General features: G+C 40.6%; 8 protein-coding genes across 12 annotated transcripts in view; 5 read left to right on the forward strand and 3 right to left on the reverse strand.

Annotated features, from left to right (window-relative positions):
• Window positions 1-1355: 1355 nt before the first annotated feature.
• LOC146385923 (vascular cell adhesion protein 1-like) lies at window positions 1356-6757 on the forward strand. The gene is made up of 5 exons (XM_084931939.1): window positions 1356-1585; window positions 2917-3177; window positions 3427-3759; window positions 4648-4902; window positions 5032-6757. Exons 1-5 carry the CDS (start codon window positions 1513-1515, stop codon window positions 5208-5210), a joined length of 1101 nt encoding a protein of 366 aa, XP_084788065.1. The 5' UTR covers window positions 1356-1512; the 3' UTR covers window positions 5211-6757.
• A 3734-nt stretch (window positions 6758-10491) lies between these two features.
• On the forward strand, window positions 10492-12553 carry LOC146385924 (uncharacterized). The gene is made up of 3 exons (XM_084931940.1): window positions 10492-10883; window positions 11135-11417; window positions 11653-12553. Exons 1-3 carry the CDS (start codon window positions 10615-10617, stop codon window positions 12364-12366), a joined length of 1266 nt encoding a protein of 421 aa, XP_084788066.1. The 5' UTR covers window positions 10492-10614; the 3' UTR covers window positions 12367-12553.
• Window positions 12554-13174: 621 nt separating this feature from the next.
• LOC146385925 (hsp90 co-chaperone Cdc37-like) lies at window positions 13175-22070 on the forward strand. 2 transcript variants are annotated; one of them, XM_084931942.1, is made up of 8 exons: window positions 13175-13440; window positions 16906-17202; window positions 17283-17388; window positions 18822-18937; window positions 19023-19145; window positions 19231-19413; window positions 21092-21163; window positions 21291-22070. In XM_084931942.1, the coding sequence occupies exons 1-8, from the start codon at window positions 13333-13335 to the stop codon at window positions 21393-21395; spliced, it is 1110 nt and encodes a 369-aa protein (XP_084788068.1). In that variant the 5' UTR covers window positions 13175-13332; the 3' UTR covers window positions 21396-22070. The 2 variants fall into 2 exon arrangements, with proteins under 2 accessions (XP_084788068.1, XP_084788067.1); XM_084931941.1 differs by having other exon boundaries at window positions 13376-13489.
• Window positions 22071-24808: 2738 nt separating this feature from the next.
• Window positions 24809-51703, forward strand: LOC146385926 (3',5'-cyclic-AMP phosphodiesterase 4C-like). 3 transcript variants are annotated; one of them, XM_084931920.1, is made up of 18 exons: window positions 24809-25037; window positions 25499-25563; window positions 26002-26754; window positions 27737-27871; window positions 29298-29425; window positions 29518-29700; window positions 29802-29841; window positions 30082-30152; window positions 32086-32248; window positions 32647-32740; window positions 32855-33012; window positions 34993-35091; window positions 35183-35347; window positions 39067-39166; window positions 39250-39404; window positions 43837-43959; window positions 44037-44219; window positions 49565-51703. In XM_084931920.1, exons 3-18 carry the CDS (start codon window positions 26713-26715, stop codon window positions 50462-50464), a joined length of 2739 nt encoding a protein of 912 aa, XP_084788046.1. In that variant the 5' UTR covers window positions 24809-25037; window positions 25499-25563; window positions 26002-26712; the 3' UTR covers window positions 50465-51703. The 3 variants fall into 3 exon arrangements, with proteins under 3 accessions (XP_084788046.1, XP_084788045.1, XP_084788047.1); XM_084931919.1 differs by lacking the exon at window positions 25499-25563; XM_084931921.1 differs by lacking the exon at window positions 25499-25563 and having other exon boundaries at window positions 26006-26754.
• Window positions 51704-52950: 1247 nt separating this feature from the next.
• LOC146385927 (ADP-ribosylation factor-binding protein GGA2-like) lies at window positions 52951-63482 on the reverse strand. The gene is made up of 16 exons (XM_084931929.1): window positions 63158-63482; window positions 61549-61633; window positions 61019-61094; window positions 60368-60466; window positions 59745-59868; window positions 59451-59551; window positions 59295-59375; window positions 59061-59198; window positions 57361-57568; window positions 57104-57283; window positions 56951-57012; window positions 56770-56876; window positions 56528-56667; window positions 56242-56411; window positions 55387-55497; window positions 52951-55037 (listed from the first exon to the last, which is right to left on the reverse strand). The coding sequence occupies exons 1-16, from the start codon at window positions 63198-63200 to the stop codon at window positions 54927-54929; spliced, it is 1836 nt and encodes a 611-aa protein (XP_084788055.1). The 5' UTR covers window positions 63201-63482; the 3' UTR covers window positions 52951-54926.
• A 1746-nt stretch (window positions 63483-65228) lies between these two features.
• On the reverse strand, window positions 65229-75535 carry ears2 (glutamyl-tRNA synthetase 2, mitochondrial). Its single transcript, XM_084931930.1, has 10 exons — window positions 75103-75535; window positions 72466-72621; window positions 71412-71601; window positions 70862-71012; window positions 70250-70571; window positions 70058-70166; window positions 69013-69166; window positions 68606-68736; window positions 68385-68520; window positions 65229-65892 (listed from the first exon to the last, which is right to left on the reverse strand). The coding sequence occupies exons 1-10, from the start codon at window positions 75284-75286 to the stop codon at window positions 65794-65796; spliced, it is 1632 nt and encodes a 543-aa protein (XP_084788056.1). The 5' UTR covers window positions 75287-75535; the 3' UTR covers window positions 65229-65793.
• A 9413-nt stretch (window positions 75536-84948) lies between these two features.
• Window positions 84949-140128, forward strand: mslnb (mesothelin b). 2 transcript variants are annotated; one of them, XM_084931917.1, is made up of 97 exons: window positions 84949-85066; window positions 87728-87825; window positions 93824-93842; window positions 93954-93987; window positions 95328-95450; window positions 95684-95883; window positions 95967-96070; window positions 97375-97487; window positions 97645-97872; window positions 97997-98071; window positions 98180-98418; window positions 99067-99151; window positions 99289-99432; window positions 99560-99762; window positions 99853-99962; window positions 100057-100175; window positions 100274-100450; window positions 100801-100832; window positions 101451-101548; window positions 101686-101708; window positions 101880-101901; window positions 101993-102020; window positions 102112-102190; window positions 102282-102428; window positions 102563-102771; window positions 104199-104299; window positions 104418-104536; window positions 104640-104816; window positions 104908-104939; window positions 105040-105137; window positions 105380-105396; window positions 105488-105509; window positions 105594-105621; window positions 105721-105805; window positions 106859-107005; window positions 107119-107330; window positions 107433-107536; window positions 107781-107899; window positions 108021-108176; window positions 108415-108629; window positions 108714-108799; window positions 109138-109280; window positions 109363-109488; window positions 109572-109762; window positions 109843-109937; window positions 111780-111907; window positions 112028-112155; window positions 112241-112358; window positions 112791-113009; window positions 113108-113278; window positions 113404-113553; window positions 113645-113709; window positions 113837-113966; window positions 114354-114433; window positions 114515-114644; window positions 114791-114981; window positions 115111-115201; window positions 115327-115450; window positions 115545-115732; window positions 116041-116202; window positions 116284-116420; window positions 117161-117303; window positions 117388-117482; window positions 117729-118371; window positions 118660-118687; window positions 118787-118871; window positions 118963-119109; window positions 119223-119434; window positions 119537-119640; window positions 119885-120003; window positions 120086-120241; window positions 120480-120694; window positions 120779-120864; window positions 121184-121320; window positions 121403-121528; window positions 121612-121802; window positions 121883-121977; window positions 125422-125549; window positions 125653-125780; window positions 125866-125983; window positions 130655-130873; window positions 130972-131142; window positions 131268-131417; window positions 131509-131573; window positions 131681-131810; window positions 132198-132277; window positions 132359-132488; window positions 132635-132825; window positions 132955-133045; window positions 133159-133288; window positions 136009-136196; window positions 136995-137156; window positions 137242-137378; window positions 137647-137789; window positions 137875-137969; window positions 138230-138476; window positions 139586-140128. In XM_084931917.1, the coding sequence occupies exons 2-97, from the start codon at window positions 87774-87776 to the stop codon at window positions 139669-139671; spliced, it is 12519 nt and encodes a 4172-aa protein (XP_084788043.1). In that variant the 5' UTR covers window positions 84949-85066; window positions 87728-87773; the 3' UTR covers window positions 139672-140128. The 2 variants fall into 2 exon arrangements, with proteins under 2 accessions (XP_084788043.1, XP_084788044.1); XM_084931918.1 differs by having other exon boundaries at window positions 93827-93842.
• Window positions 140129-140131: 3 nt separating this feature from the next.
• LOC146385930 (lipopolysaccharide-induced tumor necrosis factor-alpha factor homolog) overlaps window positions 140132-141798 on the reverse strand; it is a 1768-nt gene continuing 101 nt past the window's right edge. The window contains exons 2-3 of the mRNA XM_084930082.1: window positions 141602-141743; window positions 140132-140460 (exon numbers count right to left, since the gene is read on the reverse strand). Of these exons, the coding sequence (XP_084786208.1) occupies window positions 140352-140460; window positions 141602-141743 (251 nt within the window). The 3' untranslated portion in view covers window positions 140132-140351. The remainder of the gene's footprint in view (window positions 140461-141601; window positions 141744-141798) is intronic.

Consider the following 141798-nt stretch of genomic DNA (forward strand, 5'->3'; position numbering starts at 1 on the left):
GCCTTAGTGTCTGTAGCACAAACATTTTACAGATTCATATCAGTGCTTTTACTTGGATTAATATTAAAAATGATGTTTGGTGTGAATAACAAATTGTAGCTCATACTATACCAACAGCATGACTTGAAAACATTTTATAAATGACTAACACCTTCAGAATTTCCTCATTTAATGTTGCCATGGTTTCAGTGGTTGGCTCACAACCAACATTTTTGTATCTGCCTCAAAAAATGAAAACCAAAGCATTAAAATGAGTCCAAAAAGCAAAGGGAGGCAAGATTTTAGTAAACACAGAAGCATGTTGGGAATGTAAACTGTCTTTACACTCCTTAAGGCTCAGCATGATTACCAGTGACCCCCGAATCAAAAGCCTTTTCACTAACACTTGTTCCATTTAACTGTTACATATAAAAATATTATAGGAGCTGTAAAGAGAAGTATACTTTAGACAATGTCACTGATATTATGATCTTTTTTTAATTGGAGAATGGATAAATGCATTTGTTTGATCTAGTCTGTGTGGCAAATCAGTTTGTTTGGGGAGATTTAAACTTCACAACACTGTGTTTTTATGATTATGAAACTTTCGTCCCTGACTCAAATGAATGACATGAATGAATGACAAGTTTTCTTCAGATGGCTTGGTCTCTCTGTTTCACTCGTGTGGCTCTGCTGCTGCGCTTCCAGATATTCTGATATGTAGTCGTGCCTCTTATGACTTCAAGCTGGAGTAAGGGGGAGCGAGAATAAACAGACTAAAAATAACTAAGGAAGAGTGACTAAACAAGGTTGTAGATCATTTCTGAAGTGTGAAGGAATGAAACAGATAGGAAGACAGGCTAAAGGGGTTTTAATGCTTCAGTTTTAGCAGTTGAGAGCTGGTCCTGAGCACGACTTTGTCCTGGAGGAAGGCTTCACAGGAAAGAGATAAGGGAAATCTGCTTCACTGAAATAACTAGGCCTCAGCATTTGTGTGTGCAGACCAGCAGGAAGGGACATAAAGTATATTTGCTGAAGTTTTTGAGTTTATTGACATATTTCTAATTTATACATTTAAAAGCAAAACACTGCAGACTGTTATTGTCTTTCCTTTAAGAAAGCACATTTCAGAATTTATCACTCAGATCAGTCAGACTACATACACGTTTTCATTTACCAGTGTGTGTATGTGTGTTTGTGTGTGTTTGTGTGTGTGGGGGGTGGGGGTCGTGGTGTTCAGAGGACCTGACTGCTATGAGGCTGACATGAGCTCATCGCTTATTTTTCTTAATGGGATTTCCCCGAAAACTCAGATTTCCCGGATGGATGTTTTCGATTTCACTTTCCCAAAGAGAAGACCAGCCCGCTGATCCCCGCCCACAGCTTATAAACCAGCGTGGACCTCCATGTTGCTATCTGTTCTGCTCTCAGTTCATTACAGACACCATCTGGCCAACAAACTTTGGGCTCGGAGATTTTTTATTAACAAATGTTTTTTCTTTTTCGTTTTCCCAACGAAACTATCTGGACACGATGCTTTCCTGTTACCTTTTCCTCGTTATTTCTTTGATGATCTCCTTCCGAGACGTCCGCGTGTCCGCCTCTGGTAAGTGTCCCGTTATCTGTTGTGCTCAGAGATTTCCCCCGTACTTTTGGGGGGTAGAGTGTTGCTGCTTCAAAGTAATACAACAGTTTGACGCTTCGTGTTTTTATTATGAGACTTAGAGATTTAATTATTTCATTATGTCTCATGTTATTAAATAAATGGGGGGAATAAAAGGAATCAACATAAAGTTTTACTAGCAAAGCTTAAGTGCTTCTTAGAATCGACCCCCAAAAATCTCCGGACCCCTCTACCGATGGAAAAGCATTCTTCCTAAAGCTGTTCATTCGTTTGGTGTTTTGGTGGTGGCTGAGAAACCAGACAGTGTATAAACTAGAGCGATAAAAATGTATTACAAAGTGGCTCCATGGCGTAGGGACGTTCTCCGCTTTGATCCATTTGGGACTGTGTCCGGATGGCAGCTGACCTAAAAATCTGCCACATCAAACTTCATCAAGCTTCCCGCTGTGGTGATCTGTTGTTGGGAGCAGCCGAAAGTAGCTTTCCTACAAAGACTGTCAGACATTTTCCATTTGTGATGAATATATTTGCTTAGCAGGAGACTTAGGAAAACTTCATTCAAATAAACTACAGTAGCCTGTAACCTGCACAGTTACAGTTACTCTTTTTCACATATCTGGATCTGATCAGGCTAACCCACACTGGTTAAACTGATTTGAGATCTATAGTGACTCAAGGTCTGTAGCATATAATTTACATGATTTTTTATAGTCATTTTTTATAGTCATTAAACCAATCAGAGACCCGGGTCTCTGATTGGTTTAACTGATGTTGGTTTAACTGATTGGTTTAACTCACACTTTATGAAAGTGAGACCAATTAGGATAGAACAGGATCGACTGATCACTCAGAACAACTTTATGATTGATTTGCTCTGACTGTGCCTCAAGGAAAGATGCACATAAGGGCCAAAACTTCCCACTGCAGGGTTTGACTGTTCAAATTTTTCCTTTAACTTGTCACCAGAGTGTGTTACTATGCAAACAACGTCTCTCTGCTTTCTTAATGCTTCTTCTTCTTCTTATTCTTATTCTTATTCTTATTATATATAAACCTTGTACAAAATGTTCTGATATCAATTGAGAAGTTGAATCTACTTGTATAATCTTGCTGATTAATTTTGTGTTTGATTTTAAATAAACATATACACACAGAGAACAGCAGAGCCATATAATGTACAAAGATTTTATTGGGTTGCAAAACCTTTTACAGGATACAAAATATACAGTAATGTCTGACTAAAATAATGCACACTGTGTATGAAGTGTATCTGCTAATCTACCAAATAACAACACTGGATGTGTTTCTTACAGGTTCTAGCTGCACAGAGTATCCTGTGTTCACTCCATCTGCGCTGGTAGTGAAGTACGGTGACCCAGCCAATGTTACATGTGTTGCATGTCAGAAGAACTGCAGTGGAGATGCTTCAGGTTTGGAGCACGCTGTGGGAAAAGTTTCACAAAATGGAACCACGATGTTCTGGACAGTTGACAGACTGACTGAATGGGACATCCCTCTCTTGTGCTATTATGGTGGTGATCAGTGTACTACCACTCTGAATCCAACCCTTTATCGTAAGTATGTTTACTTTATAACAGGAGACTCATTAGTGAATTTTACATCACTTATAATTAGTTATAATTCTAAAGTGATAATTGCTTTATAACCTTATTATTATATTTATTAATTCATAGATTAATTAAACTTCTTTATTTGTGGAAACATACAGTTGCATGGATTCATACTCTCAGCTGCTGCAGACCAACCTCTAGCTTACATTCTATGTTGTTCTTTACATTTTTTTTCTTTCCTTGTCTTCTCAGAGCCTCTAGAAAGTGTCTCCATCAGCTTTGTAAACCACACTGAGATGATGTTTGAGAATCAGCAGTACACCCTGCAGTGTAGCGTACAGAACGTAGCTCCTGTTCAAAGCCTCACTGTGACCTTCTACAGAGGAAACACAGCACTGGGTCACCTACAGTCCAACAGTAAACAGAAGAAACCCGTGAATGAGACCTTCACTCTGAACATCACTCCCAGAAGAGAAGATGATGGAGCCCAGTACTGGTGTGAAGCCAAGCTGGAGCTGGGACCAGCTGGACCACAGCGCCCTCCAGTGGTGACGACAGAAAAATTCTCTGCTCCTCCAGTCTACTGTGAGTCTGAGAGAAATAAAGACGCTCTTTGTTCTGTTCCTCAGAGTTTAACATTTTGAGCATGTTTCATGTCACTGGTTTAGTTTTATGTCCCATTACTTTACTGTTTTGATTCTTCCTCACAGCTCTCATCACTGTTAATGAACAGGCTCTAAAAAGTATCATCAACAAACTGTTGACTGACACAAGCTGATGAACATAGTGGAGGATTTAGCTGCTAAAAACTAAAATACTCAGTGTGTTTGTAGAGACCAAAAATAGAACTCCACTTTGTTTGTGAACCTTAAAAAATAATAATAATTGTGTTTAAACTCTAAATGAAAATTTTTTAGTATATATCAATTTAAATCTGGAAGCAATTGACTGCAACAAATCTTCAAGAAAGAAAAGTCTGTTCTTTTTATTATGTTAAAGCCACTCCAGAAAAACTCATCCACTCCTTTCAGAGTGTCACATGGCTAGAATAACTCTCTGAACTGTCAGACTGACCTATTAATGTCACACTGCATGTAATATAAACTTTATGTCAGATGTTTAGTGTGGTGAGCATTAACCTGCAAAGTAAGTAGAGCAGTTAAACATCATGAAGTGGACAAACTGGTAAAATATGATCCTTTGAAATCTTAAAGAGTAGAAATTAAGCGAAATGGGCTGGACAGTGGACAGCGCTTTCTACTTTCTGCTGTATATTATGTTAGTGAATAATCTGTTTTACATTTCCAACGTGTTAAACATTTTCTCTGTCAATTATCACAGATGAAAAGTTAGAGATTAACAAAATTGCGCGACTGTGAAAACAGGCCCATGTTTCCCTATATTGAATTTCTCTTCCAAAATTGTTTGTTTTGCTAAATCTTTTGTTCTTTTTTTCCTTCAATAATCACACAGATGGGCCTGAGCTAATAGGGCCACGAAATCCAGATGTGATTACAGTCAAAGAAGGAGACACTCTACACCTGAACTGCTCCTCTGTGGGAAACCCCAGCCCCTCATACACCTGGACACGCCCAAAAAATAGTCCTTCCTACACTGGCAGCATTCTCACTATCAGTTCTGTCGGCTTTGAGCATGAAGGACAGTATATCTGCACTGTGAGCAACACAGTAGGGAATGTCACCAAGGAGTTTAACGTTGATGTACAAGGTGAGATTTTAGTTTGTTTTTCACATCCAGTTTTAATTCAAGCAGTGTTTGGATATTTTCTGTTTGACTAATTTGAATATTCTCTTTTTTCTGTTTTCTTTACCAAACCCTCTTTTCCCAACTCTGCAGCTTCCCCCTTGATATGGATAATAGTTGGGGTATCTGCAGCTGTTCTGTTTGTCTTCATACTTTGTGTGCTATGTCGTCGTTTCTATAAACAAAACCGAAAGGGAAGCTACAACCTAAAGGATGTTTTACGGTTTCCTACGCGCACTGCCTTGCCTCTGCAAAACTGCGAGAATATCTGAACTGTGGACAAACAGTCTGGAGCTGTTTCTTCGACATTAGGTGCTGTCTAATTCTTCAAGTCAATTTGTCAAGTTTGACATCATCCCGGTTTGATTGAGGTAGTGGTTACCTTCCTCTACTGATGACATCTGATGACACCAAACAACAAAAATGACAGCATGAAATGAAGACTTTAAGTGACGTGACCGGTGACCTAAATACTGAATGGAAAAAAAAGCTTCTTCCTCTTTTAACAAGCTTCTGCTTTTAAGGTGCTGTAACACAGTCAGCAGCAGTTCTGCAGTCACTTCCTGTAAGTATGCTGCCTTAAATCCAGGTCTTGGGTTGTAGCTTTTAAGGAGTGATCTCTAGATTTCATTGTAGTGAGTGTGGAATTCAAAGTTCCCGTGTCGATACAGACTGAAAACATAGGATGTCACCAGCTTTTTCCTTGAATTGTTACACAGCCTGGAATTTAGTATTGTTGTCATGGCAGCAGCTGTCTGTATTTCTGCCACTACTTTGAACTAGAAGCAAGATGTAAAACATTCTCGATTTTGACTGTTGACTGCTGAGAAAATTGAGTTCTATGAGAAATATTTGATATTATTTTATTTTAAGTTATGTTTTCAGTATTTGGTGACTGTAAAAGTACAAACTCAAGACTAACAGGACACTAACTTAAAGATTCTGCACACTTTTTTTTTTTCAATTTGCTTTGGAAAATGTGAAAGTAAATTAATGCTATCAAATCCACATGCAAGCAGAGGGCTGAACATCCACTATCACTGCTGTGTGGATGAACATGCTGTTTAACTGTTTTGTTTTGTTTGTATAAAAATAATTTAAATTACTTTGTATGTTTATTTAGACATGTGCTTTTTTTGTACTAAAGTCTAAAGGAGAATTTCTGTTGCTTCCTTCAACGAGTGTAGTGGCTGTAATTGTGTCAGGCTAGCTTTGCACTCCTGACCTCCACTGTAGAGAATCAGAGGAGAAATGTGAAACATGCAGGTTATTGACTCTGTCAGCACGCGGCCTCAGACTTGCAGCTCCCATCATTTCCAGGAATCTGGAAGAGGAGCGTGCCAACTTAGAGCCATGCTTCTACCGGCTGATGGGAAATAGACAAGGCTGAAGTGTTTTGTTGTTCACATCCGATATGAAATTTCCACTGAAGCCCTGAAACCCTCAGAAAGTCTAAAGTAAAGTGTAAAAAATAAGTGGTCTCTGTGACACCACCCACTGGCTTGTGGGCTGAGGTTTTGAAGCCTCAGGTTTGACACCATCTAAGACATGTTAGGCGTCATGTTTCTGACCTGTTAACAACCCCCATCTTTCATATATTATCTACGATTCAAACAAACAGCTAGTGACCTACCAACGGTTGCCACATCCATATATGTTTGTGTATAGTATGTGTGATTGTTTATTGTTATATTGTGGGTATTAGTGAAAAAGGCTAAGTTGTAATAATACAGTGCACACTGGAGCTTGTGTTTATTTTTAAAATGTAAATAAATTACAGAACTTTTTTTGAAAAAAAAAAAAAAAAAAAAAAAAAATAGAAACATGTATACTGATTTTTTTTTTCTGATTCTATTTGTCCTGTGGAAAAATCTCACCTTGTCTATTTGTCTACATTCAGTTCAATTCATTTTTATTTATATAGCGCTAAATCATAATAACGCAAGGTGCTTTATATTGTAAGGTGAAGACACTACAGAGAAAACCAAAACAATTAGGCGACCCCTTATTAGCAAACACTCTGGCAACAGGGGGGTGGAAAACCTCAATTTTAACAGGAGGAATTCCCTGACAGAAGCAGACTCAGGGAGGGGCAGCCATCTACTGCAAATGTTTGGAGCAGGAGGAAGGGAGACAGGGCAAAAGACAGCCAGAGAGTAATAATAACTAAACAATTCAAATAATTAAATTACTAAAAACATTTTAAGTGGAGAGTGAAAAAAGGTGAGTGTGGAAGAAACACTCAGCGCATCTGTCACGGCAGTGTAACGGACTCGGCGCGAACTGAGGAAGCACGGTTCAAACAGTTCTTTATTAATGACACTGATGCGCTATATACATGTGAAGGGGTGGAAACACCAGGGTCCCGAGGGTCAAAAGGTTGGGGAAACACACGTCTTCGTACTCGCTCCTCTCCTGGTCCGAACAATCTCCACACAAGCAGCTCACTTTCACTCACCCCAGGTGTCACAAAGAGGGCAGATCCAGATAAACCTATTTACAGAGACGTGGATTAGTCGAAGGCAAGTACGGGAACAACAGAATCGCTATAGAGCCGGGCAATACTAACAAGAGTAACTCAATGTTCCAGCGGCGAGTAGCTCAGAGCCCCTGCCTTAAGAAGAGCCAGAGATCAACTGCAAATCACCGGTGATCAGCTGCAGGTGCGTAGGCCAAGGGCGGGAGCCCAATCTGAGCTCCGCCCAGGCAGACAGGCAAGAGAGAGAGCATGGCGAGGAGAGCAGAGAGAGCAAAACAACAAACACTTGTGGCCACACTGGACTGGCCGGGGAGGCACAGGGACCATGACAGCATCATGGGAAGCCTTCCAGGATACTAGGCCTACTAATGGGCAGTTCAGGCTTACCTGATCTAGACTTAACTATAAACTGAAATTAAAGAGGGTGCTTGTCTTTTAGGAGCTGATTACACAGAAGAAGGCCCTGAAAGCTGAAGTAAGCTTTGAGCAGTCTGAAAGTGAAAATCACTAATGGAGTGATATGGTATAATGATGGGCCCTGATTGTTGAAATATTTCTGTATGTATATCAAAGTCTACCTGACATGTTCTTTCACTGTGAAAACAATAAACACAAGTAATGAGAGAACTGGAACTGGTAATTACGAATTTCCTGTTTATAAGATTCTTCAACGCCAGATTAACTTCTGCACTCTTCTGAATGTCTTTGGATTTCAGGGGAAACTCCGCTGCAGAAGTAGTACATAGGATGAGTGAGTAAATGTGCTTCCTCCCCCTGCTTCCTTCACAGGAAGACATTTCCAGTGAATGGAGTGAGGGGAAAAAAGAGGGCACTAAGCCTGGTTTTTCTTATCATGTCATGCTTATTCACTGAAAGAACATCATAATTGATAAAAAGCACACCCAAACCTCCTTTAACATCCAACTTGTCTTCTTACATTAAACTTGTCTCAGTCCTGTGTAAGCCCCAGTAGAAAGTGTTTCTCCCCCGCTGATGAAATAAGTAATGCTTGTAAACCACTTAAAATATATATCTTATGCTAAACATAATTAAGGCTGGTCTAATGTCCTCCCTTGTGTTTGTTATTGTTGGAATCACTTCAGTGTGTGAGGCCTGGCTGTTTAGCTGTTCTTTAAAGACCTTTCATATTGTACACTTTTAGCCCTGCGATAGACCGGCAGCATGTTCAGGAGTACCCCGCTTCTCATCCCATGATAGCTAAGATAGGCTCCAGCAGCCACCCACAAGCCTGATAGGATCTCTATTATCTTGAGCTAAAATCAAATTCAAATTCAAATTACTGGATGAATGGATAAAAAGTAACACATGTAACCATTTTTCTCAGCAAAACAATATTCTTCTATGATGTTTATAAATAGCTATGATGTAACAAATTAATAAATCATCAAAGTAGCTTGACTCATCAAAAAATGTGATTTGGAAATCTTGGACATTCTGAAAATCAGAAGTTAAATCCCTTTTCTTACTGGAAGGAATGCATTGCTTTCCTGTGAGGCTGCGCTTAGAGCAGGCCTTTCCTTTATGGCATAATCCCCACAGTCATGTGCACAACAAGAACTTCCAATGAACAAGCCTGACAGCACACTTTTTTCCCCAAGTTGCCATGGGGAAAATCTGCGCATATAAAAACACTTCCAGAGGAAACATCTGCCCTCCTGTGTTTTTATGGTCACAAGAGTTCATGATGAACTGCAAAACTTTCAAAACAAGTTCAACATGGTGTTTCATTTCCTTTATATCCTTTTATTTGGTAAACTCAGCAAAACTGCTTGAATAAGTTCAAAACTACATGACTACAAGATCTAACGGTCTTTTCAAGAAAACATTGTAAACAAATGTCAAGATGTGACCCTGTGAAGACTTCCCAAAACTGGTGCCAGGAGTCTAGCGGTCCATCTGAACAAAAGGCTCTTATACTTAAACAGATATACGTGTGTTTGCTATACCATATATCAGCAAGAGAAGATACGACCTCTCCTAGAAGGTGTGTGATCTATGCCAGAACCCTCTGAAGAGGAGTGAACGCACCCCCCTCTTCATGCTACACAGAGTTGTTACAGACCTCCTAGGATGAGACATTCTTTCAATCTACAAATGGTTACAAAGTTCTAAGCATATATATAAATATATATTTCTAGGCATAAATGACAATCCAACAATACAAATCTAACAAAAACACTTCCACTTTGGTAGAGCTGATGGTGTTATAGGAAGGAAGACTAACTGATGTGCTGAATCGGTGGCAAAGATTAAGAGGTGTGGCCCAATACTATTGACCGAAGTGTCAAAAGAAGAGCTTCAAGAAGACTGTTCCTAAAATCTATTTATAGAAATGACAATGAAAACTTGCCTGGAGCTCAGGCTGTGTTGAGGAATAAATGTGGCGACACTAAATGTCAACTTTCAAGTTCACTGGAATTCTGCAAACACATTTTTTCCTTACAGTGTATGCCCACGTATGTTTGCGCACGTTTCAATAAATCATTGCATCTATTTATCATTAATATATAAAATATAAATATGTGTAGTTCAGGTCTTTTGCGCAGCCCTGTAGTTTATAGATAATATATTACAGTTTTTCTCGATTGGTTTGGCTCATTTCTTGAAACCGAGATGACATTCTCAAAATAACATGGACAAATCTCCAAACCACCTTGCAATTGTTCACAACAGAATGTCATTTTTCATTGGTTTTATCAAATTGCAAATGCTTTAGTACATGTCTCAAGTGACTCTGTGCTTCTTTTCAAATGATTATGTACAAGTAGCTACAGTTAGCACAATGAGCCCACATTTAGCACATTTTCCAAATAAATAGATCTTGGCGATCTAAACTGATTAGTTGATTTTTCAGTGAAATGGTTACTCACTCCAAAACATATCAGCATGGTTTCATTGTGTAAGTCATCATATGCACAATTGTCTGTTCAACTGTCAAAATTAGTCAAAGATATAATACCATGAAAGAATATCTTGGAACATTTGATAAAGTTATGACAGTACTTGACAATCAATCAGGTGAAATTAGAACTAACGAAGGAGCAGCTTCCCACATCTCAGATGACCAATCAAACAGGTTGTTTAGATACCTGACAGGTGTTGTCTATGATTATGACTGCTGCCAAAAGTATATAGACAGAGCTTGGCCCGGGGCCAGTTTCATTTGCAGTGTGAACATGGAAGCACCTCGCCAAGTACAACAGCAACTTCCTGCTCGAGGAAGAGGAGGAAGAAGAAGAGGAGGAGTGAGAATGCGTGGAGGAATAGGGGGAAGAGGCCGAGGAGCACGGAGGCACCATGATGTCCCAGATGAAATCCGGGCCACCCTTATTGACCACGTTATAAACCATCGCCTCACAATGGCAGAGGCAGGTCGCCGAGTGCAGCCTAATGTGCCTCGGTCTACAGTCTCCTCCATCATCCAAACCTTTCGCAGGGAAAACAGGTACAGAACTATGCTATTGAACTATTCAGTGTTGGTGTGTGTGTAGGCCTAGAGTACTGTAATATCTTCGTGTGATGTTATATGATACTATAAAAATGACAAAGAAAAAAAAATGGAGAAAATACTGTGAATAGTATTCCAGTCACTGTGCAGTGCATCACACTTTTAGTACCATAAAACAGCAGTACAATTACATTGGTAACTCATTTTGTAACAAATTTACAGTGTTGACCTTTGACTTGTATGTCTAGGATTGGACGACAGCCTCAAGTGGGTGGCAGAAGAAAACTTCTAAATGAACAACAAGAACGAGAAATATGCAACATGGTCATTGCAAATAATGCCATCACACTGAGACAGATTCGTAATGCAATCCTGCTAGACAATGTAATGTTCCAAAATATAAACTCTATCAGCATCTCCACAATAGACCGGGTATTGAAGAAACATCAGATGACCATGAAACAGATTTACAGGGTACCATTTGAGAGAAACTCTGACAGAGTGAAAGGGCTGCGGTACCAGTATGTGCATGTAAGTCAACTACTGGTTGTCTATCATTGTAACACTATTACAGTAAGACATGGTTACCACTGTTTTTTTGTTTTGCGTTATCCTTTTTACCTTCAGAATCCAGCTTTGTGTGACTAGAGCATTTTGCCTAGAAATTGTCTTCAGTTTTCCACTCCCTGTTTTTACAGTACTTTAGATCCTCCCTGCAGTATCTGTCTCTACTTGACTGATTAGATATATTTCTATTCTATTGTAGAGAATAATGGCATTAGAAGGCAACGAAACCCCTCACATCCTAGTGTTCGTTGATGAAGCTGGCTTCAACCTGGCCAAAGGTCGAAGGCGTGGCCGTAACATCATTGGCCACCGAGCCACTGTGGATGTCCCAGGCCAGCGAGGAGCAAATATAACAATGTGTGCCGCTATATCAGAAAGAGGTGTGGCCACACACATTCCCAGTTTAGGGCCCTACAATACACAAAAGCTCCTCAATTTTTTGGACCACCTTTATACTGATCTGATCCCAGAAAATGAGAGAGGTGAAGAAGGACCTCAGCTACCACATTATGTCATTGTGTGGGATAATGTGAACTTCCACCGCGGCCCACACATCAGAACCTGGTTCACCACCCATCCCCGGATGCTAATGGAGTTTCTTCCACCTTACTCTCCTTTCCTAAATCCAATTGAGGAGTTTTTTTCAGCTTGGAGGTGGAGGGTGTATGAGCATCAGGCTCAAGACCAGAGGGCCCTGCTGCATGCAATGGATGCTGCATGTGAGGACATCACAGGGGATCAATGTAGGGGATGGTTGAGACATTCACGCCGTTTCTTCCCTCGCTGCATCGCAAGAGAAAATATCCGTTGCGATGTGGATGAGAATTTATGGCCTGACAGAGAGCAGCACGTCGATGGCCAGGGGGATGAGGATGGTGGCCAGGAAAGGGAGGGTGACAATGGCGACCACTGAAAATATTACTGTACTATAGTTCTGAAACTTTATTTACAGTATGGTAGGCTAGAGTTTTTTTTGGTTTTTTTTGTTTTTTGTTTGTGTTTATAACTGTTCACATTTACAGAATCCTGTATATGTTTTCTTTTCACAGTATGTTATCTAATGTTAACATTTCTTTGTACGAATAAAAATGTTTACAGTTTCCTTGAGTATGAGTGGTTTATTGGAGGCTGATTTTACTGTAAAATCTTTTAGTTTTATTCATAGTGGTATTCTGTTGCTAGACCTGTGCCTCAGTGACAAAACGTCTAAGCATTTTGACTTGCAGTGCTTAAACAATGCCGAAGGTATAATGCATTTTGGGGGCATTGACTATTTATATGAGAAGGATATTTAGTTTTGACACATGGATAAACTCTTTTGGGAGAGATATGAGCTTTTGCAGGGGATCCATGGTGTTGTGCTAAACCATCCAGGTTATTTTGACAAAAGCACTAAATGAATGCACATGTGCCAAGGCAGTTGAGAAGGATCTGTGCTATTTTGACTGTACTGACCTTTTATATGGGAAAGGAATCTGCTTTTGAAGCATGGACGAAGAGTTTGGGGAAAGATATTTGATTTTGCTAGTGAGCTATAATGTTGGGCAGGACTGTAAGACTGTTTGGCCAAATGACCTTATGGTTTTGAGAATGTAATTTCTGTTTCAAGAAATGAGCCAAACCAATAGAGAAAAACTGTATAACAATGTAAGCACATCCCCTTTAATCCAACCATAAGTAAACGCTACACTTTCAACAAGCGCTTCTTGATGACGTAAGTGGCTGCATTGCGCCTGGCGTTGTCCTTGGATACGGGATTTCTCCTCTTAGCTTGTTTCGCTAAGAAGATTGGACTCCGTCTTTGCTCGCTTGGCTGATGTTTTGTCGGTGTAGTCTCACAGAAGTTGCCTCTTAGTATAACTGATAGGAGTGGGACAGCATGAGCGGTATCGACTACAGCGTGTGGGACCACATCTACGTGTCAGACGATGAAGATGTCACGTGCCCGTTCGTGGACACTCCGAGCTTGTTCAGAATGAGACACCGGGTCAGCAGTGACAGTAGTGCTAGCCGTGAAGTTTGGAGTGCTGCACCTGGTTAGTCTTCCCACTAGTAAACCTGTAGTAGCAAACCGAGAGGGAGTAGACAGTTTGAGCATCCGGTGTTACTTATGTGTAAATATACAGCGGACACACGCAATTCGGCTGCAGGCTTATTTTAAGCCTTTAGTTTCCTAAAGGCGGCCACCGGTCCGGTGATGAGTCACCGATAGAGAAAGAAAAAGCAACGCTGTGTGTGAGATAGTGAGGTAATTCTGTAAAGTTTTGGGGGGGTTTCCATATACTTTGCTGTTGGGTAACATCAGGTTATTTTAAAAGGGGAAATTACTTGAAATCCTTTAGCATCTGAAACGTGGCAAACAAGGCATTTGAAGGAAGAAGGCAAAAAAAAAAAATACTAAAAGAGGAAGACAGCTCTTAAAGAGAGGTCCACTGCCAAATTAACAACAACAAAAAAATGTTTCCAAAGTCAAAAAAAGAACCACTAGAAGAGATTAAAAGTTTACTTTAAATGATCAAAACATACAACTGAAACCTGAAGTGTCATTTAACAGGAAATGCAACATGTAGCTATTTTTGCTTCCTCTGCTCTTTTTTTTGTTTCTAGGAAAATGTTAACATGGCTTTCATGTTAGATCACCTCTGATAAGATTGTTCTACTGTTAAAAGTCAGCCCGCAACAAATAAGCAGGTGCAGAGTAGGCGTGGCTGAGGTAGCATGTAAAGGTCTGCTCCTGATCTCCAAAATAATAATAGGCTTTCCTGGAGCTTTCAGTCCCCTCCTACACTCTGCTTGATGAGCTTTTCCTGAGCTTTCTAATGCACTCTCAGAGTCTTCATCTCTTTAATGGTAAACACATTAAAAGTATGCTCATCTAAAATGTGTATTGTACACTGAAGAGATGTCACATGTTTAATGTTCGACAGCAGTTTTACTTCTCTGATTTTCATTTTAAGTTTGAAACGCATGCCAGGATTTTGAGAAGAAAATTAATCTAATGACATTAGTTAGAAGGTAAAAAGGAGTTTGTGTAAGTAAGATTAAAGTGCGTTTGCTACAGTAACACTGTTGGTCAGACTGTGTCTGTCTGTGGAAACTGGCTCTGATAAGCTTATCTCATTGTTACCATAGAAAGTGAAAGGTTCTAGAGAAACTTTCATTTCAGAATATCCCTGGCTTCTGTTGCCTATTGTGTCACCTGTTTGTTTTTTTAACACTTTACAGTTTGAAACGTAAAAACTTTCCAGGATAAAGGGGAAAGTCCAGTGAACACCACTGTGTTTGAAATGTTAACTGTGGAGAAGAAAATTCCAGTTAGATTTTTTGAACTGTGTGATTGTATAAATGTGATCACATCATGTAAACTCACTCATGCACTTACACAGTGTCAATAAAGCTCCCAAAAGTCAAGGCAAGAATTTGTTCAGAGACTGTTTTGATTTTATTTCAACAGCTGGCACAAAACCCCGGTTGAACTCAGACTCCAGTTGGAGTTCAATGACCCTGTTTTCCCGTCTGCACTGCAAACACATTTAAAACTAAAAGAGGCCAAAGGGCTGTGAAACAAGCTCTGAGGTCTCATGATTGTGGTTATTTGTCACCTTGTTGGTCACACTGTAGATTTCATTCTTCTGCGTAAGCTGAGCCAATCATGTGCTGCCTTTTTCAATCAGGAAGGAACATGTCATGGAGACACATGAGATGTGTGAAGAAAAAAATGGCAACACAGCTTCTGTAAATAGAACATTTCAGCAGTCAGTGCACTCTGTGCTGCTGTTTATTTTTAATGTGACTGCTTACGCTGCCAAAAAAAAAAAACCCAAGCACATGCAGTTCATCTGTAAAGTTTGGGCTGCAGTACAACCTTGTACTAAAGTACCACTCAACAGGTTTCCATAGATATTATGTTCTGTTGGACACGAGTTACCATGGTGATAAAGCTTGGTTGAAGAGCACCACCTTCGACACAATGACAACTCTTAACTGTAGGTTCACACAGGGAGAAATAAAACAAAATAATGCGATGCTATAAATATATCCAGCTGTTTCTATGTGCAGTGTTGAGCAAACGTCTGAATCTATGCCTTTGTTCTATTCAGGTATGCTTTTAGCACTGGCAGTGTTTTTGAGATCAGTGTCGTGGTGAAAAATGAAGCCGATAGCTGAACTGCAAATGAGTGAAAAAGCAGTTAGTGTCCTAAGAAAATCCTTTAAACCTTTAAGAAATCCTGAAGAGCTATTCCTCAAGACCACTTTTAAAAAGGACAAGAAACTCTGGCCCCTGGAAGCAAAACATAAAGAAAAGAGTAGTAGTCCAGCACTTTTTGCACTGTTCTTTTGAGCCTGTTATTAGCACACAGTACCTTTAATATAATGGTCAACCAACAAATCATCAGTGCATACACACAACCACTACACATATCACGTTAGATATACTAAAAAAAATGTGTCAAAGCCAAAACTGTAGCAACCAAAGCACGGCCGTGTCATCTCAATGATATTCTTTTTGGCAGCGGTCAGTCAAAGAGCATACAAACATGCTCGTTTGCTCTTCTTTTTAAATGCAGTCGTGCGCTACCAGAAGTACCAGATATTATTCGTGACCACTTCACAACCAGAAGTGGTCAAGAATAATATAATCTATAATCTATTATAACACAGCTCAGTCTTTCTTTTTTGTGGCTCAGAGAAAATATTGTGAGGCAACTTAAACTTATTGACCTTTGATAGACTATGTATGTGTCGCTATTTGAGATCTTTGTCCTACATCAGGTATTGATGTTTTCTGTAGTTGTTAAATTCATTAAAATTCTTTAAAACTACAGAAAAGCAGTACCTGATGCAGGGAACTGCATTTGTACTTTTTTCCTATTATGCCATCTTTAAAGTGGGCCTGCAAAGCTCTTTTTCAGCTTCAGCTTTTTATTCTTAGACTTTGGAGGACTAGCTTGACATGATTCATTGATTAAAATATTTCTCATTGACCATAAACAGCACCTCACTGCGTCCACTTCCTTGCTTTAAAGTCAGATTTCATCAGATTGGCTGCCCCATTAAAAGCAGAAGGTTTAAATAGCAGGTGGGTGGGGCTTATGGTCTCACTGCCAAACCTACATGCCTGAGATAACCATATTAGGATATCATTTGTCTTTGATAACAAACAGTCTGAAGTATAGTAAAAAACTGCCAGAAATTGAGCGATTACAGGCGTGTCGGCTCTCTGGGATACATACACTCACAGTGGGCCAACATTAAATTTGACACATTAAACAGGATACTTCTTATTTAAATATACTTCTTGTATGTTTTCTCCCTACACAGTGTCCATATAGCTCTTGTCTTGGTGTGCCTGCTTCACTTTTAAATCACTTATGCTTTCAGCTCGGTCTCTGCCTCATGTTTATTTTACTTTTGTCTCTTTGCTCCCGTCCACTCGGGACCTCCACAACAGAGCCGGCTGGAGAAAATGGTAGAGTTTCAGCAGAGAGGGGAGGACCTGGAAACCAGCTTTGCAGAATGCAGGAGGCTATTAGAGGAAGCCCAGGGACGACTTGCATACCTAGAAGAAAGAATGAGGGAAGGAGGTGAGGATAAGGAGAGGGAGGCTGAGCTGAAAAAAGTCCAGACAGAAATAAAGAAACTGAAACAGGATGAGAAGTCCTTTGAGAAATTGCTAGAAGAACACCGAAAAGAAGAGAAGAAGCTGACCTGGAATGTAGACACTATCAGCAAGGATGGTTTCAGCAAGGTAACGCAGGCCATCTGGGCCGCAGGATTTGTCAACTTTTCAGTTTCCTGATTTACATGTTGTCTTATCTTACTTTGCAGAGTGTGCTCAACTTTAAGCCTTTGTCAAAGGAGGAAACTGGGGAGGAAAAGGTGGGGAACCACAAGAACATTCTGGGGAAGTATGGGAAAGAAATCAAACACTTTGGTAAGTGAGCTGGTTGTGTTTGTTGTGTTTCCCCCTATACTCCCACACATTGTCCTGCCTCACTACTTCCCTTATCCCGCTCTCTTCCACTGCTCTCCTCCTCCACCCGGTGGAAAATATGTGTCATTCTGAGTCTACAAATAAATTTTTACTCATTGTCCCAGACGTTTCAAAGACACTAAATTTATCATAGGCTCTGGACAGTCCTGTAGCTACAAGTTGTTAAATGTGTTGTAACGTGCAGTTTCTACTGATTGATAGCTCCATGTTCATAAGGTGCATGTTCATAAGAAACACTGAATGAGTCAGCTTCTTTACAGTGACAAAAAGGGGATGGTTTACTGGTCTGGCCCACTTAAGATCACAGAGAGCCGGATGTGACCCGCTCTAAACCGACACAGCTTTTACTTGCAGTTTACTAACAGGATATAACCAATTAAATTTTTTTAAGTGTGGATTTCCTGTTTGTAAAATTATGCTTGGAGTGACATTAACAGGACAACACCCAGTAAAATATATCCTGAAGGGACTTCCACTCGCTCAGATTGCCTGGTGATTAAATGCCTTCAGCTTTTGTGTGCCAGAGTTCTTCTGAAATGAAACAAACTGGGGAGGGGTCATGGAGAAGGAGGGAGTATGTTTTTAACTGCGTCACATAGAAACGGATAAAGAGTAAAATTTAGTGTGTCCACACACTTTCTTAAAAAAATTCCCCTTTTCTTATCTTAGAAGCTCTCGTTTTTAAGACTTATCTTATCAGCCCATATTAATGTTAATAATTATTATTGTTGTCACAGACTTAATGGAGTTCCCCTTTAAAATGGGTTGTGTAAGCAGTCAAATATTTCTAAAAAAGGGATGACTTGAGTACCAAGAACAGCAGTGATTTCGCAACTGGAGCCAGTATTTCAGTAACTGAAAGAAAAGGACTTACAAAGTGTTTGCTTTGTAAGTCTTTATACACACTGTTATACACTGTATACACTGTTACTGTAGTGGGTATTCATAATAAGCATGGACAAAGTTTCAAACAATGAAGTTAGCATAGGAAAAAAGCTCAGGCTTTACGCTGCTCTGAACATTTTTCATACTCTTGGTCCTGATGTCACTGGCAGCGGATATCCCAATACTGTTTATTAAGAGCACAATAGTGGCTGTGAGCAGAAGAAATAACCAGCTGCTATGTTTATGAGAGCAGCTATTCAAAAGGAAGCTGGCTAAAATAAAGGGGAAAGAGCACTTTAATGGTGGTGACAGTGGGTAAGAAGAATTTTCCTGAGAACTGACAAAGCAATGAAAAGAAGTCCAAGATCTCATTTTGTAAGATCTAAAAATATTGAAGCTGATCTCTATTTCCATTTTTTTTTCAATCATATAACTTCTGGAGATGTGCTTGTGCTCAGCATAATGCTCAATACGATGGCGTCTTCCAGGGATGCTGCGGCGCTGGGACGACAGTCAGCAGTATCTGTCAGACCACCCGCACCTGGTGTGCGAAGAGACTGCTAATTACCTTGTTGTCATCTGTATCGAGTACGAGATAGATGAGGTGAGTGCAGTGAGGAGCGTGTGAGTCCGTGTTGAGGTTGAAATTCAGGCAGGTAGAGCCTTCAAAACTCTCAATATGCTTGCAGAAACACGCCCTGATGGAGCAGGTGGCCCACCAAGCCATCGTCATACAGTTCATCTTGGATTTGGCTCGGACGCTGAAAGTTGACCCAAGAAGCTGCTTCAGACAGTTCTTCTCAAAGATCAAGGTATGCTACTTAAACGTGCCTTACTGTGCAGTCACTATACTCAAGAGAATTCAGTCATTGTCATATGCATGCGTGTCCATGTCAGACTCTAGATAAGTCGTACCAAGATGCATTTGAGCATGAGCTGGAGATGCTAAAGGAGCGGGTCCGCAGTTCTGCACAGACTCGTATGGAGAACGCTGTGAAAGAGCTGGAGGAGGAGGAAATACAGAAGAGACTGGGCCCAGGTGGTTTGGACCCTGTAGAGGTCTATGAATCGCTACCAAAGGTAGGCCATACATGCAGACACACTCTGGAGAGAATTTTGGAACAGCAGTTTTTCATGCATTAACAAGTATGATGAATACTCTTATTCATTTCAGTAAATGAATGAATCTGGGTGTGAAAAGAGAAGATAACACGCTGGGTCAGAGGGCGAAGTGCTGATTGATAGTGATTATTGATCATTTTATTAAGAAAAAACCTCTCAACCAAACTGAAGATGAAAGTTGATATACATGATATGGATACAAGTACGGGAGCAGCTGCACATTACACCATCAGGAGCTGCTCGGCTGTGGAAACCAGTGCCAGACTTTTACCCACTGCGTGTCTCAGCGCTCGGCGGTCCCGCTCTCTAACTTTACCCGATCAGCATTGCTGACCCCTTTGTGGCTGAGCTTCTCTGATTCCTAAACACTTTCACTGTCCAACACAGTTACGTCTGAATGGTGGAAGATTTAGGAGATAAGAAGTTTCACAAACCAACTTGTTGCGACTGTGGCATCCTACCACTGCTCGTAAAGGCAGGATTGTATACAGAACTCCAGTAGAACGGTTTCCGTTTTATCTTGTTAGGAGTTTTTTAGTATCCCAGAGTTTGTAGCGCACTCTCTTTGTTTTTCAGAATAATTCATGGGGCGTGTTTAGAAAGTCAAAGGTTCCTACACACACTGTAAGCTTCTGCAACATTTTATGCAATCGCACACTGCAGCTAAACACCTCACTGTCTTGTAGTTAAATTGCCTCAACTTTTAAACATTGTTAAAGTGTCCTAACTGTACACAGTAGCTCAGACGCTTTGTTTTGGTATATCAGGTGAAGCTAAAAGCCCAGAAAAGTCAAAACTACAAATTAGCTCAGAGAAGCTGTAATTATCCAGTGAGGAGTGGCTAGGAAGTGGAGGAAGAAATAACAGGCTTTTGAAGGATGGACGATGCAGTCTTCTTAAACGTAGATATATTTAGAGAATATAGCTTCTCCTTAACTATTTAAAATTTAACACATTCACACAACAAAGACGAACTCCTCCTCCTTCATGCTACACTTGACACATGATAACCCTGTTGTAGTCGTAAAGTAAAGGCCTAATTATCCATGCAGTTTATGTTTTTTATAGATAATTACAGTCCTGTTGTTGGAATATTCTTCTCTCACTCGTTTTGTTTTTTGTTCTTTTTAAATCAAACGGACTTCAGCATTAAACCTAACCTTGATAAGCGATTCTACTTTGAACTCACACAACATTATATAATGTTATTCGGGGGGACTTAGTTGGTAATCTTAACTTGCATGTATTGTTCCGGCGTTCTCATTGGATGGATCGTTTATGCACCTTTACTTTAGCTTCACTGACGTTGTGTTTCACAGCCAAGGTTTCTTTTCAAAGACTGAAAGGTCATTAAAATTCCCTCTCATTTCATGCCATAAAAAAGAAAAGCCTTGTTACTTTGATAATCGTGTAGTTTGTGCAAGTGATCGTGTTGCCATTTGGATAATCAGGTGAGTCGGTAGAATAAAGGTCAGCAGAGTGGACTCCACCTGTCAGACGTGTGTGCAGTGCAAGGTAAACACTAGCAGGTTTACATATGTGCTTCAAAGAAGTTATGCTAACGTTTCCTTCTGTTCAAGAAAGCAAGTTCATATTAATATAAAAGGAGAAGAGTGATGAATTTATTGTCTCATAGGAGGTGAAGAGGAGCTTTGATGAGAAGAACATTCAGATGCTGCAAGACACTATGAGCAAGCTGGACCCTGAGGTGTGTGTGTGTGTGTGTGTCTCTGCCTAAAATAATTTATAGTCATTAAAAGCGGCCTGATCAGAAAGTTTCTGTGTGTTTGTTCTTGTTGTCTCAAACTGTTGTCACCATGTTTTTCTGTCTATAGGAAGGAAAATACCACCTGAAGAGGTGTATTGACTCTGGATTGTGGGTCCCTGATTCCAGAGGGGATGAGGATGGGGAGGAAGATGGGGACCAGGAAGAGGATTAATAATACTTTATTATAAACCTTGTCAATGTACCGACTGTGTGTTGTTATATAAGTGTTGTTTCTGGCTGCTTAGTTTTTAAATGTCTCCATGTTAAACTAAATCAAGCCAATAACTGCATATACATATACTGTGAAATGTGTATTGTATATTTTTTAATAAAGGAGTATTTGAAGATTAGTTTTAAAGAAGTATTTTTATGAATCAGTTCTTATTTTTGTTACTGACAGTATTGACAGATTTATCCCTGCTGTTAATCATCTTTAAAAAGCCAGTTCTCTCAAACATGTTAATACAATCTATGTTTTGAAACTCTATAGTTACTCAGGATGTACTTTTAGTTTCACAGTTGTAGCTGGGTCACGTTTCTCTGCAGCTTATAAAAACACTCTTCTCTCTCAGTATGAACGCTTCATGTCACCGTCCATGTCAGGCGTAAAGAGCAGTTTTTCCTGCTTGGTTGTGTCTGTTGTCCCACTGTGGCCAACAGCGCCACCTAAAGTCGTATTTGAGGAAAGATGACTGAGGCGGTGTGGTAGACAGCTTTTTTGTGATTGTTTAATCTTAAGTTCATTAAAGATGTAACTGTTAAATAATATATCAACAGAGAATGAGCTGGACACATGCATATAATCTATATTATTTAGTTAAATTGAAATAAAGTTAATTCATTAATAGATGTGTCAATTGTTGCATTATTTTGGTTTACTTATTTATTTTTATTCTTGCGAAACTTCATTAAATTTTTTTATGCTTTGGCAACATAGCTTTGATAAACTGTCGTGCCAGTGAAGCACCTTTGGACTGGATTAAATTTGAATTTAAATATCAAGCTAAAGGCACAAGTTAAATGAATAAAGCAAAAAGAAAGATCCTGAACAAACACACATTTTATAGATTTATTCCAGTGACTGAAAAGGAAGTTACACTATATGTTACTTAAGCTCAACAAGTATTGAGTTTAGGTCATAAAAAAGTGTGCTGCTTTGAATTTAAAGACGTTTTACAGTGAGCAGGCTTATTATGCACTGATGACATCATATCAAATTTTAATACAGATAAATTTAAGTTTAGGTCTTTATAGTTTCTGAGAACATCAGCAGCCATCTGTGCTAACTCAGTGACATGAATCCAACATCTTTGTTTTTAATCCTCTTTCTCCATCTTTACTTCACACAGTCTATCGCAGCTTGTGTAATACCCTTCATAGCATGACAGAGGGCACTTTGATGCTTCACTGTTATCCCACACCCCACCCAAAGTGACATCAGATGGAAACACTGAAACAAGAAAAATAGAAAAAAATCACTTTAAAAATAAAGAAAAGTTTACTAGAACGTGTTTAAGCTGGTTTAAGTTTATCTTGCTACTACTATGAGTTTTCCAGTTTACAGTGACGGACACAAGACACAATATTTTACGCATATATGCTTGTTTTTATGACAGTGTATCATTGGTATGACGCACCTTATACCATAATACACCATATTATAAGTAAGTTGAGCCATATGCTGGCTCTTATTCAGCTATGTTTGAAACAATTCAGATTGAGCGCCTGAAAATCTGTGGAAACATTATCAGTTTATTGCTGCTTTTTGTGGGCTTTTGTGGTTAGGTGCGGACATTTCAGACTAAAACTGGCAACTGTTTTTATTTATGATCACAAAGCTGAACACAACATTGCCGCTTTGGACATATATTAAGTAAACAGTTTGCTTGATCAATGATTTGATGTTTTAGTCATTAAAATGTTGAATAAAGTCTCCAGACCATTCAGATCATTTTCTCTTTATTGACAAACTGACATTTCAGCTCAGGTTTTGCTGCTTGTGTCTACTCTGGAGTTTCTTATGCTGTATTTGTCCCTGGAAGTCTCTCTTACAATAAACTGAGCTTAACTACTGTCCATTTATTTTTCTCTAAATGCTCTCTCTCTCTCTCTCTCTCTCACTCCCTGCCACTTGCATAATTAATTGCTGGGCCTCTCTCTCTCTCTCTCTCTCTCTCTCTCTCTCTCTCTCTCCTTCATAATTAATTGGTGGGTTTGATTTAGCGTTCTAAATCAATTTTTTCAAGGCAAAGCATCTTTGCGCTGTCACTTTTGCAAATAGGGAACAATCAGTGCAGGTCCTGGGGAGGAATCAAATCTAGATAATGCCTATAAAAGCTGATGGGAGAATAACAGAACAGCAAGGAAAAAAAATGTTTGCGTGTGTGTGTGCGTGCGTGTGCGTGGACAATTTCTATTATTATTTGGCTGTAATGCTAACAAATCAGATCCTCTCTCAATGACAAAAGGCAGCACAGGTTTAGTATCTGCTCAAGCTATTCTACTCACAGTTTCTGTGAGTATCAGTGTCTGTCTGAAAAACTAAAACACTTGCTCCTTCCTGCTTCTCACGTGTGAATATTTGCTGCCTTAATTTGTCCTAGAACAAAAGGCATTGAATACCATGCATTGTGATGACACCTGGAAACCTATCTATCTATCTATCTATCTATCTATCTATCTATCTATCTATCTATCTATCTATCTATCTATCTATCTATCTATCTATCTATCTATCTATCTATCTATCTATCTATCTATCTATCTATCTATCTATCTATCTATCTATCTATCTATCTATCTATCTATCTATCTATCCATCTATCTATCTATCTATCTATCTATCTATCTATCTATCTATCTATCATCAAGACGTTTATTGCCATATATGCTGGAAAACACAGTGGTTATGTGGGCTCCTTTCACACCAATACATAACTTAAATGAACAAAAATAGAAAAATAATATGCACAAGAAAAATTTAATGAACAAAGCAAGTACTATGCAGAAGGGTAGAGTGTATTCAGACTATAAAGTGTGATTGCTTATGCATACTATAACAATCTTATGATATAATATTGTACCTTACAATATAAAGCGGCTGTTTGTTGGCTGGTGCTTTATAAATAAACCTTGGTTGAAAATTAAATAAATACAAAAAATACAGAAACAGTATATTGAGAACTGTGCTGCATGCCCTTGAATGGCTGTAAAAATAGCAAAGAGGCGTGGGAGGAAAAAAGGAGAGATGAATGCTTATTGTGATCTGTGGGGTTTTTTTTTTTAATATGAGTGGTTTGTTCCAATAAAAATGTGCCCTGTGTCGTGGGTGTGTGTGATGGAGAGCGATGAAACTGACTATTGAAACAGAGGATCAGTGTGTGGCTGCTAATAAGATGGAAAAAATAGAAATAGACAGGAGTACCGATGGAGAGAGGAGAGGAGCGGAGAGTGTTGTATGGGATTAATGGACATACTGTGCGTCTGTGCAGGAGGAGGGAGAGGAGGGAAGATGGGCTTCTCCGTGGAGGCTGTGGAGGTGGTGGGAGGGGGGGTGGCTGGGGGAGACCACTGAGGCAGGGGAGAGGGAGAGGAGAGAAAGGGAGGGAGGGGAGCTGGTAAAGCCGCGGATATTCATGAAAACAGCAAGTGTGTGTGTGTGTGTGTGTGTGTTTTTTTCTTTCCCCCTCTAGCCGTGGCGATACACCGCTATGTCTACAGAAAAACAGAGGGAGCAGGGGAGAGACGGAGAAGGCGACAAGTGAAAGCAAGAGGAGGCGCAGCCCATCTTGCTGTTGATCTTCAGGCGATCAAGGTGAGTGTGGTTTTTTCATCCTCCAGTCTGTGTGTGCCAGTGTATGTGGACATGTGTGTGTGTGTATGTGTGTGTGACACATGCCTCATGCAGTGTGTGCAAACAGTCATGACAGCAGGGGCATTCCTCATATGTGCATGTTTTCAGCATGTGCGCGCTCGCTTTATATATGTATTTGGGTGTTTTGTGAGAGAACAGCAGGCTGGTGGTTGAGCTGCATATTGATGCATAGCTGCTTGGTTTTATAAGCTGCTTTATCTGTAGTGGAGGTGGTATTGGTTTGCAGCTATTGCGTGTGTGTGTAAGTGTTCAAATGCCTTGATTGTCTGTGCATATATATGTCACTGTGTCACTATGCATTTGATGATTTCTCCTCTTTTGTTTTGGGTTTGTTTTTCTTTCGTTTTTTTTTTTTTTTTTTTTTACCCGTGTGAATCCGTGTGGACGCTGCTGTGTGGAAGACCCATCGCTGAGAGGGTGTGTTCATGGTGACCCTTGATGAAAGTCTTCTCCAGCAGCTCTCTATGTGTGTACCAGCTCCATCAGAAACACTCTGATATGCTGAATCTGTCCCATCCAATAGAATTAGGTCAGCTTGGACTGCTCAGAGTAATTATATAACATCAGAGAGCTTTTTGGTGTTGCAGTATCTGCTCAGAATTAGCCACACTGTAGGTACGGCTCCAGCAAGGCCAATCAAAACACGTCCTCGCTCTGAGTTATTTACCAGTCAACCAGCCATGTCTTGAGAGTTTTGTTTGGAGGCTTTTTTTTTCATATATGAAATTTGTATCATGGAAAACCACTCACATCTTCTGTAGTCCTGTATACATGAGGACAAGGTTTTCCAATTTTATGATACATCAAATGAATTCACTGAAATAAGACAGGAAATAGTATTCCTGTTTTGTTCTTGTTTTTTAAAGTCTGTACATACTAACTCTTAATTTCTGTTTCCTCACAGGAAGATTTTTTCCAGGATTGACTCTGGCAGATCAAACCAGGATGTTTGGACTTCTCAGACGAGGTCATGCTTGACACGTCTTCCTAAGCAGGATTTGGATCCAGACCATGACCAGTCATATTGTGGATGATTGACCTGAGAAAGGAGAGGACCAAATTTCTCTGTAATCTCTTTGGATTTTGGATTCTTAATTGTTGGGAAATTGCCTTCATGTGGAATCAGGTTAACAACTGGGGAACGTCATGCAGACAACTCTCTGGATAGAGCTGGATAGACGTTTTAGAGAAAGGGGTTTAATTTGGCAACGGCATCATGAACCCTGACTGAGATGTTCATTGGCTCATCTGGCCAAAGCAAGACAACATGGAGTGACTTTTTTTCTTTCTTCTGCCTTTGACTTTGGAAAAGAGACAGATCCAAACAAAGGTCAGCGGCCTCGGTCTGAACCTGCAGCCTTTGAGGGCTGCGTAAATGCTCCTTTACTGTTCTCCACCACGCTTTACTTCAACCACCTGAAGACTGAGGTGCAGAGGGAGCGCGAGTGAGGCGGTTGGCTGGCCGAATCCGCTCCAATGGGGGCCGGTTGTGACCCGGTCTGACCCCGGTTTGACCTTGCAGTGACCTCTGACCTCTCCGGTCCTGGCTCTCCACCTGCTCTGCTGCCTGGGTTCCGGAACGCTCCGCCCTGGGGCCCAGAACGAGCCAATCAGAATGAAGAAGAGCCGCAGCGTGCTGTCGGTGACTGGAGAAGAGGTGAGGAGGAAGATCTGAACAATCAGGGAAAATCTGCTAACCTTGTCACAGTCACAGAGACCGTAGATCCCAGGCCTAGTAGCAGACTGTCTCACTGAACTCTGTGTGTGTGTGTGTGTGTGTGTGTGTGTGTGTGTGTGTGTGTGTGTGTGTGTGTGTGTGTGTGTGTGTGTGTGTGTAACTTGAATGCCTACCATCACATAAACGCCCCATGACTTTCACACATCCAAGCTCTCTTTGTTCCCGCACACACTCAGAAGTCCGAGTGGACAGTTTGCATCCTCCAGCCTACACTCACCCAGCAGGAGCCACTCAGTCCCAGTCCTCTATGTAAATGAGCCGCAGCTAAGTGAGTGCTCTATGTAAATGAGTGATTTCCGTTTAAAGGTGAAGTCCTGGCTAAAGGACATAACAGCATGCATTAATCGGGAGCTCTTTTATTGATTATACATTTTGTTATGCGTCCATGTGTGTGTGTGTGTCCGTGCGTGCGTGCGTGCGTGCGTGCGTGTGTGTGTGGATGCGAGCATCTCCCCACATCTGGGTCTGGATGACATCAAACACAGCATGGAAGCAACACGGCACTGTTGCCTAGCAACTGCTACCATTCCCCCAGTGTTTTGTTGCTACGGTACTGCAGTGCAGATCAGCCTCTAAGAGCTCAGTCTGTAGAGGCCCTATCCCAGACACACATGCACAGTCACACACACTTACATCAATAATTTATAGTCTGTGTTTCTGTACAAGTTTCTTTGCTCGTCATTGTTTGAACATGGCAAAACAACACAGCCTGGGACATGAGCCAAAACAGCAACTGCGTTCTTCCATTTTTGCTACTGAATGTGTTGGGGTTTATTAATCATTACACACGCAATGCAGTGTCTTTGTGAAAGACACAATATGTTCTCTTTTAATCCTCTGAAGATGCACCTTCTTGTTCCATATCCCCATTTCCCTTACCTGCCTCCCTTCTGTCTCTCAGGGAAATGACACAGATATAACAGGTGCTGGGGAGAAGGCGGAGTCATCTCGCTACAGCCGATCGTATACGTCCGGGTCCACGCTGGGGGCTGAGTTACGCAGAGGGAGGAGCAGAAGACTCTCGCCAAGTCTCCAGGTATGGGAAGAAGGAATGAGCATGTTAAAGTGGCAATCTGAATGGTTCCAGTCCCGTTGATTTAGTAACACCTGAAGTCACTGTTGATAGCAACAAATAGTTTAGCACAACAGGTCACTGAATTATAAGGACCACCTTGGTGAGCCACCAAGATCTGTCCCTTCTTCTTCTGTTACTTCAAGCAATACTTCAAACTTATCTGAAGTTGAATAATGCAGAAAATTACCCTTTTTAGACATATAGACTGTAGTTAATAGATGAAAGCAGCTACCGTGAGTTCATCCACCGATTGTGGGCACCTGTTTTGAACCCTAGAAGGCTATAGCGATCCTGGTTTTATGAAGCCAAATTGTATCAGAGGACAGAGGTAATGATTGCAAGCTTAGCTGAATCTGTGCGAGAATTCTATAACAGCAAAGATGGTGGTCAAACTATAATTTCCAGGGAGGAAAAGCTTTTTAAAACTCTAGTTTGGAGCAATACACCAAACCGTTTACGTATCTATTAATCAGATGTGACCGGTGTTCCTGTACGAGCAGTTCTCATGTCCCGCTGATCAATGAAAACTGCCCCAAAAAGTTCCTAGACCAATTCACAATACTGATGAGAGACACCTGCTAATTAGTGCTATGTAACATACAAATAAAATAAAAGATTGCTGGACTGTGATTAAATGGGCTGCTGTGCAGATTATTAACCACACAGCAGTTTGTATAATTTGACACATAATTGCATTAAAATGTTCCTAAAGGCACCAAGTGCACAAACATGGTCAAAGGGTTCAGTTCAGCAATAAATATCATGCAAAACAAATACATATGCTACGCTTTGTCTGCTCCGTGTTTTCTATAGGAAATTGTTTATAGGTTTATCACTTAGCAAGATGTTAAAATGTTAGTGTATTTACAGCTTTCTCCTGCTGCCAAGGAAACAATAGGAAAAACTCAAAACAACATTTTTTTCATAGCATTTCATGCCGAAATATTTTTACCTGCTGACAAATAGATTTTGAAAATGTGGACTAGATGGGCAAAGTTTGACCTCTCACACTGAAAATCACCAAAACTATTTACAGCAAAAACTCATTCATTCATTTCACCCTAACACTAAAATTTTAATCACACCCTCGTGTGCACCTGATTGTGAGGTATGTGCAGAATAAAAAGCACAGCCTTCCCGCTGCTCTAAATCTACTCTTGCCTCTGTATGATGTCAGTGACACTGACTGGTCATCTCATCAGCAGGGTGTACTAGCTTTAAGCACATACGCTCCACCCACCTATTGTTAAAACCTTGGTTAGGCAAGCTATATCTCCCAAACAGTAGCTTTGCCCATAATTGTGCCTAGAATCACAGATCGTTGACTGATGTAATTGATTGAGTCACACCCATTGTGCCGGACTGAACCTACGTTTTACCTCACCAGGTACCTTGCTGGCTGCGACCTCGAGATCGCACCCGGTCACCAGAAGTCCTGGGCAACGCGTCACGTCCCACAACTCTTCCCCTTCGTATCCCGCCTCGCATCTCCATCACACAAGCAGACTCTGACAGGTTCACACACATTTTAAGCCCTCGTCAAATCACCGATTTTGTTTTGCAGAAAGCTTTCCTGTCGTTCTCTAATCACTGCTATCATGTTCCAGTTACGAAGCAGAAAATGGCGTGTCCCCAGGTCACACCCCTTTGGGCTCCCAGAGTCCGAGCCTCACGCTCCACACGAGCTTCCCCCAGGGCCAGAGAAGAGAGTCCTTCCTGTACCGCTCCGACTCAGACTACGACATGTCCCCCAAGACGGTCTCACGGAACTCCTCCCTCGCCAGCGAAGGGTGAGAGTTAGAGAGAGATGAGATTAGTGATGACTTTATCCATGGCTGTATGAAATGTTGCACTCAGCTTTCTCTCTATTTTCCAACTCTTCCTGTCTTAGGCATACTGCAGAAGATTTTATTGTCACACCTTTTGCCCAAGTGAGTTTGACTTTATAGATTCATTTATCTTCATGAGTGGTCATAAAAACTGGTTCATACTGTTTCCAGTGTGCCCAGACACTCAATATAATTATAGGATTTGGAGGTGAAGTTTTTATTGAAACAGCAGAAATGATTGATCACGTTATTAAGCGTTCACCTCTCAGTAGTATGTATACATCTGTGTAAGCTTGTTCTGTATTTATGCTGTTTTCCTGTGATGCTGTGCGATCATTGTAGGTATTGGCTAGTCTGCGATCGGTACGGAGCAACTTCACCATCCTTGCCAACGTCTCCACACCGACCGTCAAGTCAGTATCACCACCTGTTGTCCACAGAGTTAATGTTTCATAAGTTAAAGGACCATTTGTACATTACAGGAGTTTATAAGACCTGTTACCAATTAAAAAAAAGGGATGTTAGGGAAAATGTAAATAAAGACAGAATGCAAAAGTAGTTCGGTGCAAGAAGGTTTTACTTATTTTATCAAACCACATTCTGCATGTATTCCAACCATACAGTAGCTCAACATTGCTATAGGAAAGTAGCCGAGGTGCCTGATTTGACCAGCAGTGCCATTTGAAAGCAAAAGTATGAAAAACTCCTCAGACAGTTACAGCTCAGTCACACATGTTTAGCTTTATTTTGTATAGCATTTTTTATCTTCTATTCTTTTCCAAATGAACTTATGTATATTGTTTACATGATCGAAATAAATTAACGAACGAACAAACAAACAAACAAACAAACAAAGTAGGACAGCAAGCTCCTTGCACCTTGGAAAAATCAGTAAAAACCTGTAAAAATGCAAGTTTGCAGAGCGCCTGTCATTTTGCAGTTAAATCGCTGCCCTGAAGCAGCTACGTCAGTGATTGTAGGTACGAGGTTCTGTCAGGACTCTAAATGTAAGTAATGAATGTAAACTTTGGTTTAATGTGAATTTTTGTGTACGTAGACAGCAAAAGATTTCATTTAACAAATTTCACATTTAATAGATGCACTACAAACAGACCCCAACTTGACCCTATTCAGTTGCAGACTGACTCCATCTTATTGTCGCTTTATTGCCACTTTGATGCCCAAACGTTGTTTTGAACATGGTAACTGACTGCTCGTGGTCGCAGACCTGCTCCTTTCTTTAAAACAGCGAGGCGAGAAAGCTTCAGGTTTATTGTGTTTTGATGATTTTGGTCTTGCTGTAGTCTCCAACCACTGTTTCTGTCAGCATCAAACAACTGAACTACAGTAACCAACAAGTACTGGAAGTCTGTTTCCTTACAGAGCATTGTTAAAAACATGTAATGTAACACACTATTACAGTTTTTAAAAAAAAAAAAAAAAAATGTTGCTTGCACCATATTCAAATTTTAGCAAGTTAAAAAAAATTCTCAGTTTCAACATTTCAGATGTTGACTTTGTGCTGTTTCCAACTAAATGTATGCTCAAAATAACGTCCAAATTGTAGCATTCTGTTTTTATTTACAGTTTAGGTAGTATCCATGCACACATTTGTGATTACAGATACTTGTACCTTTCTGTACATCACATCATTTCAGTTGTATTAATTTTATTGTTTTGTTCTTAGCCCAGAATACTCAAAACAAATACTACTATTACTACACTACTACGGCACCTTATTATTTTCCTCTTCTTACATTCATCCATGTTGGTCGAAGCTCTAAAACAGCGGTCCCCAACCTTTTTTGCGCCACGGACCGGTTTATGCCCGACAATATTTTCATGGACCGGCCTTTAAGGTGTCGCGGATAAATATAACAAAATAAAACTAGTACCGGTACCGAAAAAAAGAAAATTTATTCATAACACACGTGAAAAGACCCAGGAAAACCGAGTAAACGATAAAAACGATAACAAAATAATGCTGAAAAACGATAAAAACCCTGAAAACTATACGTTTCACACCTGAGCCTCAACTCTCGCGGCCCGGTACCAAACGACTCACGGACTGGTACCGGTCCGAGGCCCGGGGGTTGGGGACCGCTGCTCTAAAATATCAAATATTAACTATTTAATGAATTTGATTCAGCTGAGTTCAATTTATCTCATATATTTACCACCAAGACTAACTTTAGGCAACACACTGAATGGGAGATTCAAACAGAAAACACATTTAAACACAAAAGTAATACATTAATTTTAACATTAATAGATTATCAAGAACATGTGGATTGTACTGGGTTATTAAAAGCCTAATTATTTTACTACTCTGTTTTTTTTTTTTAGGAGGTCTCCTTTGGGTGGAGTGTGCGTCAGTCCTAGGGCGACACTATCAGACCAGCAGTACCAGCAGCTCGCCCTGGACACACTGGAGGAGCTGGACTGGTGCTTAGACCAGCTGGAGACCATCCAGACACACCGCTCTGTCAGCGAGATGGCCTCCAACAAGGTTTGTAACTAACACCGTACAAACCTACTAACATGTCACCAGCTGTAGATCAGCTCATAAACATGCAGATGAACCTTTATGTATGTTTTCAATATTTAGCTCAAATCATTACATTTTGATTTTTGCTATCAGTTAATACATGAATTGGTGCCTCTGTGCTGATCTGTGCTGTAAGTAATAATTATAGGACACTAAACAGAAAATGTAAAAATCTATCTCCAACATGAATCTCAGTAGTTTTTTTTTTCAGTCGTTTTACTGTTTCCTTAAACCTCTGGACTCACTCAAAGCCCAGAATCCAAACAGGCCTTCTGTTTTGAATAATAACGCTAAGTTTCCTGAGGGAAGCCTCAGGTTGACTCACACCATCTTTGTGTTTTGTTCTCATTCTGCCACAGTTTAAGAGGATGCTGAACAGAGAGCTCTCTCACCTGTCAGAGATGAGTCGCTCCGGGAACCAGGTGTCTGAGTACATCTCCAGCACCTTCATGGGTGAGCGGGACCAGAATGTGATTTCTGTCCACATCGCATTTATGACCTTATCCAAATTAAAAACTATAAATCCACTGTGTGTGTGTGTGTGTGTGTGTGTGTGTGTGTCTTCAGACAAGCAGAATGAGGTGGAAATCCCGTCTCCCACTCTGAAAGATAAACCCATGAGTCACATCAGCGGAGTGAGGAAACTGTCTCACAGCTCCAGCCTCTCCAGCGCTTCCATGCCTCGCTTCGGCGTCAACACGGACCACGAGGATGAGCTTGCCAAGGTGCTGTTTTCTATCTGCGTTATTCGCACTCGCCATCAAACTTTGCTCAGACTTGAGCTCGGATCTCTGAAAAATGATATTATTTTTCATGACTTTGGCATTGTTTTTCCCTTCTAGCAGCAAGAAACAGATGTACGCACGTACCCTGTATCTGATAGAAACATAAGCAAACATGATTATATCCCACGTTACTGTATACTTTATGCAATCGAGAAAGTTTGGCCTGGCTTTTCAGAAAATAACTGCAAGTACTGACTTGTTGTAAGAAAAAAGTGCTCATATATTTATTAGGTTTATGTCTGTTCACATACCAGCTGGAGTCTTTTATTAATCCTTTTGTCTGCTTTCTAGTGCCTGACGCCTGCTTGTTTAATTCCATCCAGTCTTTAGCACCACATTTTTTGGAAGGTCCACAGTGGGGTGGAGACTGTCTCTGACTGCTTGGTCATGAATCACATTAAAGTATGCTAGATACAAACATAAAGCTTTGTTCCTCTGCCATTGTAATTAAGAACTGGACCAGGTGACAGATATTCTCTATACATCTGTGGACCACCTACCACTAAGGCTCAACTGTCAAGGTTATGCTGAGAGACATCAAAGCAATGTCTGCTGTGTGATTAGTGTTGAAATGGTGCCAGAGCTCAGGGATGGAAGCACTGGAAGTCTGCTCATGTTTGGGATGGAGGATGATTTGAACTTTCAGCTGTTTGCTCAATGAAGTCTTGTCAGGAAACATTATGTAGGTTAATACAGAGTGACCTTAGACTTGATTTAGAGTCATGTGTTTGACCTTTGGGCTAAAGTCTGGTGCTAAAGTCTTAAACTACCATCCATGTATTTATCTAGCCGGGGCGATCGTGGCTCAAGAGTTGGGAGTTCGCCTTGTAATCGGAAGGTTGGCGGTTTGAGCCCCGGCTTGGACAGTCTCGGTCATTGTGTCCTTGGGCAAGACACTTCACCCGTTGCCTACTGGTGGTGGTCAGAGGGCCAGGTGGTGCCAGTGTCTGGTAGCCTCACCTCTGTCAGTGTGCCCCAGGGTAGCTGTAGCTACAATGTAGCTTGCCATCACTAGTGTGTGAATGGATGACTGGATGTGTAAAGCGCTTTACAAATACAGGCCATTTATTTATCTGTTTTGCTGGGAAACTCTTTTCTTTAAATAGTCTTCAGGAAGAGTTCTTTGGATGTTGGCTGCCTTTTGTTCTGTTCCTGGTCAAAATGATCCCACACTGCTTCAGTAATGTGTAGGTCTGAGTTCTGGGGAGGCCGATCCATTACTGATAGGGTTCTACTGTGTGTTCTTCTATCCATGTATGCTTTTACTGCATTAGCAGTGGGCTTAAGATCATTTTCATGCTGAAAAATGAAGCCACTGCCAGTCAGAATGAACATTTCTGGGTTCAATATTCCATCATTTTAGCGAGCCGCAACACCACTGGCTGAAGGCTCTCTGTTGTTCCTCTCTGCTGACCTCCTCTGTACATATTAATGACAGTTGTGTGTTATCTTTGGAATTTTTAAAATTCATTTAAGAACAAGTTATGTGTTTTGGCAATATGCTGTTAGTAGCAAAGTGACTAAAGATACAATTTGGAACGGGTTCTTTGTTGTCTATAATGTGTAGACACAACACTTGTTCATACCTTGAGTTAGGTTCTTTTTTATGTTTGAGTGATTCGTAGGTCAGTTTTAAATGACTTACTAAACATCTTCTAAAAATGGTCAAGTGCAAGAATTGGACTGAAAATGAGAGAATGTCCAAAGAAAATCTTTGAAAGACCTTCAGAAAACTGGAGAATTGTTGCTCTACACCACTTTTAAAAGTTACAAGAAAGTCTGGCCCCTTGAAAGTAGAGTATACAGCGCACTGTACTGTAAGGAGGACTTTAATACGACCATCTAAAAGTTTTGATGAAACATTTTTGAAACAGTGTGATTTTCAAGCTATGGCTCGCTTTACTTTGTGTGTTGAAATAGGAGCTGGAGGATCTGGACAAGTGGAGTTTTAACATATTCAGAGTAGCAGAGTTTTCCAACAACAGACCTCTCAGCTGCATCATGTACACCATCTTCCAGGTAAAGAAAATAATCGTATAAATGTGGACTGTTCGTGTCTGTGCTCATGTACACAGTGTACTCCCTCTTCTTCTGTCTCGCTCCTCCTCAGGAGCGAGAGCTGTTGAAGACGTTTCGTATCCCAGTCGACACCTTTGTCACTTACGTGATGACCCTGGAGGACCATTACCATGGAAACGTAGCGTACCACAACAGCCTCCATGCTGCAGATGTCACCCAGTCCACACATGTTCTTCTCTCCACACCTGCTCTTGATGTAGGTCAACACGCACACAAACACACACACACTTTTGATGTCCGTTCACACATAAGGAGAGAGGCGTGAAGAAAAGGTGGAGAGAATAAAAAATCAAAGCAAAGAAAGACAAACATCTTCTAACTGAAACATCTGGGTACTTTCATAGTTGAACATGATTTAACCCTTTTTCTCAAACAAATAGACCTATTTAAATAAGTGTGTCATGCTGTAATACATTATATATTAAAATGCATATTATTCATGTGTCTAGACAAAAAAAATATGTTTGAGCTTCAAGTTTCCTCAGACTTTTGGCCCAAGGCCTCAAACTGACCTGTTCACCATTTCTAAATTGCACCTGTGGCTGCTCTGATTCCTCAGTCCACATACTGAAGGATCCTTGGGCAAGATACTGAACAGTGAGTTGCCCCCGATGCATCCATCCAGCTCTGAGTGTGTATGTCTATGTTTTAAAATCCCTTGGGCATAGATGAAAGTGCTGTATGGCGCACTTTGAGGGCTGAGTAGAAAGGTGCTATACAAGTACCAGTCTTTACGGGTTAGTACAGTAACAACTGTTTCATTTAAATAAATTCAGTTGTATTTATATACCGCCAATTCACAACAAGAGTTGCCTCAAGGTGCTTTATACTGTGAGGTAAAGACTCTACAATAAAACTCCAGCAATCAGAGGATCATGTTTTGAGCAAGTACTTGGTGACAGTAGGAAGGAAAAATTCCCTTTTAACAGGAAGAAACCTCCTGCAGACCCAGCCTCAGGGAAACACAGACATCTGTCACAACTTGTTGTGGGTGAGGGGATTCAACTGTGGATCCAGGTGTTAGATTATCAACAGAAAAGAAACGTGTACCTGATCTAACACACATGGTTCTATGGAGAAGCTGCACCTAAGAAAAATCCCGGAAAATTAATAACAATTTAAAAAAGATAAAAAGCTGAAGAGAGTGTTTTTACTTTTGTCACATGTTTGTTAATGTGTTGCATAAAAAGCTGGAGCCCTTTTATGTGGTGACATTGCATCCAAAGCAGACTGACCACGTGACCCTTATTACACCATGGCTTATGCAGTGACGTAACAACAAAGAAATCTTAAGTTCAAAAGATTTTCACAGCATTATGACTTGAGTATGAAGTATAAGTAATACTTGGGCTGATATTGATCACAGATTCAAACACACAAACAATGGGAGCTGGGTTCAGTGTCACTGTGGTTGCTGTTTTTTCTACTGGAAATAAAAGAACAACATCTGACTTTATCTGGGAATGCATTTGTCTCCCACACACTGAGACAGTTTTCCATATTTTGAGTAGCTCTAGTTTTCAGGACAGCAGGACAGACGCTTTTCTGTCTGGCTTGCAAAGAAAGCAGGAAAGGCTGTTCTTGTGGGTCAAGTGCAGGTTAACCCGCCACGAGCTTTTGCTGCTTACACAATACACAAAATTAGGGAACTACAAAGTTACAAGCTGCACAGTTTTTGGCAGAATATGGAAATGCAGTTATAAAAATGACTGGAAACAGGATTACAACTGGGTGAAACCACTGGAAGATGCAATTTTTTCTAGTTTTACAGAGAGGGGAGAATATGATGTGACGTGAAGTCTACAGAATGAATCCCAAGAAAAGGCGTTAAAACATTTTATACAGTTTTTAAAGGCAAAAAGAGAAAATATGACTCCAAGAAAACTGCTGCAAAAGGCAATAAGAAGACACAAACTCTTAGAACAGAGTTTGTGTGTGTTTGTTGTTTAAGTTAGATATAATTTTGTGTCTTAGTAGCAGCATGTCCCATACTGTCTCACATTTAGCTGCGGTATGGTCACATCTGATATCAAATATCCTTGAAAGAGTAGTTGTCAAACAGCTAACAGATCATCTGCAGAGGAATGGTTTATTTGAAGAGTTTCAGTCAGGTTTCAGAGCTCATCACAGCACAGAAACAGCTTTAGTGAAGGTTACAAATGATCTTCTTATGGCCTCTGACAGTGGACTCATCTCTGTGCTTGTCCTGCTAGACCTCAGTGCAGCGTTCGATACTGTCGACCATAATATCCTATTAGAGCGATTAGAACATGCTGTAGGTATTACAGGTACTGCACTGCAGTGGTTTGTATCATATCTATCTAATAGACTCCAATTTGTGCATGTAAATGGAGAGTCCTCTTCACACACTGAGGTCAATTATGGAGTTCCACAGGGTTCAGTGCTAGGACCAATTCTGTTTACATTATACATGCTTCCCTTAGGCAGCATCATTAGAAGACATAGCATACATTTTCACTGCTATGCAGATGACACCCAGCTCTATCTGTCCATGAAGCCAGATAACACACACCAATTAGTTAAACTGCAGGAATGTCTTAAAGACATAAAGACCTGGATGGCCGCTAACTTTCTGCTTCTTAATTCAGATAAAACTGAGGTTATTGTACTCGGCCCTGAAAATCTTAGAAATATGGTATCTAACCAGATTCATACTCTGGATGGCATTACCTTGGCCTCCAGTAACGCTGTGAGGAACCTTGGAGTCATTTTTGACCAGGACATGTCCTTCAACGCACATATTAAACAAATATGTAAGACTGCTTTCTTCCATTTGCGCAACATCTCTAAAATTAGAAATATCCTGTCTCAGAGTGACGCTGAAAAACTAGTTCATGCATTTATTACTTCCAGGCTGGACTACTGTAATTCATTATTATTAGGATGTCCAAAAAACTCACTGAAAAGCCTTCAGCTAATCCAAAATGCTGCAGCAAGAGTACTGACAGGGACTAGAAGGAGAGAGCATATTTCTCCTGTTTTGGCTTCCCTTCATTGGCTTCCTGTTAAATCCAGAATTGAATTCAAAATCCTGCTCCTCACATACAAGGTCTTAAATAATCAGGCCCCATCTTATCTTAATGACCTTGTAGTACCATATCACCCTATTAGAGCACTTCGCTCTCGCTCTGCAGGCCTACTTGTTGTTCCTAGAGTATTTAAAAGTAGAATGGGAGGCAGAGCCTTCAGTTTTCAGGCCCCTCTTCTGTGGAACCAGCTTCCAGTTTGGATTCGGGAGACAGAAACTATCTCTACTTTTAAGATTAGGCTTAAAACTTTCCTTTTTGCTAAAGCATATAGTTAGGGCTGGACCAGGTGACCCTGAATCCTCCCTTAGTTATGCTGCAATAGACGTAGGCTGCCGGGGGATTCCCAAGATGCATTGAGTTTTTCCTTTCCAGTCACCTTTCTCACTCACTATGTATTAATAGACCTCTCTGCATTGAATCATATCTGTTATTAACCTCTGTCTCTCTTCCACAGCATGTCTTTATCCTGTCTTCCTTCTCTCACCCCAACCGGTCGCAGCAGATGGCCCCGCCCCTCCCTGAGCCTGGTTCTGCCGGAGGTTTCTTCCTGTTAAAAGGGAGTTTTTCCTTCCCACTGTCGCCAAAGTGCTTGCTCATAGGGGGTCATATGATTGTTGGGTTTTTCTCTGTATCTATGAAGCGCCTTGAGGCGACTTTTGTTGTGATTTGGCGCTATATAAATAAAATTGAATTGAATTGAATTGAATTGAATCTGCAAAGACAGTAAAAGCGTTTATCCATATTCTTCAACTGCCGTATGTTCTTTGCTATTAGACGCACCTTCTTGCATTTTATTAGCACAGAAACTAGTTTTGAAACTGTCAGAGGCATTGACTTTTGTCTCCTGCCGTTCTTGTCATTTCAGGCTGTCTTCACTGACCTGGAAATCCTCGCCGCTCTATTTGCTGCAGCCATCCACGATGTAGACCATCCCGGAGTTTCCAATCAGTTCCTCATCAACACCAGTGAGTTCACACACGCTCACACACTCAAACACATGCTTTGATATTTGCACACGCTGTGTTCACACCCCCTCCTCTGCGCTCAGACTCAGAGCTGGCCCTAATGTATAACGACGAGTCAGTATTGGAGAACCACCATCTCGCCGTGGGCTTCAAGCTTTTGCACCAAGAAAACTGTGACATTTTCCAGAACCTTACCAAGCGGCAGCGCCAGAGCCTTCGCAAGCTCGTCATCGATATGGTAGGGAACTGGTTTTAAAATAATGTAACAGTAACCTAACAGAATTTCATTTTTTTCTATTATCATGCAAATGATGTATGAATCTAATTTATCATTTTTAGTTTTAGTTATATTTTATTTCGTTTTAAAGATTTGTATTCTCTTAAGATTCTCTTAAGTGTATATTTAAACACCTTGAACAGGAAACTGAATGTATTTGTTTTGGTTCTCCTCATTTAAGCTACCCTTATTCTGACTGGCTGCACTTTGCAAACACAAGGTTTGCACTGGGTGGGGTTGCTGTGCTCACAGCAAGAGATTTGGGTTACCCCTTATATATGATGCCTTAAAGATACAGCTGAAGTGCTTTAAATACAGCTTTTGATTTACAGGGACTACTTGTACATACAGTTGTGTGCCAGAATCATATCCGCTCTCATGGGGATAAATGTCATTGTAATTTCTGAATGTTCTTTTTCCAGGGTGGAATGGTTGACAGCATTTGAATTCATTTTGGGGGTGGGGGGTAATCAACACAGAGTCAAAAGTATACCCACTAATATTTGGGTAAATGTGTTTCACTTCAACCAGACCTTTTTGTTAGCCATCAACAAGTTTCAGGCATAATTGTGGCTAAATATTTGACTACTATTCTTGGTGGAATTGGTAGAGTTCATTTAAATTAGTTGGTTTCCTGGCACTGACTCTGCCAATTTTCCGTAGCCTTGAGGTTGGAACTTTGGGAAGCCTGCTTGTTCCATTTTGAAACCAGTATTGATGTGTGTTTGGGATCATTATCTTTGTGGAGGTGTTTCCTTTCTTTATTGCATCCACTTTGTGTAATGCACCAGCAGCACTGGCAGCACAACAGTTCCAGAACATGATGCTACCACCACCATGCTTGACAGTTGGTACAAAACCTCACCTTTACTCCTTGAAACATACCTCTTGTCACTGTGGACCAAATACTTCAATCTTTGTCTCATCTGATCATAAAATGTAAAGCTGTCTACATGGAGAATGGCTTGTCCATGTAGACTGCGCCACACTTCAGTTGAGTCTGAAGGTGTCAATTCTTCCTGCACCAAGGAGTAGGGGCTTCTTTCCTGGTCTTCTTCCTCTCGGCCCATGGTGAAATGTTGATGGTAGAACTCGAGTCACTGTGGACAGTGATCCAGGTGTTCCAGCGGTTTCCAGTTCATGCCAGGCCTGATTGGTTCCTGAAAATCTTATTAGTGTTTGAACTGATGATTGTGAAATTTGCAGTTTAGAATGCCTCCAAAAACGTTTGCAACTTTGTACTCTGTGCTTTGTACTGCATTTCTTGGACCCATTGTTCTGAATACTGAATGAGGCCTGTTAAACAAATTATTTTTAATGTTTGCATTGCCTATCAGCTGTAGTCAATCATGAAGTTATTTGACTCTGGCCTTGTCAAGTTAAAAGATGTTGTAGACCCTTCAGCTCCTCTTACCGAAAGATTTACCCATATATATATATGGGATATATGTATATATATATATATATATATATATATATATATATATATATATATACATATATATATATATATATATATATATATATGTATATATATATATATATATATATATATGTATATATATATATATATACCTTTGCTGTTCTCCACAGAACCAGCAAAGGTGTACTCTCAGTGGCAAGGGAACAATAAGAGAACAGCACCACCAAGGCTGGAGACGGAGCAATACTGGAAGAGCATATGGGAGAAGGACGCAACCCATAACGGCAATGCTCAGTGGCTAGTGGATCTGAGGGCAGACCATAGCGACCTCCCTGAACAGGGACCAGTAACCATCACAGTGGCAGATATCCAAGAAAGGGTCTCCAGTATGAAGAGTTGAACAGCACCAGGGCCCGACATGGTTCACGCCTACTGGCTGAAGAAGCTGACTGCACTCCACGAGCGTCTGGCAGCACAAATGAACCAGCTGCTAGTTAACGAGAGACACCCGGAATGGCTAACCGAAGGTCGAACGGTCCTGATCCCCAAGGACCCCAAGAAGGAACCGGTCCCATCCAACTACCGACCAATAACCTGCCTCAGTACTACATGGAAGCTCCTGTCAGGCATCATATCGGCTAAGATGAACAGGCACATGGGTCAATACATGAGTGGGGCACAGAAAGGGATTGGCAAGAATACCAGAGGTGCAAAACACCAGCTACTGGTAGACAGAACAGTCAGCCGAGACTGCAAGACCAGACTGACCAACCTGTGCACTGCCTGGATTGATTACAAGAAGGCCTATGACTCAATGCCCCACAGCTGGATCCTGGAATGCTTAGAATTGTACAAGATCAACAGGACCCTAAGAGCCTTCATCAGGAACTCAATGGGGATGTGGCGTACAACACTAGAGGCCAACTCCAAGCCCATAGCACAAGTCACCATCAAGTGCGGGATCTACCAAGGAGATGCTCTGTCCCCACTGCTGTTCTGCATAGGCCTGAACCCCCTCAGTGAGATCATTAACAAGACTGGCTACGGATACCGACTACGGAACGGAGCAGTTGTCAGCCACCTCCTGTACATGGATGACATCAAGCTGTATGCCAAGAGTGAACCAGACATCGATTCACTGATCCACACTACCAGGCTATATACAGCAATGACATTGGAATGTCGTTCGGACTGGAGAAGTGTAGTCGAATGGTAACGAAGAGAGGAAAGGTAGTCAGAACTGAGGGGATTGAACTACCAGAAGGCAACATTGCAGACATAGAGGACAGTTACAAGTACCTGGGGATCCCGCAGGCGAATGGGAACCATGAAGAGGCCGCTAGAAAGGCTGCAACCACCAAGTACCTGCAGAGGGTCAGGCAAGTCCTGAGGAGTCAGCTGAACGGTAAGAACAAGATCCGGGCCATCAACACCTACGCCCTGCCCGTGATCAGGTACCCTGCTGGGGTAATAGGCTGGCCAAAGGAGGAGATAGAAGCCACTGACATAAAGACAAGAAAGCTCCTTACCATGCATGGAGGGTTTCACCCCAAGTCCAGCACCCTGAGGCTGTACGCTAAGTGGAAGGAAGGGGGCCGGGGACTGGTGAGTGTCAGCACCACAGTCCAGGATGAGACAACGAACATCCAAGAATACATTGGGAAGATGGCCCCAACTGACCGAGTGCTCAGTGAATACCTCAGGCAGCAGAAACCCAAGAAAGAGGAGGGAGACGAGGAACCATCATGGAAGGACAGGGCCCTGCACGGTATGTACCACCGGCAGATAGAGGAGGTGGCTGACATCCAGAAATCCTACCAGTGGCTGGACAAAGCTGGACTGAAAGACAGCACAGAGGCACTAATCATGGCAGCACAAGAACAAGCTCTGAGTACAAGATCCATAGAGGCTGGGGTCTATCACACCAGGCAAGACCCCAGGTGCAGGCTGTGTAAAGATGCTCCAGAGACAATCCAGCACATAATAGCAGGGTGCAAGATGCTAGCAGGCAAGGCATACATGGAACGCCATAACCAAGTGTACAAGCATAGTGTACAGGAACATCTGTGCCGAGTATAACCTGGAAGTCCCGAGGTCAAAATGGGAGATGCCCCCAAGGGTGGTGGAGAATGACCGAGCTAAGATCCTGTGGGACTTCCAGATACAGACGGACAAAATGGTAGTGGCTAACCAACCGGACATAGTGGTGGTAGACAAACAGAAGAAGACGGCCGTAGTGATCGATGTAGCGGTTCCGAATGACAGCAATATCAGGAAGAAGGAACACGAGAAGCTGGAGAAATACCAAGGGCTCAGAGAAGAGCTCGAGAGGATGTGGAGGGTGAAGGTGACAGTGGTCCCCGTGGTAATCGGAGCACTAGGTGCGGTGACTCCCAAGCTAGGCGAGTGGCTCCAGCAGATCCCGGGAACAACATCGGAGATCTCTGTCCAGAAGAGCGCAGTCCTAGGAACAGCTAAGATACTGCGCAGGACCCTCAAGCTCCCAGGCCTCTGGTAGAGGACCCGAGCTTGAAGGATAAACTGCCCGCAGGGGCGAGATGGGTGTTTTTTTTTATATATATATATATATATATATATATATATATATATACAGTCTGTGTATATTACAGACAGTTCAAAGAGAACATTCATGTCCATGATGAATGTGTGCAAACGTCTGACCACAACTGTAAGCTCAAATCTTTAAATAATGAGGTCATTATTTAAAGATTTGAGCACACAACATTGTGATAAATAAAGGAAAAGCATAATAGGTTCCCTTTAGAGAAAAAGTGGACTGACTTCATCCCTGATTCTTGCATTATATATTTTCAGAGTAATTTATAATCACACAGGAGTAGAAGGGGGTTTGATTCCTAACAGAGTGTAGAGCATATTACAGGTTCAAGGATGCAAAATAAAAGCTTTGGACAGAGAGTAGTTTGCACTTCTTTCTGTCGTTTTCTGCAGGTGTTGGCCACAGACATGTCCAAACACATGACACTGCTGGCTGATTTAAAGACAATGGTGGAGACCAAGAAGGTGACAAGTTCTGGCGTGCTACTTCTGGACCACTATACAGAACGAATACAGGTAACTTGATCAGTAACGTTTGACCCCACAGAGAGAGAATGACATACATAACATTAAATATTCTTGTATGATCGTAGGTACTGAGGAACATGGTGCACTGTGCAGACCTGAGCAACCCCACCAAGCACTTACCTTTATACAGACAGTGGACAGAGAGGATCATGGAGGAGTTCTTTCGGCAGGGCGACAAAGAACGCGAGAGAGGGATGGAGATCAGCGCCATGTGTGACAAACACACTGCGTCTGTGGAGAAAAGTCAGGTAATGCTCTCTCTGACTCACAGCGTCATTAATATAGTGAAGATGTTAAATGTGCACACAGAAAGGATAATGAGCCACAAACAAGCAACTTTAAAGTGTCTATGATAGCAAGGGTGGATAAAACAACAGAAACACAGAGCAGTGTGAAATAACAACCCTGAAATAGACTCTGTTAAATCTTCAGTTTATGCTGAGACTCTGAGAAAGTGTTAATGAGCATTTTTCTGTCTGTGGCAGGTCATTCACAAACACCGCAAATGTGGGAGTTGGTAGTGTGTGGGGAAAGTATCCGATCTGATAATGATAAAATGAACACAAAACGACAAGCAGTGGTAAATATATGCACAAATGCAATTCAGTTTTATTTATATAGTGCCAATTCAGAACAACTGTTGCGTCAAGGAGCTTTATATTGTAAGATAAAGAGCCTTCAGTGTTAGAAAGAAACACCAAACAATTAGACAACCCCTCTATGAGCAAGTACTTGGCGACGTAAAAGTGTTGAGGACCTTTCGGACATTCTTCATTCTACCTGCGCTGATATCTTGGACTCTATTGCTCCGCTCAGGACTGTGCGCGCTAAGCATTTATCAGAGCCGTGGTTGAATGAACATACGCGTTCCCTCAGACGTGACTACAGACGCGCCGAAAGGGGATGGAAAAAGGACAGATTGCATGTTTCCCTACAGATTTTAAGGACTCGTCTTTCTGCTTACCAAGAAGCTGTAAAAACTGCAAAGACACAGTTTGTCTCAAACTTAGGGTCAGTAAACAGTCACAGGCCTCAGGTACTTTTTAATGTTCTTAATCGCTTTCTTAGTTCACGTGATAATGCTGGAGTCATTTCTTCACCAAGTATGTGCGATGATTTTTTAGCATTTTTAAATGACAAGATCCTATCGATTAGTCTCCTTGTCTGCTGCCTCAGATCCGAGTCTTTCTCCTGTGTGCTCAGCTGTCCTTGAGCAGTTTGATCCCGTCTCCCTTAATGACTTGACCGCGGTAGTTAGAAACCTAAGATCATCACACTGTCCCTCTGATTGTCTCTCCCCAAGCTTGCTTAAAAGCACTTTTAATACTGTTGGGCCTTTCATCCTGAGATTAATTAATACTTCCCTTGCTACAGGCTGCGTCCCATCATGCTTTAAACAAGCTGTAGTTCAGCCTCTTCTTAAAAAACAAAACCTGGACCCAACTGTTCTGTCCAACTACAGGCCTATCTCAAAGCTTCCTTTTCTATCTAAAGTCTTGGAGAAAGTGGTCTACCTACAGTTGCAGGCCCACCTTGATTTTAATATGATCTCTGAAAAATTTCAATCTGGTTTTAAATTACTGCATAGCACTGAGATGGCACTTTTAAGGATTTTTAACGATATTCTTTTAACTCTGGACTCTGGCAGCCCCGCTGCCCTTTTATTGTTGGACTTGTCAGCAGCTTTTGACACGGTCGACCATGACATCCTGTTATCACGGCTAGAATTTCATGCTGGCCTAAAAGGATCTGCCCTACAGTGGTTTCGGTCCTATTTGTCAGAAAGTTTTTTTCATGTCAATATGGGCCCCCACAACTCCAAAATAGCCCCTCTTAAAATACGGTGTACCTCAAGGCTCTATTTTGGGTCCTGCCCTGTTCACACTCTATTTGTTGCCATTGGGCTCCATCTTCTCGCGGTACAGCATTTCATTTCACTGTTTTGTTGATGATTTGCAGATTTATCTACCTTTAAAAGCAGGGTCAGACCATCCGCAGCTCTTATTACGCTGCCTTGATGATGTCAAACAGTGGTTGTCATTAAATTTTTTAAAGCTAAATGAAAATAAAAGTGAGATTGTCATTTTTGGCAACTTTAATCATATCGACAGCACTCTGGGTGCTCTTTCCTCGTATTGTAAAACACATGTAAAAAACCTCAGTGTCTACATTGATGGTTCTTTTAAATTGAATAAGCAGGTGAGTGCAGTAGTTCAGTCCTGTTTTTTTCAGTTAAGACAGCTAGCCAAGGTAAAGCCATACCTCCCGGCTAACGTCTTTGAGCGTGTTATTCACCTTTTTCTTACTTGCAGATTAGACTACTGCAATTCATTGTATTATGGTCTAGATCAGGCCACCATCCATCGTCTTCAGATGGTTCAAAATGCAGCTGCTCGCCTGCTAACTGGTACCAAACGGAGAGAGCATATAACCCCAGTTTTAGCTTCTTTACACTGGCTTCCTGTCTCCTACAGGATCCAATTTAAACTTTTACTTTTTGTTTTTAAGTCACTTAATGCCCGAGCCCCTCCTTACCTGTCTGAGCTCCTCTCTGCCTATGCTCCAGGAAAAACCATGAGGTCTAGCTCAAAACTAATGCTGTCCATCCCACGGACTAATCTCAAATCCCGTGGTGATAGATCCTTCTCTGTGGCAGGTCCCAGACTTTGGAATAGTCTCCCCTTAAATATTAGATCTGCACAAACACTTGAGCAATTTAAATCATTACTAAAGACACATTTCTATGCCCTGGCTTTTAACACACTATGACCCAAGCATTTTGGTCTTATTTGAATTAGTTCAGTTATTGTTTTAATTCTTTTATTGTCCTATTATTGTTTTTTATTGTTATTATTGTATTACATTGTTGCTTTTTAATACCATTCTTATATTGTTAAGCACTTTGTGCAGCATCGGCTGTTTGAAATGTGCTATATAAATAAATTTGACCTTGACCTTGACACTGGGAAGGAAAAACTCCCTTTTAACAAGAAGAAACCTCCAACAGAACCAGACTCAGGGAGCGGCAGCCATCTGATATGACCAAATGCGGGTGAGGGGAGGAAGTGTGCTATGGAAGAGAGCAATCTGGTAGCAACCAAAGAATTGCACACAACAAATTTTTCCCTAGCAACCAGTGGTTGCCAGATGGTTACCATTGATTTGGGCTTGATTCACTTGATCCTACAAGATTCGATTAGATTCAGTTCAATTCAATTTTATTTATACAGCGCCAAATCACAACAACAGTCACCTCAAGCCGCTTTAAATTATAAGGTAGACCCTACAATAATAGATACAGAGAAAAAAACAACAATCATATGGCCCCCTATGAGCAATCACTTTGGCGACAGTGGGAAGGAAAAACTCCCTTTTTTCCTTCCCACAAGATCACACGTCCAAAATGGCAGATTGGTTAGCGGTTATGTGACAATAAAGCTTCAGGTGTCAGTATACTGGGTTTTGAAGTCTCAGTTTCAAACCAGTAAAAAAAAAAAATCAAAATATGTGACAAATGTACAAACTTAGAACTTACAAATCTTTAAACATTGGCATCTTAGCTATTTGCACAAGACTAGAGCAAGAGAAAGTGTGTGTGTGAGGCTGTGATTTACACACAGTTGGGGATTGGGCTATTTAAACGTGTTTGTTTAGGACAGAAGCCCAGCTAAGATTGTTCCAATTCATATACTGTGGGGGAACCGATTATTTTTTTTAAAACCACATTTTAGTCGGTGTGTCTGCTTTCTCTCAGAGCAACAGGAAGGAAAGAAAAAACTCACAGACACAAAAGTCAGTAAGGTTCATCCTCTGGAGACATGAAATTTTAAAGCAGTCCAACTGCTGGCTGCTGAGTGACGTGGAGAGACCAACAAACCTCGGGCCGCGACGCAACTAGAATTAAAACTGATAATTGCGTTTTATATTGCGTTGTGACAGAATGACAAACTGTTGATTGTGCAGCACTTTTATTTGTCCCCTAAAATTTGTCAGCACAATTAATACTGGAATAACTTATGCTAAACTCTCAGTCAGTAAATCTGTTTTGGATACATGTGTGAGAAATGTATTCCTGTGTCAATGTCCAGCTGGAAGCAGCTACAGAGATATGCCTCTTCTGATTTTCATGATGAGAAACAGTAACATCATTCTGCGTCAAGTTTGTGGTCACAGATTCTGCACTTTGTAAAATGGTTTTGTGTTTGTTAATGTAGAGCCAGTTGGATTTAGCTCTAGCAAAGGGAAAATACTACTTAAGGGACATATGTTATTTGCTTTCTTTGCCAGGAGTTATTTGAAAGAATTACGTATTACATGGACAATCATCAGTATCAATCATGACCATGAAAACATGGAAATATGCAATAATGCATGAGTGTGTCATTTCACTCACTTTATTATTTACTATAATGTAGATCAGAAAACCCCGACCCTAAAACCATATTTTAAGCTGTCTCATCATTTGGTGTTTCATGAAGTTCTTTCTTTCTCAAAGCTGAGATTCTGATGTGAACTACTTTGTTAAATTGCTTTGGTCTCAATATTGTTCAATACATCAGGAGCAAGAATTGTGAAGAAATGTGAATGGAGGTTTTTCTCTGAAAATGTGGGGGAAAGTGCCCCTTAAAATGACTAATGTGACCTTGACCTTGAGCTTAGTTTGGGTGAAGACCCATCTGCTGATGATTGAGTGCAACTTTCACTAAAATCTTACCAATACTCTCACGGAGGAGCGATTCTTGTGACTTGTAAACAGACAGACGACAGATGCCTCGGCACCGCATGAGCTCATCACTCCTTCATTAAAATGAGCTGAATTAAAGGCACCGTAGTTGAGTAATATGGAGTCTTTGGACCAGCACTCTTTTTCAGCCATGGAGGTTTCTGCTTAATAAAACTTTACCAGTGCAGGTTTTACAAATAGATGTACAGACCAAAACCATTTTCTTGGCTATAAACCTTGTGCTGTGAAGTTGGTGATGTTACCATGGGAATTAAATGGATATCAGCCTCAAGTGGCCATTAAGGGAACTGCAGTTTTTGGCATTCAAGTGTTGTCCTGGGTTTGGTCTGACTTGTCTCAGATATTTGTCAGATATGGCAGTGGAGACTAACACCGGTGTCAGAGCAGTCTGACTTTTTCTTTGTATAACTATCAACCTAAGCGCAACACAGCAGCAAGAAAGTTGGCACCACCTTGTGGCCTAATAAAGCAGCTGCAGTTACAATTTAACAGCAATTGACAGTTTACAGAGTTGAACTAAAAGCACCACTTAGGTTTTTGTACAAGTCAAACATACAGGAGACGTGCTTATAAGCATGTCTTACAATTTACCTTGAGATGACTGCGGCTGTAAGTTTGTGCAAGCTGAGGCATTGAATAGATAATGTGTGATTTAGTCATTAATGGTTATGGTACATGGAGTTTGTGATGTAAGGACAGAATCAGGTCAACTCAGTTTTTATGCTCAGCTAAGTCAACCATAAGTGAATCAACATATTCTCCAAAGTGTTGACATGTTCCTTTAGCACCACACATTAAAGTGGCTTCGTCTGGTATTTGAAGTATTTTCATCTTCTTTTTCTTTCCCAGGTGGGCTTCATCGACTACATCGTCCACCCGCTGTGGGAGACGTGGGCCGACCTGGTTCATCCAGATGCTCAGGAGCTGCTGGACACGCTGGAAGAGAACAGGGAGTGGTACCTGAACACCATGCCCCAGTCTCCCTCGCCTCCTCCAGACAGACACCTCCAGCATGACCGCTTCCAGTTTGAGATCACTATTGAGGACCTGGAGCAAAACAACCACAACCACATACACATGAGGAACAGCAGCGGGAGGAGTGGCCGGAAAGCCATCTGTGATAACAACGACGAGGACTTAACGCGGGACGGCCAGGTGGAGGCAAACGGAGAGGAACAGAATCATGCAGAAGATGACAAAGATGAGCAGGAAAATCACAACAGTGAACAGAATGGAGTCCAGGAGGAAGAGGAGGAGGAGGAGGAAGAGGAGGAGCAGGAAGAGAAAGAGGCAGAGGAGGTGCAGGAAGAAGGGCAATTAGAAGAAGAAGAAGAAGCACAGACTGAGAAAGAAGAAGAAGAAGCCAATGATGTAGCACAAGAGGAGGAGACAAAAGGGGAGGAGGAAGCTGAAGAAGAAGGTGAGGAAGGGGTAGAGGAGAAGGGAGACTGCAAGGAAGGTGGAGAAACTGCATATGTAGAAGAGGAAATAGATGGAGAAGTAGAAGATGAGAGAGAAGAGGACATTGAAAATGAGGAAGCAGAAGTGGAAAAAGAGGAGGCTTTGGAACAGGATCAGGGGGATGTTGAAGAGGATGAGGGGAAAGAGGAGGAAGAAGTGGAGGATAAAGCTGAGGATGAGGAGGAAATAAAGGAAAATGTGGAAGAGGAAGAGGCAGCAGCAGAGCAGGGAGAGGAGGAGGCACCAGAGGAGGTTGAGGAAGAAGTACAAGAGGAAGAGGAGAGCTAGTCAGGTGTAAAAAGGTGAATTCACAGGGTCAGTGAGGAAAGACTGAGGAGAGATGAAGCGGGCCAGAGAGAGGCCACGACGGCAGCGAGTGGGTGTAGAGGATGATAAAGAGCTGATGACGCCCTTCCTTCCAAATAACGCGCTCTGACCACTTTGCCCTGTGAGCATCGTAGCTGAGGAGCAGTTTGTTGTCTGCTCCGGACATCCTTAAAACACTCAGAGAAACACTGAAAGACCAACCGTACACCGAAAACAAAACCTCTCTGGATCTTCCCAAACGCAACTTGAGGAGCCGGTAGTGACAGACTGGAGTCTTCTTCACCTGGTGTCTGTAAATCCATCACTGCCATGGAGGATGAACTGGGGGGATGATAATGATGATAATAATAACAATAATAATAATAAAAGGGAAATGATTTGTTCTGTCGACCTTTTTGTAGCTCCTGGAAATCTAACAAAGCCTGAAATACGCACATGCAAACAAGTGCGTGCCTGTTCTGTTCTTATAGACTACCGTCCGTTGTCTCTCGGTCACTGTCTCAGTCCCGTTGATGAGGAAGATAACATCTCACACACACAGTGAGCATCAAATGCTAAAAGAATGTCAACTTCCTCCGTTTGTCAGAAAACAGAAAAAAAATAATGCAAAAAAAAAAAAGTCTGGAAAGTGTAGTCTGTCATCTCATATTTACTAGAAAAAAACGTTCCACTTGTGAACAGGAATGCCGAGTACACCTCCAGGGATGTGGTCCAGGAACAGTTTAACCTCGTCACATACTAACCTTAATGCAACAATGCTGGATTTCTGACACTGTCTCTGAGTAATATGTGGACCGTTATAGCTCAGAAGCCTGATCTGTTGTACATGTCGATGTTGGTTAATGTTTTAAAAATAATAGTAATAATAATAATAATAATTAAAGAACACCCAGTATTCATCCTATCATGACAGGTTCACCTGAATCGTGCCAAACCGTCCCACAACCAGCACTGAGCAATTCAGCCTCCGAATGAGGGGGCTACTCGTCACGAAGCAATGAAACTGTGGGACCCGGCCACCAGGTGTGATGGTCTTCCACAAATCCCATTGTTTTATTTTGTTTGATTTTTTTGATTGTTTGGTTTTGTAAAAAAAAGAAAATGTATTTGGCACTTTATCTAACACCCCTGTTACATATCTGTACATAGTAAACATGTATTTTAATCTGCTGATGTCATATAATAAATACGATCAATGCAGCTGATGGGCTGGAGTTTCTAATTGCACAAGAGCTGAAACAAGAAGCCATTTAAGGAAAAAGGATAAAATTCTTGTTGTTTTTTTTTTTTAAATATATATATCAATTACCAATATTATTGCCTGACAGACATGTATTGGTATTGGCGTGTGTCTTGCCAAATGTTTTTAATGCTTTTCCTAATGCGACTCCACAGGGAATTGTGTCTCCTCCTGGGATCAAACGGGACACCTTTTGCTTGTCAGGCTAAATGACTACACTATGAAGCCATTTTTACAGATGAAAGATGTTTGGAAACAGTGTTCTCACAGTTTATCCAGCAGTGGATCTCCCACTCTGTTACTTGCACAGATCTCAGCACTCTCTGCAGCACAGAGTAGCATGAAGATGGACCAGACCTGGGCTCAGCAACCTTTACTACGAAACACAACTGCCAAACTTTGAAGCCTCACAATGAAGATGACAGGCTCTATTAATTATAAATTAGCCTATCCAAATGAACAGGTGTAAATAATTAACATCTTTTATCACATAACTACTCTGCAGTGCGTTATTTATCATTACCTGGTTATTAAACTTGCCTTTTCATTATAGTTATTCTCCTTTTAGTGCATTTTTTATTATTACAGAACTAAAATAAAAAGTTTTTTTTATATATATATAATTTTACTGTTTTACTTCAGTAACAACTGTAAAGTGGAGAGAAAAAAATTTTTTAGCATTTTTAGGCCTACTGTGAAACAGTATCTATAAAGTGGTCTGCAGAGCTTTGATTTATTTCTGTTTGTAGAAATTTATCAAGTCAAAGAACGTAACTTATAAAATAAGATAAATGTAGCAGTCTAAGAGCTTTAAAAGTTACATAAAAAGGTAGGTTTTCAGTTCTATTTGACTTAAACCCAGCTGCATGTGGAATCCATAGCAACGGAGGGTCAAGACTAAACATTTATGTGTATTCAGCTGAGCTAATCATCGCTGTAGAGGTCGGCAAATACAAGAGAATGAAGTAACACGTGTTAGACGAAGGAGATGAAGCACATGTGAAAACGTTTTTTCTTTTTTTAATTCAGTGTAAAGGCTACATACTTTCACAGCTGGAGGATGTCGAGACAAACCTTTAAAAAAACACTGCAAAATATCCATTGTTCATTTTGTGTTAATATTATTGTCTTTTGACGATACCACATTGAGCCCCTGCATGTGTAAAAGAGCCACAGATCTGAAATCCCTGGACCCAGAACACAACTGTAACAGAATCCATATTTATTGAAGAACTCAACACTGACACATGACAGACATGCATTTCCTGTTTCACAGTCACACAGGAGGAAGCAGGTAAAACTGAGCCTGAATGTCTTCTTTGGGGTTCATAAAGTGGTTAAAGCTGAGGAAACAACACACAGTCTGTAATTAAAGAAAACTAAATAAAATAAAATGAAACACAAGCAAACTGGAAACAACTTCACACAGAGAAACAAAATGAAGCATGCTACTAAGAGTCAAACCCTACAAAAAGCTACAGCAAAGAGTAGTAACTGATTTATTTTAAAGTGTATTTAACACATTCATCAGTTATTTTGTCCTGCTTTCTGCCACAGAGTGGGGAAAGTGTTTACAGATGTAAACAATTTTTTTTATCAGCTTTGCTACATTTCTTTGTGTTTTTTCTTGATTCTTTTAATTGATACACAAACAAGCAGATCAGAAATGCAGTAACACAATTATATAATTATACTCACACACTTTAAGTGTAAGGAAAGGAAATCTTAGTTGGAAGATAAATACATATTAAAAACATCTCAAGGTGCTTCGGGAGTTCTGATGTCAGAAAAGCAGAAGAGTTTTTCAAATGCAGACTTGAAACCAGCAACACGTCAGCTCACGCTGGATTGCACCTCAGTGGCTTAACAACAGCACGAGGCAGCGAAATAAGGTGACAGCAGAGCATCTGACACGTGAATCGGGTCCAGTCGGGGATGTGCTGAACCCACCTGAACACCCTTACATCACATGCTTAGATTTGAAATACAATATTCTGATGCACACAAAAGTGTAAAAGAACTGTAAAATCCTCTGAATGAATAACAGATTATTTTATTTTTGCCACAGATTTCGTTGTACTTGAGTTTCTTAATGGCACAGCTAAAGCAACAATAACTACTAAAGCCTTGGACTGTTTGGATTTTACAATAAACAGAGCAACAGCTCCTGCCTTTGCTGCTCATTATTTGTGTGTGTGCGTGCATCCCACTGACCTGTTGACTGCACTGAGTATTTTAGAATTCAGTGACTGATTGAAAGTGGTTGCAGCAACTAAGTGCTAACCCAGAGCATAAACACAGGTGCACAGGTCACCGCGTGGGAGACAAACTGTGTCCAAAGCAGTCACTCCAAAGTGAGCACAACACGTCCACGTCATATCTCTTTGCAATAAGGGGCTCAAGTCAGCTGGTTGCCAACTGGTTGTATTCTTGTTATGTACCTAAATAAAAGCAAGGTAGCAGAGTTAATGTCATTCAGTAGTTAAATCGCAGCCCTGCAGCCATACGTCAGTATTTGTGGAGGAACTTTCTGTTTCCTATTTGTGAGACTCTGACTTTCAGCACTTTCTGTGAATTTCTGACCGCAAAATATTTGTGATTTCTCATAGCGAATCTCTGCATTATCACAAATGATCACAAACAGATTGTATGTACCCCCTCGAGTTGCAGACTGACGCCTCTTATTGCCGTTTTATCGTGTTTTGATGCATCAAGCTTGGAATACAGATCACAACAACTCACTGACGAGTAGTTACACTATATCTTCAAAAGGCAACAAGATCTCAAGGTCACAATACTTTTAGTTGCACTGCTGTGTCCAGCCACCGTTTACCATAGTGTGACTCCAGTGTCAGTGCTTGGTGTTTCTTTGGAATACCAACCAGGTATAAAGGAACTGGAAGTAACAGATTTCATGTGCAATGTAAGACTTTCAACTCTTTTTTTAAATAATGTAAGACATTTTTCTTTGCCTGAATCACAGTTGCTACTTTTTTTTAATCACAACAAATTGTTTCAAAATTACAAACTTGCTTGGTGTTACTTCATGAAGTGTCCAAACCTGAAAGCCTCTCCGTCTTCTGGTTGAGTTTTTCTTCCTCCCTGGCTTCACTATCACTCTCTCTTCTTTCAATTGTTAATTTCATACCCAGCACAGAGTACAAATCCGAGTTTGTGAAGTTTTCAGTGGCCGGTCAAAGACATCCAGTCAGGAAAGTTGTCGATCTCTCCCGTTTTGCTCAGATGTTGGTCTCTGTGCATCAGTGTGAGCTTGTAGCGCAGGCGGACTTTACGCTGAGGGAAAAATAAGGAACATGTTAAGAAATTGGCTGAATTTCTCCAAAGAAAGAAATAAAGAACAAATATTTTAAATATTATCAGCATTATCTTTTGTGTTGTGTTGTAATATAAAACAGAGTATGGTGTTTATCTACAGCTTTACTCTCTTAACCATTCCGGCCATGTACAGGAAACGAGTAAAGCATCTTACTGAGGATCCGACAATTCATAGTAAGAGCAAAACAACCCTGCTCTGTGGAAATATACAACAAAAACAAGTATAAACAAACAAACTCACATGTAGAGACGCTGACAACTTTAATCAAGGTAGACAGGCAGTAACAGTTACATGTATATAACTCACCCTCTGAGGATTAGCTAACAGGAGGACCTGGGAGACAGCAGGTGGAGGCAGGACAGGGTTGTATGGAGGTAGGCGTGTCCCTGAGGCAGGCTGAAGTTTCACTAACATCGTCTGTGTGACAGTGATTAAAGTAAGAAAGAGCTGTGTGCCCAACTCAGATAGGAAGCAGGCAGACACATGAAGTGGTTTCAAACAGAAAAACACTGACAGGGACTGCCCCACAAATTTGAACTGTCAACCCGACTCCAGCAGGGGGCGCCAGATACATTTTGTTGTGATTTGATAGTCTGAGCTGTTACAATTAACTGCACAGAGCTTGGTGTAACAGCTGTCACAGGCCAATGACCTAGCTTCCTCTCCATCTAAACATATACAAAGCTGTAATATTTTTAGACCCACAATGAAGCTACAGTTTAATATTCCCTTTTACACAGACAAAGCCTTCGTGTCATCAAATAGACACACACAGAGGTGTTACCAATCCCACCTGTGTGTGAGGTGAAGGCTAAGTGCGTAACATAATTCATAACAGCAGTAACACGTGTCTACCTACTTCTTAAGAAAAAACATCTGCAAGTGAGAAAAATGTGTACTGGCATTTATACAACTTTCCTAGACTTATTGACCAGTCACTATTTAAAATTCAGAAATTCTACCACTAATTTGAACATTATATTTCATTTTTTCAGCAAAACTGTGAAAAAAAAGTACATAATTTGAACCAGCCTGCTTTCTTTGTTGTATCTTTTTTGTTTCAAAATTAAAGAGGTTTGAAGTCGACACGTCCTAAAGATATTTTCAAAAGTGCATCCGTCCACATTTTAAAAACATCACCCTGCAGTCTGAGTTTGTTACCTTTGGAACAGCAGCTTGAAACAGGAAGTCTCTCACATCGAGCGCAGATGTGTTCACTGCAGACATGACGACCACGGCGACACCTGGATGACCTGGCGGAGGGTCTCTAGCGAAATGAAGAGATACGTGGAAACCGGCCCGGTTGTATAACGTGATCGGCTCCAGCTGACCTAACATACACGCGAAATTAACAATTAAACAAAGTATCTGCTGATACTGAGGAACGACTTCCTCACAGCTGCAAAACTCGCGGCAAACACTGGACGATTCGCTTCAGACGACTTACTGGATTTGATGCTTTCCATTAGAACAAAGATGTTGTTCAGGAGGTGTGGGGGGCATGAGTCCTCTAGTTTCACTGGAGAACCTGAGCCTTCATTTGATGGTTTGTCTGACCATTTGAACTGCTGACTTTGAGGATGAGACCTAACGGGAGAAAAGGCAGATTTTTAAAAACAAAAGGTTGTTTACTTGTTTACAACTCTGACCAAATGCATGCGAAAGCTAGAAATTTCTTTGCCATCTTACCAAATGTCTGTCCCGTTAGTTGTAGCACTGCTGCCCCCACATCCACGGGCTCTCAGTAAAAGCCTCCCTCCTCCGTTCTGCTCAGCATTAAAAATGTCTCCATTTAACTAAAAGTAAAAGAAGATGTTAAATCGCATATTCCAAATAAAATGCATGTTTAAATCTTCCATTCAAGCCTCACCTGCATCAGTTCCTCAGAATAGGACTTGGAATTCTCCTGAGTCCTTTGCTTTGAGACCAGATCTAATCACACAACAGGACGTCATTACATTATGAAGCGTATTTGTCAGTGTTACAGACAATAACGCCGAAATAAGAACAAAAGCAGGCCCACCTAATTCGTTTAAGTCCTGGTCGGCTTCTGAGCTGAAAGCTTTTTCCAGATAAGAGGTGAAGACGGGTGACGAAGATTCGAATACAGGCAGGGAATCGGCTTTCCTGTGAGTCTGCGGAGAGTCCAGCGCTGACAGATCGATGAGGTGGTAGCTCTTAACCTCTCTGTGACTCGTAGGAGCTGGACCAACGAGAGAAAAGAGGTTCGCAAACAAGATTTTTCCACGAGGACTAAAAGGTGAACAAAATGAAGCCTACCCGTATTACTTGTCGCTTCTTCACTTTTACTTCGTGCTCTTTCTCCATTACACTCTGCTCCCACCACCCGGAATTTGTAAGCGTTCACTACGAGAGTCAAATCATCGTTAGCTGCCAGGATCTGCGCCAGAGCAGCGTCGTCTTCCATCGTGTCGCTGGCCAGTCGAAAGAGGCTGGGCCTCAGCCGGTCGCAGCGCTCATACAGCATCTGCAAAGGTTTAAAAAAAAAAAAGTCATGTTTTTTTTTTAAATGGACTATTTAAAAAAAGAAGCTTGGTTTTGACCTTTGTACAAAAGGTCCTATTTTCTTGAGGTGTATTTCTCGTTCAAGTAAATCAACTGTCAGACACTGTGCCTCAAGTTTCCACCAGCAGAACATCGTTTCCCAGCATTGTGATAGTGGGAAAATTGGCTCTACCAGCGCAACATCACAGCTTGAGTGAAGTTTTTAAAACCGATCAGTTGTATCCAAGGAGATAAACTAAGGGTGGAAAAAAGCGACTTCATCACAGACACAGATTTTACTAAATAAAGATCACAAGACTTCAATCAGCAAACATCCTGTCCACAAGGACTAAAAATCAACATGCAGTTACGCAGCAGCTACTAACAAATATAACTGCTGAGGGTCATTAAAGCATGAGTTCAGCTTCCAGTGCTTCAGGTTACTCAAAACACTAATGACCAAAACAGGGATAGAAAGAGCTGATTAAAAAAGGTTAAATGTGTAAAATTGCAGAAACAGTGTATCCATGTGTGCAATGGGTATGCAGTGTATCCTGTGCATGCATTCATCAGAAAACATAAAGCATTAACACTCGTGACAATACAGTTAAAAGGTCGAAACTTTTCAACCCATTTCACATTTCCTAACCCGTCCATTGAGTCTGGATTCCAGTCTTTGCTGGGCCGATTCTGGCACTCGGGCCTCATGTTTGACACCCCCACCTTAGGGTAAGGCAGTGTGTTGCAGGGCTAACACAGAGAGGCAGACAATCTTTCGCACTCACGTTCATACCTACGGGCAGTTTAAAATCACCAATTAACGAAAACCCGATTAACTAATTTTTAAAATATTTTCAGAAATTCACAATTATAAGTTAGATTTTTGATTTAAAATAAATATTCAAGACTAAATTTATAAGTTTTTTTTCCATTTTACAAATTATTTCGATTATTTTATAACATAGAGCAAAGGCAAAATAGCACAATATCTAACGCATCAAAATAATTTATTTTATGTAGAAGAGTGTTATGGAATCATTACAAATAAACGTAGGATAAAGTCTGGTATTACTTATGCTAAAGAAAAAAACGCTCAGTGCGAAAGATCAAACTGATTGTCTCCATTTTAAAACTGGGTATTGTTTTCTAATAATATTGTTTATGGAAGCATGTGTAACGTAAAACGCCTCAGTCCCAGCACAGAGCCCTGTGGAACTCCGTGAATGACTTTGGCATGTGCGGAAGACTCAGTGTTTCAAACTGGAATCTATTGGATAGATACGATTCAAACCACCACAGTGCATTTCATTTAATACCAAAAGTGAATTCTAGTCCTTGCAATCAAATGTTGTGCTCAAACACACCCAACGCTGCACAAAAAAAGAAAGAAAACAGTTCTGCAGTTGCAAAGCAAATAAAGACACAACAGTCACAGGACTTCCCAAGCGGAGTGTGTATTTCATGTAGTAACATACCTTCATGTCGTCGCTGGGCTGTAATGAAGTTCCAGTGATAGCGTGCTGTTCCAGCAGCTCTCTGAGCTGCTTAGTGCTGCTCTCCACGTCCTGCAGAGTAGACTCACGCTTTGACACTTTCTCAGCCTTCTCTTGCTCCTTAATGTAGCACATACACAGGGAAAAAAAGGTCAATATTAAATTGATATAAAAGCACGATCATCATCTTTGCTCGATCACCGCAGCACTCCTCACCTCTTTGATGGTGCTTTTAATGAGCCTGTTGGCAGTTTCCAGGTCTTCAGGACGGCCACTTTTCAATAATCTGGCCAACAGCTATGAGCACAGAAAAAAATGTAAGCAGGATGAAACCAGTCGCACACCTCAGTAGACACAAACGCACATGCTCACCTTCGCTTTCTCCTCCTGGTCAAAAACAGACTCTGTGGTTCTCTGTGGTGGAGGAGCCATTATAACCGTGCCCGGCAGTTTGGGATCTTTCTCCACAATACCTAGAATCAGAAAAAGAAACCCACTCAAAAAAAAAATCAAAAAACGTCCCATGTTCATCGAGAATTGAACACAACAGAACAACTAAGAAATGATTAAACTGTTACGTATCACGTGCTCAGTGTTAAATGAAGTGATTCTCAGGTAGAGCTTCTGAGCACAGACTTCATGTTTTGTACCTGCATTGTTCCTCACCTTGTTTCTTGAGCATGCTGTAAGCTTCCTGAATCTTAGGTTCATCTTTAAGCCAGAGCGTCCAGCCGTAGAGGACCTCCGTCACCCTGTCTTTGACTTTCTGTGGAGTCCACGAGCCAAAATACTGCTCGGAAAGATGGATCACATGTCAGTGTTACTGCAGAAAAAGCTGCTCATTAGAAATTTCCAGAATATCCTGGTCCCACAGTCTAGAACGTGGACCTTTGGATGTTGGACTAATTTTAAATCTATATGCTGTCAGATTCTTAGATTAGATTGGAGCAGATTTACTAACGTGCTGCACAGTTGGGAACACGGAGACTTTTGTGACTCTATCCCTGCAGTAACTGTCTAAACATATTAATTGAAGAACATTTTTCATTCTTATAATATGAATCTCTATAATTCAACATCTGATGCTTTTTTTATTGAACTTTCGACTGAGCCTTGTGATATATGGAGGCTATTTTTTTTCCCACGTTCACAAAAGTTCACTGCAGTTCATTTGAACTCTTAAATAATTTACTTCGTGGAAGTCTGACTACCAAATGTAGAGGTTTTCAGACTGTTCTCACAGCTTAAAAACTACCATATCAGTGGTAGTTGTGTCTGATAAGCAGTACCTTTGGTGTTAAGACTTTGATGAGTTCATTGAGAAAGCGAAACTTGGCAGCCTCGCTGTGGAACCGCTTGCCGCAGTTGTTCATACATGCCTCAAGAATCTGGAAAACACCAAAAAAACAACAAGAAAAAAACTCAATCCTAACCACTAGAAACTGAAGAACATTTTTTCGTACGCAGCACAGCACAGAGAGAAGAGATTTTCATCTTTGATATTTGTGGTTAACCACATTTAAAATGTCACATGTCCTGAGGCACATGGTCCTCAAGAAGCTTCTCCAAGTCGCATCTCATAGCGAAACACTGGCTACAAGCTGTGCGTGCCCTCACAGCAGCTTCAAACTTGGATTAAATGCCTCATGTCGCTTCGTCCACGTGATAAATATTAGTCACGGATATTATTCACCCCACCCCCACACACAGAGTTACAACAAACACATTTGTTTTTCTGTGAATGGCTTCTGTCGACAAAAATACTGAGACAAATGCCGAGTATGACCGTTGAGAAGGAGAAATAAATCAATACAGAATTATAGTACTTGTCCGTGTTAAAAAATCAGATTCAAATTCAGACGTCTGCAGATAAAAGCACCACAAAACAAGAGAGATAAATACACGGCGTGACATGCCGTGACATTAGTCTGGTTACTCACTGTGAGAGCCTGCAGAGCCACTTTCTCCTGTGGGGACTGGATTTTATGTGCGAGAAGACGAACGGCTACCTGCGGCCTGAAAGGCAGAAAAATCTCAAATCATCTGAGTGAACTGCGAGCAAACATGTCGTGCAAACAGCTGAAGACGTAGTGTTTGCACAGCTTCCACACAGCGCTCTGCCCGCCTCAGCAGAAATCCACTGAAATGCTTCAAATAAAACAGGACTCTGCCTTTACGTGAAAGTACCTTTACACTTTATGCTGCATCATATCGGGAAGAGTGAAGGGGAAAAGGTGTCACAGACTTCCCTCTTGATCTTGCGCGATGGTGTAACTGACAAACTGTGATGGCAACATGGATGTGAAGCAACTATTTCCCAAATGTCTGAGTTGTGTTGAAGTCATTTTTAGAAGCAAGTGGCTTTGCTTACAAAACTTTAGTTTATACTAACTACAATAAAGAGGGAAAGTATACAAGTTTTACAGGTGCTTAAATTATAGGTAAGACTGAAGAAAGCAACACTGCTCACCCGTTAGTCTCCTGGTTGACAAGCTCGTAGAAACCCTGAATACAGTCCCATCTGTCCTCCTGATTATTTGGGTCCGTGGCCTGATCTGAAAAAAAAATCAGACCACAGAAAGAGTGAAACACAGAAGAAGAAGAAAAAATGATTTACTGTGGAAGTGAAAATTAAAGATCTGCACAAAAAGGAGAAATAAAGCCTATGTTGCACCAAGTGTGCTTCTAATGTGTGGAGGCTAGCTAGCACACATATTTGTGCACTATCCCCACCATATAAGATGAAACGGTGTTTTATTTTCCTTTAAGTACTGTATTTAATAATTTTCTAGATCCAATATTTTTTTTTGATGAAATACATAACCAGGGGTGGGGGAGGGTTGTTTTTTTTTTTTAATTTACAGAAAAGCCTGAAACCACATTCAAAAAAAAATCACTTCTTTATATTTTGCTGTCATGGAACTAGACTTTGTATTATTTTTAAAGTGGTGTTAAGCAATAGTTCTCCAGGCGTTCTGAAGGTCTTTCAAAGTTTGGACATTGGCTACTTCTTTACTAATTTTCAGTCCAGTTCCTATACCTGACCTTTGCGTATGTGGGAAGCCACTTAACACTAACCTATGAATCATTCATGCACAAAAGGCACCATTCTTACAAATTCCATTCATAGATTCAGCTAAAGCCAATCACTTAGGACCACTTTTAAAAAGTTACAAGCAAGAAGGGCTACTTGGAAGCAAAATATAAAGAAATGAGGGTTAGCTCAAGGCTTTTGCACAGTACAGTGAATACAAGAAATATACAGAGGAGCTTATCCAATAAGGCGACGAGGCTTTAATGCACATTTTAATTGAGATTCTGGATGTCTACAAGCCTGAAAGTCGACTGGTTTCAAAATGTTCTATGTTTTTATTGAAACACCTGTAGTGACTCTGATATATGTCCTCGACACAATGATACTAAGACTAAACCTAACATTGAACCCATTAAAAACTAAACTAAACAAAAAGTCAAAAAGAAATAAAGATAAAACCCATCATAAAAATAAAAACTATACAGTACAATACGACCATGCTATGAACTGACTGCTTCAGCACTACCTCTCTCCTGCCTGGGTGTCTTCTTGTGTTATTTATTTTAAGTAATGCTATGAATACAGTATGAGATGCATTATGGGCTGAATTATTGCAGTAAAACCTATAAAAACCTGCTCTGTATTTCATCACAGGTCTAAAGTCAATACCAGCTACTTATTTGGTCACACGCCTGTTTTTATTAAATAAAAAACCTGTGACAGCGCGCGCACTTCTGCAGGTGACACGCGAACACCGCTTCTCTCTCTCGCTCTCTTTCACGCACACGCACGAGCGAACAACTTCCTGTTCCAGCTGAGAGTTTCTAGAGAATACCAAAACCTAGTTTAAGTTAAATAAATAAAACAGGGCGTTGTTTCGCGCATAAAAAGTGTGTACGGTGATGGAGTCAAACTGAAGTCACGAGCCGACCGTTCACGGGACGTTAGCACGGACCGTCTCGCCAATGAGAAGTACGCTAGCTCTGCAGACTCGCAGCTGAACGCCAACAACAACACAAACTTTTTCTGTTCCTTGTTCACTTACTGAGCCATGACTCGAAAGTTTCCTGGCTGTCACCGCTCGCCATCGCCGTCCGTCTCCTGCCGGTCCAGAGCCGCTTAGCTGCCGACTGTTTCTCTCTGGCGGAGAAGCGGAGGTGTCAAACTGCCGTCTGTGCACGCTGACATGTGACACTCACGCCCCTGACACACCAACCACGTTACACCCCCTCACTGCCTGCATCAGCACGCGCTCACACACATATCTGCTTATCTTCAACTCTGTCGTGTTTGTCAGTGCAGCGGCGGAAAGAAGGGACTCAAAAACACACTTCAGGCTCATGCATACTTCTTCACATTTCACACGGAAAGCTTTTACGTCGTTAGATCACCCAAACTTCTTTCCACTTACAGAAGAATTCATTAGGAATCGATATTTTTATATTGTTTATATTGTTTGGAGTACTTTTAGTACTTTCATAGCGCATTTCTTATGATGCTTAATTCATAATGTATTACGTTCAAACGTCCTTCACCTCTTCTTGTAAAAATATTTATTCTAAATATAATCTGACTCAAAATTAAAAAAAAAAAAAAAAAAAAAAAAAATACCGTGCTTTGATAATTCATCTAAGAGTCCATTATCTGCGATGCAGTTCTCAGAATTAAGGGAAGTCTCCAACAGTCTGCCCAGTTAGGAACCATAAACCATTGTGGATGCATTTCACCTGCTTTGATGCAAATGTAAGTGTCACCAAGAGCACTGGAGACGCAACAAGAACATAACCACCAAAAAGAAAATGGTTTTGGAGGTGATGGCCACAGATCATCACTCTCTCAGCTCAGCTGACAGTAACTGCAAGCACAGGTACTACTAAAGGACTCAAGGCCCTCATGATAGCCTCATGGAGTCTGCTGTTCATGTTCTTAAAATAATTGTATCTCACTATTTAACCCTCCCTGTACCAAAAAAGTCAAAGAATAATTGATCATTAGCAAATGTGAGGACCTAAATGAGGCCCAATGTTAAAGTTCATGACAGTACAGACTGTTCAGATCCAAATTTGCATCTGAAAAAACCCACGAAAGACTTCTGGAACAATGTCCTTTGAACAGATTAGAGCAGAGTGGAGATGTGCAGCTATAATGCACAGCATTATGCTTTGAGAAAACCAAACACGTTAGACCGTCAAGCACAGTGGTGGAGGTGTGATGATTTGGGCTTGTTTTGCAGTCACTGAGTCGACCATAAACTCCTCTGCATACCAAAGTATTCTAGAGCCAAATATGCTGTACAACAGCTAAAGCTTGACCCAAACAGGGTCAAGCAACAGGACAATGATCACAAACACAGCAACAACTCTACATCTGAAAAAGAAAAGACTCAAGCTGTCGCAATGGCCCAGAGTCCAAACCTTTCCGTGTGCCCAGAGTCCAAACCTCAGCCGCATTGAAATGTTGTGGTGGGAACAATGCATAACATAAAAAATGCCCCAAAAAACCTCAATGAACTGAAGCAATGTGATTAAAAAAAACAAAAGTAAATCCTTCACAACAAATGAAAAATTAATAGTCATAAAATGAACAATGACTTCAAATTATTGCTGCTAAATGCGGTTCTACAAGAACTACCCAATGATGGCATGTGCTCAGTTTTTCACATGCTGCTTCTGCATTTTCTCTTTGTTTAATAATAACAGTGTAATTTTTAAATTTTTTGTCATGTCAGGTAATATTCACCTATATTTTTATTATTTTAAAACCTGGTTACAACCAGATTTTTTTTATAAAGCTCAGAAGTGAAAGAGGGTGCATGATAACAAAAGGTCACTCTGCAACAAGATTCCACTTTAAAATGTTTAAGCTGGCGGTACTTCACACATCAGTCAACCCTGTGATGTCACAGGATTATAGAAGCAGAAGCATTATTTCACTGCCTGTTATTCTATATAACAGCATCATAAATGTCAGTTATCACACTGGTGTGGTGGAGTAAATAAATACTCAATAATATAAAAATAAAGGGAAGTAGAAGTACTTCAGAATGTGATTTCAAAATGTTTACCCTAGAATTTTTGTAAGCCATCTTTCATAAACAAAAACATTTTGAAAAGTAGTTAAATTAAATGATTTAATTACACAAGTCTTACATCATTTATAAAACAGAAAATAATATAATAAAATAATATATTATGTCACATTCAAAACAAAAAGCTGTTAACTGCCAGGAGAACAACTGAGCAGAAACTCTGTATTAAATTTAAATATATTTATCTATCGGTCTTTGGGATATTTATTTATTGACATTTTCATCTTCATCTTTTACATCTGCCCTTGAAGTTGTAACACTTGTGACTGTACATCTGTGGACCAGTTCATTAAAATTTCTTCAGTAAAGTACCTTGATATTTGCATGGAAATATCAAGGTACTTCCCATCCATGCGTGAGCACAGTAACAGGTGTAAGGTCTCACATTACTGCATAACACAGTCTGAGTGCATAAAATTCTCAGCACCTTTTTCTAATATTTCGAGTATTAATCGGCATTCAGTTTATTTTAAAGGTGGCAGAATCACCATGTATGAGATCAACTGTCAACATTCAGGCCAACCAGTCCAGCAGCAGCTGTTTTCTTCAGGCGCGGTGACTGTGAGGTGATGTAGTGGCGGGTAGTTTGGTCGTTAATCTGTTTCATTTGAAAGCAGCAGAAGTTTCTGGAATCGATGGATGATCTCTGCAGAGCCCAGAGACACCATCATCTCAGCAACACTGGGACCTTGCTGCAGGTCAGAGGGGAAGAGAGGATCAGGGGTCAGAAAAGTTGACACAATCAACCCAGCCAGCATCCTGTGTGAAACACAATCAAGAAACAGCTTCCTCTTTCTTCATGCCTGCCCTCACCAAGTAAGCAGGGCCAACGTGGCGACTAAGGAGACGACTATTTGTCATTACTGCCACCTTTCAAAAACGGTATTGTGGAGTTCAGTTGAGTCATTTCACATAAGGAAATGAACATATGGCACGTGCTATGAGTATTTTTCTGATTTCAGCAGCTAAACATGACTGAATCTGCTGATCTGCAGTTTGACAAACACAATTTTAGAAATGAGACTACAGAAACGAAAGTGACCTTTAAAAATGATGTGTGTGTGTGTGTGTGTGTGTGTGTGTGTGTGTGTGTGTCTACTTCTGCCAAATATGGGCATCTATATGAAACCTTTCAGATAGGAAGAATCAGGCCATCAGCTACAATAAGACACATGCAGAATAAAAGCTCTTGGAGGTAAGAACATATAATTGTTATATTTATTATGAAATTATTAAGCTTTTTTAAAATATGTTTGTTTGTTTTTTTAACTGCTATAACAGAAATCTTGTATCTACAACTCTTCATTAAAGACTGCAGTCTGTATCTGACGCTGGAAAAAAAAAAACAGTATTACATCATTGCAGGAACTTCCATTAACAAAGTCTTGTGATCAGTATGGGAACTGGATGACTTTGCAAGAAAAGGTCAAAACATCAATTAAATGTAGTTGGGGTCAGAGTTGAACTGTCGCCACTGATTTAATGACCACCTCTGCTTCAAGTATGACTTTAGCCACTAATAACTTTTGAGTGAAAACTAGCAGCAGTGAAACCACACTTGTGGACTTCTATTTTAACTACTACAAATACTTATTGACTTTTTAGAACCCATTGGGAGACAAGTTTGAGAAAAGACGAGCACTATAGTAATTCAGAACTAGCTTTACTTCACAGATTTTGCACATTTCCGTGTGTTCTTTTTCAGACAAGCTGCAGAGCACATTACCCCTACACCTGACTCATTTTTAAACTTGTGGTTTCCAGTTCTGACAGAGTTCAACTCAAATGGCAACAAGTGATATTTGATAAAACTTCTGCAGCTCATTTAGAAGGTGATAGGACTTTATTTATACACTGCTTAAAAAATTAAAAGGAACACTTTGAAAACACATAATGACTATAGACTGGGTAACGTTTTAGGAATGAAAGATGGCACATTGTTTGTTGGAAATGAAAATTATCACCTTACAGATCATTGAATTCAAATACACACAAGAAATCAAAGTGTAAAAAATAATGCAGCAGGCTACTCCATTCTGCTTAAATTGCATTGTAGCAACTCAGAATGACACTCAGTAGTTTGTTTGGCCCCCACGTGCTTGTATGCATGGCTGACAATGTTGGCGGACGCTCCTAAAGATTGAAGTTGATATCCTCATGGCGATCTCCTCCCAGATCTGGACCTGGTTCACATTTGAGCTCCTGGACAGTCTGGTAGCTCAGACTGGAGCCAAACATAATGTCCCAGAGGTGCTCTGTTGGATTTACTTCAGGTGAATGTGGAGACCAGTGGTATCCATTCCTTTATCCTCCAGAAACTGCCTACATACATTCACTACATGAGGCCAGCGTAGGGTCTGAGTTGGTCCAAGGATTTCATCCCGATACTTAATGGAAGGGGTGCTGTTGCTTAGCCTATAGAGGTGTGTGTGTCCCTCTATGGATATGCCTCACCAGACCATCACTGACCCACCACCAAACCAGTCATGCTGAACGATGTTACAGGCAGCATAATTTCCTCCACGGCATCCCCAGACCCTTTCACGTCTGTCCAATGCTCAGGTTGAACCTGCTCTCATCTATTAAAAGCACGGGGTGCCAGTGGTGAACCCGCCAGTTCTAGTACTCTATGGTAAATGCCAAACATGCTTTACAGTGCTCGGCAGTGAGAACAGGGCTCACTAAAAGATGGTGGGCCCTCAGCCACCCTCAAGAAGTCAGTTTGTGATTGTTTGGTTCGAGACATTCACACCAGTGGCCTGCTGGAGGTCATTTTATAGCTCAGATATTAGAAGATATGGTATTAGAAGTGACACTGACCCCAGCCAAATGCAAAACTAGTCAAAAAGAAGCCAGAAAAGATGAGGAGGGAAAGATGTCAGTGTCCTCCACCTGTAAAACCGTTCCCGTTTTGAAGCTTGTCTCATTGTTGCCTCTCTAGTGCACCTGTTGTTAGCTTCATTAACACCAAAGCAGCTGAAACTGATTAAAACCCCCACTGCTGCTTAAGAAGAAGAAGAACTGACTTGATCTTGTACTCTGATTAAAAAGTGTTCCTTTAGATTTTAAGCAGTGTATATATTTGTTTTTGCTTTGCAACCACATATGCAGGTAGTGTATAAGATGAAAAACAGAGTTCGCACTCTGCTGCCATGAAAACACTCTACAGGACGAGGCTGGGTACCTGCTGACCGCTGAGAACCAGACGTAACAGCTTCATCACCTCCCTGTACTTGGTGGCTTTAGCCTGCTTAGCCGCAGCTTTCAAGTCTTTACCGAGTCGATCCACCGAAAGCTCCTCGCTTCGCTCTTCTATCAGCCTAAAAGCACAAATTCAATTGTTTAAAATCACATTGAGAGACTGAAACTGTAAGATGAAAGATGAATGAAACAGGCTGTACACACTTCAGCACTAATGAAGCAATGTGCTGGCCCTCTCCAGTGAGTGATGCCACCTCCTGGCTGGAAAAGGAAGGACGCACCCACAAGTAAGAGTAAGTAGGGCTTACAAGCTCCTTCAGGAAGGATATGTGGCCCTGTTAAAGAGAGAAGAAGATTGTTTCCATAATAGTGCACACTGTTGGGACATCACACTAGAAGCCACACCAGTGTAGGACAGTATTTAACTACAGATCAACAACTGACAACAGCTGGTTTCATATCCTCAACATACCAGAAATCAAATGATAGGAATACACACACACTACAGTCACTATAAGGTCTATATAATTTAAATCTTCACTAAAAAGGCCAAGAACCTTTTAATTAGCAGAGGAAAACAGAGAGTTAAACCAGAGTAAAGTCATGGTTACCTTACGGAGACGCAGAACCCGCCTGATGTAATCCTCGTGCAGCACATCCTTATCCTGGATCTGTTCTGCGTAGGCCTGATAGATTTCCTCCCGCAGATCTTGTATCAGCAAATCACACTGCTGCTCATCTTCAATTCGCTGCTGCAGGTGAAGTCTGTCATAATCACAGAGAGTTTCATTTACCTCGTAAAACGAACATGTATTTATATATTCCTTTTCATCTCTTCTTTTTAATAAGACTTCCTCATGATCCACATAAAAACAGACACTTTGGATTACTCTTAACAACAAGGTGACATTTTGGGGAATGATTACTTAAACTTAATGTTTTGCTGTTCTTGAGTTAAGCAAAGATCAATTGAGCTTCACTGTGATGCGCTCGATTCAGACATTTCAAACTCTAGACAGCTTAAACTAAAGCAATCAGCAGGAATGAATTCCAGTAGAAAGAAATCAACATTGCGTTAAAATGCAGTTGGAAACATTTATGCATCACCAGAGGAAGTCTGAATTAGGCTGTTCTGTATCTTGAATTGCTCATTAAAGGCAAAAGTTTTTTGTTGGGACATTTGTTGGCAATAAAATGAAAAGAAAAAAAAAAGCACTGGGTTTTAGACGACTCCTTTCAGTCTGTGTCTCATGGTCTCACACTGGCCAAACAACAGTACTGAAGCCTCCAAGCCGGTCTTCATGAAAATGCTCATGTTCACTGCAGTAAAAATATAAAAACAGCTGTATAAGAACCAGTCCAGGATGCGGCATCTTTAATTATCAAAGATCAAGAACTTGGCAAGTATGAAAAATCTGCACTGATGCACTCTCAGTGTACTGAGTACATAGTTCTGTGGCTCATTCAGTCATTATCATGTGAAAGTAAGAGTGACTCACGTCTGCATGATAGAACACGATCACTTCAACAGACTGAAGAATGAACAGACATAATGCATCTTTCCTCTTTTGCTTTAAAAATGAAATAAGGCCTAAATAAACAGAACCTAGGCAATAAAACCAGGACATATAAACTTAAAGTGAAGTTCTGACTCACCTGTTGAACTCTGGCAGCTTCTCGAGGTCTAACAAAGCAGAGTGAGTCGTGATCTTTGAAGGGTTAAACTCAGAAATCAGTTCATCTATCCTCCTCCCCATTCGATTAGCTATATGGAAACACAAGACCCTGGACTTTGATATAATGATCACTGTTTATAGTCACAGTTTTGCAGAGTCCCCCATCACTCACTGTTGAATCCAGACCCACAGTTGGTTGTTGTATCCAACAGAGCCTCTGGCAGGACTCCGTCTCTCTTGAATGTTTCGATGAATATGTCCCCCTGCCTCTTTGACAGTTTACTGCCGTCTTTGTTCATCAGCAGCGGCAGATGTCCGAACGTGGGCGGCTGCCATCCAAGAGCCCGGTACATGAGGAGATGTTTGGAGGTGGAGATCAGCCACTCTGAACCCCGCAGGACATGGCTGACCTTCATGTAATGATCATCTACAATGTTGGCGAGGTGATAGGTGGGGAAACCGTCTGCTTTTATCACCACGGGATCCCCTTCCACCTAAAAGAAAATGACAGAGGATGTGTTTAAAAACGAGAGGAGCCAGAAGAAATCTGGCAGATAGACTGAAAACTAAAGGCAGGGTTTTGCATTCAAGTACCACTGTTAACAGCTCATTATATGGACTACGCTTGTTTTAAAAGCACAGTTACAATCTGAACCTCAAGAAATTTTAAATTTATTTCAATCAAGCAAGAATATTTATAGTCAAACATTAAAAAAACAACAAAAACGTTAGCTTCATTAGACATGGTTACACGTTTAGCATGAAGCCCAGTGAAAAGCCCAACCTGTGCAACCTCATGCCGATTCCATCCAAAGATCAGATCCTGAAAAGGCTCAACGCCCTCTTCCAGACGAAACCTGATCACATATGAGGCTCCCTGAGCCAGCTTCTCCTGGACCTGGTCGGCCCGCAGGTGACGACACCTGTTGTCATACCTGGAGAGATGCAAACACTGTCAGAACCTTGACAAACAAAAGCACTCAGAGAGCGCAACTCTCTATTATATTAAGATATATTCATGCAGTGTTTGATTGCGTGAAACTTTATGGTGTCATTGTGTCGTCGTAGCGCGTCTTATTGAAAAAATAAAAGGTTTGCTGTCAGTTTTCTCCAGACCCTTTCATATCTCAATATGTTTCTTGAATTTTTTCAGGGCCAACTTTGACCTTGGCACTAACGATGAAGGTCAAGGTGAAATCCTTAGCCAACATGTTACTCAGGTCCCCCATGGCCTAGTATATTGCTGTGAAGTGTATTGTCTGAAGTTTGAAGATGATACATTAAAAAAAATGTGGGTAATATAAATTTTTTTACTGATTTGGGTTCTGAATTACCTTGGAGTCTGCCCCGACCTTAATGCCTCTTTTTTGAGCAGCTCCAGTCTCTGAGAGCTGCAGAAACAATAGTAAGCGTGATCACTGTCAACAAGCTGCCGGGCTGTCTGATTGTAGAGGTCGAGTCTCTGAGACTGCAGGTATGGACCTGTCGGGCCACCTCGACGTGGACTTTCATCTGGAGGTATACCTGTGTGAAAAATTCATCTTAGATGGTAGCAACAACTTAGCCAAATGCTTTTAAAGTCAATCCCCGGTATTTGTGGGGGTTAGGGACCACACCTGCCCTAAAACCTTGAGACCCCCTCTAAAAACGCTTAGAACTGCCTATTTTAATTTTCCCGGGATCTTTGTGTTTGTAATTTCCGTATCATGCAATAAATCAGCGAATAATCTGGAATAAAATCCATGAACTGCGAATAGATGGGGATCGACTCTATTAGGATTTAATGCAGTGATTGCATTGATCCATTTACCCAGTGTTATTCAGCAGATCAACCCCTGAGGAAAGACACAATTTTCAACACAGTTTTAAACAGAACGCAGTTAGCAGTTCTGTAAGAACTGTTTAATGCGCTTACGTTTTTCAACAATATTCAAAATTCAGCCAGTAGTTTCTGTGTAAGCATCAGATCAACTGATCCCTCCTTCTGTGTTAGCCATTACCTCATATTAATAAAACACTCAAGAAAGCACAGTGTGCTTTTCACTGAGCCGAACCCAAAAAGCAGATCTAAAGACAACTTTTAACAAACTTTGAAAAACAAAGAAATGGAGAACCACGGCCCATATTTGTGTCAGACTTTGTTTTTTTCAAGAGACATCTTAGAGATATCTCGTATTATATAAATGTTCGATATATGTACAGACTGAGAAATAAAAGGAAATGTTTACTTATTTCTTATGTTGTTATGTTAGGTTCATTTTCTATGTACTGATGTAAGTAGATTCTTCACTTGGGAGCCACATTAGATGAAAAAAAATGAAGTGGTCATGATTGTGTACAAAGAGCTACGTATTACAGAGTCAATCCTTCTGGACTAGTGTCTCTTACCAGCCCACTCTAACATGTCCTCTATGGACTCTGCTGCTCCTGGTACCAGTCTGCTCTGATCCGTGTCTTCCAGCCGCAGGATGAATACACCTCCATACTTCTTTGCAAATATGTAATTGTAGAGAGCAGTTCGAAGTCCGCCGAGGTGTAGGAAGCCTGCAGAACAAAGCATTAAATGGTTACAGCATCCGATTGCAGTTTTGAAGGTTGTGTGTGTGTAAGAGAGAGCGAGCCAGCACACACACAGCACCAGAACACTAAAAATGAACCAGAAAATGCATCATTAATGTTACATGTGAAACTACTCTCTTTCACAAGAAAAACCCTAATCGTTATCAATCTTGTGACTTACATCAGATAAAACTTGCAGCTGCACTCACACTTTGTGCTGAACAAAACTATCTGACATAAGCTGAAGCAAAAAACACAAAGGCTTACGCTGCACCATATTCATGCTTCTTTGCACGAATGCCAGCAAACACCATGTAACATTTATTATTGCCTATTATTGCTTTGTCTAGTCACTTCCCACACACACACACACACACACACACACACACACACACGAGTCATTTTTGCCAGAGTCACTGTCAACCCACATTTTTTTAACACATGGAAATAAATAAAAATACTGAAGTCAGTTTAAGTGGAAAATTACATTCATATATACATATTTTTGTCCTCCACAGTACCAAGCACTGTATACAAATGGAAAAATACTCAGACTGCATATCATATAAATAAATTGTAATGAATACTCCTTTATTTATGTCAGTAATCACTGATATATCCCATGTGTAGCATTTAGTAAATAGAAAATTGTGTTTTTATTGAAAAGAATAGCTGCAGCATGTTTTAAATAACCTGACATTAAAAATGCGAAAGCTACTGAATATCTGGCAGTTATAACCAGGACTATTGTTGATTAAGATTTAACTCTAAAATGATGTATATATACACAAATCTAGATCAACACTAAAACTAAAAACAGCAGACTTCTCTACCTCTTTCAGTCACTGCCTATTGACATACATGAAAAACAATTCAGATTATGGGACAAAATCCTTTCCAAGTTTATATGGAACGGTCACAGACCGAGAATCAAATTCGAAACACTACAGATAAGAAAGGATGAGGAGGGTTTGGCACTCCCAAACCTTTAGGCATACTTTCATGCTGCACAAATCAGGTATATATTTTGTTGGTGTGACAATGATTATGAAGCCAAATGGAAGAATTTAGAAAAATCAGTACAACGAAGAGAAATGCAAAGCCTTATGGGAGACAGAAGAAGCAATGAGTGTAATTAAACAGCTGAATTAAGTCACTCAGTTTACGTTAAAAATATGGTTTAATCTGGTACGAAAATACAAACTGGAAAAAGAGCTCAGACTGCTTCGATGGACAGCTTATGATAAGGGTTCTATTGGTTCTATGAACCAAAGATTTAAACAGTGGATTCCTAATGGATTAACAGCAATATGTACACTAATTAAAGATGGGAATTTTATGAACTTCCAGGAGATTAAACAAAATATGATCTAAGCAATCAAGATCACGATAGATATTTGCATATTAGGGACTTTTTAAATAAAGAAGTAAAACGTAGTGTAAATCTGGATAAAAATTCAATAATCAAAACCATAACTGAAGCCTACAATGCAAAAAAAATTAGAATAATCTCTACAATTTACGAGCATATAATGGAGGCAAGATGGTGTACAACAATGTATGTAAAACTGTGGCACAAAGAGTTGGGAGTGAACATATCTGATGAGGAATAGTCACAAATTTGGAAAACACAGCAGGCAACAACATCATCATCACGTGTCTGGAGACTGCATTGCTGGACAAATGTAATTAGATTTTTTATAACACCCAAAATTAGGAACAAACACACTTCCTTCACACTTTCATGTGTTCTGGTTCTGTCCCAAGATCGCAAAATTTTGGGAAGATGTTCATTTAGTTATAGGTAAAATTCTGGGTTATGCTGTATCTAAGTCTTGTACATTATTATATCTTGGTGTCATTACGGGAAATGTGTTGAAAGAAGATAGAAACATATTGAAAATAATGCTTGCAGCCGGTAAAAAGGCAATCACAAGGAAATGGTACAAGATAGACCCACCATCGCAGGATGAATGGATCAATATTATAGACGAAATACAAATTATGGAACAACTGACTTACAAAATAAGGACTCAGTAAGATCAATACCATTGAAAAGGGGGAGAAATGGACTGATTACATAAACTCGACAGGATAAAGACCATCACATTGATAATGAGAAACGATCAAATTGTAGAAACATGGTGACCCAACACGTTCTTTTTTTAAAATTATTATTATTTATTTTATTATTTTTTATTTTTATGTTCTGTTTTGTTGTTACACTCTATCTCCCTGTATAATGTTTAAAGAAACCAATAAAAAGAAAGTATCAAAAAACAGCCATGGGTGCAATCAGACCACAAGTTAGACGAACAAAACTGAAGCATAAAAATATCCATCTAAAAGGATTTTGGGGGCTGTTGACAGTTTTTTTCTCCATAATTCTTTCAAATAAATTTACCGTGACACATGAGTGCAACACATGTTTACAGCCAGGTCGTGCAGGATACCGAAGGACCTTACCTGTGGGACTGGGGGCAAACCTGACCCTCACCTCCCCCTGCACAGTTGAGCAGCACCTGTCGCCTGCTGCACGCAGCTGGAGCTCCGTCCGTCTGTTTCCGTCCGGCGTGAGGCAGCGAAACCCCCTGCGGACCTCCAAACTGTGCAGAAAAGACCGCGTACAAGTTTTAAACCACCGCGACATGATGACAGGTCACGAGGACACGAGCAGCATCCTCCGGGGTTTTTCACGCTCTCCCTCGCGCGCTGACCCGGCCGCGGTTAGGCACAGTTAGCCACGAGTGTTGCTAAAACCGCAGTAAGCACCAAAACAGCAACACACTAACAACAGTAGCAAAAAGACAAAGTTTGTCCTCACATGTGCAAATGCTAAACCGTGTTTATTACGTAGGCTACGTTCTTCTTCGTCGAAACTAAACCGGAAACGAATCCTTCAGACGTAAACCTGCTTACCGCCGCCTGTCGGAGGAGCGCTCGCTTCTTCCTTTAGGTTTCCTGGTGGCAGTACTGCCCTCTACAGCTGACTCTGTGTATAATTCAGTATCGTTTCATTTGGATGCCAAACGAAATAAGAGCCGGTAGCTTTTATACTTGAGATAATATTTATTTTATCTCGTGCATCCAGGTTGTTTGGTTGTCTTATTCTACTGATGTCAGACTCATTTTACATGGTACTTTAATATTAACTTGGCCCGATGTAATGAATAAAATAAATAAATAAAATAATTCTGTCAGCACAATTAAATTGTATGAAATAAACACGTAAAATCAGAGAAAAAGTTCTGGTAGGTCATTGTCGTCATTTTTGTTAATCCCCAGAAAATGTCCTACTTTATTTGCACATTTATTTATTTTACTGTGGATGTATTGTTAGAAAATAATAATAAAAAATAAATAAATAAAAATGAAAACAAAAATCTATCTATATTAGATAATGAAAAAACAGGAACGTTTCTGTCATTTAATAAAATCTACTGAATAACTTTACTTCTGGTGTAATATGAATGGCTGTAAGGGATTCCTTTATCAGGACAAGCTGTAAAGATTATGAAAATATATGTGAATGTGTAAAATTGATTCCCGCCTTTACATTTTCCAAAGCTGTCGTCTGGGTCAGATTGAAGTGTTTTCTGGGCGATTCTAAAAGGTCAAATGCACTGCAACTTAAAAAGTTGCAGAAGCACATAAAATACATCAGAAAGAGAAAATAAAACACCACAAAAGCACACATACAAAAAAAGAAAACTCACAAAACATAACTGTGACATGATTTGGGTGAGACAATATTGTGAGGGAGCAGTCATAGGACAGTGAACTAACAGTAAAGGTTAATACCAAACATGTATTTACAGTTTTAAATGAACCATGCAGTTAAAACACACATTACCTGCATCTTTTTCTTCCCCACAACACAGATAAATGCTCAGTTCTTTTAAGCGTGCCTGAGGGCAGTTCTTCACAGCTGCCACATTATTGTCTTTTTTTGTGTTTTGTGTGTTTTTGCAACATTTTTCTATTTGCTGGTATTTTCTTAAGTTGCAGTCCAGAGCCTTATGTTTACACCTCTGTCATATGCCAACACTTTTTTTTCTTTGCAAAAGATTAAAAAAGACAACAACAAAAAACTTTAGAGATATTTACAGGCTCCATGCAACATTATATTAATTAGAAAATATGCCACATGTCCTCCCTATCCTATTACCTTCAAGGGTGGCTGATATAATAAACCCTTCTCTCATTTCCTATATACAGTTTGTTATATTGTTATAAGTATTGTTATATACAAATACTGAAATATAATAATAATAATAATAATAATAATAATAATAATAATAATAATAATAATAATAGTAAATTAAACTTTTTGTTAATTCATTCAGCAAATACACATGAGCCCAAACTTTCGCAATACAATTTTATTTGCTCTCCTTCCAGCTCGTGGTGACCACACTGAGCACACAGTGAAATCATTTAACCTGAAGTGACTCTTTGTGACGTAACAGTGATATTTATAAATATTTCTCTTGAGTTCGTGGACCCTTGTTGTTTGCTGCCTATTCCATTATCATTATTATTTTGAAATATGGTTTATTTAATAGCGCTTCTGCTTCTCTGAGGAGGAATATCTTCATTTCTAAAACATCTAAACACCAGTTAATTTATGTTTAAAGAAAACAAGCATCAAGACTGATAATGGGTCTGAATATGGAAACATTGGGGTAAATACAAATGTTTCTGAGTCCTTGCTGGAGACCACAGGGGAAGCTTGGCAGATGAAAAATGAATCAAAAAACTCAAGGGTACAGAGAGCCGGGGAACACTGGGAAGTGAACCAGCAAACAAAACAAAGTGATAGCAGGGGACACCACTGTAAGTCAGATGAGAAACGGCTGGGGAGTAATCATGAAGCCGTACGCCGAGGGAGCACTCAGGTGATGTAGGTCAACAACAGATCTCTTAGTCACACCTAAGAGACGCACAATCCCACATCTCACGGTTAACCTGTGTACTCACAACCAAATGTCATGATTCATGGATGGATGCACTTTGAGATGCAGATGTTGGACCTGCAGCAGCAGCATCAAAATTTAGGACCAAATTAGGTTAAATTACAACAGGAAACTGCTCGCAGTTTTGACCAAAACTAGCAAAAAGTGATTCAATGTTAACCTCAGAGGATTGTGCAACATAACAGGTTTCACACTGACAGTCAATTCTAGTTTAGAGTAAGTCACAGTTGTTTATATAAGACACTTTACCAGCAACTCTTGTCGAAGACAGGAACGGGTGCATAAACAATGTGTACATCCACTTTGGGCAGACAGTAAGAGACATACACAGTCTGGTAGGTGGAGCAGCTGAAGTTCCTGGTGCTGAGTGTGATGGCATCAGCCACACTGGGGTAAATTAGTCCATTTTTTACTTTATTAATTTGCTTTGCAGTTTTCTTCATTAATCATTTGGTTAAACCTAACACTGGTATTATGAGGCGCGCACATAGTAACATTGTGTGGTTTTTCTAAAATGTTTTGTTATATTAATTATGTTTCTCTTTCTTTGAGTTACCTGGGTTTGGGCGGTGGCTGTTTCCTGTCTGGGCAAAAGGCGTGGCTGAGGACTCTGGGAACAAAATGCCTGCTCAGCAGGACTAACCATGGGCTTACCAGGAGCAGGGGTGTTTTAGGTTTAGTTAGGTTATTCTGTGCTTAGTTAATATTAGTGTGTGTTTTTGTTTTCCCCCCCTATTGTGTTCAAGTGGTTTGGCCAAATCATTATAAAAGCTACCCTCATGTGTCTTTGTAATTAGGTCAGTTTGTGAGTTAAGTTGTGTCTCACTTTGTTTTGTTTAAGTTTCTGGAAATTCTTTTTTGTAGAGTTATATTTAGTTGACCTCTTTTATGGGCCTGCTAAGTATGTTTTTGAATTTTGTTAATTTTGGACTTTTTGAGGGTTAAAATAAAGAAAACCCTTTTTGAAGATATTTTTTTTGCCTGTGTCCTCTTTGCTTTGGCTGCTTGGTCCCTCACAATTGGTGGCAGCAGTGGGATCTGCCAGTTGAGGACACAGTTTTTTTTTCTTTGAGGTTTTTTCACCCCCAGAAAAAAAGGAAAATGCATCGGGGAGGAAAGGTGGAAAAGAAGAAAGGAGTAACTGTTCAGAAGGAAGCTGATGCTGAGGAGGAAATTGGAGTCTCTGAAATGGTGGAGAGCACTGAGGTTGAAGAAAGGGAGCCATCTCTGTCAGATCTGATGTCAATATTGCAAGCTCATATGGGTCAACAGGAGGCTCGGGAAGCAAGGCAAGAAGAGGTAACTGCACGACAAGAACAAAAATTCAAAGCATTGCAACATCAATTTCAGCTTTTACAGTTAGAGGTGCAGTCCCGGACATCACAAGTACCAGAGCTACCATTACCTACCACAGAGTCACCAGAGTCAAGGGAGCTACCTCACATTTCTAGTTCTCCTCAAGCTCAAGCTGAATCCAGTCAGTCATTATCAGGTCAGTTTTCATTGCATGAACCCAGACTGGAAAAGTTGACTGATAGTGATGATATTGAGCATTTTTTGACTACATTTGAACGCATTGCCTTAGCATATCGTTGGGAAAAAACAGACTGGGTTTTTCGATTAATACCACTGCTAACGGGCAAGGCAAGAGGGGCATACGTTCATATGGATATTGATGACTCTCTCAGCTATGACAAAGTTAAAGCTGCAATTTTGTCCAAGTATGATGTTAACCCTGAGACCTACAGGCAGCGATTCCGTTCACTGGAAGTCAGGCTTGATGAGAACCCTAAGGAGTTGTATGCTCGACTTAAAGATCTGTATGGGAAATGGATTCAGCCAAAAGGTAAAACGAACCAAGAAATTGGTGAAATAATCATCCTTGAACAATATTTGAGAATGTTGTCCCCTGAGCTACAGCTTTGGATTCGAGAGCACAATCCGTCTTCTGCAGTGAAGGCAGCTGAGCTGGCAGAAGTGTTTGTAGCTGCCAGGAGGAAAGGGCAACCTTGGACCTGTAATGCAAATAAAATGCAAAAGGAAGGCCCCAAATCAGCCCAGATGTATCATCAAAAGCCATTGTCAGCAGATAAAACTCCTGTGGGTGAGAACCAGTTTGCTGGCAGACTATTAAAAAATTCAAAAAAGATCTTTTGTTACCTCTGTGGGTTAGAGGGCCACACAAAGCCAATGTGCCCAAAAACCTCAGCTAAGATGGTTCAAATGTGTTTCATGCCACGTTCACATGCTGAACATGGGCTCCAGTGTGACCAGACTGTTAAAATGATAAAAATTGAAGCTAATGGAACAACTTTAAGAGCTTTGCTTGATTCTGGCAGTTCTCGTACACTGATACACAGAGATTTTGTGCCCCCCAATATTGTCCGTGTTAGTGACACCATCCCCATTTGTTGTGTGCATGGAGATGAGAAGATGTACTCAACAGCTGACATGTACATTAAAGTGAATGGACAGACTTACCTTTTAAATGTTGGGGTGGTTGATAACCTGCCTTATTCAGCTATTCTGGGACGAGATTTTCCAGTGCTTTTTGATTTGTTGGAGTCAGACCAGAATCATCAATGCAATGTGGCTGTTACTAGAGCCCAAGCTCAAAAATCTAGTGAAACCTCAGAAGTTTTCAGTGCCTTGCCATTTTTTAATGAGGAATGGGAAGTTGCACCTGGGAAGCCTCGGAAAAGTCGCAGACAGAGGAGACAGGAGAAGTTCCAGCATACTATAGTACACCCAGAAATGCATACTGACCCAGACTTGCCTTTAGGACTTCAAATTCCTGGCAATATAATAGAGTTGCAAAAAACTGATCCTAGTTTAGCTTCCTGTTTTCAGCGAGCGATAGACAAGGACCAAGTAGAGGAGGCAGGCATTAACAAAAGTGACTGTCTTGCAAAATGGCATACTTTACCATCAGGTGGGCTCACTTCTGAAGCTAGTGGTCCCCCAAGAAGTTAGAGAAACAGTGCTTAATCTGGGACACTCTACTCCTTGGGCTGGCCACCTTGGTAAGCACAAAACCACAGCTCGTATTAAACAACATTTTTTCTGGCCTGGCCTCCATAGAGATGTAGCCTACTTCTGTAAGAGCTGTCCTCAGTGCCAGATGACATCCTCCAAAGTCCCTTCCAAAGCTCCACTCCAACCACTGCCTATTATTGGTACCCCATTTGAGCGCCTCGGAATGGATATTGTTGGACCCGTTGAAAAGAGTAAGTCAGGGAATCGCTATATGCTTGTAATCACTGATTATGCAACTAAATATCCAGAGGTCTTCCCACTGAAATCCATCAAGGCAAAATCAGTAGCTTTCTGCCTTGTACAGCTCTTCGCAAGAGTAGGGTTCCCACAGGAAATACTGACTGATCAGGGGAGTAACTTTATGTCCAACTTACTAAAACAGGTGTACAAGCTGCTGGGCATTAGAAGCCTGAGGACCACCCCATACCATCCTCAGACTGATGGGCTAACAGAACGGTTCAATCAGACTCTGAAGCAGATGCTCCGGAAGGTGGTAGATAAGAATGGTGCTGATTGGGATCAGTGGCTTCCTTATCTTCTCTTTGCCTACAGGGAAGTGCCACAAGCCTCCACTGGTTTCTCTCCGTTCGAACTTTTGTATGGGTATGAGGTACAAGGACCTCTAGCCCTGTTAAGAAACATCTGGGAGGGAGGCAAGGAAAAGATGGACTCTGTTAACATTGTTTCCTATGTTGTGCAGATGAGGGAGCGACTGCAGAAAATGAGTGAGCTTGCTCAGTCAAATATGACCAAAATCCAGCAGAAGCAGAAGTTTTGGTATGACCGAGCAGCTCGTCAGAGGTCTTTTAGTCCTGGACAAAAGGTGTTGGTGCTCCTCCCCACTGACAACAACAAGCTATTGGCTAAGTGGCAAGGGCCCTTTGAGGTTCAGAAGAAATTGGGGTCCACTACTTACCAAGTGTTCATCCCTGGAAAGCCATGCTCCAGCAGGGTTCTGCACATAAATCTATTGAAGGAATGGGCGCAGCGCCCTGAAAAGACAGCAGAGGTGATGCTCATAAGGGGTGTGCCAGAGGAAGAAGAAGTTGGTGAGCAATACTTGCCTTCTGCTGATGTGGTAGATATTGACCTTAGTCATCTGCCAGATGATAAACAGCTTCAGGTGAGAGCTGCATGCAACTCTGAGGTGCTTCAAGTGAATCCTGGCCGAACATATATTGTTGACCATGACATTGTTATTAAAGAGGGCATCTCAGTAAAGCGTTTGAGCTACAGGATCCCTGAACGTCTGCTGATATCCCTGAAGACGGAAATTGACCTCATGTTGTCCTTGGGGATCATCGAGCCATCAAAGAGTGAGTGGTGTAATCCGGTGGTCCTGGTGCCAAAGAAGGATGAAAGCATGAGGTTCTGTATAGACTTCAGGTACCTAAACTCAATATCACTGTTTGATTCATACCCCACGCCACGCATTGATGATTTGCTGGAACGGCTGGGGAAGGCAAAGTACTTGACCTGTGCAAGGGATATTGGCAGGTGCCACTCACGGAGCGATCAAAGAAGTTGACTGCCTTTCGAACACCTTGGGGTCTCTTCCAATTTACAGTGATGCCATTCGGGCTGCATGGGGCTCCAGCAACCTTTCAGAGATTAATGGACCAAGTACTATGTGGTTTCTCAGATTTTGCATCTGCATATCTTGATGATATTGTCATCTACAGCACCACATGGGAGGAACACTTGGAACATCTGCATGCTGTCTTCGACCGTCTTGGCACTGCTGGGTTGACGGTGAACCCCTCTAAGTGTGTTTTTGCCTCTGCTGAGACTGCGTACCTGGGCCATGTGATCGGGAATGGGGTGATCAAGCCTCAGGTCAGTAAGATCCAAGCCATTGAGTCTTGTCCTCTCCCACAGACAAGGAAGCAACTAAGATCCTTTTTGGGCATGGCAGGCTTTTATCGTCGGTTCATACCACGATTCTCCACCAGGGCAGCTCCACTAACGGACTTGATAGGCATCAAGTGTCCTAATCAGATTAACTGGACAGAGGAGGCTATAGCAGCTTTCAAGGACATCAGTCAATCACTGAGTAGTGAACCAGTTTTGTACAGTCCAGACTTTAATGAGCCCTCTTTCCTTCAAACTGATGCATCTCATAGGGGTCTGGGAGCAGTGCTACTTCAAGGTTTGGAAGGAGAACGTCATCCTGTTGCTTATATCAGCCGAAAGCTGTTCCCAAGAGAGGTTCGGTATTCAACAGTGGAAAAGGAGGCCCTTGCCATCAAGTGGGCCCTTGATTCCTTCAGGTACTACCTTCTTGGAAGAGAATTCACCCTGGAGACGGATCACAGTGCACTTCAGTGGATGGAAAAGATGAAAGATAAGAACGGAAGGATCACAAGATGGTACCTTGCTCTGCAACCTTTCCGGTTTGTCATCAAGCACATTCCTGGGAAGAACAACGTTACCGCCGACTTCCTCTCTCGCTGTACCAGCGAGAGTCCTGAAGAGGGGGTGTGTGTGATGGCATCAGCCACACTGGGGTAAATTAGTCCATTTTTTACTTTATTAATTTGCTTTGCAGTTTTCTTCATTAATCATTTGGTTAAACCTAACACTGGTATTATGAGGCGCGCACATAGTAACATTGTGTGGTTTTTCTAAAATGTTTTGTTATATTAATTATGTTTCTCTTTCTTTGAGTTACCTGGGTTTGGGCGGTGGCTGTTTCCTGTCTGGGCAAAAGGCGTGGCTGAGGACTCTGGGAACAAAATGCCTGCTCAGCAGGACTAACCATGGGCTTACCAGGAGCAGGGGTGTTTTAGGTTTAGTTAGGTTATTCTGTGCTTAGTTAATATTAGTGTGTGTTTTTGTTTTCCCCCCCTATTGTGTTCAAGTGGTTTGGCCAAATCATTATAAAAGCTACCCTCATGTGTCTTTGTAATTAGGTCAGTTTGTGAGTTAAGTTGTGTCTCACTTTGTTTTGTTTAAGTTTCTGGAAATTCTTTTTTGTAGAGTTATATTTAGTTGACCTCTTTTATGGGCCTGCTAAGTATGTTTTTGAATTTTGTTAATTTTGGACTTTTTGAGGGTTAAAATAAAGAAAACCCTTTTTGAAGATATTTTTTTTGCCTGTGTCCTCTTTGCTTTGGCTGCTTGGTCCCTCACACTGAGACAGGACAAGAAGTGCTTGGTGACGGATTTCAGCAGCGGTTTCATGTTGACCTCCATCCACATCTTGAACAGATCTTGATTCAAACTCCAGGCCTCAAGGGCCGGTGTCCTGCAGGTTTTAGATGTGTCCTTGATCCAATACAGGTGATTTAAATGGCTAAATTACCTCCTCAACATGTCTTGAAGTTCTCCAAGATCTGGTAATGAACTAATCATTTGATTCAGGTGTGTTGACCCAGGGTGATATGTAAAACCTTCAGGACACCAGCCCTCGAGGCCTGGAGTTCGACACCCTGCTGTAGAGGGACTGCTGCCAAGTCTAATTCCCTTCACACTCAACACTGTCCCGACAGTCATGCTTGACGTCTGCGACAGCAGTGAAGGAGAGGCTTTATTCATATGTTTCACCAAAAAGCTGATCAGCATTCATATGGTTACATATAACCTAATGTTTAGAGCAGTAAGTTAGCATATCATGGGAAGGAAAATATCCATGTTGTGACACGGCAAAACAAAAAGAAGTGTGAAAATGGCTTGATTATAGTGAGCCAAAAGTTATTGTGAAATAACTCTGAATTATGTTCTCACTGTACCCATCAGACACCATTTTTCCTGAATCGATTCCCTCTGGTAAAACCTGTATTCATTTCTCTTTTCAGCCAGAGCAGCAAACCAGTTTAACTGGCTCTGCGTGTGCATGCTATGCTGTGTACGTGTTTATGATAACAGGCAAATGAAGCCTCTCAAAACCCAAAATAACTTGTTTTCAAAATGATTGGATGCAGCATTTACTGTAGATATGTTGATTTTACAGTGCCTCGCCAGAGCGAACGACAAAAGTTACTAAATGTACAGAGGAAAGCCTGAAGACAGACAAAATCTCTTTTTCATCATTGGGAAAAAAGTCAGCCTTTATTTTGGTGTCTACACCAAGTTGCCAAGAAATCCAAAAAACAAAGTGGAAGTGCAACCTGCTATTCAGAAATAACTTTATGCTGTATGTCTCTTGCTCCACTTTATACACACATTCACACACAAAGCAGCAGATTCCTTGCCGTCATCTACATAAAAGCTCTGATTACAATATGATACACTCCTACAAAAAAAGAATAAGGGCCAGCCCTCTTGAGCAACAGGTAGGATTCAGCCATCATCACCGGTGTCACAGTCACAAGGAAACACACCCTTCACTCTTGCGCCGGTGCCTCCAATGTCAGAAGACAGTGTTTAACAGAGGTGATTTACAAGACCTGAACAACTCTACCTACAGACGTGATCTGGTAAGAAATCTGGCTTTGATTTGCTGTTATATCATTTTAAGTTCCTACTCAGCCCTGAAACTCCATCAAAAGGACATATTGCTCATTTTAAAGCTTATCGCAGACTTAACTCATAGATCTACTTTTATTCAAGAGATGTTTAATCACTGCTGCATGTAGGCTTGTTATTCAGTAGGAAACAGACGCAGACAAAGCAGAAAATCCCTTCAGCTCATAATAATTTGGTCTTTCTTGCCCTGCGAGGGTTTACCTCCAGTGACAACGCGCTATTTGGGGATTGCATGCATGGGAATAACAGCTACCTTATTAAACTGAGTCTTCAGGTTGGTGTGTTATCCTCGAAGAAATGGCATCACTGTGCTCTTTACAGTGGTACCAATAAAAAATATGACTTTCTAAAGGAGATCAAAATATTTTACTCTTGTTCATAAGAAAATATACTGCACTGAAAAATCTTTAAACACAGAAGCAGGAAAATATTAAATTCAAAGTGCATACAGCAAATGGTACAAGTTATTACACGTCTATAAGTAAAGCATAAAAAATAAAGTACTTCTTATATTTACTTATTTTTACTCAAACATAAAAGGCGTCTTTAGCGGGGATAGCTTGTTTTATTGTTTCACGTTTTCTTATTCTCTATTTTATTCTGCATAAACTGACAGTTCAGATGACTGCCAGTAACAATGCAGTACTGTTTGCTTTATATATCTCAAGCTAACATTTAGAAAAACAACAACTCTGAAATGTCATTTTTTTATATATATATTACATGTGTTTATTTTGAAATGTTTGCAAATTTGGCAATGCTGTGTAACCAGCATTAAAAGTACTAAAGTTTTCCAGCACGTTCACACCTCTTCTCTTAATCTCTGTCTTTGAAAATGGCAAATTATTCACAAAGTGTCTGAGTGGTGTTGGTCTTTCATCCGACAGGCGTACAAAGGGCCGAGGAGGAGGAGGACTGATACTGAGCAAACATTTTAACCTTAAATAATTATTTGTTCTCGCTGTTGCAACATATGATGAGGCATAAACAGGGCGAGAGTTTTGGGGGGAGCCGATGTGTAAAATATTTGTATGATAAGAACTGCACAATTTATCTATAACATTATAGGTTTTTCTCTTCTTTTAGTAAATGGTTATATTTTGACTGTTGCTGGATTAGAAATGGTCAGTGTGTGTGGCATAAGAAAAAACCAATTTGACCTCTTTTTAAAAAAAAATTGATTTCTAGCACATGGGTCTTTTACTGATTATCTTCCCCTGTTTTTTCCCGCAGCTTTCCTGTCAAAATTAATAAATAAATAAAGACAACAACAACAACAAAAAAACCCCAAAACATATGAAATAAATCGAGCAGTCATTTTTCAGGCAGCCCCGCAAATTTGTGTGCGCTGATGGTAATGAATCCAAGCCACACAAGTGTTCTAGTGCTGTAATCACAATGATATAATATATAATATGGTGTTTAAAAAATGTAAAAAAGATAGAAAGGTTGAGAAAACTGAAGCTTTGAGTCAGGAAGGATGTCTGGTGTACAAATCAAACAGAAAGTTTTATCATCACTTCACAGGAAAATTGGAATAAAGTGAACAAGAAACTTCAAATTTACAAAAGTCTTGTAAAATGAAAAATAACAGTTGAGGAAAACTCAAAAAGCTAAACAAGTCATGTTGGTTTTGTATGTTTTGTGAGTGTGTGGCCGCTTTGTGGAAACAAACAAACCTCCCAAATGCAGATCAAAGCTGCTCCTTATAAAGTAATCACATGTATATTGATAAAGCTTTTGGTCACCATATCAAACCCCTTACAGAAGAATTGACATGTAGGTGGAGGCACATGTTTGGTCTGAGTGACTAACATGTAAAGGAGCAGCATTTCAAGATACCAGTATGACTCTCAATGCGAGAATGTTTGAACTTCTTTATATGTTTCTCAAGGAACAGAAGCAAGTGCCTAACATTGTGACAATGGTTTCCACGGCCAAGCGTAACGATGAACTCATCGGTGCATTGCGTGATTTCACTGTACCCAAACAAACGTACAGTTCTGTGAAAAGCAGCAGCAGCAGATTTGGATAAAGTTTTAGGTCATTTCTGAAGGAAATTGCCACAAAAGTCAAAATTAGAAGGTTTGTTAAAGGAATCACTCTACTAGTGATGACAATTTGCAATGTGTTTTATGAGCAGGGTTATATGAGGTTATCTTTGTTTTCATTGTTATAAGCCGTGTGAGACAGGGTTTCAGCATTCTTTCCACTAATGCTTCAGTTCTCCCATCATGCTTTAATGTCACTTTGTTAAGGGTTACTTTAGGTGGCTGTATGTAAGACATCTAACAGCCCCTCCCTGCTTCCTTTCAACCACTAAACACACAGGCATTAGAGTGAAAGGTCAGTAATAGACTGACTTTTCATTGTTTGCCTAAAAAGATTGGTTATATAATGTTTAAAGCTTTAGATGGCTTGCGCCACAAGCAGATTGCCCCTAATTTGATGATGTCTGACCAAGATCATTTGTGATATATAGCACTTTGGTACTGAGTGCCAGTTTTTTTTTAACATCCCGATCATTAATCCACCTGTTAGTTATGTGATGCCTGTAGTTCCTGTAATGCCTAGATGACTGTGTCAGCTGCTTTCTCTTCTTCTCTCCCCAGTGATTTTCAACACAAAGCCCTCACATCTCATGAGACTGGTTGCATTATGAGAGCTCGCTACCTGTTCCTATTGGTTTACCTACTGGGAAGCTCCTTTGGTAAGAGGAAGTTTTGTGTGTTTAATGTATAAGAATCAGCAGCTCATTAAAAGGAAAGACCGGTGGCATGATTGGGGGAAAAATCTCCTAAACTGACAATAAAATCACATCATTACAAATGTTGTTGAGATATTTTCATGTTCCTTTATTCCCATGATCTATGAATCATAAGGCACATGACTATTGTAGCCCCACAAACATTACCCTGCTGCTGTAAATACGCACTAGAACAATAAATCTGCATTCATCCACACAAGCTTTATTTGCTCAGGTTCAGTTAATGTTGATTAAAATCTTGCCAGAGTGTGGAGGGAAAGTACTCAGCTGATGTGCTTTGCTGACACTTACATAATACTCACATAAGACCAATTGCCATTTTGCCTTGGACAGTGGATTAAGAAACTTACACATGATACACTTTAAACACTATAATCTAAAATTAACATATTAATATTTATAAGATAATATAATTTTTTCTTTTTTAAAAAATCCCACTCATGTTCAGGTGGCTCATGAACTTCTTGTAACTGTCAACTTTGCTTTTGATGCTTTTGATGAGGACTATTTTCAGCTGTGGATTTATACATATTTGTTTTTTCATGACACCAGTATTTATTTAAGCCATGAATAATGAGAATGAGTCAAAATGGTGCAACAATGGTGCGGTTCATGGGTGTGTTTAGGTAGTTTCTAGACAACAATAAGGGGCTTAAGCAGATAAATAACAATAGGTTATTTCTTAGAATCAATTTTTACAACTGCACTGTTAGCCTTTGCAGTAATTTCCATAGCTTAGTACTGCAAAATCAACAGTAAAAAACTCTAAAGGATGTTTGCAGTTTAGTACTGTAATTTGCATGTAATTGTGGGAAAATTCCATGAGATTACATTATTTTTACGGTAACTCACCGTACTCATGGAAACAGCTGTAAAATACAGCAAATGTAACAATTGGTGATGTTACTGAGATTATACTATTACACCATCCGGATTTCTGTTGTTTTCTACTGTAGATCTAAGAGTAATAACTTAAATCCTCATTCAGAGTGTATTACTATAAAATGCGATTCACTGTGAAAGTAGTATAACATATAAACTACAATATACAGCATAATTTTTAACTTAAGGAGTAAGTTGCAGCCACACTAAAATTTAATTCCTTGAACTGAATGGAACCTCATATATTAATAAATGTATTTGTTTATTCAAACAATATGAAACATTATTAATACTATTAATTAATAGTATACTTGTAAGGTTAGTATTGTGATAGAGTCGAGTATATTTTAATTATACTCTTGTAGACATTATGACATTATGCTAGTACAATTATGGTGAACAAAAAGTACATCTAAAAGTTAATTTCATGAATACTGTTATGTACTAAAACGGGGGCCAATATAGTCCCAAGAAGCATTATTAGTATACGTACTAGGTAAGATATACTTGGGAAATATAATTGAAGTATACTTATTTTTTGTATGCCAGCAACAAAAACTAATGGCTACATTTAGAGTAATGTTTAAAAATGACTTCATTTAGCAGGGTGTTCCTTTTTTCTCTTCTTATTCTTTCTTATACTGGACCTTCATTTGTTTTGTATAAGGTGGTACTTTTTAAGACACCTCTGCCTAACTACAGTGAACTAACCTAATAATATGCTCTGGTCGTCATTTTACACAAGTTAAGGTGTCACATCCATGAAACCTACACCACTAACCAGCATCAGTCCTACAACTTCACTCTCAAAATTAATAAATTCTGGGACAAGCAGAAACTGTATTTTTAGCGGTGCATTTTGTTGCAGGCCAGACTGCTATTAAATGCACTCCCCTAAAGAAATAATTCCTTTGTAGCTCCACTTCGTCTTGGTTCAGAAGAGATGTCCTGGATATACGTGATAATGTAACACATTATCACAGTTTAGCGCGTTGGGTTGTGTTTTTAAAGCGATTGTTACGTTTTTAAAGCTTTTTAATGCGACAGGTGCGATAGCCGACACCACACCTTCACCTGACGTATGACGCACACGTCGGGTATTCACTTTCTAAACAACAATGGGGATAGAAAATATTGCTCGAGGTGGTTAATGCTCCTTTCGCTGGTTGCCAACCACCATTAAATAAATTAGTTTTGCACGTTTAAGCCGCAATCCAGACTCAAACAAAGCTGCAAAGCAGGAGAACAACATGGCCATCAACTATTCTGTGCCACAGATCCAGTTCGCTGCAGCACAGAGTGATGATGAGACCGTTAACATGTGCAACTTAGAAGTAGTCAGAGGTAACTGGATGTTCAATCGGATTAAATGCAAGGTTGATTGGATTATATCTGAAGATCATATGCTATTCGTGATAACTCTGTTAGACTCCAAATTGCTGCTCGTCCATGCGGGAGTATCTCAAAATTAAATGAAACCACTTAACACTTTTTCCCTAAAACGGACTGTCATGGGACACATTAAAGTTGGATCGGTCAGTCTGAAGGTAAGTGTTTTTTTTTTTTTCACTTATTCGAGAGAAGTCCGAAATGCGTTCTTATTACTGTTTGTTTTGACTTTTAAGCTACCCTACCAGGATATTTTCATTCAAAGACAAAATGTCAATATCTATGAATGTGGAGACTCAAAAGACTAGTTAGGTAATAGTTGCCGATGGATTTATGAGACTTGATAGAAACTTGGACGTTTGCAACAGGTGAATCGGTGAACTACCGAGGTTGCGCCCAAATGCTTAAAGCTGTTAGCTGGTCAGTGTTTTCAGGTGTGCTTGTACTACCTGTACGGTGCGGAGTGCTGACTAAGTCATGTTAAACCCATTAAAGCGTCGAGCTCAAATATCTTTTCATTTTTGTGCACTGCTCTCTTGTCGGCACATATTTTCTGTTTATTGAAGCCTTTTGTGAATAATTTTGATCATGTAAAAACTGGGAATTGGTCCCTATTGACTATACTCTTATTTTTTGCATTGCATATGTCATTTAGGAAAGGTAATTGGTCACTGAACCTTTTTGCAACTATGTGTATTTCTAAATTTTGTGTCTTCAGTGCACGCAAATTTATATTGTTCAGTTTGCATGTTAAAAGCCTGCCAAGCACCCCAAGGCTGATTATGCTTGGTAAGAAGTCATTTATGAAATAGAGCTGATTAGACCATATTAAAATTTCTGTTTGGCACAGGAGCTTCTCGTGGACACAGGTATCCAGTCTCTGTTTTGTTAGCTCAAATTTCTGTAATTTCCTTTATAAACCAAGGTTGTTGGACATGTGTCTCAGTGAATCCAGCAAAGTAACAATATCAAATTTCACATTACATATTACTGATCAACATAGTAGTCTAGCTACACCAACAGCAGAAATACTGAAGTCAATACTGTAAAGTTTAACAGCAGCACAAACTATAAACTCCAAAATAACCATACAGTTGATTCACCTCCGGTAATTTAACTGGGCTGACTCTTTGTTAGGTGTGTTTAATGTGCAGAATAATTCCCAATTATGTACAATTATAATATGTTAAAATGGACTTATGTACATAAGGCCATTAATAATTAACTGTACATAGCTATTTGCTTTATGACTATCTAGACAGTGTGAAGAAGTGAAGTATTGAAATTATTTTATGTTGCATAATGACAACATGTTGCCCCTATACATTTAAGGACAAACTTCAATGACCACCACCTGCTGGATGGTGAGTGCAGAGGGGCGTGTAATTGTTGAGCTGGACAAAGAGAACATCTTTGCTGATGGAATGTCAGTCTTCTTTGGTTCATTCTATGTATTGAACCTGGAATACCAGGAGTCAGCGTGTGCAAGGTTTTTTGTAAGGATAAACCCTGAAGAGGGAACAAAATGTACCTCCAAGGTTGGGACAAGCAGAAAGACTGGGACCACTGTGAAGCGAAAGGTTGTTCACATTAACCCTCATGTCATAACTTTCCTCCAGCGGCTTACTGAATTTGAGTGGAGAACTTCAAATTAGGTAACTGTTTTTGCCATTTTTAGTGAATTTCTTGTATAATTTAAGTGACCAATGTGTCGTTACCCATGTCTCCACAGATGATCCATGGCCCATGCTTTCTGGACATTTACACAAGACGAACAACAATGAAGACAAGCTCTCTTGCCATCTTGCAAGACGCTGTCTCTGTCCAATAGGTTTTTTGAGTGCAACAGTTTTGATTTTTTTTCCTTCTTTTACCCGTTTGTTAAAAATTATTTCAGCTACTTACACTTTAATTGTCACATGTATTGGCCCACCCTACAAATCAATGAACTCAGTCCACAAAGCAAGATCAGGGTTCAGTGCAGGTCAGTCAAGTTCCTTCACACCACACACGCTCATCCATGTCGTTGTGGACCCTGCTTTGTGCATTGATTTGGTCGTGTGAGCCAGTATTTTGGACAAAGTGTATTTAAAGGCAGACGTGTGGGGCTTGATATTATATTCATTACAATTCAGTTTATTTGTATGGTGCCAACAAAATGAATGCCAAGGCACTTCACATTGTAGGTTTAAGACCCTACAAAATATAACTAAGAAAACCCAACACGTGTTGTCTGCCATGATATGGATATGACATAATATCGTTATTGTTTGTACAACCATCTGAGAAAATAATGGATTACATGGTTTAGTAAAAACAAGTGCTTCCTCAATGAAAATATGTTTTCAGTTCTTTTCAGTTTTTGATTTTGGAAATGTGTATTTCAGCAGGGAAAAATCAGAATTGAAATAAAGTGGTGTAAAGCACATGAATTATATTTTGTGTGTGTGTGTCTATCTATCCATCCATCCATCCATCCAATTTTTTTGGAACCCTCCAGTCTCTTACAGTATGTTACTGTTAACTGAAATTATGGTAAATTACGAACTGTTAAACAGTAAATGGCCGCCTGTTGAGACACGGTGTCCTCTAGCAGAGATAAATATTTTTGGTACTGATGATGCGTGATAACGGTAAGTTACTGGTTAATATATTGCAGTTTATTACCTTGCAGCGGGCTTACAGTGACATACCGTGAATAAACGGTAGTATACTAATTTCTTAATCACAGTATGATGTTACTTTGTTGACGTAATTTACGACATAACGGTATCTCACTGGCGTCACTGTCGCCAGTGAGATACCGTAAAAAAGGCTACGGTGCGTTACCATAATTTGTCCAAGAGTATTATACCACACCAGCAAAAAACGGTATCATCCTGCAGAACGGTAAGCTACCGTAACACGGCGTCACGGTATGACGCTGGCAACAGTGACGCCAGTATGTTACCGTAAAGTGGCGATGAAAAGTCTAACAGTGTAGTTTTACAGAAAATGTTTTTATCCTTTTACTGTTTATATTTTATGCTTTGTAAGGTGGCCTTGGGCTTTAGAAAGGTGTCCAGAAACCAAATGTATTATTATTATTATTATTATTATTACAAAACCAGAAACATTTTGACCAAATATTATTTCAGCAGCACAATTTTAAAGCTACGTGTACCTTCTTGCTCATTTTGTGACGTCTTCTCCCTTATATGATGCCAGTACTGTTGACAGTTTCAACACTTGTCTGTAACCAGTCTCTTAGAATAGAATAGGAGCTTCTTTTTAGCATCAGCATTTTAATAATATACACTCTTTAGAGAGAGAAAAAAAAAGCATTTTACTATTAAAAATATACAAATCCGGGTGGTTTTTGATGCCCTTCTACAACCTCATTAAACAACAAGCTGGGACTTTGTGTAAAATTGTAACTGAGAGGTGTGGATTGTATGCTTCTGAAAAATTCAAGTGACTTAATCATGTCACTAATTAGCCCCACACAACCTTTAAATCAGCAATTTAAAAAACAAGAAAAGAGTTTAAACATTTGGTATGCTGTTTCCTGGCTAATTTTGCATTAAAAATAGGACTTAAATAATTTCCAAACTCTGCTGTTTAAACAAGTTTTGGGTAAATGCATTGGTAGGATTCAGCTCTAACATGCAACTCTGTCTTATCCCAACAGCAGGATCCAGCGCACAGAGGTAAGATCAGGACACAGAAACAGACATAATATTTACACTTGTAAATTTTACACTCTTCTAAATGCAATAACCTGTATAATCTTTCTTTTCTGTAATTGGTGGATCTTGCAGTAATGGAGTATGCACAAAAGATGCCTGCACACAGGTTAGTGTAACTGTAGCACAACACAACACAAAGCTACAAGTACAAACGTCATATTGTTATTGCTTTCTATTCTTTTAAAACATTTATTCATGCAACATATGTTGAGCTGACTTTGAATATATGCAAACAGTCAGTATGGCTAGGATATTATTTTGTTAGCGTGGTTGTGAGAGCACAGGTACCGTCATGAGATTCTTGTTATGACTACAGTTGTCAAACTGCCCAAAACGCATACCAAAAAGATCAAGATCAGCTCATGACCTGTTCACATCGTTTTTTTCACTGAGCTTGATTAAATACATTTGAAGAGTGACTGTGAAAACACTGGGTAGTGCACTGGTGTGGGTAAACATGTCAAACAATAGATTTCCCAGTATTTGAGGCGAGTATGGCGAAATGGTATCTCGTTAGGAAGAATATCAAGATTATGTTTCATGACAAATATTTTCAATATTAAAGATTTGTCTTTAATATTGAAAATATTTTTCTGTGTTATCTATGAATACATTTTATTTCTAAATTAAATCACTTCTACTTTAATAACTTTTATTTTGTGACATATCCTGTTTTAAGAGCATTAAGCAAATGTTGTAAAAAGATTAATTTAGCTAGCTGGCAGCTAAATTAACAACACCTACCTTATTATAAGAACAGGAGACAGTTTAGAAATTAATTCAAGTGGCATAAATCTCACAGCATAGCATAATATTGTTCCGATTTGTAGTGTCAGCCCAAAGTTCGCTAAGATATGCATCTGAACAAAATCTGCCCTAGCAAACTGGAAACAAACTAAGTGCTGCATTTGTATAGATGTATATGTATATAACAACAATCAGCATAGATTCAGAACACTCCTTTTCTCAAAAGGCAGATTTTTACCCCTAAATCCGATACACTTGCCATAAAAACGACATCATCTATGGTGTGAACCTGTTGTGAAAACTAAATGACAACAGTAACTTCAGGACTTCTGACATAGTCACATTTAAAAACAAACTCTTTATATATCTTGCTATAATAATTCAGATCATTTTTATTGTCTTATTTTATTATTTTTTATTTTAACAGTTACTTCACATAATAAGGCCTTCAGTGTGGTGCTGTGGTGTTTTAAACAATGATGTTTTTATTTCCGTTCCTTTGCGGGATCAGTAAAGTATTCATATGTACAACTATATGAGAGGAATTATTAATCATGCAACCAGGCAATCAATGTAATGAATCACAATCAGACAATCAGGCACAATTAATCTCATTGCATTTGCTTTTTAGTTATTGAAAAAAAAAATTTTTTTTTGGTTTCCATCTTAGTAATTTTTCCACTTGTCATAAATTTCAAGGTCCCAGACGCCACCTCGAACTTCTTACAGTGTGTGGGCCTGCCTTCAACAGACACGGGGGCAGATGAAATGCGAAAGCTGAAAGGAATTCTTGAAGCCACAATGGATGTGTACACGTTTATGGTATGACTTCAACAAGCATTCAGCAGAAGAACAGATGTTACAAATTCCAGTATAACCAGTCAGGGATGGACTAAGTTTGTTTTTTTAGTCTGTCATGTCACAACACTGACATTATTTGTTGGTCACTAACTTATAAATCCTGTTGACAGTAGGTTTCATGTAAGCAGATGAATGCTGAGTAGCTTATTGGTGAAACATGTGAGTATAAAGCCTCTCCATCACTGTTGCCACAGAAATCAAGCATGACAAGAGGACCAATTTTGAGCGTGGAGGGCGCTCTGGAATTAGACTTGACTGCAGACGCTCTACAAAATCAAGATCTGGTCAGGATGTGGTTGGAGGTCAACATGAAACCGCTCCTGAAATCCATCACCAAGCAGTTCTTGTCCTGTCTTAGCACCAGGAACTTCAGCTGCTCCACCTACCAGACTGTGTATGCCTCTTACTGTCCTCATCTTTATTTCTGTAATTTTGGGATTTTAATATAATAATCCAACATCCCACGTCTCCTCGCAGAGTGGAGGAGCTCAGTCAACACTATTCTGAGATGGATCCAGTCAGGCAAAAGTGGATCTACACATTCTTTATGTACCCGTTCCTGTCTTCGGCAACAGTTGATGGTAACGTGTCTAATACCAATAACTTTTTCTTCCTATAAACTAGACTTTACTTTCAGTACAAATATGTCACACGGTATTCTGAGGTTAGCATTTAATCACTCTTTGCAAGTTAAGGTCAAAAATAGAAACTGTTTCACGTTCATATTCCAGCTAAACCTTAATTTATCGTAACTGCTGCTATAGGCCTAAGCGCTGCATTGTGCATGTGTTATCAAAATTGTACTTACACAGGTTATCAAAGCGTTATCTAATAGCTGTTAAAGTACTGCAAACAGATTTGGAAATGACCGTGTGCCGTGAAATGTATCTGTATTGCCCTTCAGACACTCACATCGTGGCCCTTTACATGAAAGTTACAGTGCCAGTCTTTGTAGATCAAACATGTTAACATTTCCTTAATATTTACATATTTACAACTCAAAGGCATGCAATGGTATTTCCTGCAACTTTTTTCTAGAAGTGTCTCCCATTATTATGTGACCCTCAACAACTCTCTCACAAGCAACAAAGTTGCTTTTTGCTTGTACTGGCATGGAGACAGCACAGCACACAGCTAAGCATCTAATCATTTACTGAGGTTTGCTAAAGGGTGTGTGGATGTGTTCAAAACAACAAATAAATAAATAAACAAATAAAGCTGTCACTAACTGAAGGTGCCAACAATGTTATAAATGTCATGCATGCAAAAAGCCTGTTTGCATAATAACGTCCAAATAAGCCTCTTGCAGCAACTTGTGTTACTTTCTTGAGGTCTTTATTTGGTGGGTTTTGAGGTATTATACAACATTTGTAGACAGAAAAAACAAATAGAAATACCTTTTAAAGTGTTTAAAGGCTTTAACAAAAAAAGGAGGCACCAAACTCACTAGATTTGGAGCAGTCACACACACAAAACCCCCGACAGGGAACACTGAGCAGGGAATGGGGTGGGGATTGCATTCTTCTGTGATAAAGAGGAAAATCATTGTCCAGAAGTTAAACAACAGAGGACAGGGTCAAAGTGCAGCTAGGGCTAATAATGTGTTTTGTTCTTAATTAAGTTATTTGGGGTTTTAAAAATGGATAAAATCAAATTTAAAAGAAGAAGCAATGTTCTCATGTTAGACAATAAAGCATCAGAACCAATCAAGTGTTCTGGCACTACGTTTTACTAAAATATGTTTGCAGTTTTTATCTTTGACAATCTGCATTTGTCTGCAGACAGACTGAAATTCATTAATTCACAATTAAAGCTTCAGTTTGTTCAAATGTTGGAGCTAACTGCTAGTATGTACACAGTCGGCCAATGTGTGATCTGTGTGCAGGCTGTGTGAGGCCAGATGAGAGCAGTGCGGAGTGGCTGATGAAGAACTTCGGTGCCTTCAGTGTCATGGCCCGCTTGAAGGACTTTTCAGAGCTCAATGTGGTCTTCAATGGAGTGAGTTAAACTGAGCCTTAATTAAGATTTTATGAATTTTATACAGCTGTTTTTATGGCGATCTGGACACTACAGAGAACTCCACCACAACAAATATCGCTGCTCCACACTTCTTCCTGTTCTTCTTCTCTTACTCCTTTTTTTTCTTCATTCACAGCTGGAGGTTCTTAACTTGTTGTCTCCAGCACAAAAGGCCGAGCTGCTCATGAGCCCTTATGTTGCCAGTTTAGACAATGGCACATTAGCGTTGGTCTTCCACAGCCTCCTAACAGGGGAATCTGGCCCATCACCCACTGCTGGCCCTGGATGGGGCCCCAACTGGACAACCCCTGGGTACCCACCCTCCTATCCAGTACAGCTGTCACATCAGCCAGGCCTCCAACAGGTACAGTAACAGAGTGTGCATCCACCTGCAAAAATAATTGAAGATGTTTTCATCTCTAGAAAAAATATTCATAAAAAATTTAATTCAGTAAAATTTAACAGCCTCTGCTTCATTGCGCATCCAGGTCGTAAATGGATTCATGTCAGCCTTCAAACCCATCGGGAGCTTTGTTCATAATTTTGTGTCCTTCACACGTGAGGTACACAAACACAAACACACACGCATACTCATGTGTTGCCACTCTCTAAGCTGTCTAAACAGCTCTACAGCCAGTTAGAAAAAATGACCCCTGACCTGTTTTTTCCAGAGAGATCCGTCAAATATAAGAAGCACCACTTTGACCCAGTTCCTGCTCAACTGGACTCTTTCTGAGCTGGCTGGCAAATACCAGCCAAGCGCACCTGAGGTCCCAGAGGGACCTAAGTTTGATGTGACAAGTGTAGTAGACTGGTATCATTACGTTGTGAAGCCGCTGTTACGGAGGTTTTTGCCTGATGAAGAACTCCTGATGCATGAAAACATCACGCTCGCTTTCCACGAAGTGTTGTAAGTCGGCATTCCTCATTTACATTAATGGTTTCCATTGAAAATAGGAAAACTATCAATAATGCATCAGTGATGTAGACACATCAGCGGCTCTAAAGCTCTATCCAGCAACGCTCTATTAAGCCTGTTTTAGCTTGTTTTTTTGGTTTGCTATGCTGTATAGTGACCCCATTCTCTTTGCTGTGCTTTTAAAAGCTCAATTTCTTCTTACGTATTAGTGCAGACTGAAATTAAGCTAAGAGTGGAGAAAATGGTATTAGAAAGCCAGTCTGCAACTAAAACAAATCTTTAAATAAATACCACAGTAATTAGCAGTCAGAGGCTTTAACACCATTTAGGAATGATTATTTTTCTAATTAAGTAATTATCTGGTTTCAAAATGTGAGGAGAAATATATATAAGAGTATCTCATAGTCACTCAAGGTCAGAAGAAATTCACTAAGTCAATGTTACAATTTGCAGTTTTACGTTCCTTGTAGAACTTTCGTACTTGTCACTCTTTGAGGAACTTTTGTCAATTTCACATGTGCTAGAACGCCTTTTAAAATGTGTCTGTTTGCCAGCATGGTCAGTGTGAACGTTGCTGTGCTGTAAGATGATGCATCACTATGTCTTTTGTGTTCAAGCGTGTTCTTTACTTTTGTGCAGCCGTCTGGACAACAGTATGGACAACATGACGGTGATTGAAATCCAGGATGTCTGTAGCATCACCCTCGATAAGAGCCCTTGCGGGGTGAGGTTTTATTTACCTTTGATTATTGACACTCGAATGTTTTGAATTCTTCACTTAAATTCCTGACATATAAAAAAAAATTGAATGTCAAAAGTTTCTAACTTCTGTGCCGATGATTTTTCTTTCCGTGCCGTCAGCTGACCGACGCGGTGGCAAACGTGGCTCATGTCTTGCACTGCGCTGCTCGTAACAACCTGACCATGACAGAAGCCGTCGTCTTGAAGCTGGTTCTAGAGCTGACTCAACGCCTGAACTTGCTGATCAAGGAGCTCTCCACAGCAGTGAGTACTGTCCAACAGCTCCACGGTGACTTATAGCTTCACATCATTGCTTTCATAGGCTTGTGTTTTCACTACACACATTGCAGCTTCAGCAAATCAATGCTTCCTCGTTCTTCATCCTCTGTAGAACTTCACGCAGTTGGAATCCGAGTTTAAGCAGATCTTCAGCGAGTCAAACTCAGCAACTCTGACCCAGGAGCACCTGACGGACCCAGCCTTCATCCAGCTCTGGTTCAAGGTCAAGCTGCTGCCCCTCCTGCCCGACGTACAGCCAGAGCTCCTCTCCTGCCTCAGCACCAAGAACTTTTCTTGCCCCGTTTACCAAACCCTGTAAGTCAACCATCTTCATTTCTCTTTCGTTTAACTGGAACGTGGTTTGGTGCAGTCGTTCTCATTTTGTCTTTGCCCTGCTGTGTGCAGTGTGGCGGCGCTCAGTGAACGCATGAACTTTTTGGATGCTGATCCGATGTACAGCAGCAACATCTACGAGTACTTCATCTACCCCTTCCTGCTAAATCACAACACCTCGGGTAAGAAGAGGACACAGACAACACAGATTAACACACGGATACTACAAAACCAGTTCCTTTGGCATTTATGTTAATGTTTGTACAAATGCTTCAGACCCCCAGTGTGTCTCTGCAGCTAATAACAGTGCAGAATGGCTGCAACTCAACTTTGGTTTCTTCTCGAGCTTTGCCTCTATCATCGACTTCTACACACTCAACCCTTATTTCTCTGGAGTAAGTTTGCAAAACACAGATGTGCTCAGACTTAACAGAAGCAGTGATTTTACTATACAGTAATTGTGCTCTCCTCTTCTGCTTTGTAACCCGCTCAGCTGGAGGCTCTTGACCTCCTGACTCCAAATCAGATGGTAGAGTTGCTGCTGTTGACTCTCCCAACTCCACCAGAGAAAGACGTTGTCATCAGCCAAGTGTTTAACTTCCTAACGGAGTCACCTGCAGCCAGGAAGTACCCAGAGGTCCTCAGCGCTTTGGTCAGGCTCGCTGGAGAGGTAACAGCTTTGGCTGAGATGTGTACACAGCAAAATCTCCAGTGTTAAATTAACACTAGAGAGTGTACTGGAATATTTCTAACATTTTGAGTTATTTTCCAGTGTTAGAACATCAGCACTGCTCAGTGTTAGTCATTGTTAATCTTCAAAACTGACTATATTACTTTTAAAAATATAACACTGTCAAAAGTGTTAATTTAACACTCAACAGTGTTGTATTTAACACCCAGAGGAGTGGACCCATATAGACACTCTCTAGTGTTAATTTAACACTGGAGATTTTGCTGTGTAGGTGTTGCGCATGCTTTAGCCTTTCTCAAATATTAATCATAAAATATGCAATTTTTCAGATCAATCCTTCCTGTGACATCTACAAACAAATGTGAGTAACTTTAACCGGTTTTCTGACTAAATGAGCCTCACAATTCTTTCCAAACTGTTTTGTTCAGTGAATCAGGAGAACTCTCTCACTGCAGACTATACCTGCAACCATGTTCAAGCTAAGGCTTCGTAGCAATGTATTAATGGCTAAAACTGAACCACTGCTATTGCTATTATTAATTCAGAAAAAAACAGAAAGAGAAAGAAATAAGATTACAATATACATTGTGGCATTAATATAGCTTATTAACTGGATTAATACAAGATAATGTAGAAAATTAATTACATGACAGGTAGTCATTTTTAATGCAGATTTAATTTCAGCTTTCAATAGTGGACATCACAAAAACAGAGGGAAAAAAAACTGCTGCCAACTTCACAAGGTGACCCAGTTAGTTAGCATCTAGCAGCTTACCTCATAACTTTATAAGAAGTTTGTAATTTAAACAGGTGAAAACAAACACCAAAGTTTAAAAAACAAACCCACAACCAATTTTTAGGGCACATTTTATAAACATTTCTTCGTGTTGTAGGCAGACAGCTGAAGGTCTGATTGGGTAGCTCTCTATATACTCTTTATTTACGTATGTGTTTTGTTTTGTGTTCTTTTGTATTCCAGCTTTACACAGCTCTATGCAGCCATACCATCTCTGCCTCCAGAAATGGAACCAGTCACCTGGGCCACTATAGAAGCCCTGATAAACATTGCACCTGTCGGTACGTTTCACTGCCTCACAAACACAAAGTCAAAAAACGACTGAGTGCACAATGTAATGGCTTAAGCTAGTCCATGTAAGTAGATCTAAACCTGTGCTTTTGCTGACTGAATATTTTTTATTTTCTGATTTGGACAGAGTGCGTGCCGGCGAACCTCAGGGTGAGATTTTTTCTTCTATACAATTTAGTTTAAATCCCAACAAATCACAACAACTGTTGTCTTTTCTGCTCATATCACATCTTAATTTGAATGCTTTTAAGCTGTGGTTGTCACAACGTTTTGAATAATATTTCAATCATTGTTTTAATTTGTTAATCCCGTCTTTTACAGTGCCCGGTAATCCCGCTCAATGGTAAGACTTTTTTTGACTGTTGCCAGCGTAAACACTAATACATGCTGTTTGTATGATTTCTGAAAAAAAATAATTTTCTGTTTTTTGACAGAAACTCAGAACTGTGCAGGAGTCAACAGGTAACCCTTTTAATAGGATTTACATAGTAAGCAATGCTACTGCAGTTGTTTACTATTCTGACGTGTATTTCCTGTCTTGTGTGACCCAAAGCTCTGATCTGCTGTCTTACTTGGACACCTTTAATCAAGTTCCCTGCAACGTCCCCTTGGAGGAATATGCCTGTGCACAGGTAATGATTTACTTTAACAGAGCCGGTGAGGACTCATTACTGTTTATTGCAGAGAATAACTACACGTCCTCTGTCTCTTTCACACATCCAGCTGGACAACTTCACAGCCAATCAACTGGCATCTCTTCTGATGTGTAATCTTCCTGGGAACAGCGCCCACTCCAAAACACTGTGGAAAATCCTGCTCACTAAAGTCTCCAGTGTTTTAAACCCAGCCCTGGACATCCTGGCTAACATGGTTAATGACTTTAATAAGCTTTAACAAACAAATAAGGATTCATGAAATGAATCATTCAAACACTAAGTTAGAAGAATTGTGACCTGGGGAAAAGTTAATCCGCCTTTAAAATAACTCAATTATCTCTTGTTTAGCCGATGCCCGTGATTCCATCAGCATCACAGGTTTTGGATGTGATTGGGGAGATCAGAGTGTCACTGCTGACAGATGAGCAGCTGCAGAACAGCGAAGTTATCAGGTTGTGGTTCTCAGGCCGCCTGAGGAGCTTCTTGCCTTACGCATCAGGAACGTTTCTGCGCTGTCTGAGCAGCACAAACCTGACCTGTCAGTCATACCAGGAAATGTGAGTATTTGTCAGAATTGCTGCTGAACAAGCCCAACAGCATGCATCCAGTGTGGTTCACAGTTCACGTTTTGATTTCCAAGATTCATCTGTGAAGATGAACCCTTCAGAGGATTTCTGCAATTAATATTTCTAAATTTGATCTGAACTTCATTCAGGTCTAGAATATTTCGTGTCGTATCCATTAATAAAAAAAAAACTGTCAGCGAATGGAGTGCGGAGTTGTTAAAGAAAGACGCAAAGGTAGGCAGGGTAAAAGTGAAAACAAGATTTGTTTTTTTCGCTGAACAACCTCAACCCTATACGTAACAACTCTGTGTTTATTAACCGTGATATGAAAGAAACTCTGGGGTTTTTTTGTTGCATAAAGAAAGTTATGCTCAACTCTCATTTTCTCTCCTCCACTCCTGCTGCACCTCAGCCAGCTGACTGACACTCATTTTCATTTCCTCATTCATAAAATCTATATCATAGGGCATGGCAGAGAGAATTAATCTGCAAAAGTTCACAGTTTTACTTACAATGAAATCTCAGTTAGCTGTTAGTTTGCTATTTTTCATATTTAAGATGAGTAATTACATAAAAAAATCAGTCGTAAATGTAAGGAAGCGATAATAACGATTCATTATCAGATGAAAACAGTCTGGAAAATCACAAACAAGTCAGTAAAGCTGGCACATGGCATGAAAGTAAACCAACCTTCGCAGTAACATCAAGAACAAAAAGACAAGTAGGACAGGAAGTGTAGAAGGCACGCAGATGAGACTAAATCAAGAGTCGAAATACAACAATATAGTAAAAACTGAAATATATTAAACAGAAAGCCAAAAAACTCAAGCACAAAAATTAAAAACTTCAACAGCACCAAAGTCCAAACAGCATCAAAATACAGCATAAAAAATGAATAAATAAATGAATAAATTCCAAGAATCAAAAGCAACACTAAACACAGGAGCAAAGACATACAGCGCATCTCAAGTTTATACAACACTCACCTACACAGACAATGACGACAGATGAGATAAAAGTTAAACTTTTTTGGCAAAAAACCTACAAATTTATGGAATAACAAAAAAAACAAAACAACAAAACCTCATCATAACTATGAAGCACGTTGGGATTACGGCTCACTCGGGCACTCCAGTCATGAATGGGACAATGAATTCAACAGTGAAACTATCAGGGCCTGAAGCTGAGAGGTCTGAGCAGACAGGATAATCTATAGAAAGTGATTTAAAAAAAGAAATCCCAGCTCGTGGTTACTCTGTGTTCACTTCACTGTAACGGTTGGTTTAGTCAAAAATCCAAAGGGTTCTCTGTTATATCCATGCAGTACAAATATAAATTTGTTTTTCAATTACAAAATGTTATTGGTTAGTTAGTTCTCTTTTTTTTTTTTTTTTTTTTTGCCGTGATTTCATTTTCAGACTGCAGACGTTTATCAGCCAGTTTAACCAGATGACCTCAAACCAGCAGCAGTTGGTCTTGCAGGATTTCATACTGCAGTTCCTGAAGCAGCCACGCTCAGGTACGCACATGCTTCGTATTTCAATTTAACAACTAAAAAAAAAAAATAATAATAATAATAATAATAATAATAATTCAATCATTTACAGTTATTTCTACTTTTTAAAAACTTATTCTAGATTCCAGCTGTGTGTCCACCTCCAACAGCACTGCAGTGTGGATACAGCAGAATTTCGGTCCATTTTCAGCACTTCTGTCGCTCACTGAGCTGATCCATCTCAACCCACAATTCAACCCTGTGAGATGGGACTTCGGTTAATTGACGCGATTTTAAAAAATACAAACAAACAAAGCTGTGAACTAATAGAAATAACTCTCACTTGTTCCGTATTTCCTTTTAGATTGAAGTCTTGACACTCCTGACTGCACAACAGAGCGCAGAGCTGCTGTCGCTGTCGCTTCCAAATCTGCCGGACAAAGCTGTCATCATCAACGCGCTCTTTGATTACCTGACCGTGTCTGCTGAAAAGAATAAATTCACAGAGTTCCTGACCAACCTCACCGTGTTCATTCACCCGGTAAAAAGAGCAACTGCCTTCCTGTTAAGTCATCGTTTTTACTTTCCTGTGCTTGTTAAAGTAATGATGTTTGCTTTCTTTGTCCTCCAAGGAAAACTTCACTTGCTCTTCATACAAAACGCTGTGAGTTTCACATCTACATATACTCGGCACTTTTGAAGTGGTTAAACTATTTTATATAATCTGGCACTATGATTAAAATCTGTGTGTTTACATGTTACAGGTTTGCCAGACTGGACTTGGCCATACCTGTGGTTTCTCTTGGCATTGTTGCAACTATCACACAGACTAAAGAGGCTCTATCCCACCAACTACCACCTGGTGAGTGTTACATCAACATGAAGATTTAGAACAGTAATTCTCAAAGTCTTATATCCAGCTTTGTCTCTTCACTGTTTCATCTTATTCCACACACCACCTACTCTATGGACACGCTAAATGTAAATTGTCAATAATTAGCAAGCATCAGGAATAACATCCAGTCTAGCTGTAGCTTATTAATGAACTGATTTTTTTTTTTTTAAATACATTAAACTGATTTGCATTTCCTGTTTTTATTTCAGACTGCATCATTGGAGAGGTAATTGTATGTTTTAGATTATTTGTTTTGTCTTACATTAGTCTTAATATAGTAGATTTGTAATGTGCTCTGTGTTTGTTTCTCTTACAAGTGTAATGTCAGCACGGCAAATGGTAAGTTCTCCACTTCTTTATGCATAAAAATGCAATTTTTTATTGTCAATTTAAAACTTTTTTTTCTCCTTTTTTTTGGTACAGAAACGGAAATCTGTATCGGTTTGAACAGGTAGGATTTACATGAACCTGTTGGAGAGTTTACTTTTTATGCAACATTGTCCCAGATGTCAACAAAGTACCAATCACATGTTTTATTTTGAAACCACAGAACAGCAGTTCAGCTCCAACTCACCAGTGCACAGACGAGCGGAAACCTCTGTGACTTGGCCATTGAGGAACTGGCTTGTGCCTCGGTAAGAGCGTCACATAATTTTTTTTTTTTTTTTTTTTTTTTTTTTTGCCTGTCCCATTTGGTTCTTTAGCCGTCGGAATTGTTGTCTGAAGACCAACAAGGATACCCAATGGATTTACTTTGCCAAATGGATCATCATGGCCTTGCCGTATTGGTCCATTTGATCGACCTTTGTTGTTATTATTTATTTTATTTTATTTTATTTTCAGTTGTTACAGACAGGACAGACATGACTGGGGGATAGAAAAGGGAGAAAGAAAGATGAAGGAAAAGAAAAACAGAAGGGAAGAGGGACAGTGAGGAAGGGCACTTAAAAAGAGAAAGAAGAGAAAAAAAATCTCCTGGATCACCTGTTGAGAGAAAAAGAAGAGAAAACAAGAAAAAAAACCCAGAACAACATACTAAACACAACACCATCACGTTAATCTAGCTAAGTGTAAACAGCAGTAAATACTAAATATTGAATGTTGTTGTGCAGCACGCAGGACCGACAGCGCACAATGTGCTTGGAAATAGCACCAATAAAGGTGTAGTTTATGTCTATGAACAGTGAACACCCGTGTGCACACCTGTGTGGATCAGCGCGCTTGTATTCAAAAGGTTTCCCCATGTAATGATCTGCGAGAGGATGTAGAGAGCCATAGCCCCGTCCCCCAGGGCATGAAGCAGGCATGGAGGAGATCCAGGCTCCAGACATCCAGAGGCCCCAGAGTGCGAGAGCCCAAGGAGGACCACCGGAGGGGCATCCGTGCCACCCTCCTGGGAAGAGCTGAGGAGAGCCCCAGATGAGGGGTCACCCAGTAGCCACGGAGCAGAAGCCAAAGGGGGCTGCAGTGGCGTGCCCGCCGGCTCTGCCGTCAGCCAGCTGTGCCAGAGTGAACCGAGCCGCAGGCCCAGAGGCCGGAGGCCCGAGGGCCCCCTTTGCCCCGGAAGAGGTCTGACGGAGCAAAAAAAAAAAGAAAAAGGAAAGCATCACATAAGTCAACAGCCGTCTGTGATTCAGCTCGTTTTCACTTTCACTGTAGAGTCTAAACTGCTCTCTGTCGTCACGCAGCTGTCAACAATAACAGCAGAACAGCTGGCAACGATACTGAAGTGCAACCGCTCCTCCAGCTCGACTGGGTCCAGATCTGTCTGGAAACTTCTCCTCTCTGAAACCTCTCAGGTCCTGGACCAGGCTCTGGATCTGCTCGTCAACACGGTATGAAAGCATTACACAATATTTTGTAAGACGAGAAGAACCTTCTGCAAATCGTCTGTTGTTGAAAGATAAGAAAAGTCAGTAGTTACATCACATTTTGATCTTTGTTATAGACTCTGGACGCCAACAACCCAGCAGCGTCCGTGATTCTGGACACCATACAAGAACTCCGAATAGATACTGTCAGCATGGTCACCCTCAATGATCCAGCCTTCATCCAGATGTGGTTTGGCCACCGCCTTCTCCCATTTCTGCCAGCTGTTTCACCTGACTTCCTTTCATGTATCTCCACAAAGAACCTGACCTGCAGCTCCTACCAGGCCATGTAAGAAATTAGATCATACAAATTACATCAAATGTGACTGCCTTTCTTGGTATACCAAAAGCCTGCCATTTTTTAATTAATCTAATCCCAATTTCAACTCAGTCTGCAGATTTTGAGTCAACTCCGGCCACAATTGACGTTTCCCAGGCAGGTGTCTGTCTACACGCACTTCATTAAGGTTTTCCTGACCAGGAACAACAGCACAGGTACACTGCTGTATTACAGCCCAGTAACAATCAATGGCAGCCTATTAACAGTTACAGTCTATGTATTTTTCACGTCACATCTGAATTAATCCAACATTCACACATGTTGATAGATTAGTGGGATTCAGGAGTACAGTAATCCAGGGTGGTCACGTGTATTGCAAAGTGACATAACAATGTATGATAGATGCTTTTCCTTCAGCACAGTAAAGCTGAATTTCCTCTGTGTGTGTTTGTGGTTCAGACCCCGCCTGCAGCTCAGGCATTGCCACCAGTGCACAATGGCTGCAGGTGAACATGGGAGGTTTTGCCTATCTTGCGACGTTCCAGGACATTCAGACAATCTACTCCAACTTCTCAGTGGTGCGTTATGATGCACTGCATTTTCTGTCTTTACATCTGTTTTCTTGTGTGTGTGGGGGGGGGGATTTCCCTCTGTGATAACCACAACTGTCACTGACAACATGTGTGTTTGCATATGCAGATGGAAGCCTTGTCACAGCTCACGGTCAGACAGCTAGCCGAGGTGTCCGCAACACCTGGCCAGCTCACAACTTCTGAGCAAGTCAACATGGTGATGAAATATGTGCCTGACCAGTCTCTGGCTGCCTTCTTTGATAATTTCTCATCTGTTATCCTGGTGAGCATACATCATGTTATAAAGTCACCTGGTGTGTTTTGTTGATACTAGAGGTCAAGTCAAGCTGAGTTTATCTGTTCATCAGATGTAAAACATTCATACGTTTTGTGTTTATGTTTGCAATGATGGTAAACTCTAACATTTTTCTGGTTAGTCTTCTCACACAGAAGTTGAAGAAGGTCCTGTTACACCTGTTACATCTAAAAAACATGATTATTTCTTTTGTTTTTTTCTGCAGGCTCCTGAAGACGCATTGCCTTCAGTCGTGAGGTCAGCCATGTTGCAAGTTGTGTTTGATCGTGCAAACCTCTCCCTTCCTTCGGTGAGTGATGCGGAGGTAAAGATGTGGCTTACCTCCCGGCTGCCACCCCTGCTGGTACAACTTTCACCAGGACAAGTTGCACCTTACTTCAGAATACTGGCGGGACGGAGCTGCAGCATTGAGCAGCTGGGGTGAGCACAAAGCTTCAAGCACCAAACTATGGAAGTATTTAAGCAATCTGACTGGAAATAAACCTTTGCATTTTTTTGTTTCAGTATACTGAACCTGAACATGACTATCTCAACGCTCAGCACAGACACACAGCAGAAAATCTATGATCAAATCCTCCAGACCCTCAGAGGTAAAGCTAACTCAGAAAACCAGTAAACTCGGCTTTAATTTTTTTTGTTGGATGCTTTATGAAATTGGGCTGTAACATTCCAGTAAGCGAGTAGCCCATTCACATTTCTTAACATAATGGCTGCCAGCCTTGAGAAAGCGAGGGAGGAGTCAGACATTGAGTTTTCTCCTATGCTCGCTCTTGTTATTTTTTCATTAAACATGTATGTTTGTCACATTTTATGTGAATACAACAACACGTAAAACTTTATTTATTTATTTTATTCCAGATGGCTTAACAAAGCATGAGGCAAAGTTCCAATATTATAACCTAGTTTGTGTCTCCACCTTTTCCTCTAGGTCCAACACCTCTCCGCTGCTACAGTGACAGCTACAACTACAACACCAGTTTCTATGGTTTCCTGGAACAGTCTTTCATGGGTTTCCAGTTTCCCAACCTCACCGCCTTCCTGTCGCTCATGCCTCCTGACAGAATGAGTCTGGTGTGTTGACTTGAAAGATATCAGGAGTAAATATGATAAAGCAAGAGGAGAATGTCTTAATTTATGTCTTCTAATCTTCTAGATCATAAATTCCATCCCTCCATCGGAGCTTGGGGATTACCTACGACGTCCTAATGTTGTCGACAACAACGCACAGCTCTGCATGCTCTTCAACAGCTACAGCCAGACACCACAGTTTCTAGAAACTGTACGTAGCCCAAGGCACAAGCACACGCAGAAATGCAAACACAATGCAATGATTAAACACATTAATCTGTGCATTGCCTCCAGGAGTCTCTGCCGGAAGCGGTGAGGCGCTCCATCCTGCCCTGCGTCTGGCCCATGGCCCTCAGCAGCACCCAAACGTTGGAGGTGGATGCTTGGTTTGACCAACGCCTCAAGAACTACTTGCCCTTCCTCACAAAGAGCCTGATCAGTCCCAGTGTCATAAACAGCACCTCCTGCCTGGCCTTCCAAAAACTGTGTGTTTTACTACAGCACTAAATCCTGCTTTATATGTTTTTTTGTTTTTGTGTTTTAATTTAGATTTGTTGTGTTTCAGTGTCTCAGTCCTTGGGGTACACAACTACACTACTGCTGACTTTGTGAGGGGAGACGTGTACAACACCATCAGGACTTACCTTTACGTTGGCTCAAGTAAGTCTCTCAAGCATGCCAGGGTCAAGGATCAAGTGGTATGCTAATTCAAGTGGGAAAAAAAAGACATTGATCAAATGATATTCTACATGAAACTGAACAGCAACCACGTGTCACCTAAAAACACAACTGCCTGAGCACAATTTAAATTAAAAGGAAAATTTAGTTGTACACTGTTAATAACAACACTTCACCGAGTTCTTTTGATTCCTCAGAGGCATCCGATGGAAGACAAAACACTGCTCAGTAGACCATTTAATACTTTATTACTTCTAGAAGGAAGATGCGTCCTGCATGACACACTGCTGCGGATCCCAAAATGCTGCTGTGCCCCTAACAGTTTTATTACAGAAGCTCTCTCATTCTACTCTAAACAACAGTGTCTCAGTAACTTTCCACTAGAGATGGTCCCCTCTTATCTACAGGCAAACATGAGCGAGAGTCTGCAGCTTTCTACTCCCAAGGACACCTGGTCTCATGCCTTTATTTTTCAGGGCTGTGTCCGCTTAAACTACACTATATAACTTTATGACACTTATTATTAAAAACGCATAGCATTATTGAGGCACTGCAAATTATTTAATTCCAACAATACAAAATTGTCACTCTCTGCCATGCTACATTAATACCCGAGAAAGAAGCAAAGCATTAACATGATAACAAAGAGCTCAGACAACCATACACATATAAAGTAATTAGCTCCTTTGCTGTCACTGGTAGATCTTCATTTTTTGCAGTTAGCAACCCTTTATTCAGGACTTGCTTTTCCTTTAGAGTCATTTTCTTAAAAAAATATTATTTTATTCACATACACATAGTATAGTACACATACAGTATAAATACATTAAAAGCAAGACAGCAGCAATTTTTCACTGATGCTTGTCCCCGTCATCGTTCTTAATAAGGTTCAAAGTGTCACGGGTTGCCGGGGCAAGCCGTCTGAATTATTAAAGGACCCAAAATGCAGGTGGCTTCTGAAGTGAGCGAGCTTTATTGTGACAGTGATGTACCAAACAAAGGAAAGGGTGGCAAGAAACAGAACTGAAAATACTCTAAACTGGGAAAACTAAAACTTAAACAACAAAACCTGAACATGAGTGAGGGTAACTAGCAGAGAGGACAGCGCGGGGAGAACGCACAGGGAGACAGAGGAAGATGCACGGAATGACAGAGGGGAATAACGCAGACGAACCAGCAACGCACACACGAAAACACAGGGCTTAAATCCACACAGGGCAATCAGGGAATGGGAAACAGGAGGGAGGCACGGCTGGGAGTAATTGGACATAACGAGACATGGGGAGTGAAACTAGAAACACTGACAAAAGACACGAACCTTCAAAATAAAACAGGAAACACACAGACTGAACACAACACAAACTTAACACAGACTGGGGGACACAGAACACAGGAACATGAAATGAAAGGAGAGTACAAAAACCCAGAATAAACAAAACCACAGAATAATAATAAACTTAAACATAAACACGGAGTTACAGACTCTGGACCATGACACAAAGATTTTGTCTTTTGTAACTTTGTCTTGATTTAACATTTTTGGATTTTAAATGATAGCTTTAACTTTAAGGAAATTATATTTGTTTATATTTAGACCACTCTGCAGACTGTTGGATAACATTGTTTATTCCAGTAAAATCTGCCAGCTACTGTAGTAACAGTTTGTTATGGGCAGCATTTTTTTATTGCTTACTTTCTAGATTTGACTTCGAGAATTTACAGCAATTTAAAAAAGGCTATGCTGGAGTAAAATTACTATAGATTATATTTTTATTTATTCTGATCTTTATCATTAGTGTTTATTGTTCACATCTTTTTTTCTAGCCTCAAACCCAAAGTGTTACTTCCCCAGCGACCCACAACTGAATTCCACAGCTTGGTTTGCTCAGTACATCGGGTCTTTCGTCTCTTTCCTCACTCTGGACGATGTTGTGGCATTTGGATCTGAGTCGGTAAAGAATCAACATTGGCGGAAATTTTGAACTGACGCTTTTCTACTTGGATTCAAATGCAGCAAAAAAAAAGTTGATAATTTCATGACTTACAGACATGCTTTTCTCCCCTCCCTGCAGGTCATTCAGGTCTTCACAGTGAACCTTCAGAACATCGCTCTTTTCAACACCTCTGTCTTACCTGCAAACCTCACAGAGTACTACACCACCCTTTTATATCAACAGGACAGCAACTTCAACCCCTTACTGTGAGTTTAAATCTATACAATATGTTGCGTTCTCCAGCCACAAATCCTGCATTTTTCTGTAAGTGTTGTTTAACCTTCTTTGCAGCCTTCCTATCTTGTTTCGGTGTGTCGCTCCTGGCCCAGCATTTACCCAACTGAGTCCAAGCAACACTTTGATAGTTCTGCAGAATCTCACAGTTCTCTGTACGAACCTGGACCCACAAGTAAGAAACATTTAAAGAAAAGAAAAACAGCTATGTGTGCAGTCTGCTGCAAAAACCTAACTTCATTTAATACAGGATAGGTAAGGTCAACTAGACATGAATGTTATAAGATTTCAATCTTTCAGAGATTCAGCATCTTGCCTGGTATTTTGGTAAAAAGTAGTTTATTATTTCCTTAAATTTGTCACCCACATAAAATTGGGTTTAGTTTCACTTGCAGGCTCCTGTTTTGAATCTGATGTTTATTATTTAGAGTGGTGTAGAGCTCTTTGTTCTGGCGGTACGTGATTTTAAGAAGGGTGAAATGGAAAGATGAATAAAAGAGCACTAAGCTCTCCTTTTATTAACTTGATAAAGTTTTGTTCCCCAGAATATTTACACTGTAGACATAAATTTGACTCTACTGACAAAGTTTTTCTCTCACATGTGAAGGTCACAGCTGCTTTGGCAGGTAACTTTGGTCAGAACATTGACTCCACAGTCATTTCTGCCCTCGGCAGCCAAAGCACTGGCATGTCGCTGAATCAGATCAGCTCAATCAAACCCCAGGACTTAATAAACTCCATCGGCACTCTCTCCACTGTGACGGGCTGGAGCGAAGGCCAGGCCATGACCATCATCCAGTCTCTGCTGTCTTCGGGCATCATACAGGTTGCAGATTTTAGACTGAATCCTGACTTTAGAAAAATCAAAGTCATCTTTGTGGTCATGCTCACTTATGCGTGTGCTGCTTCCATCCTTTCCACCAGATCAACAGCTCATCATCGCTGATAAGTCTGGGCACTCTCATCATTGGTGTACCTTCCAGAGTGTTCTTGAGCATCTCTGGTAATCAGCTGATAAGTGCCTCCCAAACTCCTTCACTGGTGGCAAACCTCCTTTCTGGTCCTCAGATCATCCAGCAGGTCTTTGTCAGTCAGGTATGACAGGTTTTCTGTTATAACTTGAGCGTGATTTGAACTGCACACTTCCATCAGCTGCTTTGGATAAAGATGGAAAGCTTTCCACAGAGAGTTAACTCACAATGCTTCCCATCTTCTCTCAGATCATATCAGTGAACACCAGCAGCGTGCAAGTGATCCAGAACGTTCCCGATGACCTGGCCACTGAGATCCCTCGATCCCTGCTGGTGGGCTTCTCCAGTAGCAACGACGTTATAACCATACTCAACAGAAAGGAATGGAAACAGCAGCAGGTAGAAGATGAAATCCTCAGCGTAGTTTTTATTGTCGTGTTGTGCTACATGCCTGTTATTACAGACTTTTTTTGTTTGTTTGTTTTGTTAGGCTGAATTGTTCTTTGAGTCGGTAGCTACAGAGAGCGCCTCTGCACAGCTGGGAGGTCCAAACAAGTGAGTTCAAATCAGTCTGGGAGATCAATCAAATCAATCAAAACAACCTGCAAATGGGTTTGAGTAGAGCTAACAGTGTGTGTGTGTGTGTGTGTGTGTGTGTGTGTGTGTGTGTGTGTGTGTGTAGTTTGTCATCCTCTGTGCTTCAAGGGTTCACATGCACTGGAGTGAGGAACATTGGCAATGGGCAAGTCAAGAACCTGATCAAAGCCTGTCGGAGGTCAGGCAGCAGGAAGGTTAAACTAGTGGAGTCTCAGGTACAGTATTCAAGGCATTTATGGGATATTTAAAATCTCCTACATATCTGCTCAAATATTAAAAAGTGAACATTTTGGACTTCAAAGGAGAAACTAACAATTGTTTAAAACACACTTAAAACAATATATACATACCCTATGAATCGGGTTATATAGATTACACCGTATATAACTCTGGCACATAGAGTTAGGGTAATAAATGTTTGAACAAAGATGCCATTTTTGCATGTTGCAGCTGCACACCACCACAGTGGATTAAAGTGCAGGCAAAATTACAAAAATGCGTTACCATCCAACAAGTCATGGAGCTTTCTTACACACGTTCTCCATCATAAACGGGGACGATACAAGGTGCTAATTATTTTGCCTTTTTTTTTTAATCAACAGCTGACCTGCATGTACACTTACATTAAAGACGATGCTGCCAACTTCAACCTCTACCCTCCAGATGTGCTGCTGTATTATGAGTAAGAATCCTGTTTGTTTGTTCTGAATTAAAGCTGAATGGTGGATGCTACAGCTTGTCACACTTGTGTTTCCTCTTGCAGTTACTCACTGGTGCCGCAGGGCAGCTGCAGGGCCTATTTCACAGAGTTGGGAAATGCAGACTTCTCTGTCTTCTCTGCAGCGCTCAGCTACAAGCGCCCTGCCCTGTTTGAAAATGCAAAGAGCTGCCTGGTGAGTCCTCGAACCACACATCACTTCTTGAGCTCTAAAGATTAGATGTATTAATAATTGCATGAAATGGAAATAACTGTAATCACACTAAGGTTTTGTTTAATGTTTTGAGTTGAAATGGATTTCTGTTTCTTTTATTTTCAAAGGGCATAACAAACACAAGCTTAACTAAAGATGAAATATCAGTATTGGGAAACATGTGCTGCATCCTGGATGCGTCCTACATCCTAAACTCAGATTCATCCATCTTGGAAAATCTCAAAAGCTGCCCCAGCCTCACTTCTGCTCAAGCAGCTGCTGTTCAGGCTCAAATGACTAATGGCAACACAAGATATGGGTACGTAAAACGCTTCACCGCTGTGGCAGATTTTCATCCCTGTTTGTTTGTCAGCAGATTTACATTTTTACCTTTGGCCCTTTGTGTCCTTCATAATAATAATCACCGTTCTGTTTTCGTGATAACCAGAGCTCCTTCAGTGTGGACTGAGCAAACTCTGAAAGACCTCGGGATGCTGCCGCTGTATATGTCTTCAACCTTCTATGATCACTTCAACACTGTGAGTAATACATGACCGCAAACATTTATATTTTTTGATTTTGTTTTCATTTTTTTGCTGGACTGATAGGTGTTAACCTTGTTCTTTATGCGCCTTTCTTTCTTTCCCTTTGTTATTGGGAACAGAAAACAAAGAACAACTACTTGAGGTATTTCCTGGGTGTTCTCAAGGAAAACAACGTGGACAGTCAGAAGATCGGGGAGCTGAAGAGCGCAATAAGGATGTCCATTCCTAATGAGGAATCTACAGGTTGGTTTCTTTCTGTCAACTGCTTGGTCCATGTATTAGAATCTAGAGAGAATTTACTGTTTAACCAAAAACTGTTTCTCTTTCTGTGTTTCAGCCACTGACTGCACTTTGGGATTCATAACCCGTGTTACTATCGTTAATCTAACATTCCCCTTAAACTATGATATAAGTCAGTTCACCAGCTGCCTCAATTCCACCATTGTCAAAGACAACTTGGATGCCCTCGTTAACCAGGTGCAGGAGCAGAACTACACAAAGATTGTTCTCAGCAAGTTGCGAGAGGTAAGTGGCAAGAAAACTCCTGGAGCCTATCCCAGCTGGCATAGATTTAGAGGCAGGTTAGGCCCCTCCTGGAGAGCAGGATTAACACACAGAAGCATTCAGAAAAACATAACACACATTCTGACCTACGGTCAGTTTAAAATCAGTATTCGACCAAACCCCGTGCATGTTTTTGGACTTTGGAACGAAGCATGAGAACCAGCACAGACACAGGGAGGGCATGCAAAGTCCGCAACGCTTACAACTTCCATTATTTAAGCTTTTGCTATCTAAATTTGAGTCTAAATATCTTCTGACTTTTTTTATAGGCTTACAGTGCCAGCGGCATCATCCCAGAAGATCAGGTTCAGATCTTAGGAGCAATGTCCCGTAGTGCCACAATGGAAAACATCAACATGTGGAGTATTATTCAGATCGACACACTCGCTTCTTTGATGGATGCTTCAAACGGGCCGTGGGACCCGGTTCTGGTGAGCAAACAGAAGAAAAAATCTGAATGTAAAATTTACATGCTTGTGTCTTCTCACCGATGCTTGGTTCTCCTCATCAAGGCCAAAGCCATCATCTCCAAGTATCTGAGTGTAAAGGGGAACAGTCTCAGCAGTGTGGAGCTCAACGCCATTGGAGGACCAAACCTGTGCGCCCTGGATGTTGTTGTTATCAGGAACATTTCGGTTGAAAGCATCAAGTAAGGCATCAGAGCTGTGACTGTGCATGAGTGTGTGTGTGTTTGGAGGTTATTTTTACATCACATTAGCAGCAGGTTGTCAGAGTTTTACCCCTGATACTGCTGGATAAACAGAAACTCACTCAGGAACGAGGTCACACAGAGCTCAAGTTTTCACTCGCGAGAGGGAAGCAGTTGTCTCCAACCCACTTCAACATGCTTTCCCCCTGCAGGTTGTTTTTATTGGTTACACACATGAATATTCATAGAGCTTGTTGCTGTATTACCTAGGAGAAATTACTATAACTGGTTACAAAGTGTGATTGTGTTGTGCAAGCGTGATTATACATTGTGTGTGATTATATGATGGGAGTGCAGCTCTCCCAGATTGTTGTTGGTAGAATCTGTTCTTCTCAAGGCTGCTTGTTCCCTTTATCAATGTCATGTACGTAGTCATATGCGTAGGTTACCTAGATAGCATGTAGAAGCATTCTAGCTTTCTAAATGGCATTGTGTAGCTTTTTAAATGGCAACCTACAACACATACATTAAACCTAACACAGGTAATATCTGAAAGGTACAAGAACATGTTGGCTAAAGGTCTGTCAGGGATCCTGTACTTACTAAGGCAGGTGAACCCACATAAATCTCTAAATTATTATTTAGATAACTAGAAAAAAAAAGTCTGATTTAATGATAAATAACGTTATATGAATTCCATAAACTCAACACACCATTCCTGTGTGTTTTATCTCCTGCAGGAACGCCGATGCCCTGGACATATCCAGCTGCACCACTGAGAAAAAGCAAGAACTGTTTTCCCTCGCATATAAAGCATTTATCCCAGACAAACACTCAATCACTATCTCCACTTCCAGTTACCAGCTCATACAATCTTACCTACGTAAGCAAACAGACCCACATTCAAAAAAACATCATTTAAACAGCTAAAAGTTAACGTACCATTAATTTTTTTCCATTCTTGCAGCGGGTGCAGATCTTAGGTTTATCCAAGATTTAGTGTCTGCCAATATCAGTATGGACCTCCCGACCTTCACTGGGCTGCTTGAGAGTGTTATACAGGTCAGTGCTGCATGTCTGCACTTTGAATTCTGAATTTTAGACTAATTTTGAAAAAAGGTTTTTATTTTTTTATTTATTTTGGGGTGGGGGTCTTGCATCATAGTTCCTCAATTTATTTACTTCACTCAAACCATTAGACGGGGCTGATAAGTTGTAAAACTAAATTGTTTTTTGGTTCTGTCAAAGAATAAAGTAAGTGTGTTTATTTGCTCATAGGATAAAATGTGTCTGCTCTGTTCTCCATAGAACCTGACTGTTAGTGATGTTAAAGGTCTTCTTGGCACCAACCTCCCACTTTTGAAGTCGTATGAAAATGTGACAGTGGTGCAAACCTGGATCAGTTCACAGTTTCAGTCCGATCTTAATGGTCTGGGAGTGGGGCTTACAGGAGGCAAGGTTAGCCCCACCACCACCACTACATCAGACACATCATCAACAACATCAGAGACAACACCATTGACAACATCGGGGCCAAATTCATCAACAACATCAGGGGCAACTTCAACGATAACATCGGGGCCAAATTCATCAACAACATCAGGGGCAACTTCAACGATAACATCAGGGCCAAATTCAACAACAACATCAGGGGCAACTTCATCGATAACATCGGGGCCAAATTCATCAACAACATCAGGGGCAACTTCATCGATAACATCGGGGCCAAATTCATCAACAACATCAGGGGCAACTTCAACGATAACATCGGGGCCAAATTCATCAACAACATCAGGGGCAACTTCATCGATAACATCGGGGCCAAATTCATCAACAACATCAGGGGCAACTTCATCGATAACATCGGGGCCAAATTCATCAACAACATCAGGGGCAACTTCATTGACATCATTGGGGACAACTTCAACAACTGGATCCAGCAGCACCACGCGTAAGTATTACAAAAGGTAGCATGGGGTAAAATATTCAAAGACACCTCAGATAAAGCAGCAGTACCCAAGCAAGGCCCAAGTGTTAATCGAGAGCACAAGTAGTAAGGGAGGCCGAAATAAAGCAGGAAAACATGAAATGTTAAGCAAGCGGTGGAGCTTCTGCTGCAGATTCAATCTTTTAATTGCTCATTTTAAACATTTTTGTCTCATATCCTGCTGTGTTGATGCATAAAATGTAATTTTTTATCAATTTATAACTTTTTTTGTCTCTTTTTTTTGTGGTACAGCAACAGATATCTGTATCGGTTTGAACAGGTAGGATTTACATGAACCTGTTGGAGAGTTTACTTTTTATGCAACATTGTCCCAGATGTCAACAAAGTACCAATCACATGTTTTATTTTGAAACCACAGAACAGCAGTCCAGCTCCAACTCACCAGTGCACAGATGAGCGGAAACCTCTGTGACTTGGCCATTGAGGAACTGGCTTGTGCCTCAGTAAGAGCGTCACATAAGTCAACAGCCGTCTGTGATTCAGCTCGTTTTCACTTTCACTGTAGAGTCTAAACTGCTCTCTGTCGTCACGCAGCTGTCAACAATAACAGCAGAACAGCTGGCAACGATACTGAAGTGCAACCACTACTCCAGCTTGAGTGGGTCCAGATCTGTCTGGAAACTTCTCCTCTCCGAAACCTCTCAGGTCCTGGACCAGGCTCTGGATCTGCTCGTCAACACGGTATGAAAGCATTACACAATATTTTGTAAGACGAGAAGAACCTTCTGCAAACCGTCTGTTGTTGAAAGATAAGAAAAGTCAGTAGTTACATCACATTTTGATCTTTGTTATAGACTCTGGACGCCAACAACCCAGCAGTGTCCGTGATTCTGGACACCATACAAGAACTCCGAATAGATACTGTCAGCATGGCCACCCTCAATAATCTAACCTTCATCCAGATGTGGTTTGGCCGCCGCCTTCTCCCATTTCTGCCAGCTGTTTCACCTGACTTCCTTTCATATATGACCACAAGGGAACTTACTTGCAGCTCCTACCAGGCCATGTAAGAAATTAGACCAAACAAATTACATCAAATGTGACTGCCTTTCTTGGTATACCAAAAGCCTGCCATTTTTTAATTAATCTAATCCCAATTTCAACTCAGTCTGCAGATTTTGAGTCAACTCCGGCCACAATTGACGTTTCCCAGGGAGGTGTCTGTCTACACGCACTTCATTAAGGTTTTCCTGACCAGGAACAACAGCACAGGTACACTGCTGTATTACAGCCCAGTAACAATCAATGGCAGCCTATTAACAGTTACAGTCTATGTATTTTTCACGTCATATCTGAATTAATCCAACATTCACACATGTTGATAGATTAGTGGGATTCAGGAGTACAGTAATCCAGGGTGGTCACGTGTATTGCAAAGTGACATAACAATGTATGATAGATGCTTTTCCTTCAGCACAGTAAAGCTGAATTTCCTCTGTGTGTGTTTGTGGTTCAGACCCCGCCTGCAGCTCAGACATTGCCACCAGTGCACAATGGCTGCAGGTGAACATGGGAGGTTTTGCCTATCTTGCGACGTTCCAGGACATTCAGACAATCTACTCCAACTTCTCAGTGGTGCGTTATGATGCACTGGGGGGGGGGTTCCTTCCATGATAACCACAACTGTCACCGACAACATATGTGTTTGCATATGCAGATGGAAGCCTTGTCACAGCTCACGGTCAGACAGCTAGCCGAGGTGTCCGCAACACCTGGCCAGCTCACAACTTCTGAGCAAGTCAACATGGTGATGAAATATGTGCCTGACCAGTCTCTGGCTGCCTTCTTTGATAATTTCTCATCTGTTATCCTGGTGAGCATACATCATGTTATAAAGTCACCTGGTGTGTTTTGTTGATACTAGAGGTCAAGTCAAGCTGAGTTTATCTGTTCATCAGATGTAAAACATTCATACGTTTTGTGTTTATGTTTGCAATGATGGTAAACTCTAACATTTTTCTGGTTAGTCTTCTCACACAGAAGTTGAAGAAGGTCCTGTTACACCTGTTACATCTAAAAAACATGATTATTTCTTTTGTTTTTTTCTGCAGGCTCCTGAAGACGCATTGCCTTCAGTCGTGAGGTCAGCCATGTTGCAAGTTGTGTTTGATCGTGCAAACCTCTCCCTTCCTTCGGTGAGTGATGCGGAGGTAAAGATGTGGCTTACCTCCTGGCTGCCACCCCTGCTGGTACAACTTTCACCAGGACAAGTTGCACCTTACTTCAGAATACTGGTGGGACGGAGCTGCAGCATTGAGCAGCTGGGGTGAGCACAAAGCTTCAAGCACCAAACTATGGAAGTATTTAAGCAATCTGACTGGAAATAAACCTTTGCATTTTTTTGTTTCAGTATACTGAACCTGAACATGACTATCTCAACGCTCAGCACAGACACACAGCAGAAAATCTATGATCAAATCCTCCAGACCCTCAGAGGTAAAGCTAACTCAGAAAACCAGTAAACTCGGCTTTAATTTTTTTTGTTGGATGCTTTATGAAATTGGGCTGTAACATTCCAGTAAGCGAGTAGCTCACATTTCTTAACATAATGGCTGCCAGCCTTGTGAAAGTGAGGGAGGAGTCAGACATTGAGTTTTCTCCTATGCTCGCCCTTGTTATTTTTTCATTAAACATTTTATGTGAATACAACAACAAGTGAAGCTTTATTTATTTATTTTATTCCAGATGGCTTAACAAAGCATGAGGCAAAGTTCCAATATTATAACCCAGTTTGTGTCTCCACCTTTTCCTCTAGGTCCAACACCTCTCCGCTGCTACAGTGACAGCTACAACACCAGTTTCTATGGTTTCCTGGAACAATCTTTCATGGATTTCCAGTTTCCCAACCTCACCGCCTTCCTGTCGCTCATGCCTCCTGACAGAATGAGTCTGGTGTGTTGACTTGAAAGATATCAGGAGTAAATATGATAAAGCAAGAGGAGAATGTCTTAATTTATGTCTTCTAATCTTCTAGATCATAAATTCCATCCCTCCATCGGAGCTTGGGGATTACCTACGACGTCCTAATGTTGTCGACAACAACGCACAGCTCTGCATGCTCTTCAACAGCTACAGCCAGACACCACAGTTTCTAGAAACTGTACGTAGCCCAAGGCACAAGCACACGCAGAAATGCAAACAAAATGCAATGATTAAACACATTAATCTGTGCATTGCCTCCAGGAGTCTCTGCCGGAAGCGGTGAGGCGCTCCATCCTGCCCTGCGTCTGGCCCATGGCCCTCAGCAGCACCCAAATGTTGGAGGTGAATGCTTGGTTTGACCAACGCCTCAAGAACTACTTGCCCTTCCTCACAAAGAGCCTGATCAGTCCCAGTGTCATAAACAGCACCTCCTGCCTGGCCTTCCAAAAACTGTGTGTTTTACTACAGCACTAAATCCTGCTTTATATGTTTTTTTGTTTTTGTGTTTTAATTTAGATTTGTTGTGTTTCAGTGTCTCAGTCCTTGGGGTACACAACTACACTACTGCTGACTTTGTGAGGGGAGACGTGTACAACACCATCAGGACTTACCTTTACGTTGGCTCAAGTAAGTCTTTCAAGCATGCCAGGGTCAAGGATCAAGTGGGATGCTAATTCAAGTGGGGGGGGAAAGACATTGATCAAATGATATTCTACATGAAACTGAACAGCAACCACATGTCACCTAAAAAAAACACAACTGCCTGAACACAATTTAAATTAAAAGGAAAATTTAGTTGTACACAAAATTCAGGTAATTGCAATTTTTTTCAGTTTCCCTTCATTTTGCAGCACCACAGATTGCTGTGCTTTGGATATATCTGTATATACCTAATACTCATCTGTGTGTAACCAGTACTGCCAACTCCTCAGTAAGGAAAATCGCTATTGGCTGTCCTAAAAGTCGCTAGAAGTCGCTAAATGACGTCATCGCCTAATTTGTGTTTATGTGTGTGTGTGTTTATAAGTAGTTTTAAACCTTGTGATCCACAAAACAGCATAAGAGTAAAAGAAGAACTGACTGCATTACAGCACCCGCTGCTTGTTGAGAGTAAAAGCGATACGCGCTTTCACGTCTTTTTTTAGCGACTTTTGTTTAGAAAAAAAGTCGCTAAGGGGTTTGAAAACTCGCTAAATATAGCGACAAAGTCGCTAAGTTGGCAACACTGTGTGTAACAGCAGAGCAAAGGTATCCGGTCGTTAAGTGATGACGTGACGAATCCTACTTCCGGGCCTAAAGTAGTCTGAGTTTAATATGGCTTTTGTGTTGTTAACATGTTTAATGTTATGTATTTTCTTCTATTTAATCTCAAAAAGCTCCTAAAACAGTCAGTGATCACTGTTGACCTCCCTCGGCTTTTATTACCGCTAATCATTTATTTAAGCTCAGTTTTTAAAACCTTAGGATGTAACTACAGCCCAGCCCATGCAGCAGTATATGAATGACTAACCTCGTATTGTGGATGGATTATCTCAGTTGTTCTCGTGGCTGAAGTTTGGTCCTTTTACAGCATCCTGCCATGCGATTATATTTGTTCCTTACCACCGAGAACACTCACGTTAACTTTTATCGAGTGGAAAAAAAGTTAGCTTGTTTATATTATGCTAACATAGCTGTGTCGCTAGCGATCACGTAGCACATCATTATATACCAGCTAGCCAAACTTCAGTAACCCTACAAACGTCACTGCTGTTTAGTTTTCTGTCTTCATTTATGTTGGAAGTGATAACAGAGCTGTACGTTTTAATTTGTTTCCAAAACCCCGCAGTCAGGACATGCTATATTGTATTTAGATAGAAGCTAGCGAGCTAACTTCCTGCTAACTTCTAACTCCGTTAAATGTCATAAATTCCGTTTTCATGGATGCCTGGATGTTAAACTCAATTGTTACACCTGGTAGAGCAGAACGCTGATCATTTTATTAAAGATGAAAGACTTTAGACAATTTTTCAACTCTCAGTAATGCCATAGTGATCGTTTGATATATGGACCTGCAGCGGAGTTTAGGCCCAGACACGGCTAGTGACGTCAGACTTAACGACCGGATAGTAGGTAGAACAGTGGTAGTACAAAATGGCAATAGAGTACACATACAGTATAAATACGTTAAAAGCAAGACAGCATCAATCTTTCACTGATGCTTGTCCCCGTCATCATTCTTAATAAGGTTCAAAGACTTTGTCTTTTATAACTTTGTCCTGCTTTAATATTTTTCAATTTTAAATAAACCATAAGGACATCTTATTTTCGATTTGCTTATATTTAGACCAATCGGCACACTGTTGGATAACAATGTTAATTCCAGTAAATCTGCCAGCTACTGTAGTAACAGTTTGTTATCAGTGTTGCCAACTCCTCAGTAAGGAAAATCGCTATTGGTTGTCCTAAAAAGTCGCTAGAAGTCGCTAAATGACGTCATCGCCTAATTTGCATAATTGGTCATGCTAATCTAATTGTAACCTATGTTGTTGGAGAGAGAAATAACATCGTGGAAGAGACATAAAGTGAGTAAAAAACGTCCTAAATGCATTTAGAGTTTATTTAGAACTACAAATTAAATTTCTTTTAGCAATTATTGTTTTTTTTAATGTCACAATTCCAACCCTGCTCCTTTACCCGGGCTTGGACCGGCAAAAGTGACCCGAAATAGGCACTCTGGTGGAGTTACTTTGTGTGTGTGTGTTTGTAAGTAGTTTTAAACCTTGTGATCCACAAAACAGCATAAGAGTAAAAGAGTAAAAGAAGAACTGACTGCATTACAGCACCCACTGCTTGTTGAGAGTAAAAGCGATACGCGCTTTCACGTCTTTTTTTAGCGACTTTTTTTAGACAAAAAGTCGCTAAGGGGTCTGAAAACTCGCTAAATATAGCGACAAAGTCGCTAAGTTGGCAACACTGTTTGTTATGGTCATCATTTTTTATTGCTTACTTTTTACATTTGACTTCAAGAATTCACAGCAATTAAAAAAACGCTACGCTGGAGTAAAATGATTATAGATTGTAGAGCAGGGCGATATGATCAAAAATATTTATCACGATATAGATTTGAAAATTTGCGATAACAATATAACTGACGATATAATTGACACTTGACAAAATACTTTATAAGTCCACAACTTTATTCGTGCAAAAAAATAAATCAACGTATTTTCACTTAAACAAGCAGCTGTTTTTTATGAACATTAAAGTTATATAAAAATTTAACAGTGCAAATGCAAATTCCTTGCTGACAGTTTAACCAAAAGGCATTTCCAGTAGAAATTGGCCGACATATCCTCAGCATAACCACGTATAATATCCACAAAACTTAAAAAGAGGTTATACACACATAATACGGTAATATTATGTTGAAGCACAGTACGTATCACTCCGCGAGGCTCCTGCCTACGATAGCCGTAATGCTCCGACAATCCATCAAGCGGTGCGGGTTCGTAGCTTAGCAAAGTCGTACTAAAACATTTCACAGATTTTCGAGCGCCATGTACCACATAAAATCGTTTCGAGGTCAGTAAACACAACCAGAATTCATACATAAGGCACACGGGATTATAAGGGGCACTGTCGATTTTCAGAAAAATCAAAGGATTGATTTTAAGTGTGACGTATTTTCCAAAAAACACGGTAATAACAACAGCCTGCTAGCATGCTCTACCAAAAATAGTGCTTTGTTGTGTATCTGACGGACGAAAGCTAAACAATTTCCACACCACTGAAGTTGCAGCATTTTTACAAACCAATTCTGGTTTATCCGTTTCATTCAACGATCCGCTTTCACCCTTCTCATTCTCTGTCGGCGGCACGCTTTTTCCGCCATGTGCGTATAAAAAAAAGGCACTGCGCATGCGCGTTTTACCCATATTCTATTGCGATATTTCATTTTCTTATCATTGCCCGACATTATACCGGTATTACCGTGAATGGTATGATATGGTCCAGCCCTAATAGATTGTATTTTTATTTATTCTGAACTTTATCATTATTATTTATTGTTAACATCTTTTTTGTTTCTAGCCTCAAATCCAAAGTGTTACTTCCCCAGCAACCCACAACTGAATTCCACAGCTTGGTTTGCTCAGTACATCAGGTCTTTCGTCTCTTTCCTCACTCTGGACGATGTTGTGGCATTTGGATCTGAGTCGGTAAAGAATCAACATTCGCGGAAATTTTGAACTGACGCTCATTTTTTTTTCTACTTGGATTCATTTCATGACCTACAGACGTGCTTTTCTCCCCTCCCTGCAGGTCATTCAGGTCTTCACAGTGAACCTTCAGAACATCGCTCTTTTCAACACCTTTGTCTTACCTGCAAACCTCACAAAGTACTACACCACCCTTTTATATCAACAGGACAGCAACTTCAACCCCTTACTGTGAGTTTAAATCTATACAATATGTTGCGTTCTCCAGCCACAAATCCTGCATTTTTCTGTAAGTGTTGTTTAACCTTCTTTGCAGCCTTCCTATCTTGTTTCGGTGTGTCGCTCCTGGTCCAGCATTTACCCAACTGAGTCCAAGCGACAGTATGATAGTTCTGAAGAATCTCACAGTTTTCTGTACGAACCTGGACCCACAAGTAAGACATTAACATTTAAAGAAAAGAAAAACAGCTATGTGTGCAATCTGCTGCTAAAATGAATAGTTATGTCTATAACTTCTGTTCCCTGAAGGAGAGGAACGAGGTACAACACATAAGTATAGGATACCACGCCCTTGCATGTCCTGGCTGAAAAAACCTTTATTCACGCCTGTGGTGACATGCGCACAACCCCGCCTGGACTGTCATCACAGTCATCCCTCAGTTTGATAGCCGCTCTTCACCGAGCCAAACTGCTCAGTGGGGCCACCTTGTGTTGTACCTTGTTCCTCTCCTTCGGGGAACAGAAGTTATAGACATAACTATTCGTTCCCTTTCAGTCGATTTACTCGGTACAACACATGGGACATACATACACGCCCTGCAGAGCAGCCACCAAACCAGAATTGAACCACCACCACCTTAGTGTGCGGTAGACCCAGCAGAAAGAACAGTATGAGCCACCGAAGGGGCTGTAACGTCCAACCGATAAGACCGCACAAAAGTATGCGGTGATGCCCAATTAGCTGCTGCACAAATACCAGCTACAGTCACCCCTTTAAAAAGAGCCCATGAGGTTGCTATCCCCCTGGTGGAATGAGCTCTAGTTGGATTAGCGAAGCAGACATCTGGTCCCACATAAGCCACATTCTGAGTGCGCTCAATGTAGGTGCGTAGCACACGCACTGGACAAAGAGAATGCATCCTCCTCTCCTCCTGCAAAAGGAGGGGAGCAAAAGTTCAGCAACTCAAACTCCATTGAGCTATAAGATGCAGGCATGATCTTGGGAAAATAGGCAGCATTTGGGCGCAATACGACCTTGTGGCCATCAGGAGAGAACTGTGTGCAGGAGGGATGCACAGACAGCGCAAGAAGGTCACCCACTCGTTTTGCTGAAGCCAAAGCGTGAAGTAATGCAGTCTTATATGAGATAATTTTCATATCCACTGACTCAATGGGTTCAAACGGGGGGCTACAAAGGGCCTCCAGCACCAAAGACAAGTCCCAAGCAGGGACACTGGACTCAAGCGTGGGTCTCAGCTGGCGAACCCCTTTCAGAAAATGTATGGCAAGGGGATGTGCACCTGGTGTCATCCCGTCAAAGCCAATATGACAAGCAGATATAGCTGCTAAATAAACCTAAATTGTTGAAAATGAAAGGCCCTTATCCAGCAGCTCCTGCAGGAATGTCAAAACATCCACAATAGAGCACTGAAATGGGAGAGTGTGGCGGTCCTTGCACCATTGTTTGAAGGCTCGCTATTTGTAAGCGTACAAGCCTCTAGTAGATGAGACCCTAGCGCTCTGTATTGTCGCTATCACACTAGGTGGTAAGCCCTTAGCAATCAAGTTTAACCTCTCAGCAGGTAAGCATGAAGGCGCCACAGATCCGGGCGTGGATGAACCCCTTCTCCTCCTGGCTGAGAGAGGAGGTCCCTGTGGAGAGGAAGCTGCCAAGGACTCGCTGGCTGATTATCTCTGCATACCGTGACCTTGTGGGCCACTAAGGGGCCACTAGAATCAGAGAGATAGACTGCCACTGGGCAAAATGCATACAGGAGCACGTCTGGCCATTGGTGCGCTCGGCGTCCATGCCCAAGGGCGCATCGTGGTTGATTATGGAGAAGAACAGGGGGCAGTGAGGAGGTGTCACTACCTCCTCACTCACCTCCTCACACCTCAGGAGGTGACACGATGCACACAGGCGGTGAGAGAGAGTCCAGCATTGAAACGCTCTCATCGTTAACAGTCCAAGTGGCACTATGGCGATCATAGATGCCATCATGCCCAACAAAGGTGATATCATCTGGAAATGCAGTCTGCGACCCAGCAAAAACTGAGCGTGGCAGCAATGAACCCAACTTTTGTCTGTCTCCGAAGCGGAGCATTTTGTGTGCAGGGGGTTTGTGCTTGGGAGACAGTGTTAGGAACGTGCCGCACCTTCTGCAGCTGACAACCTGAACCAAACTTAAGCGGTACCTCTTGGGCGGCAGCAGAGGGGTAAAAGCAGCGTCTCCCTGCCGCTGGACCCCTTCTCCACTCGAAACCACAGCTAGAAGGGTTGAGGCTATTTCCTCCTGGGTGGCGGGTCCCGCCGGAGGCTCAAGAATTTGGCCTTTGCTCCATGCCGATTGGTGTGGAGAATGTGCTCCCGCTGACAAGAGACGGCTCCATAGGGGGTGGATTAGCTAAGCCAGCCTCCTCAGCGCCGTCCAACTCCATGTACTGTCCATAGCAGGTCACAGTGATGCGGGTAGACAGAGGTTTGTCCCATGATGCCGTTAGCTCGCAGACAAAGTCTGGGAACATGGGAAGGCGGGTTTTGGTCGTTGTGGGAGGAAAAAGCCCACTAAAACGCCAGGGCTCCAGACTTGGAAAGGAGAGGGTGATGCCGTGCGACAGCCGAGCATCCCAGCACTTTTTCCACAAACATCACCCGTCTTTCCAGGGTCGAGCGCCGGAGCTGGCGACAAAACGCACAGGATACGGGCTCCGTCAACGCTCTCCTAGCGTGGACGTTCCCCAGGCAGACAGGGCAGGCATTGTGCTGGTCATTGTCAGGCAATGAGGACAGGGGCGAACAGAAGATTTCTGCTTTGCTCACTTCAGTTTGGAGTCCATTCCAAAACGCAAAGCAAAACGCTGCACAGGAAAACTAGAAATTAGCTAGTGATGCGCAAATCATGAACAACTCGTTCAATACTCGAGAATCACTTTACTGACTCGTGAATCATGATTCACAAGCCCAACTGACTCACTGACTCATCCCTGTTGCTGTTAGCAAACTAATTTCATTAGTAGAAATATATATAGCTTATAATTAAAATTGTGTGGAAAAAACAACAGCCAGTTTCTTAACAAAAATATTTCTGCTCTGAACTGGAAGAAAAAACCCTGAGTAGAAGCTCACATCAAGACAATAGCTCCTCAGTTCACAGTAGCATCGCTCTGCTAACATGCTAACAGCAACTCACCCCCTCCCTCTTGGCTCACAGCTTCTTCTTCTTCTTGGTTGGCAACCAATGTTAAGGAGCATTACCGCCCCCTGGCACACAGCTCAGTGGACATTTAGATGAGAAAATATATATTTGACACATTTGAGGAAAATACTAATAAAATAAAATAAAAATAAATAAAATAAATGTTCCCTTTAGAAATATATATTTTTTGCTCTTTAAAAATAGTTGTTTTTCTTTTTCAATCACTCATCTTAGAAGTAGGATTTACATGAAAAGAGAAACAAATTAAGTTTGAGTGAAAATGTACATTTTTTGCACTCTCTGGTCAACTGACTCAGTGACTCAAATGACTCAAAAATCCGATTCACTTTGGTGAGTGACTCATTCAAACTCAATTCAGTAAAAAGAATCAAATTTACCATCACTACTCCACATCAGCCATGACGCTTTGCTAGCTGGAACACCGGTGTCGGCACATAAGGACGCTGTCATAGCCTGTCAATGACGTTGATTAGCTGCGTATGTACGAATGTGAATCGCATCATTGGCTGGACTATGGGATAAGGTGGCATCGTTCTAATCCCATATGGTAGCAGCCAGTCACTTACTGACTAACACTGCAAAACAGAGTTGTTAAAGTTTTAATTTTAATTGCAATTCAGGTTAGATTTTTTTGTGCGCAACGCAGATTTTCTGTGTGCAGAGGCTGTGCCAGCAGTGCGCAATTGCGCACGCGCGCAGCTTAGAGGGAACATTGCTGATGGCTCTTTTTTGCTTCTCATCCTTCACCATCTTTCACATGATTCAGTTTATTTAGAAAAATCTCAACAGGATCTTGAGCTTTATTCTGAAAGGTGTATGTGGAAAATAAACAAGCAGACATGCGATGGTTTTGCCATCGTTGTTGCTAACGACAACGCATAGAAACAGGCGCTTGTCCGTCTGTAGTGTGGTTATATTAAATATAAGAGAAAGAGAGAACTTTAAGAAATTAATATAGCCACTACAGTGACCATCAAAACGATGAAAAAATATTGCCGTACAGTTTATTTTGCGACACCACGAAACAAACGTAAAATAAAACGATAGATGTTTTTATATCGTCATCCGATATATATCGTTATATCGAACAGCCCTAAATAAAACCACATTTCTGTAACATTAGTAATTCCTTTTGTGCGTAATTTTATATTGTTGTTGATAATAAATTACTTAAAGTAGCAAAACAACCTGAAGAGCCAAAAAAGGCCGGCTCTTTTTGGTGAGCCGAGCCAAAATTCCCATCACTAGTACCGAGTGAATTGACTGAAAGGGAACCTAACTTAAGAAATGCACATACTACATTTAATACAGGATAGGTAAGGTCAACTAGACATGAATGTTATAAGATTTCAGTCTTTTAGAGATTTAGCATCTTGCCTGGTATTTTGGTAAAAAGTAGTTTATTATTTCCTTAAATTTGTCACCCACATAAAATTGGGTTTAGTTTCACTTGCAGGCTCCTGTTTTGAATCTGATGTTTATTATTTAGAGTGGTGTAGAGCTCTTTGTTCTGGCGGTACGTGATTTTAAGAAGGGTGAAATGGAAAGATGAATAAAAGAGCACTAAGCTCTCCTTTTATTAACTTGATAAAGTTTTGTTCCCCAGAATATTTACACTGTAGACATAAATTTGACTCTACTGACAAAGTTTTTCTCTCACATGTGAAGGTCACAGCTGCTTTGGCAGGTAACTTTGGTCAGAACATTGACTCCACAGTCATTTCTGCCCTCGGCAGCCAAAGCACTGGCATGTCGCTGAATCAGATCAGCTCAATCAAACCCCAGGACTTAATAAACTCCATCGGCACTCTCTCCACTGTGACGGGCTGGAGCGAAGGCCAGGCCATGACCATCATCCAGTCTCTGCTGTCTTCGGGCATCATACAGGTTGCAGATTTTAGACTGAATCCTGACTTTAGAAAAATCAAAGTCATCTTTGTGGTCATGCTCACTTATGCGTGTGCTGCTTCCATCCTTTCCACCAGATCAACAGCTCATCATCGCTGATAAGTCTGGGCACTCTCATCATTGGTGTACCTTCCAGAGTGTTCTTGAGCATCTCTGGTAATCAGCTGATAAGTGCCTCCCAAACTCCTTCACTGGTGGCAAACCTCCTTTCTGGTCCTCAGATCATCCAGCAGGTCTTTGTCAGTCAGGTATGACAGGTTTTCTGTTATAACTTGAGCGTGATTTGAACTGCACACTTCCATCAGCTGCTTTGGATAAAGATAGAAAGCTTTCCACAGAGAGTTAACTCACAATGCTTCCCATCTTCTCTCAGATCATATCAGTGAACACCAGCAGCATGCAAGTGATCCAGAACGTTCCCGATGACCTGGCCACTGAGATCCCTCGATCCCTGCTGGTGGGCTTCTCCAGTAGCAACGACGTTATAACCATACTCAACAGAAAGGAATGGAAACGGCAGCAGGTAGAAGATGAAACCCTCAGCTTAGTTTTTATTGTCGTGTTGTGCTACATGCCTGTTATTACAGACTTTTTTTGTTTGTTTGTTTTGTTAGGCTGAATTGTTCTTTGAGTCGGTAGCTACAGAGAGCGCCTCTGCACAGCTGGGAGGTCCAAACAAGTGAGTTCAAATCAGTCTGGGAGATCAATCAAATCAATCAAAACAACCTGCAAATGGGTTTGAGTAGAGCTAACAGTGTGTGTGTGTGTGTGTGTGTGTGTGTGTAGTTTGTCATCCTCTGTGCTTCAAGGGTTCACATGCACTGGAGTGAGGAACATTGGCAATGGGCAAGTCAAGAACCTGATCAAAGCCTGTCGGAGGTCAGGCAGCAGGAAGGTTAAACTAGTGGAGTCTCAGGTACAGTATTCAAGGCATTTATGGGATATTTAAAATCTCCTACATATCTGCTCAAATATTAAAAAGTGAACATTTTGGACTTCAAAGGAGAAACTAACAATTGTTTAAAACACACTTAAAACAATATATACATACCCTGTGAATCGGGTTATATAGATTACACCGTATATAACTCTGGCACATAGAGTTAGGGTAATAAATGTTTGAACAAAGATGCCATTTTTGCATGTTGCAGCTGCACACCACCACAGTGGATTAAAGTGCAGGCAAAATTACAAAAATGCGTTACCATCCAACAAGTCATGGAGCTTTCTTACACACGTTCTCCATCATAAACGGGGACGATACAAGGTGCTAATTATTTTGCCTTTTTTTTTTAATCAACAGCTGACCTGCATGTACACTTACATTAAAGACGATGCTGCCAACTTCAACCTCTACCCTCCAGATGTGCTGCTGTATTATGAGTAAGAATCCTGTTTGTTTGTTCTGAATTAAAGCTGAATGGTGGATGCTACAGCTTGTCCCACTTGTGTTTCCTCTTGCAGTTACTCACTGGTGCCGCAGGGCAGCTGCAGGGCCTATTTCACAGAGTTGGGAAATGCAGACTTCTCTGTCTTCTCTGCAGCGCTCAGCTACAAGCGCCCTGCCCTGTTTGAAAATGCAAAGAGCTGCCTGGTGAGTCCTCGAACCACACATCACTTCTTGAGCTCTAAAGATTAGATGTATTAATAATTGCATGAAATGGAAATAACTGTAATCACACTATGGTTTTGTTTAATGTTTTGAGTTGAAATGGATTTCTGTTTCTTTTATTTTCAAAGGGCATAACAAACACAAGCTTAACTAAAGATGAAATATCAGTATTGGGAAACATGTGCTGCATCCTGGATGCGTCCTACATCCTAAACTCAGATTCATCCATCTTGGAAAATCTCAAAAGCTGCCCCAGCCTCACTTCTGCTCAAGCAGCTGCTGTTCAGGCTCAAATGACTAATGGCAACACAAGATATGGGTACGTAAAACGCTTCACCGCTGTGGCAGATTTTCATCCCTGTTTGTTTGTCAGCAGATTTACATTTTTACATTTGGCCCTTTGTGTCCTTAATAATAATAATCACCGTTCTGTTTTCGTGATAACCAGAGCTCCTTCAGTGTGGACTGAGCAAACTCTGAAAGACCTCGGGATGCTGCCGCTGTATATGTCTTCAACCTTCTATGATCACTTCAACACTGTGAGTAATACATGACCGCAAACATTTATATTTTTTGATTTTGGTCTCTGTTTTTTGCTGTCAACCTTGTTCTTTATGCGCCTTTCCTTCTTTCCCTTTGTTCTTGTGAGCAGAAAACAAAGAACAACTACTTGAGGTACTTCCTGCGTGTTCTCAAGGAAAACAACATGGGCAGTCAGAAGATCGGGAAGCTGAAGAGCGCAATAAAGAGGTCCATTCCGGATGAGTCAAAGCGATCTCCAGGTTGGTTTCTTTCTGTCAACTGCTCGGTCCATGTATTAGAACAGGGGTAGGCAACCTTTCTGATGATGAGTACCATCTAAAATTCCCTCAGAAGTCAGTGTGCCATATGATTGCATTAGCAATAAATTTAATAACGCTCTATATTAACAGTTACACACTATATAGAACAACTTTATACAATTATATTTTTGTCGCAGATGTTGGCAGCTATCAGCGAATAGTTATCAGCTATTTTGAAACAAAAAAAAAGACTTTTTATCCATAACAGTAAATGAACTGTACAACAGAAAATGCAAATGCTATTTATGGTCTCCTCACAACAATGATAAGAAAAATAAACTGGGCCAATATGGCATGTTTGTTAATACAGGGATACACATGTTAATGTGATCTCTGGTCTCCCACTCAGAGACACAGGTCTCCGAGTGGCCTGTGACACCCCATTGAAGAGCCGTAGGCTTTGGATCTCTTAAGATCTCACTGTTGGGTTTGTAAGGCCATGTTACTCCTAAATTTCTATCTTGATCAAAGAGATCCGCCCCTGCACAGTTACCAGCTGTCAGCTACATAGAAAAGGATCCTGGTGTTATTTGTCTCTCAGAAACAGTTCATAACTTCCCTTCAACTCATCCATGTCACCTAAAATGTAAACCTGATTCTCCATCACCTGTTCAGCTCTGATGATCCAGTAAGGACATCTCCTGGTTTCATCTTCAACCGACATCATGACCAGCAGCTTTTACAGCTGTGGCTCCAGCAAACATCAGCTGATACTAGAAAGTAATATTAAATAAATTCTAACAACAGCTGATCAAGCTTAAACGTGCTGCTGTTGTTTAGCGCGACCTCCGCTGGTTTCCTCTTTCTGGCGCAAAGTGGGCGATAAACAAACACGAGAGAAAAGCTGATCATTGATCAGTTTCATGATTGAAGTAGAAACAGGAGAGGGAGGGGGAGAGAATTAGAGAAGAAGAAACAGCTGTGCAGCAAAGACACAGAATAACGCCAGCTTTGTGTCTTCTTCCATTCTAGCTGAAGTACAGGACAAACTGCGTTCCTTTTCAGCTCAATACGAAACTGGACGGTTGGCAACTCTGCTAACTAACCTTATGAATAGGGATGGGTATCGAAACCCGGTTCTTGTTAAGAACCGGTTCCCACTGTTTCAATTCCTTGGAATTGTTTGCCATTTTTGCAAATGATTCCCTTATCGATTCCAGTCGCCCCGAATGACGTCGCCACGTTGCGGAGCGTCATTTACCTGGCAGGTAAACCTGGCAGGCTCAAACGCTCAAAAGTTTGGTTATACTTTACGAGAACGGATGACAACAGGGCAACTTGCAAAGTAGATATTTCATTCAAGGGAGGAAACACTACGAATATGCAAAAGCATTTGCTCACAAAACACGCGATGACCTTAAATGAATGTCGCGTTTTTAATTCCGCTCCGGACTCGTGAATCTCAACCCAGCAGCAGCGGTAACGTTTGCATGTCCTCTCCCGTTAATGCGGCAGGTAAATAATCAACTAACAGTGCATATTATCTGCCTTATTACAAAACCTGCCATTACTGTGCATTTAGGTGACCATGTTGAGTGAGACAAACAGAGTCTGGCTGGCTCAGATGCTGGCAGTTCTCGCTGCAGTCTACCGGTAGCATCTCCTTTCAGGCCAGGATAGACGATTGTCACCGAGCAGTGACTAAGTTTGAGGTAAAAGGCTTGCATCCATTTGCCACAGCAGATGCCCCCGATTTTTGGTAAGTGAATGTGTTTAATTGTAGGCAGGGACATTACTGGATATTCTTGTGTAATTGCTACAGAATAATTTATGTTATACTTTGTTATTGCTACAGAAGAATATTTATTTTTATTATTTTACATTTACAATTTTTTTCCTGGGGACCCTGTGACACCCCATTGAAGAGCCGTAGGCTGTGGATCTCTTAAGATCTCACTGTTGGGTTTGTAAGGCCATGTTACTCCTAAATTTCTATCTTGATCAAAGAGAAGATATAAAACAAAGTTCTAAGCTAATCGACCTTAGTGTTCTCCTTTTTTAAAAATAAGAATCGATAAGAGAATCGATAAAGAATCGAATCGTTAAACAGAATCGAAAATGGAATCGGAATCGTGAAAATCTTATCAATACCCATCCCTACTTATGAATAAAATAAAGTTCACTATCAGTAACATCATAGCACCCGCCGAGCTGTATAGAAACTCTGTCATGCTAGCTAGCACACAGTACGAGTTATTGTAACTGACTGTAAAAAGTCAGCACAACGAAAATAAACTATATCTAAACTTGGTTTATTATCTGACCCAGATAGACTGCAGGTCATAACTTCTTACCTGAAGTTCAGTTCACCTGACACTCGGACCGGCGGCTGCCTCGGGTCTCTCCTCCTCCTGCCTCCCCTTTCCCTCATCCACCCGCTGGCCTCTGTGGCAGCTCCCCCATAGCCACCACCAAACAACTGAGTTATTTTTACACATCGACCAGCATCTGGCCAATCCACCACCTTTCACTGTTTATAGCGTTGCCAAAAAAAAAAAAAAAAAAAATCATCGGCCCATAAAAATGAAAAATCACCAGTCCAGCGATGGTGCCATCAGTTAACCCTTCGGGCACGCGTGCTCAGGGTTGCCGACCCCTGTATTAGAATCTAGAGAGAATTTACTGTTTAACCAAAAATTGTTTCTCTTTCTGTGTTTCAGCCGCTGACTGCACTTTGGGATTCATAACCCGTGTTACTATCGTTAATCTAACATTCCCCTTAAACTATGATATAAATCAGTTCACCAGCTGCCTCAATTCCACCATTGTCAAAGACAACTTGGATGCCCTCGTTAACCAGGTGCAGGAGCAGAACTACACAAAGATTGTTCTCAGCAAGTTGCGAGAGGTAAGTGGCAAAAAAACTCCTGGAGCCTATCCCAGCTGGCATAGATTTAGAGGCAGGTTAGGCCCCTCCTGGAGAGCAGGATTAACACACAGAAGCATTCAGAAAAACATAACACACATTCTGACCTATGGTCAGTTTAAAATCAGTATTCGACCAAACCCCGTGCATGTTTTTGGACTTTGGAACGAAGCATGAGAACCAGCACAGACACAGGGAGGGCATGCAAAGTCCACAGCACTGACTACTTCCATTATTTAAGCTTTAAAATTTTAACTCTGTGATACCATGTGTCATATTTAATACATGGCTTTTGTGAGTCTTTAAGACCTCAACATCACCAGGTCAATTTTGTTTCTGCTGATAAACCTAAATAAATTGTAGAGAAATGTCAGATGTAGCAAAGATGATCCAAACGGAAGGTTCAATAAACACTCCACTTTAAAAAAATATACATAATTTCCTGGCAATTACCTCATGATTCGGGCTTTACAAGGTTAAGTGATATTATCAGCATCTGACTGGAGTTTCTTCTCTCTTGGTCTCTTAATTTTTGTGGCTATTTATTTTTAAAATTCCACAGAAACATGTGAGGAAGTTAAATGATTAGAGTTTACAGTTTTTGCTGATGATCGTTAAAGACGTTTAAGCATGAGTCTATACTTTTTTCAAACCCTAAATCCTTGTTTTGTTTTTGAGGTGTCTTTGCATTGTTTTGTTTGTTCTCAGCAGTTTTTCTCTTTGAATAGTTTGCTATCTAAATTTGAGTCTAAATATCTTCTGACTTTCCTAAATTTATAGGCTTACAGTGCCAGCGGCATCATCCCAGAAGATCAGGTTCAGATCTTAGGAGCAATGTCCCGTAGTGCCACTTTGGCAGACATCAACATGTGGAGTATTATTCAGATCGACACACTCGCTTCTTTGATGGATGCTTCAAACGGGCCGTGGGACCCGGTTCTGGTGAGCAAACAGAAGAAAAAATCTGAACGTGAGCTTACTTTACATGCTTGTGTCTTCTCACCGATGCTTGGTTCTCCTCATCAAGGCCAAAGCCATCATCTCCAAGTATCTGAGTGTAAAGGGGAACAGTCTCAGCAGTGTGGAGCTCAACGCCATTGGAGGACCAAACCTGTGCGCCCTGGATGTTGTTGTTATCAGGAACATTTCGGTTGAAAGCATCAAGTAAGGCGTCAGAGCTGTGACTGTGCATGAGTGTGTGTGTGTTTGGAGGTTATTTTTACATCACATTAGCAGCAGGTAATATCTGAACAAGAACATGTTGGCTAAAGGTCTGTCAGGGATCCTGTACTTACTAAGGCAGGTGAACCCACATAAATCTTTAAATTATTATTTAGATAACCAGAAAAAAAAAGTCTGATTTAATGATAAATAATGTTATATGAATTCCATAAACTCAACACACCATTCCTGTGTGTTTTATCTCCTGCAGGAACGCCGATGCCCTGGACATATCCAGCTGCACCACTGAGAAAAAGCAAGAACTGTTTTCCCTCGCATATAAAGCATTTATCCCAATCACCCGCTCAATCACTATCTCCACTTCCAGTTACCAGCTCATACAATCTTACCTACGTAAGTAAACAGACCCACATTCACAAAAAACATCATTTAAACAGCTAAAAGTTAACGTACCATTAATTTTTTTCCATTCTTGCAGCGGGTGCAGATCTTAGGTTTATCCAAGATTTAGTGTCTGCCAATATCAGTATGGACCTCCCGACCTTCACTGGGCTGCTTGAGAGTGTTATACAGGTCAGTGCTGCATGTCTGCACTTTGAATTCTGAATTTTAGACTAATTTTGAAAAAAAAAAAAAGTTTATTTATTTATGTATTTGTGGGGTGAGGGTGGGGGGTGGGGGGGGGGTCTTCCTCAATTTATTTACTTCACTCAAACCATTGGACAGGCCTGATAAGTTGTAAAACTAAATTGTACATTTTTTTTCTGTTGAAGAATAAAGTAAGTGTGTTTATTTGCTCATAGGATAAAATGTGTCTGCTCTGTTCTCCATAGAACCTGACTGTTAGTGATGTTAAAGGTCTTCTTGGCACCAACCTCCCACTTTTGAAGTCGTATGAAAATGTGACAGTGGTGCAAACCTGGATCAGTTCACAGTTTCAGTCTGAACTTAATGGCCTGGGAGTGGGGCTTACAGGAGGCAAGGTTAGCCCCACCACCACTACACCGGGTACATCATCAACAACAACATCAGGGACAACTTCAACAACAAAATCAACAACTGGATCCAACAGCACCACGGGTAAGTATTACAAAAGGTAGCATGGGGTAAAACATTCAAAGAACAACACCTCAGATAAAGCAGCAGTACCACATTTCAACACTTAATATGGCACACTGTCTGTACATAGAGCATTCTTGTGCAGGAAGAGTGTGGGCAGGAAGGGATTTGTGTTGATCGCGAGTACAAGAAGTAAAGGAAACCGAAATAAAGCATGAAAACATGAAATGTTAAGCCAGCAGTTGACCTTCTGCTGCAGATTAAATCTTTCAATTGCTCATTTTAAGCATTTTTGTCTCATATCCTGGTGTTTTGTTACGAGTATGTAGAGATCATCTTACATCAGAAGCAGTGACAAGAAAAAAAAACAAAACAAAAAACACATTGGTGGTGAAAGGGAACTTGGTTTTTACTTGCGAGATCTGCAGTGTGATTAATGATGGCAGCATGAAATACAGTAAATACTTAATATTTTCATATTATAAAAAAAATCCCAAGTCAGAAAAACTAGTACAAGCGCGCACTACAGCTCTGAATACAGCAAACTTGACATATTGATAGTGTAAAGATCACAACTTGATATGAAAAATGAAGATATTAAATATTTGGTTGACTACATACCACTGTTGTGAAATGAAAATGATACATTTTTAAATGGTGTTATAGGTGCACAAACACTAAGAACCATCGGTATGTGGCTGCTAGGCAACATGATGACAACAAAAGACCTGATGTAGATAAGAACCTTAAAGGGTCTGAGTTGTGCCTGCGTGCCCATTTTAGTAGCTCAACTCCTGATCATGTAGGAATTTGCAGACAGACAGATTTAGTGTATCATAGTAAAATTTTCTTTATATATTTTTAATGATGGACAGTTGTTTTGCATACTATGCAAAATATTGTTCTACCTTTAGACAGAATTGGACCATATAAATAAATAAATTATAAAAGATGCTTAAAAAGAACTGGCAGTGATTAATCGAGCAGTTTCAGAGTTTTCTAAAATGCCCACTTGTTGAGGCTTTTGTGTGGTTGATATGCTAGTGTTCCACAAATAATTCAGATAAAGAAGTTAAATCAAGGGCAAAACGTTTTATTGGTCTCTAATGTGACTGTACGTTTCTTTCCAGGCAATGCTCCTCCAGTCCGAGACGCTGGCTTCTCTTTCTTCGCTCTTCTTGTACTCCTCATCACTTCTCAGTATGTTGTAATGTAAAGACAACTTTTCTCATGGAAGATTATTGGAATATGAATTATAAAATGGTAGATAACTGGATAAAGGCTTGAAGTAATTTTTTTGTTTTCATTTATCATTAATAGAAGGAAATAATGTTAAACAGAAGGGCATTTCCTTTGTTCCTTGTAACGCTCGCTACGAACAAAATAGTGCAGGTGCAATAAGACAAATTGTAAATGATGTATTTTTGATTACTAAATCTTCCTGAAACCTTTTCATAAACTATTTCTAAGGTCATATTTTTGCTTTACTTGTTTTCTATTTTTTTATTGTTCCATTTAAATTAAGATTGTTAAAAGGATGAGGACTCAACAGAAAAATGACAGGTTCGGGTGACGGTTAGCAGTTTTCATGATAGCACTTTCTTTATTCAGTCTTACTATGAAAATGTATTTGAGAGATTAATAATAAACATATTTTAAACAGTCTTAAAACAGTCATTGGAGCTCGTTATTTGCTTGGTGTCAGTGTTTTAATATTCAAAGGTTTGGAGAGAGAAATTGTTAAAATTGTTTGTACTAATTTAATTTGTACACCAACAGCAAATTAGTCACAAGATTATCAGTTATTCAATTATAAGGAAATGTTCATTAGTGTGACCTTTTGTAAGTGTGTTTTGTTTGCAAAAAGCCATGTATAAATTGATGCAGGTCTTTGAGTTATAAGCGTTTATACACCCCAAGTACAGTCTTGCAGATAGGACAGGTGTGCTTGGCATCCTTCAGGCGGTCCACACAGAATGGGATGAGGCAGCAGCCTAAAACAAAGCTGGAAATGACAGCAGCGATGGTCAGATTTATTTACTCATATCCTTTTTATTTTCATTTTTTTTAACCTTCAAAGATCCATTCATTCATTTTCAGGACTATCCCATGTAAGGTCATATTTTGTCACCATATCAGGACATGTGGCAGCAGATATCATATTTCAGTTTTTGGACATACTTTTCAAAAAATGAAATTGTAATTTTTACATTTATCAGGTCCGACAGATCCAAAACAGCTAGGATCAATTAAAAATGTATCCCAAACAAGAGCTTGGACCTCAGTTTAAAAGCAAGTATCTGCACATGTGCATCCAGCCTTTGTGTATTTTTCAGTCAGTTTCTCATAATTACGCTTGGTTTATTTTTAGCAGCTAGTTTAAACACTAGTCATGCTGGCCCACTGCTATGATGCCACAGCTGTGACAAAAAAAAAACATAGGGACACCAGTAAACATGCAACCATCCACAGAAGAGGAATCACCTTTACTTTGTCAGGGTTTTCAACGTGTGGTGCTCACTTTAAAAAAAATATTGGCACACCAACAGAAGTTTAATAACTAAAACCAAACATCATCTTCTATCACTGCACCACCAGCTGTGGCACTGTGGTGCTTTAGCAATGTTTTTAAGTCTTAATGTTATTTCAGTATTGTGCACGTTGGCATAAATTTCAATATGCACATAGTGGGAGAGTAATTCTACATTACTCAGTAATTTAAGTAAAACAACATTGAAGGATTGATCCAACTTGCATATCTGCAGCTGGAGGCTGTTAGCTTAGCTTAAACAGCTAATGCTATTATTTGCTCTCCCTATGCATTCATGTACTAAACAACTAGAGGAATTACAGGAAAGATTCCTTTAAGATGAAATGAATAGGATCACACTAACATCATATTCCAGCATATTCCATCTAAAAACACTGTATCTGTGAGAGCTCAACGGCTTGACAGATTAATACCATCCATTGCTAAAAACTCACTCACTCACTGCAGTGACATTAATCTTTAGTCCAGCTTTTGCATGTTTTCACTTCCAAACAGTTTCCATGTGGTTTTCCAGCCACACTGTGAGGAGCTGTATGAAATCTGTAAAATTATTTTATTGGCATAGTGAAGCAAACAATGCTTGAACTCTTCTTACCCACAGAAGAAGAGCCCTCCGCAGAAAATGTAAGTGAGCAAACCAGCAGAGTAGTCCACCTTGGAGAGGACTATCTGATGGCAGTTAGGACAGGCCATCTGAACCGGGCTGTCTCCCAGTGGACTGACCGTAGCTGCAGAAAAACAAGGATAGAGAGCACCAAAAGAGCAAATGCAAAAACAAATCAGGTTTTTAAA

This window comes from Perissodus microlepis, chromosome 6 (genome assembly GCF_051167445.1).
Source record: "Perissodus microlepis isolate ML-2025 ecotype Zambia chromosome 6, ASM5116744v1, whole genome shotgun sequence".
NCBI classification, from domain to species: Eukaryota; Metazoa; Chordata; class Actinopteri; order Cichliformes; family Cichlidae; genus Perissodus; species Perissodus microlepis.

Bases quoted from the DNA above. Each gene is read 5' to 3' on its own strand.
- LOC146385924 (XM_084931940.1), top strand. From the start codon at position 10,615: ATGGAAGCACCTCGCCAAGTACAACAGCAACTTCCTGCTCGAGGAAGA. The intron at 10,884-11,134 runs GTACAGAACTAT...TTGTATGTCTAG, and splicing joins ACCTTTCGCAGGGAAAACAG to GATTGGACGACAGCCTCAAG. The intron at 11,418-11,652 runs GTAAGTCAACTA...ATTCTATTGTAG, and splicing joins TGCGGTACCAGTATGTGCAT to AGAATAATGGCATTAGAAGG.
- LOC146385927 (XM_084931929.1), bottom strand. From the start codon at position 63,200: ATGGCGAGCGGTGACAGCCAGGAAACTTTCGAGTCATGGCTCA. The intron at 57,284-57,360 runs GTAGGCTTCATT...TCGTTGGTCCAG, and splicing joins AGAAGCGACAAGTAATACGG to CTCCTACGAGTCACAGAGAG. The intron at 55,038-55,386 runs GTGAGTTATATA...TTTTTCCCTCAG, and splicing joins TGTTAGCTAATCCTCAGAGG to CGTAAAGTCCGCCTGCGCTA.
- LOC146385923 (XM_084931939.1), top strand. From the start codon at position 1,513: ATGCTTTCCTGTTACCTTTTCCTCGTTATTTCTTTGATGATCTCCTTC. The intron at 3,760-4,647 runs GTGAGTCTGAGA...ATAATCACACAG, and splicing joins CTCTGCTCCTCCAGTCTACT to ATGGGCCTGAGCTAATAGGG. The intron at 4,903-5,031 runs GTGAGATTTTAG...CCAACTCTGCAG, and splicing joins GTTTAACGTTGATGTACAAG to CTTCCCCCTTGATATGGATA.
- mslnb (XM_084931917.1), top strand. From the start codon at position 87,774: ATGAGAGCTCGCTACCTGTTCCTATTGGTTTACCTACTGGGAAGCTCC. The intron at 95,451-95,683 runs GTATGACTTCAA...CTGTTGCCACAG, and splicing joins TGGATGTGTACACGTTTATG to AAATCAAGCATGACAAGAGG. The intron at 131,418-131,508 runs GTAGAAGATGAA...TTGTTTTGTTAG, and splicing joins AGGAATGGAAACGGCAGCAG to GCTGAATTGTTCTTTGAGTC.
- LOC146385925 (XM_084931942.1), top strand. From the start codon at position 13,333: ATGAGCGGTATCGACTACAGCGTGTGGGACCACATCTACGTGTCAGAC. The intron at 13,441-16,905 runs GTCAGCAGTGAC...CCTCCACAACAG, and splicing joins TGTTCAGAATGAGACACCGG to AGCCGGCTGGAGAAAATGGT. The intron at 21,164-21,290 runs GTGTGTGTGTGT...TTCTGTCTATAG, and splicing joins TGAGCAAGCTGGACCCTGAG to GAAGGAAAATACCACCTGAA.
- ears2 (XM_084931930.1), bottom strand. From the start codon at position 75,286: ATGTCGCGGTGGTTTAAAACTTGTACGCGGTCTTTTCTGCACAGTTTG. The intron at 72,622-75,102 runs GTAAGGTCCTTC...TTTGTTCTGCAG, and splicing joins GTTTGCCCCCAGTCCCACAG to GCTTCCTACACCTCGGCGGA. The intron at 68,521-68,605 runs GTGTGTACAGCC...TTGTGCTTTTAG, and splicing joins ATTGCTTCATTAGTGCTGAA to GCTGATAGAAGAGCGAAGCG.
- LOC146385926 (XM_084931920.1), top strand. From the start codon at position 26,713: ATGAAGAAGAGCCGCAGCGTGCTGTCGGTGACTGGAGAAGAG. The intron at 30,153-32,085 runs GTCAGTATCACC...TTTTTTTTTTAG, and splicing joins GTCTCCACACCGACCGTCAA to GAGGTCTCCTTTGGGTGGAG. The intron at 33,013-34,992 runs GTGCTGTTTTCT...GTGTTGAAATAG, and splicing joins ACGAGGATGAGCTTGCCAAG to GAGCTGGAGGATCTGGACAA.